The 142971-nt window shown below is 49.9% G+C and overlaps 1 protein-coding gene and 1 long non-coding RNA gene across 2 annotated transcripts; one reads left to right on the top strand and one right to left on the bottom strand.

The window, feature by feature from the left end:
* The first annotated feature begins 45736 nt into the window (after positions 1–45736).
* Positions 45737–55228, top strand: LOC144367536 (uncharacterized). Its single transcript, XR_013427024.1, has 4 exons — positions 45737–47455; positions 47605–51482; positions 52554–52623; positions 54728–55228. It is a non-coding gene; the product is annotated as an uncharacterized LOC144367536 (long non-coding RNA).
* A 14321-nt stretch (positions 55229–69549) lies between these two features.
* On the bottom strand, positions 69550–108687 carry Gpr139 (G protein-coupled receptor 139). The gene is made up of 2 exons (XM_005323715.4): positions 108187–108687; positions 69550–73947 (listed from the first exon to the last, which is right to left on the bottom strand). Exons 1-2 carry the CDS (start codon positions 108290–108292, stop codon positions 73013–73015), a joined length of 1041 nt encoding a protein of 346 aa, XP_005323772.1. The 5' UTR covers positions 108293–108687; the 3' UTR covers positions 69550–73012.
* Between the last annotated feature and the right edge of the window lie 34284 nt (positions 108688–142971).

The raw sequence follows: 142971 nt of genomic DNA, 5'->3' as shown, positions 1-142971 counted from the left end.
ATATGCCCCCCTCCCCCAATTGAAGTCAGGGGGTTGAGGATGTAGCTCCGTGGTAGAGCACCTGCCTACGTGGGTGAAGCCTGCGTCCAGACCTTGGGCCCCCCACAGGGGAAAGTGGGGATTTGAACACACGCATTCACCTCGTCCATAGCAACTTTACTCACAAGAGCCAATGGGTGGTATGACCCCTGGTGCCTGTTGATGGCAGCTGCATTGGACTGGACAGATCCCGGAGCTGCTTAGAAGGTGGAATAGGTGGAACTTGCTGCTGGTGAAGACAGGGAGGGATGGCCGTGGCCATGCCAAGTGACCTGCTGCGTAACAAACAGCCCCCAAAACAGGTTGGCTTAAATAACAATACAGGTTTACTACCTGTCACGGTTTCTGCAGGCCAGGACTTCCGACAGGGCGCACGGGAAGGGACTGGCCCTGTTCTGTGGCATCTGGTATCTTGGAGAGAGGGATCATGCTTGGTTGTCGATGCTGCTATCTGTGGAGCCAAGTGACACTGCTGTGTGTCCTTACCCTCAGAGGTGGCTGGGCGTCACACGTTGGTGTCTGGTCACACTCACACGAGGGGGAAACCAGTCTTTGTCCGGTAGTCCTGGGCCAGGTTCACCAGAACACGCACGCCTGCAGGGCTACCCTCCCGGGGCCTCTGGAGGCAGGGGACATAAAACGGTTCTTGTCTTCCAGTCCCCAAAGGGCAGGGTGTCATTCAGCCAGTTAGAGAAAAAAGTTCAGCTCCAAGATAAAATAAAACCAAACCTGTCTGCCTTTCGTCTCAGTGCCAAGGTTAGGGAAAGGTCGGGGTTGGTGGGGGGCGCTGGTTTCCAACACTGAACGGGTGGCTCATCACCCTGACTGGGTGCCCTGTGCTGCCCTCGGGGAGAGAGCAGCCAGGGCTCAGTTTATAGAACTGAGAGAAAAATAATTCTATTAGGCCAACAGGTGCGAGTGGAGGTGCTGCTGGGCAGAGATGCGCAGCCGTCCTAGGTAATGGTGGAAAGGTGTCGGAAAAAGTCCCCCCAAAGTAAGGAGGTGGAGGTGTGTAGAGCAAAGGCTTCTGACAGTGCTGGCTTCTGTCCCAAATCCTCAGCTCCTAATGGAACTTGGCCACCCTCCTGCCACCGCCCCCCCCCCCCCCCCCCCAGGCTGCTGGACTGCTCTTTGGCTTTTGATTGGCGGGTGATACGCACACAGTAAACAAAACTCCCATCTCCACTCCCCCAGTGCCCCCCCCCCCCAGCTAGGTGTCCATTTAGAATGCTTTTCTGGTTACAATATTCTAGTGTCTTTCACTCCCCTGGGGGAAGGGGTGGCTTTTCGGGTGTATTTCAGCCTCCAGATGGTGCATTAGTGTCCTGCGGCAGCGGCTGCGATGTTTACAAATGGAGTGACTGCAGTCAATGCAGGTGGGTTACCTGGAGGTCAGGGATCTAAAGCAGGTCCCTGAGCCGCATCAGAGACCGCAGGACGGTGGAGGGCGGAGGAGAGAACCGCCTTCTAGGGCCCCCTCCCTACAGAGCCAGCCAGGTGCCAAGGACTCTCCAGACGCAGCGTCTGAGCTCACTGCCACCACCCTCTTTCACCTCTGTGGACCATCACAGGGTCCTCCACCCGCCTGGCCCAGGACCCTCTCCACCTCCCTCCAGTTCTCTCCCACCTCGTGGCGTCCCGCCCCCGTGGGTTCCAGGGGTGAGGATATGGGGGTCTTTGGTGGCCGCTTCTCTGTCTGCTACTCTTCTTAGACGCAGGTTCCTTTTGGACACCGTGGCCATATCCCATAAACCCGTCAATATCAAAAGGTGAGCATGCACTCCATACCCAGATGTCATGGCGCGTCCTAGCCTCGGTGACTTGTGCTCAGGGCAGGCGGTCATCCACAGCTGGGTGACACCACTCGATGCGAAGCCAGTTTTGCAAGGTACTGACTGTCCCATATGAACTGCACCGAAATGGGAAGCAGAAGGGTTGTGCAGGTTGCGCACCGTCACGCAGCAGCTGGCTCGGGACCGTCAGTGTTACCTGTGCGCTAAGAAGGGGAGATACACTTCCACCCATTACCTGCGTTTTCACTGTTGAATGGTCTGGATGTGTTGGGGTGGAGGGGTGGGTAGGAGGAGGGAACTTACGTGTGCTGAGCGCCTACAGCGTGCCTGGCGTGTTCCACAAAGATGATAACACTTACCCCTCCTGGGAATTTTTGGCGGTGAATAGTTAGGAATGCCCTCACCTGCAGGGAATTCCATAGGCTCACACCGTCAACCTGAATGAAGGTCAGTTCTCTCAGATAAGAGGAATTCTGGAGGTAGGCAGCTGATCACCTTGGCCCAGCACCTCATCCCTATTAACCAGTACTACTAAGTTCTAAGTACTACTAAAATTCCCTCTACTTTCTCCAACTACTTGCTGCCTCATGGTCAAAAGATGGCTGCCCCTGCTCCAGCATCATCCATTTTTAAATGCAAAAGGAAGGAGAGGGAAGTAGGTACCAGCTACAACTGTCACATCTATCTGTCTATCTATCTATCTATCTATCTATCTATCTATCTATCTATCTATCTATCTATCTATCTATCTACTATCATTTATCATCTATGTATAATCGGAAAGGCAAAATCTCCCTCAGCACTCCCTCCTTCTACCAGACATCTACTTACGTGGTATGGTATTTAGCAATTTGGCCACTCCCAGATGCAATGGAGACTGGAAAATGAGTATTTACCTTCATTTCTCTTTAGTCCAAGACAGCAGTGGAGAAAAGCGGGGCAGGAGGAAGGTGGGCTGTTAAGCAATTATGGTTGCCATGGTGATGCTGTTCTCATTGTTACCGCCTGACTGTCGGCTTTGCTGGGGTCTCACGGGTTGAAAGTGGAAGAATCAAGAATCAAATTCTCAGACGTGCACATTCTACTGACCTACGCTATATTAGAGGGGAGATGTTTCCTCATTGAGTATGATTTACATAGAGCAAAATGGACAGATGTTAAGATGACCGTTTGATGGGCTTGACAGATGGACGGACCCAGGGGCCACCACCCAGATTAGGATCCAGCATTTCCATCCTCATTCCAGAAGGTTCTCCCGTGACCCTTGCCAGCTGACTGCTCCCCCACGGCTCTGATATCTGTCACATGTTTGTTTTGCATTTAAAACATTTCACATAAATAAAATCACACAGCATGGGTGCTTCTGGGCTTGGCTACTTTCCCGCAGTATTAGATTTTTTGAGATTCACCCATTTTTCTTTTTTTTGGGGGGGCATGGATCCACAGTCGGTTCCCTTTTATTGAGATATAGTCATCGAATGGACATACCACAGTTTGTCCCTTCTTTCCCCTTCTGGGCGTCACGGGTCATTTCCACTCCCAAGTAGAGCTGCTACGAAGGTTCTTGTCCCAGTCTGTCTGTGGGCACGTGTGTCTGGTTCTGTTAGACCTGGGAGTGGAATTCCGGGGCCATGGGCATGTTTCCGATGACCTTCCTGAGGGAAGGAAGGAAAGATGGGGAATGTGGGGAGAGAGTCCAGGAGGAGAAGGTGCTTCAGAGGCTTCCAGTTTCTGAATGTCAGGGACACAGGCAAGCGGCACCTGGCATGGCGTGCCACGGATGAAGGGGGCCAGGCAGCACCGGCGAGCAACTCCTGAGCCCTGGCCACTTTTGCTGCATAAGCCTGGGGCCCCGGGGGCCGCCAGCCATTCTGATTTCAGTCTCTGGGTTCTCAGCCTTGGCTGCCCCTTGGAATCACCTGGATTCCCACCCCCAGAGAGTCCCATTCAGGGGACGGCGTTGGGGCTGAGCATCTGGGTATTTAGAAGCCCTCCAGGTGATTCTGATGGGCAGCCACGGGCGAGGAAGAACCAAGGCTTCAGAGCAAATCCTTCCCGAACTCCAGGGTTCAGATGTGAATTCTGGTCCCATTGGGGACAGGACCTGAGGTTCTGCATTTCCAAGAAGCATCCAGTGGGTGCTGAGGCTGCGGGTGTTGGCGCCTCGCTTCAAGCAGCAGGGTGACAAAGATCAACTGCAAAATAAGGACTTCAACATGGGCAGTCTGCTGCGCCCCAACGTGCTGTTGCAATCCCATAACCCGCCTGCAGCTGGGATTCTTTTTGCAGGGTTCCCGTGACGGCCAGGGGTCTTGTGAGGTCTGAGCCAAGATCCCGGCCTTTCGGGGGCTGGAAAGCACCCGCACTGCCCCGGGCCCTCGCACTCCTAATTGGCCTAAGTGGTTTTCCGTGCTGCGGAGAGGAGGCCAGACGAGGTCCAGACAGCTCCCCATCTCACCCCGGTGTTAGGAGCAGGCATTTCTCATCTCTTTATCGGATCAAAGTCTTCCATCAAGCTGTCTGGTTCTGTCTTATTCAATTAAATTTTTTAATCCAATTCGACCCACGCATTCATCTTCTTTGAAATCAGAGAGACGACAGCATCCACTTCAAATTGGGAGTAAATGGCTGAATTAGCTCCCAGAGAAGACGGTGTCTGCCCAGAGACCCTCGGCCTCTTTGGAGGCAGCTGGATCCTGGAAGGGGGGGGCTGGGGGGCTGGGAGGGGAGTCACCATCATCCCTCACCCTGGGACCCTTGGAAGGACGCACACCCTGGAGCCACTGTGTTTGGGGTCAGGAACGTCAGCGCCTGCTGGAGGCCGGGGCTCATCTGTACGAGGAGGAGGTTAACAACACCCGTCTCCTAGTGTGGTCCAGAGGGTTCCGCTCACCATCCGTCTCTGCAAAGCACTCAGGACAGCAGGCAGGTGTTGGTGGCCGCGTGGTGCTGGACGGTGGGCCCAGCACGTCCGCCCAGTGTGGTCATGTCACACACCCGTTTATCTTAGTGGGAATCAAGCCACACGAGCTAGGCCCACAGATGACCCAGCGAAACAGTCACGTGAAGCGACACCTAACTGGGTATGTCTTGGGGTTGTCTGGAGACTCGGCGTTCTGCTTTGATGCCGAAAGCAAAAACTGTCTGCAAAATGTAGTTCCAGTCACGCTCAGAAATACCCTTCCTTTATGGATGAGGGAAGGGATTCTTTTTTTTTTTTAAGGTGAATTTTGGGCCTTCTACGAGTTTTGCCTTAAATATTGATTTTTCAATTTCCACATCGTTCTTGGACTTGACTGTGTCCTATTTGATCTGCGTCCAACCTAGCGAGGGAGGCAGGGAGTTTGGAAGGAGAGGAGCATGGTGGTTAGGACTCGGTACTTGGGAGTCGAACTCTCTGGGTTCACGTCCCGGCTCTGCCACTTACTGTTGGAGGTGACACACGTTGGAGCTACCTACCACTCTGCCTGTGGGTTTGCAGATCTAAAAATGCAATCTGTATTTGGGGTAAAAATGGGAGTTCTTAACCCACTTGAATCTAATGTATGAAATATGATACGTCAAGAGCTTTGTAATGTTTTGAACAACCAATAAAAAATAAAATTAAAAAAATAAAAATGGAGATGTCCCTCTCAGGACACACACCAGAACTTCAGTTTATTGAGCACCTGCTATATGCTGGCCTTGTGCCAAGTTCGTGATCGCATTTCATCTTGGCCAGGAAGGAGCTCTCCTTGGCATACTGTGAGGAAGGTGGGTCCCTAAGACAGAGACCCCCCCGGGAGGGCCCGGCTGGGAACCCTGTCCTGTGCTGTCTTGCTGTGAGCGTTGATGGGAAGCTGATCATCACCCGGGCCACCTGCAGGTGTCCCAGTGTCTGTGAGCCTGGCCTGGGTGTGCCGGGGTCTCCCAGACCTGGAGATGTTTGGCTTCCCAGGGGGTCGCACGTGTGTGCCTGCGAATGTGTGCCCGGGCCTGAGCAGGAGGCTGGGGCCGTCCAGGATGAGTTTGCTGAGGACCTTCGTGTGCCTTTCACCTTGACCTTGACCTTTTCACCTTCACCTTCTTGGTGAAGCCCTTGTTGAGTTTAAGTTTCACTGTGCTCTTGGGGCATATGGAAAGGACAGATCTGGCTAAGTCACTTGGGCAGGTTATCCACCTCTCTCTGGCTCCATTTCCTCGTCAGCACAGGGGTCTAAACTCTCTCTCTCATGATGCCCTCCTCCTAGCCTCCTGATTGGCCCAAGGGCGAACACGTCACTCCCGGTTGGACCAATCAGAATCCTTCCCTGGGATTCTTTCTGGATTGTAGTGGAGACAGAGCTGTGGTCCCTTTCTGAGAGGCGTGCGCAGAATGAGTGCCAGAACCAGGCCTTTTCTCTCCGAAAAAATGCCTCTCCTCAGCCATTCTCTCTAGTCGCTCCTCTTTTGAGGAGACTCTTGAATCTTTCATATTCTTTCTCTCTCTTTCTATCCATCTCTGGCATTTCCAACTCTGTCTCCAGAGCAGAAGGCTCGCGTCTGTCCGTGAAGGGACGCAGAGACGGGATGGGACGTGTCACCTCGCTCATCTGCCTCCAGGAGTAGGTCCTCTTTGACACATTGTAGCCACTTCTCTCTTTGAGGCTATGGGTTTTCCATCATGGAAGAGTCCTGGTCTGCCCTTGGCATTGACCTAGGGTGGGTGACACAGCGGATTGTTACCTGGTACAGTCCCAGGGGTCTGGGGTGACAGAGCCTCTGGCAGTCTTTGGGTGGAGGATCCACCAGGGAACTTTGAGCAACGCTCACGCCTCTCTTTGCAGATGCTTTTCCTCCACGTGGTTTTCTGCCTTATTCGTTGATGTACGCAGACATCTTGTCCCTGCTGTCACCTTGCAAGGGTTTGATGACTCTTCTCCTGGTGCTCTCCTCCGCAGTGCCAGGGTGTTGGGGACAGTTAGCATGCAGCAGGGGTTATCATTGTCCCTTCTGATCCTGCAGAGGAGGTGGGGGCTCGGGTTGACTGTGCTGATAGGAATCACAAGGGGCCAATCTCCTCGTGGGGCCAAGCAGAGCCCAGCCTGTAAGATATCCATGGCCCTGAGGTCCCCAGCGGTCCTCATTTTAGAGTCTGCAGCAGGCCTGCCCGGGCTGAAGAGGAACCAGGAAGGGAGAGAGTGGAAATATGTGCAGCTCCCTTTCTTGGAGAAGCATGGCTTCTGGGGGTTGTGTGTGTTTTCCTAACCACGAGTGAAGTGGAGTCCCTGCTGCGCCTTTGATTAGTTATTTGGTTATTCTACACGCCACCCTTTAAAATAGGGCAGGCACGGAAAGCTTCCTGGAGGAAGGGACCTTTGAGCAATGACTTGAAGGAGGTAAAGGAGGTGATTCAGGAAAAGAGGAGTGTCAAGAGGGACCCGTCCATGCCCACAAGACATACATCATCTTGCTTAATTCTCACACCAGTGGGTTCAGAAGAACGTAGAGCTCAGAGAAGTTAAGAGACTTGACGGAGGTCACACAGCTAGTAGGTGAGAGAGCTGGGAGTTGAAACTTCATGGCTTTTTGCTTTGTTTAAGTAGGGGACAGACCACACAGTCCCCTTCACGAGGGACCCATTCCCACCAAGGGTAATGCTCAGGCCACCATTCCGCACTGAGACCTGGTGAGCCCTGTGCCGGATGCAATTCTGAGGAGACTGAGAGCAGAAGACTGAAGGACCGTTTGTGCCAATAAATTGATTTTTTATGTCCTCGTGCTGCTGGGTTACAAGAAATGAGCCAGGCCTGCTGCTGCCCGAGGAGTCTCGGGGGAGGTTTTTGGAAGCCCCTGTTGCTAGGGCAACCCAGGCAACCTCTGCAAGTGCGTCGTCCTGCACGCGCTCCTGTCTGCCCAGTCCCAGCTGGTCGTCTGGACCTCGGCCAGCCCTTCCTGCCGTCCTCTCTGGCAGGAGCAGAAGGTGGAGTGCAGCAGGAGGATTCAGGGGCTCCCCTAGGGTGGCTGCTTTCTCCAGCACCTGCCCCTTCCTCCCTTCCTCCGTACCTTCCTCCCATCTCCTAGTAGGGAAAGCCTCCTGTGGAGCCCCAGGGGCCTGCCTGGCCTGCAATCCTCCTCTCACTCCCCTCACCCAGCCTCTCCACCTTTATCATCCCAGCTGAACTGTCTCCCCAGGGCCTTTGCACCTGCTCTTCCAGCTCAGAGGGCTCCCTCCCCATTTATTATCCATATTCACACTGTCACCTCCTTCCACCTTTTATTCAGGAATGCTACATTCCCAGCAAGGACCTTACTAACCACTCTATTTAAAAGGCTACCTCCATGGTCCTATTCCTTGAAGAATATCCCCCGCCCCCCATATATATTGTATCTAATGCACAAAGTAGTTTACTTATTTTCTTGCTTATTATTTTGTTCTCTGGGACAGGCAGCCTCTGTGATGGTCCCTCAATGGTACTCATCTCTTGATATGCATGCCCTTATGAAATCCCTTCCCACTGAGTAAGGTGCTTCTATCTGATGGGATATGATGACTCTGAGAGGACGTCACTTCTGTGAGTTGATTGTGATTCCTTCTTGGTCGCTAACTCTGTAGCCTTCTCAGCTGGCATGCCTCGAGGAAGCAGCAGCCATAAGGAGGGACCCCTGAGGCAAGGAATTGGCAGAGGCCTCTGGTCAACACCTGGGAAGGAATTGGGGCTCTGAGCCCAACAACCTTTGAGCCACCAGCAACCATGTGGGGTTGGAAATGATCCTTCCCCAGTTGAGCCTTCGCATGTGACCAATCCTTCCCCAGTTGAGCCTTCGCATGTGACCAATCCTTCCCCAGTCGAGCCTTCATATGTGACCAATCCTTCTCCAGTTGAGCCTTCACATGTGACCTTGGCTCCCGATGACATCTTGATTATGTGGCCTGTGGGAGACTTTCCTTCTTTTTTTTTTTTTTGTGATGCTGGGGATTAGAATCCAGGGCTTTGTGCATGCAAGGCAAGCACTCTACCAACTGAGCTATATCCCCAGCGGCTTGCGGGAGACTCTTAAGCAGCGGACTTAGCCAGGGATTGTTAACATCAGTCAGAAAGTGTGACATCATACACGTGGGATGTTTCAACCTGCTAGTTTGTTATAGGGCAACAGATAACAAATACACTCCCCACCTAGGTGCAAGCTCCACACTCTTGTTAGGGTTGCTGATGACCTCAGCGTCTGAGCTCCAAAGGACAGTTTTCCGTCTCTATTCTGCTTGACTTTGCATGAGAAATCTGCATGTCAGCCCTGGGTCCTTGGACGGCCACATGCACACAGGGAGGGGAAAGCCACCAGGGCACACACCACGAGCATTTCCTGGGGACTTGCTTTGTGTGGGAGTGACTGATTTGTGTGGGCCCTCGGGGAATGCCAAGGGAGTGGGAGAAAAAGGACCAGAGAGGGCAGGAGGCCATGCTAACGCCTCAAGAAGATAAGGGCTGGGCCTGCACTGCAGGGAGAGCCTCCACCTGGGGAGAAGCAGCCCTTGCTGTTCCCGATGCTGGTCCTGGGAGGTCAGTCTCCTTGGTGGCTTCTGGAGGCTGAGCCACCAAGGTTGACAAGTCTACTTTTAGCCCCAGAGAGCCTTATTATTTGGTTTTTGAAAAACAACAGTTTTTTTGGGGGGGGTGTACCAGCTTCTGCCTGCCATGAAGTTCGGCCATCTTCAGGGTGTCATTAAGAGATTTCTAGATTTAGAAACTTAGATCCCTTCCAGAATCCCCCAATCTGCAGCTGGTCCCCATTCTCAACCCCCCAGCCCCAGCCCCAGAATTGACTTTCTGCCCCAAAGAGCTGCCTTTTCTGGATATTCCAAATCAATGAAATCACACAATTTATTTTTAATTAATTAATTAATTAATTAATCTGCATCTGGCTTCTTTCCTTCAGCATAACGAGTTCGGGATTCCTTCCTGCTACTATGGCAGGTACCGGTAGCGTGCTCCCCGTCATGCAGAGGGGTTTTCTATTGAGTGTGTGGACGGTGGTTTATTTTTCTGACCACGATCTGATGAACATTTAGGCTGTTTACCCTTCTTGGCTGTTAGGGACGATGCTGTCAGGCACATTCGGGGGAGTCTTTGGTCGATGTTTGGTCTTATTTCTTTGGAGCGGCTGCCTAGGAGATGCTGCCCCTACTGCTCTCTTGAGTGTAGCAGAGACGAGGGGTTGAGCTTGAAGTCCTCTTGGAAGTGATTTCATGAAAGGCTCAGGAAGCATCATGAGGACAGAGAGGCAGGGCCTGGGCCTGACCTGGGCCTCTGTGGCTTCAGCCTGCTACTTTCTAAGACTTGGCCTGGGCCTCCGCCTCCCCCAGGGGCTGAAGAGTGGGCTTGGGCTCTCTGGGTTTGAATCCCAAGTGACTTCACAGGTGGTGCCTCTCTTACCGCCACTGTGAAAGGAGAATCTGCCATGGGCTACTTGTGTATGTCCTCTCCAAATTCAGATGTTGAAGTCCCAGTCCCCAGGGTGATGTGTCACCAGGTGGTTAGGTCATGATGGAGGAACATGCGTGGATGGGATTAGTGCCCTGATAAGGAGAGAGATCAGAAAACTGATCTCTCCCTCTCTGTCTTCCCTTCTGCCATGTGAGGACACAGCAAGAAGGCAGGAATCTTCAGGAAGAAGACTTTAGTCTGTTTGCTGTTGCTATAACAAAATAGCAGAGACTGGGTGATTTATAAAGAATAGAAGTTTATCTAGCTCATGGTTCTGGAGGCTGGCAAGACTTCGTGCATGGCGCTGGTGTCTGTAACATGGCAGGAGCATTGTGTGGCAAGGCAGAGCAAGTGGTCCAGCCTGGGTCTCTCGTTCTGTCTTTACAAAGTCACTAATGCCATCATGCCTTATGACCTCACTTAATCCCACCCTCCTGAGGTCCCCACCTTCAAATGTCACTAATATGGAAACTTGGGGATTAAGTTCCCAACACATGAACTTTTAAGGGACACATGGAGAGCCCTCACCAGAACCCGATCATGCTGGTACCCTGATCTCGCACTTCCAGCTCCCAGACCCCTGAGACAGATGTTCACCCCTGTGGTGGCTGGTGACAGTGACGACCAGGTGTGGTCATACAGGTCACGGCTGAAGGTTGGCACCGGCACCTTGTTCTCCCACTTGCCCAAGTTCCCACAGATGCTAGAATTGGCCTGAAATTTCTGAGAAGCAACGGGTGCAGGTGACACCCCGGGTTGGAGAGAAGGGTGGGTGGGGGTGGGGGCAAGAGCCGCACGGCCCTGGGTTCCAGTCCCCATTCCACTTCCTAGTTACTCCTGGGACAATAATTCCCACCTCACAGGGTCGTGGTGAGGGTAAAGACGTCCGAAAGGAGTATGTCACTGCAGGTGGCTGATAGACTGGGACATACACTCCAGGCTTTGGAGCCAAACAGACCTGGGTTTGACCAGCGCCTCTCTGTGCTGAGTTTGCCCCCACGTGAAGTGAGAACGATGGTGTCTACTTCGGAAGTCTCACGGGATCTAAAAGGAGATGACACAGTTTGCCCCCGACTTACCTGGCCAGCGGGATCACTGGGCTGGTTATTAAATTGCAGCCTCTCAGCTTCATCTTGGTGTCAATAAACCCAAGTCGAGGAATTATTAGGTTTAATAAGGAAGGTTGGGAAGCCTGAGCACTGAGCTCTCTGTCTATTTCTTATACTTACAGAGAGTGTGACTTACAGCCTGGTCATGGTCATTCTTGTTTTGCGTTGACTGGGACCTTGGGGTGGGTGTCCACACAGTCACTGGTGGAAGGAACCCTCCCTCACTCCCCTGCCTCCGGCACGCCCAGCTCACCCCCTCTCCCTTCGTGGCAGCCGAACCAGCGGCTGCTTTCCACGCCTGCCCATTCTCTTTCCACCGGCTGCTCTCGGGCACACGCCATCCGTGCACACAACAACCACTTTCCGCGCACACACCATCCATCAGCTCAGGCTGCAAACAGCTGAAAGGCTCCCTCTGCAAGAAGAGTGCTTTCTCTGCGAAACTCATTATTCCTTCCACTAGAGCCAGGAAAGGCGATCGTCTTCTCAACCCGACTCAGGCCCAGCCAACAATGTTTGCTTTTGGAGAGCAGAAGCATAATTACCGCCTCCTGGAACAGTCAGGGGCCAAAGTGGGGGGAAAAAAGAAAAAGAAGAAAACTAAGTGTTTAACATTGAGGGGTGTAGGTGGAGGAGATGGGTCACCTGAGGAAGAAGAGCTGGGGGAGCCAAGATGACCCAGGAGGACAAAGGGAGGTGGTGGGTTTGGCAGATCCCAGGGCTGGGGGTCTTCCACCAGGAACTGGTGTGTTTGGCTTCTGCAGCAGCAACCCTGGGATCGCCATAAAAACTGGATTCATCCAGGTGTGTCTGGGGGAGGCTGTGGGTCTCGGGGAAGACAGAGCTGTCACTGGAGAAGCCGGAGTGTGGGAAGAAGCCTGCTTGGCTCTTCCTCCTCGTCCAGGGCTCTTCTTACCAACCATGGCCAGACACCAGCTGGTTCAGGAGACCAAGAAACAGGCTGCAGGAGTAGCAACCCTGTGAGCAGAGGGACAGCGTGGGCAAACTCCCCCCACCCATTCCCTCAAATGCCCTAGTTCAGGGGTTTGCAGGTTACAGCCCGCCCCTGGGCCAAATCCAGCCCGTCACTTGTTGTTATAAATAAAGTTTTATTGGCACACAGGCCCGCCCCCGTGTTTAAATATTCTCCATGGGTTCAGTAGTTGCGACAGAGACTCTGTAGCCTGTAAACTCTGAACTATGCATTGCCTGGCCCTTTACAGGATGAGTTTGCTGAGCTCTGTTCCGGAAAAAGGAGTCTGCGGGAAACATGCCTCTCCACTGGGGGCGTCCTTACGGCTCTGAGAACTTTCCCCTGTGGTGTCCCGTGGGAGAGCAGAGGGCAGGAGTTACACAGTGGGTGTCCTGGAGAACCTCTCCACTTTTTTTTTCTGGCTCTGGTCACAGAAGTCATTTGCTTGGAAGTGGGCTGAGTCTTGCAGCTGGACTGGGAGGTCCACAAGGGAGGGACCAGGATCCATGAGTACCCACTGAACTCTTTACCGGTCACCCAGGCACAGGAGTGCAAAATGTCCCCAGCGTGCACCAGCCGGTGACTGCCTATTTTCAAGTCCAGGAGGTCTTTGTTAGCCAAAGATAATTTATACTGGTATCGGCTCATAGAAAGGGAATCATGTTTAAAGAGGGACAATGAGGGCTGGGACGTAGCTCAGCGGTAGAGAGCTTGCCTGGTGTGTGTGAGGCTCTGGGTTCATACAAAAAAAATATGGAGTAAAGAAATTGGAAAAACCTACATTTTATATTACATTTGATGTAATTAATATAATTTTGGTTCTACTAAGAACTGTGTACCAATTCTCAGCACAAACAAAAAAAATGGTCACCATTTTTTGGGCACATGTTTTTTACTACTAAAATCAAGTGACATGGTGATGTGACATCCTTTACTTCCTGTTTGATGAAAAACACCATCATGAAGAGCACGTTTTGGTTTTGCAAAGTTTGAGAGCCTCACCAGTTTTCTCAAGGTCCCCTCAATCCGTTAATACTAAAATCCAAATTTCCGTGCCCCAGAGAAAGTCTCTCTGTCTTGTCACTCAAATCATACCTCCAGCTGACATCGGCTTGGTGCTCCATGGATATTTTAGAATGGAGTCGAATCCAGAAGGAACAGAAGAAGCCAGAATCAGTACTAATTGATTCATTTTTTTTTTTTTTTTGGAAATGAAAAAGCAGGAGAATATTTTTGGTTGAAAGTAATAGAGACCGAACTCAAAATTGATGAAGGCCACTGGTGCACGGAATCCAAGCCAAGGTTCAATGACCAAAGAGCAGGGAGGGGTAAGGCAGCCAGGCCTGGCACTCCACTGGAAGCAGGAAACCGGCAGCCGGGGTGTGACTGCTCCGAATTCTGGCCACACTCTCTAGAGGGAGGTCACCTGTTGCTCTCTGTGGCCTCAAATAAAAACAAACTTCTTGGGCTCTGGTTGGCCCAGCTTGGGCAGGGGCCCAATTGTAGGAGTGGGGACAAAATGATAGACAGCTCTGCTGTGGGCTCATGGGGCATGCTCAGATGTTGCAACATGAAGAGCTGTTTGGATCCTTGTGGAGGCCCAGACTCCTGCCTGGCTGACTCCCAGATGTAGGCTACACTCTACCCAGAACTCACTTTGCATCTTCTGGGCACTGTCTCCTCGAAGACCATGTCTCAAGACTTCCCATCCTGAGAGAGTTGCCTGCTTTCTTCTTTGGCCTCAGCCCCTGGTCCCTGCTTCTGTGCCTACGTATCATCTCATCCACCTGTGAACACTTGGAGGGTGGAGGTCACGGGAACCCACAGTCGGCATCGAGCGCAGGATGTAGTAGATACTCAATAATGGTTCCCGTTGCTAATTGAAGGGAGGATTCCAGAGAGCTATCACCACACGAAGACAGCACTTGGCATTGCCACCTGAGTGAGTTTTGGGAAAAGGAGGCAGCATAAAACAGAGGTTGAAATCCAAAACTTTGAAATCAGCAAATTTGAATTCCAACTCTGGCTTTGCCACTTACTGGTTGCATGATGACCTTGGGCAAGTTATTTAACCCCTGCAAAGCCTCAGAGGTTACAATAGAAGCATAATAATAGCCGATTCTTCGTGCAACATTCAGCACAATGCAGGGCTCATAATAGGTACTCAATAAACATAGCTATCATTTACTGTAAGGTGGTTAGCCTGTCCTTATTTTTCTTTTCTCTGAAATGGAAAATGGAATCCAGTAGAATTGAGACAATAAACCAGGAAAGGAAATTCTTCAGAGAAAACATCCTTATAACCCCCCAAACTTCCTAATTGAGAATACTGAAGTTCTTTGGTGCAGTAGCAATTGAGTGCTATTTCAGACAGAGGCTGTGGTAGTCAGCTTTCTAGTACTATAACAAAATACCTGAGATAATCAACTTAAAAAGAAGAAAATTTTCTTTTGGTTCACAGCTTTGGAAGTGCGGGTCCACGACTGGCCCCATTGCTTTAGGCCCGTGGTGGGAATGTGTGGCAGAGGAAGTTGCTCACCTCATTCAGAGACTTAAGTACTTTTGGTTTGCTCAGGTTGTTCATAGGGGTTACAGAATGTAGAATCCCCTTAAATATATATTTATACATATAAACATTATATATATTATATATTATATTATAAAACATATATATAAGTATATATATATTTTTAGTACCAGGGATTGAACTCAGGGGCACTCGACCACTGAGCCCCATCCCAGCCCTATTTTATTTAGAGACGGGGTCTCACTGAGTTGCCTAGTGCCTCACCGTTGCTGAATGCGTAATCCTCCTGCCTCAGCCTCCCGAGCAGCTGGGATGACAGGGGTGCACCACTGTGACCGGCCTTTAAAAATATTTCTGCACAGATTATTTATATGTCTGTTTCCTTTGGGGGAACCCTGATGGTTGAGCGCAGTGCACTTCTAAGAAGGGATATCCCTCGGGATGGTAGGAAGAAACATTTAACCTCTCTTTATTTCTCATTTCATCCTTAAAACAGTCCCCTCCTGTGGGTGTTTTGTAACCACCCGATGTGTCCTCACGGTCGGCCATGCCTAGAGTTCACATATCCTGGGATGCAGCACACTCCAAGACCCTGACTTCAGGTTCTCATGAAAGGAATGAGTTTTGGGGAGGAATAGTTTCTGAAATGATGAGGATGTTGTTTCTGAAGGGAGAGGAGGGCCTGGGCAGAGACCAGTCCACGGTCTTGTCCCTCCCATAGGCCAGAGCGGTGCAGGTTCCATTAAAGGGCCGAACGTCAGACGGCAGTGCAGTCCCTCGACCGCTATTGCAAGGCGTGCTCTCTCTCTTCCCCCTCTCTCCTTTCTCCCTCTCTCTCTCTCTCTCTCTCTCTCTCTCTCTCTCTCTCTGGGGAGGTGTTTGCACCGAGGCAGTGCAGAGATGGAGCTCACAGGACACGCTCCTAGACCTTGCCTGGAGCATGGGGAGAGAGCTTGTGCCTCACTCCATCCTTCCTCCACTGGAGCTGCCTCTGGTCCCCACCGCCACGTTCTAGAGCTCCTGAAGGTGATGGATGCACTCAGAAGACTCAGAAGGTGGGAGACTCAGGCCCCTGCTGGATGTCTCTTGAAAGAGGGCAGAGACGCGGCGATGAGAATGGCCAAGTAATTCAAAGAGAGGACCCAGACCCAGCTTGGTGCAGGATCCTTGGCTACCTCATCGATCCCCATCCCCAAGGACCTTGGGTCATCCAGTAGGTCCTCCGGCGCCCTCAGGGCAGGGTACTAAGGTAACACAGAGACCGTTTGCCTGAAGAGCCATCGGAGATGTCATGGGACCAGACGTTTGTCTAACGGAAGTCAGGTAAGGTCCAGGACTGACTTGACGCCTGGCCCAGCAGTGCCCAGTGCTGTCTAGGGTGACTGGTATACAATGGGTGCCTAATTGATGCTGGTTGAATACAGAAGTGATTTTGATTCTGTTGCTTTCAGATGTTGTAGGTAATGAAATCGCCCCATCCCTTGTGCCCTCATGTATTTATTTGGCGTTTGGAAAACAGTTTTGAGGGCCAGGTCCTGTTCTAGGGGCTGGAGATGGAGCGTGGAACAAGACAGACGAGTTCCTTGCCCTCTTGAAGCTCACATTCTTGGAGACAGATAATAAACACAGAGCACGTACCTGCAGGAGGTGTTTTCAGATGGAGATCCACGTTATAAAGAAAGTAAAGTAGGGTAATGAGGTAACACTTGATTAAAGAAGTGCTGTAGACAAGATGGTCAGATCATGTTTGGGTCAGGCTGAGTGAAGATTGGTTGGACATAAGTTAACCCAGGGAAGAACTTCCCAGGCAGAGAAGAGAAAAGGAAATGGCCTTCAGATGGGAACTAAGTTGGCATAATCAGAAACCAGAAAGAAGGGCAATGTGGCTGGAGATGTAGTCAGGGCCCAAACAATCTGGGCACCCATGGGCCAAGGCAAGAATGTTTAATTTTATTCCACTTGCAGAAGGAGGCTATTGGAGGATTTAAAGCCTCTGATTTTAGTTTATAATTGAACGAAAATTAGGGGGCAGCCAGGGAGAGGGAAGAATTCTCACAGCTGGTATATGGTAGGGCTGAGAGCTGGACCCAGAGCTCAAATCCACAGCGTGAGAGAACACAGATAGTCAACAGAGAGAGCCCGAGTGACTTGGTTCTAGATAGAGAACCCTAATATGGATTGATGGAGGCTCCTGAGCGAGTTCCTCTTTAGGGCTCACCTGGGTGCAGAATGTGACTGTCCTGACCTGCTCAGGGAGACAAGCAGGTGCACCAGGTGAGAGTCGACAGTCCTGACCGTAATTTCTCTTTGGTTTCTCCAAACACTCTGGACAGTAGCCAAGCTGTGTTAGACCCACAGTGCACACTTCCTCGTGACTGCCTGGAGGTTTTCTGACTCATTTTCTGCGTTACCCTCTCCCTTTCCCCTCTGCAAGGATCGGTGGGTGCTTAGCGCCTCCTCTTCTGTCTTGGAAGACACATCTTAGTTGTTTCCGCTTCAGAAATTTTGATCCTGCACCTATCACACACACACACGGTCTGAAGCTCTGCTCCCTTTCCCCCCGCTCCTTTCTGTCTTCAGGTGAATCTTTTCCTTCCTTTTATTCCCTCCTACTGTGGTTTGGATCTGAAGTGTCTCCTAAATGCCCGTGTGCTACAGGCTTAGTCCCCTGTGTGGTGCTATTGGGAGGTGGCGGAAACTTCAGCAGGTGGGGTCTTGTGGGGGGTCTTCTGGTCATTGGGTGAGGATAGTGGGAAACTCCGTCTCCTCTCTCTCTTTCACTTTCTCTACTCTTTTACTGTTGCCATGATGTGAGCAACATCCTCTGCCATGGGCTCCCTCCATGATATTCTGACTCATCACAGGCCCAAGAGCAACAGAACTGACCAACCCTAAACCAAAACCTCTGAAGCTGTGAATCAAAATGAACCTTTCCTCTCTATAATTTGATTACATCAGGGATTTTGTTAGAGTAACATCAAGTTAACACATCTTCATTTCACATAAAAGTCCAGATGGTCAGAATCAGATCTGTAGAGCAATTTGGGTGGTCTATCTGTATGAATATAAAGGGGAAGCTCTAGTTTTGAGCTGGTGGTACCAATGTCACAGAGAACCATTTTGTTAATCTTCAAAGTCATGGAAAATGTCCAGGGTTGCAATCAGAATCTTGCAATGCCTCTCTTGATCTCTCGATCTTTCCGTTAATCTTGTTATTTAAACCCACCATCCTCCTCTTCAGTTGTGCATGTGTGTGTCCTACTGTGCGCATGCATATCCTACTGTGTGCAGGATCTCTGCCTTCAATCTGAGAGAGTCTCTTATTTAATATTTGAGCTACTGGCACTCACCAGACTTGCTTTCTATCATTTAAAAATAATTGCAAATATAAGGGGGGGACTTCAGTTTCTTAAGTGTTAAATAAGCAACTGAGAACTACTCTAGGAACTCAGCCACCAGAAATTCCAGCAGGATGTACTTTCTTTAATTCAGTCAATATTTACAACATGCCAGGCACTGAGCTGAATGGTCATGTGGAGGGCATCTGTCCTCTGTCCTCTAGAAGTGCACCGCATGTATGAGAAAGTCCACACAGGTTAAGTATCACGTGATAATGTGATATTTGGCAGGATAATGTATCAATATGTTAATTTGCATTCATTGTACCTTTGTTTCCCCCTCTTTCAATGTGTCAAGCAAATTGCCAGGTCTTGCCTCTTCTAACCACTGCGGGTGTTTTCAGGATTCAAAGAACAGTCTGCTCAAAGTTGGTGGTTCTTCCTGTCTAGCGTAAAATGCTTAAATTCATTGAAGAGGTGAAGGAGGAAGAGGAGGAGGAGGAGGAGGAGGATCGAGCCCTGGAGGTCAAGGTCAGAGAGGACACAACGCTAGATCTGGGAAAGCTGAAGGTTGGGGGCCCATGGGGTGAGCTTGTACCCCTCCCTCTCTCAATTGAAGATGCACAATTCACCTGGGAATCTAAACCCCAAGGACCTTGGTTGGTTGTTCATCCTTGGTAAAGATTTTGATGCCTCTCCCTGGTGCAGAATCAGAGAAATCCAAGAATTCAAGGGACTTCTGTCAACTTGGGCTCAGAGTCCATTAACTAGGATCTGGGCACTTGCTTGTGTCAATAAAGTTTTATTACCACACAGCCACCACCCTCCAGTCCTGAATTCACCCAGGACTTCTTCTGCAAGGCAGTGCTCCAACTGGATATTTGTAGAAGGGACTATAAGGCTACAGTGTTGAGGATATTTACTATGTTGCCCTTTACAAAATCAAGACAAAACAAAACAAAGTTTTGCTGACTGGTTTGTCTCGACAGCTGCCCACGATGAGGAGATGAGCTAAGTTCAAAAGAGCTGGCTGCAACCTTAAGATAAGAAAATAGCGAAGAAATCATGCCACACACAGGCATGAGTTTCTCAGATGGAGGGCAGGACGGTTCTGTGACCTTAAGGGTCAGCTGGGAAAGAGCATGCACCCGGAATCTATTTTTTTAGGGGGGACCCACAAAGGAGATTCTTCACCAAATAAGGCAGGGGATACTATTTCAAAAGTGGAGTCTTGCTTGGTGATGTCTTGTGGGCAGCAGATTGATTGACATCTTGGCAGGTCACACCCTCTCGGGTGCTGTGTGGGATCACAGGCAGAGTGAGAGGAGAGGCGCACTTACATGGCACAGACCAATCAGCGTGCAACCCCAGACGCTCCCCTTCGATAGCTCCAATGTGCAGAGCTCACACACGTGGCCCATGGAGGGCTTGAGATGGTTTGGACAAGGTGCGTCCCAGCGGAGACTTGTGTGGGACCCAAATTGGCAGGCACTATCTTAGAGAGATTGGGGTGAGTGAAGCCTCAGAACTTTTGTGTCCCCCTCAGGGGTAGTGAATGGTGCTCAAAGAAGGTTTTCTGATAATGACTGTGGTCCATGTGTGATCGGACGGGACCCAAAGTTGGATTTGAGTTGATGTAAAGGAAATAGGTCTAGGATACTCTTGCACCTGGGAGATTTTGTGTCTGCTTGGGGAATGGTAACATGATGGCATTTTAATATACCATCCAGGGCGTGTCCCCCGCCCCCCCACTCCTGGAGATGACTGAGGACACTGTCCTTCCCAGACTGCAACACTGCATGGACCTTGCCAGGGGAGGGCTGTTGGAGGAGGAATGCACAGAGGGAGAATAAAGACAGTGCTCAGCTTTGGAGTTTCAAAGCAGAGTTTTTGAAAGACTTGGCACCTGATGATAATTTTGAAAGCCAAGAATTTTTTTTTTTTTTTGCTTTGTGAAAGGCAGGTGTTTTTTTTTTTTTTAAATGGTTTTAAAAGCTTAAGTCCTGAAGAGCTTGGAGTGTAAAGTTTATGCCATAATAAAAAAAAATGGGAAAGGGCAGATGAAGAGGCAGTTTTTATCATTCTGGAAGTAATAACATCTCCCTGGGAAGAGAGAGAGAGAGAGACAGGGAGCTGCCAGAGGAACAGGTGCTGATAAGTATTGCATCCGTTATTTATTGCTGCATAATGAACCACCCCCAAAATGTAGTGGCTTAGAAGAACAACTCTCATCTGTTTTGCTCTTTATTCTGCAATTTGTGCAGGGTTTAGTATGGGAGGTTCCTCTTTGCTCCAAGGGCTTCAGCCAAGATGGCTCCATGGGGGTGGGTGGACAGCAGGATCCAGCCTCAAGGTGGCAGGTGGGTGCTGGCTGTGGGTGGGAGGCTCAGCCGGGGCTCTGGCCAGGGCCATGGGTCCCTCGTCCTGAGTGGGAGCTCTCCGGGGGCCGTCTGGGCTTTTGCATGGGCGGGGTTCTTGGTTGCAAGGGTAGTGCTCCAAGAGAGGAAGGTGGATGGGGAGGGCCTTTGGATGGTGGCATCTTGAGGGTACAGAGCAGTGTCAGAGAGCCTGTTGGTGGAGACAATCATGAAGATCTGCTCCAGTTTCAAGGGAAGGGAGCAAAGACCCGGTGACTCCGTGGGTGGAGTATCAAGGTAACATTTTTAAGAAAAGCAGACAAGAGACAGGGTGACCTCCGTCTGTGGGAGATCCAACCTGCCCCAGGGGTGTTTCAGAAAGGGCTTCGTCTCCTGCCCTTTTCTCTGAGCCTCAAGAAGAAAAAGGCTGAATAAACTCTAGATAGGCTGGGGTCCCCAAGCAGAGAAGAGCTAGATCACAGCTCTCAGGCCTTGCAGAGTGGCCCTACCCAGCCTGGTTAGGGGAGTAGATGAGGGGTGTCTGCCTGTGTTGTCTGAGCAGACAGGAGAGGGCAGGCTCATGGACGTCAGCTCCCCAGCGTCTCCCAGGGAGGGGAGAACACGTTCCTCTATATCCGAGGTCAGGGCTCCGAGGACCTCGCAGAGGGAATGAGGGGAAATGTCCATCCCTGAATGGAGAGCAGAAAACATTAAGAAGTCTCTGTGATATCAACAAGGAGTAAGAACGTAGATTAAAAACAAGACAAGGTACTTCTTGGCAAATACTGAGAAATAACCAAGGGCCAGACAGAATTCCCTCCATGTCTTAGTCAATTTTTTTTTAAATGGCTATAACCGAGTACCAGAGGTTGGGGAATTTATAAAGAATAAAGGTTTATTTAGCAGATGGTTCTGGAGGCTGGGAAGTCCAAGAACATGGCACCAACACCTGATGAGTGCTTCCTGCTGCCTTTTAATATAGCAGAGAGCAAGCATGCAGGGTGAGGTCTCTTCTTTTTTGAAGCTTTTTTTAAAAAAATTAGTTATCATGGGGGTTTCATCTAATCCCAATGACCTCCCACAGGCCTCGCCTCCAAATCCCATCAACATTTGAATTTGAGGATTAGGTTCTCAACACATGAACTTTTGGGGAACCCATTCAAACACGGTACCCCTCGAGTGCCTTGCAGAAATTAGATGCCACTGCACGGAGAAGTCAAAATGGAGTTATTTAGTTGTTTTTTTTTTTGTTTTCATTGCTGTGACCAAAACATTCAACAAGACCAACTTAGAGAGTGAAAAGTTTATTTGGGTTCAGGGTTTCAGAGGTCTCAGTCCTTAGATGACTGACTCCATTGCCCTGAGGCCAAGGTGAGGCAGAACTTCATGGAGGAAGAGCTTCCATGAACACCTGGAGGAAAGTGGCTCAGCTTTTGGTATGATGAGGGGGAGGGGGGAGGTGGGGGGAGGGGGAGGGGGAGGTGAGGGGGGAGGGGGGGTGCGGGGAGGGGGAAGGGGTAGGGGGAGGGAGGGAGGGAGGAGGAGGGGGGAAGGGGGAGGGGGAGGGAGGGAGGGCGAGGGGGAAGGGGGAGGGGGAGGGAGGGAGGAGGAGGGGGAAAGGAGGAGGGGGAGGGAGGGAGGAGGAGGGGGAAAGGAGGAGGGGGAGGGAGGGAGGAGGAGGGGGAAGGGGGAGGGGGAGGGAGGGAGGAGGAGGGTGAAGGGGGAGGGGTAGGGAGGGAGGAGGAGGGGGAAAGGGGGAGGAGGAGGGAGGGAGGAGGAGGGGGAAAGGAGGAGGGGGAGGGAGGGAGGAGTAGGGGGAAGGGGGAGGGGGAGGGAGGGAGGAGGAGGGGGAAAGGAGGAGGGGGAGGGAGGGAGGAGGAGGGGGAAAGGAGGAGGGGGAGGGAGGGAGGAGGAGGGGGAAAGGGGGAGGGGGAGGGAGGGAGGAGCCACAGGGAAGACACAGCCTCCCAGGGCATGCCCCAGTGACCCACCTCCCGCAGCCACACCCCACCTGTTACCACCCAGTGAGTCCGTTCAAACAGGATGGGCTGATTAGGTTACCACTCTCCTAATCTAGTGCTTTCACTTCTGAATATTCCTGTATTCAAAGGAGCTTGGAGGCCATAAACAGGAGCAGATGAAGAAATTACTCATATAACCTTGAACTTGCAGCGTTCTCCCCAATTGTCCAAATTTATTCTCAACTGAACTGGATTAGGTTTTCCGCAGCCAGATAGAGTGGGGACTCTGGAAAATAATAAAACCCAGTTATAAGGAAGTAAAATGGATTATATTTTTCGCTCACCCGGGGCTTGTGGCTTTTCAAAGGTTGTACCTGCTGCCAAGAGATATGCCCGGGCTCCAAGAGGCGGCACCAAGCCAAACAGTTTGCAAGAAACATTGAGGAGGTAATGCCAGCGCTGGGTGGTGAGTGAGTCATCTGTGGGCTGGGCAGATGATCTTCTGGAATCCCTAACATCTATTCCCTGATTCTTTGGGAAGCTGAGGGGTGACTTGGGGACAGACACTGGTTTATTGCTTCTCTCTCTGAACTGCAAGGCAGAGCTGCAAAATTGAACAAAAAAAAGAATGATGGACATTTTTGCCTAGCTGTCCAATTTGGCCAAGGCTACCTCCGATCCATGAGCAAACAAGTTCTTGGCATCTCTTGGCAGGTTTTTTTTCCTCGAGTGTCATTAGTTCCCCAAATGGAACAGCTGCTGCCAAAGCAGTTTGCTCCACCAGCCTGGTGCCCGCTCCTGCGCCCGCCCTGCTCCCTGGCTCTGGAGGAATTAATTTCATCTGTAGCAGAGCTCAAAGGCACCGGGGTGACTTCTGTTGGCGGCTAAAGGGCTCCAAACAGCCAAACTAAACATGGCTGGGAGGGAGCTCTGCTATCTCAGCTGATGGCTGGCTCGCCCAAATCCCCTTAGCGAAGACCCCCTTCCCTGGTGCTTGGGGTGGGAACCCGGGAGGCTGGACCCACCATCACCACCTGAGGTCCGGATGCACCTGTGAAGGGGAGAGGTGTTCAGAGTGCCGCCCCCTCATTTATACCTTGCACTGAAGGACTGTCCCTACAAAATCCTTGCCCGGAGTGGCAGGATATTCTAGTGGCAATGTCTCTCAGGCTTTACTGTGCACAGGATTCCAGAGGATCTTGTTAAAATGCAGTGAGTTCCCAGGTGAGGCTTGGTGTGACCCAGGGCTGGGCACCTTTGGGAAGCTATTATTTTTATGGTGGTAAAATATACATAACATCCAACGTACCATTTTAACCTTTTTTCCCCCCGGAACGCTGAGGATGGACCCCAGGGCCTGGCCTGGATAAGAGACCCACCCCTGAGCTCCCCACTCAGCCCTCACTTCACCATTAAGCGTACGGTTCCGTGGCACCAAGACAGTCACGTGGTCTGCAGCTAGGCTCCAGAACTCTCCTTGCAACCTTGGAACTCTCCACCCATCAGAAAACGAGCCTCCATTCTGGCCTCCTCTTTGCCCGGCTCGAGGCAACCACATGCCCTTGTCTGTGGGTTTGGTACCTCACTGAAGTGGGTTCACGGTTTCTCTGTGACTGGCTGATTTCACTGGCCATGATGTCCTCAGGGCTCATCCGGGTCATGGCCTGGGATAGGATTTCTTTCCTGTGAAATACTGAATACTACCCAGACACCCGTGTCTGTGTGCATATACCACGTTTTACCTATTCGTTTGTTGGTGGACTGTTTTGGTGGTTTTCATCTTTTGACTATTGCGAGTACGATTGCTGTGTGGATGGCGGATTGTTGTGTGGATGGGGGACTGCAGTGTGGATGGGGGACTGCTGTGTGGATGGGGGACAGCTGTGTGGATGGGGGACTGCAGTGTGGATGGGGGACTGCTGTGTGGATGGGGGACAGCTGTGTGGATGGGGGACTGCTGTGTGGATGGGGGACTGCAGTGTGGATGGGGGACTGCTGTGTGGATGGGGGACAGCTGTGTGGATGGGGGACTGCTGTGTGGATGGGGGACTGCAGTGTGGATGGGGGACTGCTGTGTGGATGGGGGACTGCTGTGTGGATGGGGGACTGCTGTGTGGATGGGGGATTGCTGTGTGGATGGGGGATTGCTGTGTGGATGGGGGTGCAAAGGAGACTCTACTTATTTGGATTCCTGCACCATCGCCCCTTCTCGGTTTGCAGAGTTGTCAGGTAGAACACCTTCATGTGCCCCCAGAGGAGGTGGTGTGAGTGTGGGAGTGTGGGAGTGTGTGAGTGTGTGAGTGTGAGTGTGTGTGTGTGTGTGTGTGTGACTTACTGTTGCGAGAAATGAGCAAATGGGGCCTCCCATCAATAAAAATGTAACATAATAATCCAAAGTGGTCCCAGCCACCGGGACAAGCAGGTTAGACACACAGGAGCAGGCTCGGGGACAATCAAATTCAATAAATATGAATTTTATATCAGCGAGTTTCTGCCGCCAGCTCATTAAACGGGAGTAATAAGCACGGGCTGAGTACCCTCTCAACAGGCTGCAGCCGGGAGGCGGGTGGATCAGGAACCAGACAAGGGCCTCGCTGGGGAAACCGACTCGGGCAACAAGAGGACATTCATCAGAGCTGCCGAGGAGGGCCCAGGACACCCCACTCCGCACTTACCGCAGCCCAACGAGGAGGACGTGGAGGAGGAGTACAGAACGTTAAGCATTGACAGCAGGGTGATTTGTCAGTGGTCCCGGTGAGAAGACGGGGCTCCTGCTCATCCCCTGGTTCCCCTTTCCCTTCCCACCTCAGCATAGTTGGTGCAGACAGGTGTACGACTGCACAGCCCCAGGGGTACTGTTCCCAGGTGTCTACCTGAAGGTGACTGTTGATGCTGTGCAGTGCACAATCCCTGCAGCTGCACATGGTGGGCTGGTTCCTGTATTTCCAAGTCTCAATTATCCTTCCAAGTAAAGGGCGAGTGTCAAAGCCTTGCACAAGCTTCTCCCAACCCTACCTCCTCTGAACTGCCTTGAATCTTTGCCGGGTCAGTTCTGGGGCATCTGGCATTCCCCCAGGGAGTTCTTCCCTGAGGGCCCTCCCCCTCTGCACCGGACTGCCTTGCCTCTCGTTATTCTCTCCCCCAGCATGGTGCTCTTTCCTTCATGGCATTTATCCCAATTTGTAATTAAATATTTATCTGGTGATTATTATTTCATGTCCTTTTCTGCAGCTGGGCTGTAATCTCCTTAAGAACAAGGACCAAGCCTTGGTTTGTTTATCACTGGAGCCTCACTCGCAGCGCATAGTAGGTGCTCCTGAATGATAGACAAATGACAGTAAGTGCCCATCTGTAAATCTGTTTACTACTCTACAGGGTAAGAGAGGGCAGGGACAGCCCACCCCCTACTCCCCCAATCCTGGTAAAGACCCAGCACATAGTAGGTGCTTAGTGAATGTTTCCTTGAACAGTAAACATGATCCGTTCCCATGATCAGCTGGGGCAAATTTAGTCACTGAGGCTGTGTCGTCACCGTTTCTGCTGGTCCTCTGTCTGTCTCCAGCGTTTGTCTGAGACATTTGAGCACATGGTGGACATGGCTGTCCGTACCCTTTCCTGAGCTGGGCTGTGACCTCAGGGGTCGTTGCCCAGCTCAGGGGTTCAGCGGCTATGGCCCAGGTCCACTCCTGCCTGCTGCTTGTGTGGTAAATGCTTTTCTTCACATACGGCCAGGCCCAGGGCTGGGCATGCAGCTTAGAGGTCCAGAGGAGCAAGACTGGGGTTCCATCCCAGCACTGCCCAAAGCCACGTGGCTAAGCCCTACTGGTGACCTGTGATCCGTGGCCACTTTTGTGCTACAGTGACACAGAGGGGCAGCTGGGACGTTTCACTTCTCTGAGCCCCAGTTTTCTTGTTCATCAAAGGGCTCATCACACCTGCTTCAGAAGGGTCTGTCTTACATACAGTAGGCGTCCAGCAAATGCTCGTTTTACAATCAATTGAAAATCTCAAACAGCTGGTAGGATTTCCAGAGTTCCCAGCACAGAGAAATGACAGGGTCTGAGTGAGTGGTCCGGCCATGACCCTGGTCTGGTCATTCCACGTTACCTCCGCGGATGGAAACGCCCGGATTCCATAAACAGGTGTCATTAGCGGAATTCCAGTCCCTCTTCCTGAACCTCCGCGGGGTCCCTGAGCTCGCCCCCTCGTCGGACCAACGTTTATCGAGTGTCTTCTAGGAGCTAAGCGTTTTGTTGGGTCCCCAGGAGTCCGGGGTGGACAGGCTGGCTCTTGGGTCTCCTGGGCTGCAGGTGGACACTCCCCAGACCCAGTGTGATAAGTGGCAGGAGAGTGGGGAGTTGGGGGACCATAGGAGCCCGGAGGGGGGCGGCAGCTCGCCTGGCCTCTGCAGGCCACAGGCCATTGTGGAAGAAGTGAGTTCAGCTGGGGGACAGGAAGCCAGGCTGGGGGAGCCGGGGACCTCTCAGGAGGCCTGGACCTGTCCTGTCTGCACTTCACGGGGGGAGCCAGAGGCCCAGCAGGAAAGCAAGGGGTGACCTTGAGGGACCTTGAGAGGCCTCTCGCTCCAGTCCCTCCCCAGGACCGGGGGTGCCGAGTGCCAGGGCATCTGGGCCTGGTGCTGTGAGAGGAGAGGTGGCCCTGTGGCCCCTGGGAGGAGCCGTGGTGAACAGGCCCTTCTAACGGTGCCTGCAGGGTCATCCACGCCAAGTCTGCAGGGCCCTGGGAGCTTACCTGGGGACGGCCAGGGGATTAGCACTGGGTGCAAGGTGACCCCCAGCTTGTCCAAGGTGGTTAGACCAGGAATCTAGAGATGTGCCTTTTAATATTGACAGCCACCTTGTACCCGTGCCCGGGGACCTAGGGAGAAAAGTGCCGGGGTCCCGGGGAGCTGGACTCCCATCCAGGGGGGCTGAGGCCCTGACTGGCCTCTTTCAAAACCCAGGTGCAGATGAAAAACTGGCCAAGAGTGGGAGCTGCGAGCTCTGGGCCTCTGACGGACAGGATGAAAATGACCTTCATAAATGCAAAATGATGACGGATTTGAAAATATGGTTCTCACAAATGAAGCAGGGCTCTTTAAAGAGCTGCCTTGGCCTTTCTGCATCAGGGTGTGCCAGGCACCAGGGAGGGACGCCTGGGCTGTGGGTCTCTGGATCAGTGTACCTTCAGGGCCCTATGGTTAGGATGGAGACGACTGGGCAGGAATCTGCATTTTAGCACACACCCACTGTTTGATTCTGCTCTGGGTGAATTTGGGATCCCCTGTGATATAGGGGATCAGGAAACGTCTGATTCAGCCTTCTAGAGGGTGATGAAGAGGCTAAGGTGCTGCTTCTGTCTGCTAGACTCAAACTGAGGGAAAGAACTCCGCTTGAGTTCAGAAATCATGACCCCATCTCTTCTCCACCATGTGCCCTTCTCTGGGAAATCACCCAATCTCGAGAGACTCAGGTTCCTTATCTGTAAAATGGACATCATGATGTGGTAAGGGCCAAGTTCATTAGCCTCTTGGCTGCATTGTATTGAGAAAAGCACCAGGAAACTCTCTGAACTTCAGTTTCCTCCTCTATAAAGTGGGCAATAATAATAGTGGAGATATTCAAGGACTATTGGATAATAAAATAATAAAGTTAGGAAAACAAACTATTGGGGAAATTAAATGAGAGGGAATATAGCCAGTAACGCGGAGGCTCTTGATATGTCCTCCTTCTCGGCTCCCTCTCCCCTTTATTGGTCCAGTTAATTGCTTCCTCTGGGGGCATTTATGGCTTCTAAAGGAGATGCTCAGTTGATGAGGGCTAGGAGTTAATGAGACCCCAACTGTGGTTTGTCCCCAAGGTGATGGTAGCTTGCATTCAGAAGCCCCTCAGTGGGTCTCCTCCCCCGGGGTGGAGCCACTGACCGCCAGTGGCCTGGCAGATTAGGGCTAACGCAGGACAGAGGGGTCACCGTCACCATCGCCTGCCAAAGCCCTCCAGGAGACCCAGGGTCCCCTGAACAGGGCTGGGTGTCAGCAGCCGTCCCCAGGAGTCTAAAAATGGGTAACCTGGGGGGCGGGAAGAGCTTTTGGGGGTCCTGCAGGCCCGGCCAGACCAGCCTGACAGCTGGCCCTGACATTCTGCTGGTTTTCTGGAGACCTTTGGGGGCCTCCAACTTGTGATCCTCTTGCCTCAGCCTCCTGAGTTGCTGGGATTGCTGGCGTGTGACACTGCAATCTGCTTGATATTGCTTTAAAAAAAAAAAAATTCAGCCAGGCAATGTGTCTTGGATATTTTTCCCTGTCGATAGCTTTTGACTTACTTCCCCGCGGTTAATGGCTGCTAAGTACTGCACGGGCTTCCTGGACTGCCAATGTGATAGTGTGTGATGCTTTTCTTTTTCTTTTGTCATTTTCCTGTTGATGGAAGCATTTCAGTTTTCTTTTTTTTAAATTTTAACATTAAACTAAATTTTACTCTTAAATTTTAATGAAAATGCGCATTTTGTAACACTTAGCATATTCATTTCGGTGAAGAATCTTCCATGTCTATTAGCCCTGCTGGCTCTTGCATGGACTGCAGCGCTTCTTAGGGTCCTGTCTCTTGCTGTCATTCAGACGCAGGCTGGACCCCGTACTGACATGCAGACTGGTTATTTCGGTCCCTTCATCCCCACTACCCTGGCTGGCCTGCCGTGAGGGATCTGTGAGCACGCAGAGTATCATCAGTTACTGCTGATCTACAAATCGCCCTAAGACTTTGCGACTTAGAAGAACACGCCTTTATTACCTCATGCATTTGGGGGGCCAAGAATCCAGTAGAGCTCAGCAGGGTCCGGTGACCATCAGGATGTCCGCATCTCAAACTCGCTTGGGCAAGGATCTTCTTTCCAGCTCAAAGGGCTGTCAAGAAAAAAAAATCTTGTTTGGCAACAAGTGCCCATTTCTTGTCCCCAAGGTCAGTTAGCCAAGGACTCTGGTCCTCAAGGCAGTTGAAGACCTCAGATCCTCTGGCCCTTGCAGCACGGGCCCCAGCTGCAGCTGATCCTCTGGTAGAGAGCAAGCGGGGGGGGGGGGGGGGGGAGGTCACCGAGAGTCTGCCAGCAAGACAGGTCACAGTCCTGTGTAACTTGACGTGGGAATGGCCTGCCACGGCTTTGTATCGTTTTGATTATGAGAAGCAAGTCATGGGTCCCGGGCCCACTGGAGGGGAGGGGGTTACACAGGACTTAACTACAGGAAAGCAGGGGTCGCTGGGGGCCCCCCAGGAGTCTGCCTACTAGGAAAGAAGAATTTTCGTGACAATACCCAATCATAATAGTTATAGATTTCTTCTAGATCACAAAGCACTTTCATGAGCATGACGTGAATGCTCACAGCTACTTCATAAGGTGATTACCAAAGGTAACTGATTACCATAAGATATCAGGGCAAGCGTTATTATCCCCGTCTTCAGGGTGACGAAACTCAGAGAGTTTAAGTGATTTTCTCAGGATCACACAGCTTGAAAGAAGAGACAAGATTTTCACCTGGTCATTATGCATGAGTTTAGGTATTAAAGAAGGCCTCTCAACTCTGGAGTTTGGGTACATGTATTTTCAAGTACAGGGTTCATGACAAAGAATCTGGTATGGCAAGACCTAAGTTTGAATCCTGGCCAGGTGACTTCTGGCTGAGGGACTTTGGGCACCATCTTCCTTTACCCTCCCCAAGGTCAGTCTTCCCATCTGCAAATGGAGCTGTTTGAGGACTACTGCACCCTAATTAAAGGTCCAAAGTGCCACTCGGAGTGCTTGGCAGGGTCGTCTGCATGCCACGGCGGCTCCTGTTTTAACTGGGGCTGGCCGTGCTGTGCGGTTGTTTATAAACATGTATTACTTGCTTTTGAAAGCTTCTTCAAAACCCAATTATTAATTGTTGATGGGCTGGGCCCAGGGCGCCTCTTTCTGAAGTATCATTTATGATGGCTATTCTCTGTTTGTTGATTTTGCCCACACAAACCCACTTGATTAAGGGTTGATGGGAGAAAAGTCGTAATTCAAGCAAATAAAGGATGCTCTAGGAGAGGAAGCCTTGGCAGCAGCGAAATGAGGGCCTGAGTGTGGTTGCCATGGTTAATCGGGATTGAATCCCTGGCCTCCGTGGGCACCTGCCAAGTCAGACAATGGAGAGCAAGGGAATTTACCCACTGGGGAGGGGACTGGCACCCCAAGGCGCACACCAGGGGTTCAGGCAGGGGTCCACCTTTTGCTCTGTGGGTTTGGATCAGCTGAGAAAGGAATAGACACAGGGGTCAGATAAGGATCAAAATATCAAGTCCCCTGCTGGCTACTGTGCATTGGAGGCCAGGCCTTGGACTTGCTGGACTTAATACCTCTCTCTGGTGCAGAATTTGAGATGCTCCTAAGGGGAGAGGAAAGAGAGAGAAGGGAGAGAAAAAGGAAAGGGATGAGGAGGAAGAGGGAGGGGTGACATTCTAACTCCACACGATGGACCAATGAGCTTAGGGGTCTGGCCAAGTTGCCAATGAGATCCATCGCTCCGCCCCCAGGGGGAGGAGTCAGCAACTGCGCTGGTGGGCGTGGGAGCCTTATCCACCTGCTGGCCCAGATCTGTATTTTATGAGTTGTCCTAGGTGGTGGATGAAGGAGACTCTGATTCCCTCCTTTCCTAAGGGAATAGTCATCATCATTATAACACCAAAGCCTTTCTGAGTTTTGACTGCCTGGCAGACATTGTGTCTAGACCTTTAAATGAATTGTCTCATTTGGTCCTCACCAGGACCCCTTGAGAGGGAGAATAAATTGGCGTAGGTTTTGCAAAGGAGGATGGTGAAACTGTGACATCTTGTTGACAAGCCAAGGCCACAAAGCTGGCAAACGTCATGCTGAGATTTAACTCTAGGTCTGTCGGATCTCAAACCCTGTTTTTAAAGGTGCTACTTTTCTCAGAAAGTGATCCATGGACATCATGTGGGATTCATTTTAAAAAGGTAGATCCCCAGCATGGCAGACTCCCACCCCAAGCACGGACTCAGGAAGTCTCCGGAGGGGTGCAGAGATGTGCACTTTAAATATGGACCCTGGATGAGGCTGGTGCACACCAGAGTTCTAGAATGATTCCTCTGGAAGGATAGATTTCCAGCTTGATTTTTTGCTAATTTACCTTTGGGACTAGAAAATGGACACTTGTTGGCAAATGGGATTTTTCTTTACTGATTTTTTACTAATTTATCGAATTTGGTAGTTTTTTTGGGAAGCTGGGTACGCTGGGCTTCTCTCCTCTCAGGTTTCTAAACTTCTGCGAAAATCTGGATGCCACCTCTGGTACAATTTTCCCTAAACACATTTCTTCTTTGCCCAGTGGTGAACCTTACACCAAAGAGCATCAAGACTGGCATGGGGGAATGGAATTCTGAAAAGCTTATTCCCTCTCCTTGACTTTCAGGGCCTGGTCCTTTATAGAGATGGATGTGGCCAGTGGCTGCATTTGCATATATTTGCATACATTTTCATGCACTGGATCTCCATCTCTCCTCTCCATTTGGCTCTAGAGTAAGCTGTCTGTGTTGCAACTTCTCATCTTCTTATTCTCTGATTTGGACCTTCTTTAACTCTGATTTCAAGGTTTTAAAAAGTTTTTTGCCATTGTGGTGTGGTTTTTTGGGGAATTTTACCTGGTTGCTGGGCTCGGTGGAGTTTCCTTTACTGGCCAGTGGGAGGCAGTGTGGAGTAGCAATCAGCAGCTCCAACTCTTGCAGTTAGGTCTGGGTCTAAATCCTGGTTTATGCATTTATTAGCTGTTTTACATTGAGTTGGTCACTTACCTGCCCCATGGCTTTGCTTCCTCATCTATTAATAGGAATAATAATTGTTCCTGCTGAGTAGTATTATGAGGATTAAACACATGTAAAGTCATTGACACAGTGCCTGGGACATGACTCAGAAACTAGCAGCAGTTAATATGGTCATTCTCATGTGCTGTTAATAATGGTGATGGTGAAGAAGAAAAAGGAGGAGAAGATGAAGAAGATCTAATGCTTTCCACGACCTGGCTTTCTTTTTTCTTTTCTTATTTTGTAGTGGCACCTCCTCCTCCACAAAAAAAAATCTTAACTGAGCTTCTCCAGAAAATCTTCACCATGGCTGATTTTAGGACTGTCAGCAAAAGAGTCTCTACAAAAGAGTTCAATGTAGATAAACTTCCTATTTTCGTGTTGCCCTATTTCACTTGGCCACTGGCCAGGAAGAAATCTGCACTCCAGGTGCTGAACGCCCCTTTACTTGTTTTTCACAAACATGAATCCAGTATAGTAGTTAGTAGAAGTGTGTTTGCAATACAAAATGTGATAATAAAGACAATCCTTTAACAAGGCCTCTGGCCTTGAGCTGAAGCTTCACAGAGACCGTCTACATTTCTAAGAGAAGTTACCAACTGGGCTCCATGGTAACAGCTGGCAGGGGGGAGAAAGAAAGGGGAGAAGAAGCTCTCCCCTCCTCAGGTACTGTCCTTGAAGGGTTAACTTGCCCGGAACAGTGAAAAAAAAACAGCTGCTTTTATGTGAATTTCTACAGACTGTGAACTTCTGAGCCCCTCCCCTTACATGCTGGGTATAAAATTCTGAAACTACCTGAACTTGGGGTTCAGGGGATTGATTGATTACAGCAAAATATGTGCCCTCTGAACCTGGCTGCAGACAAATAAAACTGTTTCCTGCTGTCTTCAGTGCCCTGCCTCCTCTGTCCCTACAACATTTTATATCAGTGATTGAACCCAGAGGAGCTTAACCACTGAGCCACATCCCGAGCCCTTTTTACTTTTTATTTTGAGACCGGGTGTAAGTTGCTGAGGCAGGATTTGAACTTGTGATCCTCCTGCCTCAGCCTCCTGAGCTGCTGGGATTACAGGTGTGCACCACTGTGCCCAGCTAATGGTGAGCTTTAACCTGCAGTTGAATTGTCCAACATTGTCAGAGCATTCTTTTATGACCTGCTTTGGGGAGAAGGGCAGGGGGAGGTGAGAGTGGGCTTCCTGCTTCTGCTGTTGTCTCAAACACCAAGGTGCCACATTTGGCGGAAGTGTGTCCTGAAACCCACTGCATGCTTCGGTTTGCAACAGCTCTAAAGGCACGGCAGTAAGTACTCAGTAGAGGCTGAAGCCTGGTTGGAATAGGGAAAGAGTTACATCCGGGAGCTAGTTGGAGCCACGCCCTCTGGCCCATTCATAAGGCGTGGAGGATGTCCTCCATTTACAAATATTTGTTGAGCTCCTCCTATGGGCTGTTCACACCAGTAGGCCCCAGGGAGTCTATGGTGAGTAAGACAGCCTCCCCAATCACAGAGAACACAGTTTAGTGGGGGAGATCTGGAGGCAGCAGGCAATTAAACAAAAGGAATAGTGTGTTGGAAATTATGACACACTCATTAAAAACTCTATAATGGCATAAAATCTTGATTAAAATCTGGAAGGAATAAACATTTACTCACACAGAACTAAAGGTCCACAGGTAGGGTAGGCTCTAAACTCAGTGATGTCCGGGGCCCAGGTTCTTTCGGTCTACTCTGCCCTCCTGGGGTTGTCCTTACCCTTGTTCTTAGCGGTACAAAGTGGCACCTGGGGCTGGAGCGCTTCACCATTCACCTCTGACTGAGATCTCCTCACTAGGCCTCAGCGCTCTCTTTCCCTCAATCTGATTGGCCAGCCTACGTCATGTGATCTTTCCTGAACCAATCACAGTTGCCAGGAATCCATGGCTTGCTCTGATTGGTCAGGGCTGATGAGGCTCTACCCCTGGAGCAGGAGGTGGGTTCTCCTTCTAGAACGCAGGGGAGGTGGGAGTCCTTGTCATAATGGGGTTCTGTTAGGAAGGGATGAAAGGGAGGGAGGGTTTGGATTCTGGGTGGGCGGCCATTAGGTCGGTTCCAACCTGAGAAAACTTGGAAGACATGGGGCTATATGGCTGGGAAGCTGGGAAAGTGATACTGACCTTGAGATCTAAGGGATGAGGAGATGGAGGCAGATGAAGGGAGGTTGTGTGTGTGTGTGTGTGTGTGTGTGTGTGTGTGTGTGTGTATGTACACGTTTGGAAGACTGTGTCATCACATTTACTATAGTCTCCCCTAATTTATAACACAAACACTATTCACAAGATTCTTTCCTTCATAGCAGAAATGTCCATGTTCAGTGTTACTTGCAGCACATTTCACCATGGAGGGTGAATGTACAGTGCCTGTTAGCGCGGACTCCTCATCTTTACTGCAGTAGGATACCTGGCCTGACTGCCCAGCACTGTTTTGAAGCTGGGGTCTATTTTATCACTGTTGTGGCAGCTTAAAAGTGCCCTGCCTTCCAACATCCTCCACATAATCTAAGGAGCCCAGCTGAGGGGCACACCAGCATGGTGTCCATACCAAATACAGACCCAAGGGTGTGTGCACTGGGGGCCACCATGTGGAGTCTGCTCTGCCATTTTGAGGTAGGAGAGGCCACGGCCACAGGCTTCCCTAAGGCCAGATAGTCTGGTTAGTGGGGTCCTTGACTAAGATCATTTTTAAAAATTTTTTTTTAAATTTCTTTTAGTTGTATACAATGCCTTTGTTTTTATTTATTTTTATGTGGTGCTGAGGATCAAACACAGGGCCTCGCAGGCACTAGGCAAGCACTCTACCGCTGAACCATAACCCCAGCTCTTGACTAAGGTCCTTTTACCCACTTATTGGCTTCTGTAATTGTCTGTATTTGGAACCCTGCCAGTTAATTCCTGGGTAGAAACTTGAACTAATATTTAGATCTAAGCAATCCTGGAAGGGGTGAGTTATTTACTGTCTGAAAGGTGTACACTTGCTCTATCTTCTGGTCTTGTTCACTTCAAAAGCCGGTGCAAAGCTTGCCTTTGGCTTTGATGTAATTGAGGATTGATGACTTCTGGTAGCTTCTTCTTATAGCTTTTTCCTCTGCTACACAAGTGATGTGCAAAACATATAGAAAAACGAAAGGAAGAAAGTTAAAAATCACCTCTGTGGGTCACTGCCTGGTGCCTCTCAGGTACCCCTTCAAGGAAGGGCTTGTTGGGTGTGCTGTCTGCAGCCCTCCAGCTGTCAACCCTTTCAGAGATGGCCTTGTGTATTAATCAGGCTTTGTCAGAGGAAACAGAACCAGTAGGACATAGACATAGGTAAACAGAAGGAGATTTATGACAAGGAGTTGGCTCACATGATTATGGAGCCTGAGAAGTCTTATGACCTGACATCTGCAAGTGGAAGGCCCAGGAAAAGCCAATGGTGTAATTCAGTCCAAGTCTGATGGCCTGAGGACCATGGGAGCCCACCCACGTGTAAATCCCAGTCTAGGTCTCATTGCCTGAGGTTCAGGAGTGTCAGGGTTTAAAGGATAGGAGAACATGAGAGAATAAAGTTCCCCTTTCTCCACTTGTTGTTCTGTCTGAGCTCTCCATGGGTTGGTGATGCCCATCCATGCTGGTGGACATGACCTTCTTTATTAGTCTTCTGAGTCAAAAGCAAATCCTATTTGGAAAACCCCCTCACGGACACACCCAGGAATAATGCTTTGCTAGCAATCTGGGCGTCCCATAGCCCAGTCAAGTGGACACAAAATTAAAAGCAGTCATGCCTTGGTTGCCTCATTCAGGGACCTTAGAGGGTTCCCACTTCTAGTGACTGATGGATCATGGAGCATGATGATCAGCTGCCCTGGGCTGATGTAGAACACTTTGAAGGACTGTTCTAGATCCAGTGCTGTATGCACAAAAGCTCAGGCTTTCCTCTGCTCTGTGTCCTGGCTCTCCCTTCTCACGAGCCCTCCTTAACACTTCTGTCCCATCCACCCAGATACAGAACACCTATAAAAACTTAAATCAAGCAACAAACATATAACTTATGGTAAATTTGAAATAATTACTATGCTTTTAAAGGTGTATTATTTTGAGAAAAATAATAGGTGAATGATTAGATTTTTTGAAAAATCTATTTGCATGTGTAAATATTTATAAAAAATATAAAGGATATAAACTCTAGGTTATGATTTCCAGCCCATTTGAATACACCTGTGCCAATTTCATTGAAATACAGAGTGGAAAACTTGGGACTTGGTGGATTAATAAGCAGGCACTGTGCTAAATTCCATCTCTTCTGCAGAAACAGCCCAAGATATCGTTGTCATCAATCTCATTCTCTATGAACATTTGGTTCATAGCATTGCAATGCTTTAAAATACTCTCCCTATTTCTATATGGGTTGTATTTTTTTTTTTTTTACAGTAAGAGGATCATGCTGCCTAGACTCTGATACAGTATCATATGAAAGCAGGCACTGAAAAAAAAATTGCCTGAGTCCAAATCCCAGCTTTTCTGCTAACTAGACCAGGAACCTTAGACACATTCTGTATCTCTTGAGAATCGGATTCCTTACCTGTAAAATGGTGGGTAATAACAATCTGGGTTGTTTTGAGGATTCTATAGTAAGTACATGTAAAGCACTTAAATAGCAGTGCAGAGGAAACCCTTGTGTTGGTCAGTTTTCTGTTGCTGTGACAAAATACCCAAGAAAATTCACATAAAGGAAGAAAATTTTATTTTGGCCCATGATTTCACAAGCTTCAGTCATGATTGCTTGGCTCTGTTGGTTTGGCCCTGTGGTGGCATGGTGTGTCCAGGTGGGAGCATGTGGTGGGGGTGGCCTGTTCATCTATGACAATTAAAGAGAGGAAGCAAAGAGAGAGGAAGGGGCCCCTTCAAGGCCAGACACCCAATGACCTTACTTCCTCCAACTAGGCCCTGCCCCTTAAAGGGTCCACCACCTCCCAGTTGTACCATGGACTGGTGGCTAAGCCTTTAGTACATGGGCCTTGGGGGACATCTTGGATCCAAACCATAACCTTCCTCAATAAATATCAGCTGCTATTGTTATTTCATACACGGGTTCTCTCACAATATTGGAACATTTCCCCACAATATCAGATATTCTTCCCTTCCATCATTTTTAAAATTAATTTATTTTTTTATTCTAATTTGTTTAGATGATAGCAGGGTACATTGCAATTCATATTACACATATGGAGCACAATTTTTCACATCTCTGGTTGTACACAAAGTATATTTACACCATTCGTGTCTTCATACATGTACTTAGGGTAATGATGTCCATCTCATTCCTCCATCTTTTCTACCCCCATTCCCCTCCCCTTCCCCTCCCACCCCTTTGCCCTAAATAGAGTTCATCTAATCCTCCCATGCTCCCCGCTCCCAGCCCCACTATGAATCAGCCTCTTTATATCAGAGAAAACATTCAGCCTTTTTTTTTGGGGGGGGGGAATGGGCCAACTTCACTTAGCATTATCTTCTCCAACTTTATCCATTTACCTACAAATGCCATGATTTTATTCCCTTCTATTGCTGAGTAAAATTTCATTGTGTGTATATGCCACATTATTTTTTATCCATTCATCTGCTAAGTTGGCTCCACAGTTTAGCCATTATGGATTGTGCTGCTATAGACATTGATGTGGTTGTGTCCCTGTGGTATGCTGTTTTTAAGTTCTTTGGGTATAGACCAAGGAGAGGAATAACTGGGTCAAATGGTGGTTCCATTCCCAGATTTCCAAGGAATCTCCATATTGGCTTTCCATATTGGCTGTTCCAATTTGCAGTCCCACCAGCAATGTATGAGTGTACTGTTTCCCCTCACATCCTCGCCAACACTTATTGTTGTTTGTCTTCATAACAGCTGCCATTCTGACTGGAGTGAGATGGTATCTTAGAGTACTTTTGATTTGCATTTCTCTGATTGCTAGAGATATGGAACGTTTTTTCATATATTTGTTGATTGATTGTATGTCCTCTTTTGAGAAGTGTCTGTTAGTCCCTTGGCCCATTGATTGGTTGAGCTATTTGTTGTTTTGGTGCTTAGCTTTTTAAGTTCTTTATATACCCTAGAGATTAGTGCTCTCTCTGATGTGTGAGTGGTGAAAATTTTCTCCCAGGATGTAGGCTCTCTGTTCACCTCACTGATTGTTTCTTTTGCTAAGAAGAAGCTTTTTAGTTTGAATCCATCCCATTTATTTATTTTAATTTTTCCACTGTAGGAGTCTTATTAAGGAAGTTGGGGCCTAGTCCGACATGATGGAGATTTGGGCTTACTTTTTCTTCTCTTAGACAGGATCTCTGGTATAATTCTTAGATCCTTGATCCACTTTGAGTTGAGTTTTGTGCATGGTGAGAGATAGGGGTTTAGTTTCATTTTGTGGCACATGGATTTCCAGTTTTCCCAGCACCATTGGTTGAAGAGGCTATCTTTGCTCCAATGCATGTTCTTGGCGCCTTTGTCTAATACAAGATAGTTGTCATTTTGTGGGTTTCTCTGTGTCCTCTATTCTGTACCATTGGTCGACCATCGTTTTTAATGGTGGTCTCCTTCCGTTGTGAGAGTTGCCGTGAGTTGCTGAACCACCTCTCTTCATGGAAGGACGTTCCTGCAGGAGGGACCAGCATTTGCAAAGGCCAGGAAGCAGGAGAACATGCAGACCTGAAATGGATCAGTGCAGAAGGTACGGGCAAGGAGACGGCGGGTCAGGTCCCCGTGAGCCTTGTGACGTCTGAAGGGTGTGCTTTTCCTGTGGCTGAACAGCGGACAGTGGCTCTGTAGAGGTGGAGTTGCAGACACTCTGACATCTTCAGGGGAGAAGACTCTTCTCTGGGGACACTTTTGGGGGTCAGGCCAGATGTGGTCTGGGGACAGGAGACAGGGATGGGGCACCATGTGCTGTTTGCTTATTCACCTCCGGAGAGGTGGCTGTCATGGGACTCCCCTGATGACGACCTGTCATCTCGGTGGTCAGGAAGCTGCAGGCTCCTGTAGCCTAGATGCACCCCTCAAATTGAATTCCGAGGGCAGAAAACAAACCATGAGATCATCGTGCGCTGTTGCGGGCAGAGTCAATTCACTTGTGGTGAGGGAGTGTTAGCAAGGGCAAGGGATTTAAGTGCTGGTCCAGCGGGGAGGTGAGCTCATCAGAACGAGGGCTTGCTTTCTTCTTCCGCACTTGAAATCAACAAGCAGACAACACTCATAAACTCCTTAGATGAAAGAAAAGAAGCCCCTGGGGGGTGGGGGGTGGGGCTGTGCTGGATTTTAGAATTTGATGATCATTTTCTATTCTGGAGAAAGCAAGGATGTACCAGAAGGAGAGCATCACATGGAAGTTTGAGCAGGTTGGACACTGAACAACTCATTCTCCTTATAGCCGACAGGACTGGCAGTCACTAGGGTCGTAGAGTGTTCAACTGAAATGGTTGGTGCAGCCACCTTTAGGTGGGACTCTGGGAGAGGGCCAGACTCTCAACCCATCACTTCTAGGACAGGGAAGGAAGCAAGCATTGGCCTTCTGGTTCTTCTCAAGGAGAGAAAACAAAATTTTGCAAGAATTTGTTAATGGAGGAATGCGTTAATGCTTGGAAACCTTTTTTCCAATCACTATTAGCTTGGCCAACTTTCTAAAATAATGTATATTTTAATATATGAATAGGCATCGTTTCTACATAGTTCCAAATTCAAAAGGCGTGCAAAGGTTCCCAATGATGAGCCTATCTTTCTTTCTCGTTGTCCCTTGGATGCTGGGTTGCTTGCTTCTGAGTCAGACAGTGTTACCTTGGCCAACTCTTAGTCCTACTTGAAGACTCTGAGAAACTTTCCCAGCCCGTGTCCTCCTGGCAGCCAACCAGTGTTCCTGGTGTAAGTTCTGTGCAGACAGTTGCTTTGCTGCAGTACGGAGAGCATTTATTTTGGATGTTTTAATCTGATCTCTGGTGGGTTGACTCCCTGGCTGGAGAACCCCTGGATACACATTCCCTCTTTCCTTCTTCCTTCCCTCTATTCTTTCTGGATCCCAGAGGTCAAGGGTTGAGCTCTTTTAAACCTTTTTAAACGATTATCATCGTTTATATAGACAGAGCTCCTTTTGGTTTTATTATTATCATTATTAATTCCCTTTAATTCTCTCCACCTCCAGCCCCAAAGACAGCATCTCTGAAGGTCTAGCTTGTTTGCTCTTGCTTAAGTGCACCCTTACAGATGGGCAGCTATACTTAAATCTCCCCGGGCCTACCCAGCTCCATAAAGCAGTGGATCCAGATTTTCTTGCTTATTCGGGGAGCTACTATTCTTTTTCTTCTTCCTCTTCCTTCTTCTCTCCTCTTTCTTCTTTTGCTATGAAGTATTTTTGTTGCATTTTAAAAGTTTTCCCCATTTTTTTTTTTTAAATTGGTGCACTCTAATTGTACAAGATGGTGGGAGACGTAACAACAGTTACGTATTTGAACATGCACACAGTGTACTGAGAGAACGGAGTTTTGCCTCTGATAAAATACTACCCCTGGCCCAGACCTCTCCCACTCCAAGTTGGATGCATCAGGGGAGAATACTTGGGCCTGGAGTCGGAGGCCAGGTTTCGGTGGTCCTAGCTGGATGACCTTGAATGAGTTATTCTCCCTCTGGGTACCGTGGCTTTCCTGCCTGCAAATTTACAGCTCTGTAAGTTGCAAAGCACTGATAGTAATGCAAACGACTCTCATCTGTAGAAATAACAAATCAATCAATCACATCGGGCTAGAATGCAATTGATTATGGTCCTATGGAGATTGGAGAGTTTTGCATCTATTAAGCAAACTCGCTTCAGGCCTCCCGACTGCCTACATCCACGTCTGCTCTTTGACTTTTCCTTTGAGTGACATGTAGGCATATTTCCGGTTCTCTCTTTAGTTAAGGAGTTCCACAAAATCTTTGGCATGTGTTTCTAGGGGTGGTTATTTCACCTATTTAGAAACGATCCTTTAATCATTTCTATTATTTCTCTTCGATTTCATAAGGACATCACAGCTCCACTCCCTTTCCCTTATGCAAATCCCACAAACCAAAGAAACCTCCTCCCGGTGGAGGTGACAGGCCGGCCCGCCAGGCTGAACTACATTTCCCAGCATCCTCTTTGCCGCATATTTCCGGTTACCTGGGTGAGGAAGAGGTCTAGTGCGAGGTCCGCAGGGCGGAAGTGACGCAGCGGCCCCTCTGCAGCCCCCACCCCTGAGTGCTAACCTCCTGGCTCTCCCGCCTGGACTGAGGCTGCGCCTGGGCCTGCAGCTGCTCCCTTCTCCCCGGTCCTTCTCCTGCATGTCCCTCTCCTGGGCAGGTGTGTGCCTTTACCTCCATGGTGGGGTTACCAAGGTGAGAGGCAGTAAGAAGCCACGTGGGCTTCCGCTCAGGTCTGGGGGCCTCAGTCTGCCCTTTGTATCCATCTTCTCAGCCCTGTCCTGTGAATTTGTGTCACCAACTGCATAAGGTCACGTCTCTGCAACCAGTCCCTTAGAAAATCAAAATCTGAATTTATGTCCATATCTGCTATGGACTGAATGTTCCTCTGCCCCAAATTCACACGTTGAAACCTAAGCCTCCAATGCCATGGGACTTGGAGGTGGGGATTTTGGTAGGTGACCAGGTTTTAGATGAGATGAGGAGGGTGGGGCCCATGTGATGGGATTAGCACACTTATAAGAACTCCTTTCCACCTTCTGTCACCTGAGGACATAGCTCCAGCAAGAAGAGAGCCATCTGTATGTAAACCAAGAAAAGGACAATCACCAGTAATCCGCTGGCCCTCAGTCTGGGATTTCCTGGCCTGCAGAACTGTGAGAGACTTCTGTTGATTATAAGCCACTCGGTCTGTGGCATTTTGTTATAGCAACTCAAACAGACTATGACGATATCGGTATTCATGTCCACCGCCAAGTCCACATCAACAACTAGTAATGTCCTAGTAATGTCCCTAGATCTCCCTAGTGGTCCTGCTTCTCCCATTAAAGGGTGCTGCTCAGGGTGCAGAGGGGCTAGTGGTAGAACCCAGGTCTGTGTGACCTCCAAGCCCATGTCCCTTGCTCCCTCTGCTCTCCCTGTGTGGCAGCTCTTCTTGGTGGTCTCTCTCCTCTCTTTGGGGTCCTCTTGCTCGCCCAGCCTGATCAAGTGCCTTCACAAATTCCCTTTCCTTTCTCTGCCTTAGTGAGTTTTGGCACAAATTATTCATTATTAAATTAATAAATTATTCAACAAATAAATTAATTAAATTAATAAATTATTAAATTAATCATTATTGTTATTGGTACTGGGAATTGAACCCAGGGGTGCTTAGCCATTGAGCCGCATCCCCAGCCCTTTTTATTTATTTTTTTTATATTTTGAGACAGGGCCTTGCTGAGTTGATGAGGCTGGCCTTGGACTTGTGATCCTCCTGCCTCAGCCTCCTGAGCGGCTGGGATTACAGGCGTGCACCACTGCACCTGGCTGAGAAAGATATTCTTAACCTTGATGATTATGATTATGTCAACTGAATGACTTAAAAAATAATTAGTGGTTTAAAAAAAATCAAACGACGGAAGAGAAAACCAATAAACAGAGTTAAATTGCTTTTAACAATTTAACTGAAGTGTGGCTCCTGATGGTGGTTTCTCCCCCGTTCCCCACCAAGCACCCCAAGAAGGCAAAGTTCTGTACCCTGTGGAGGTCTTTTTCTGGGTCTGAGTCCTCCAAGCTCTGTGCTGGGTGTGTCTCCCTCTGGCCTGGTGTAGGGGGGTGTCCACAGGCAGGGTGACCGTGCTGCCAGCAGGAATTGACTCTTCCTGATTTCCTAGTTCCCCATCCATTCCTCCCCCTACGAATTCACAGCTCTCTTCTTCTTTTTTTCTTTTAAATAAAACTTTATTTTATTCGTTCATTTTAGTGATACCTAACACTCTTCCTGGTAGGAGTCCGGATCGGGTCCCTGTTCCACGGAGTTGAAGCATGGACATGGCCAACACCAAGGTAAGCAGCCGGGAGACTCAGAGCTCCCTGGGCGGTGCCTGGGAGGGCAAGGGTGCCAGCTAGGTCTGACCGGCCCCTTCTTTCAGAGGCACAAAAGGAGCCGGTGATAAGCTCCTCCTGGTGGTTTTTTGACCTTTCCATGGTCCCCAGCGCCCTTTCTGAGAAACAGGAACTTTCTTATGACACCTTGGGCCTGTGAAGGTGGCCGTCGTCCTGCTTGGCCCCTGGTCCCTCTTGCTGTCCCTTCTCTTCTCTCCATGGCCTGGCCTTTTCTATCTCAACGATAGGGTTCATTTTGGAACAATTATACTGCACAGGGTAGAATTCGCTCTAATCTAGTCCCTAGTACGTCCCCCTTCCCTCCCCACTCCCCTCTCCCTTTCCCTCTCTCCTCTCCTTGACGGATTGTTCTTCTATTTATTTATAGTTTTTTTTAGTCATTAGTGTCTGTGGATGTACACGACGATGAGATTCGCTGGGGTGTACTCGTATGTTACATAGGAAAGTTCGGTTGGATTCATTCAGGTTCTTCCCTTTCCCGCCTCCTTCCCCTCCTTCAATCCCCTCCCTCTCCTCCTCCATTGATCTCTCTTCTCTTTTCATGGGATCACCCTCCCACTTTGAATATTTTTTTCCCATCGTTGGCATATTAGGACATTCGACCTTTGGCTTTCGGGGTCTTGCCTGTCTTACTAGCATGAGGGTCTTCAGTTCCATCCGTTCGCCAGCAAATGCCACGTTTCATCCAAGGAGAAATACAAATGGCCAACAGATATAGGAAGAAGTGTTCAGCTTCTCTAGCAATCAGGGAAACGCGGGTCAGGGTTTCCTCTCACTCCAGTCGGATTGGCAGTCATGAAGAGGCCAGAGGATAATGGGTGTTGGGGAAGGGTGTACGCCTACGTTGCTGGTGGCACTGTAAGTCAGCACAACCACTCGGGAAAGCAGTGTGGAGATGCCTCCAAAACACCAGAAATGGGACCACCGTGTGACCCAGCCGTCCCACTCCTTGGTGTACATTTAAAACAACTAAATTCAGCGTGCTGCAGGAAGACAGCCACATCGATATCGATGGCAGCATCATTCACAATAGCCAAGCTACAGAACCAGCCTCGGAGCCCTTCAACAGATGAATGGATAAAGAAAATGTGGTGAATAGACACAGATTTCTCCTTCACCGTGGTTAGTTTTGTGATCAGATGTTGGAGGTCTTCTATGGGGGCTTACACACACCCCAAAGTCCCATTCCAGGGAGCCTGTCCCACCAAGTGTTTAGGAAACATGAGCCACTGAGGTGAGTTTACACTGTACCATACACCAGAAATTTACAGTCGGCCCTCTGTATCTGTGGGCTCTCATCTGTGGATTCATCCAGCTGCAGATAGAAAATAGACACAAAAAATTGCCTCTGTATTGAACGCGTGGAGACTATTTTTCTTGTGTACCCTAAATAATACAGTACAACAACTATTACATAACATTGGCATCCTATTAGGTATCATAAGCAATCTAAGCAATCTAGAGCGGGGCGCAGTGGCACACACCTGTAATCTCAGCAGCTTGGGAGGCTGAGGCAGAAGGATCGAAAATTTGAGGTCAGCCTCAGCCACTTAGTGAGGCTCTAAGCAATTCAGCAAGACCCTGTCTCAAAATTTAAAAAAAAGAAGAAAAAGGGCTGGGGAAGTGGCTCAGTGAGTGGTAAACACCCCTGGGTTCCATCTCCGGTACCACTTTTTCTATAAAGGGCCAGAGGATAAATATTTTAGGTTTTGCAGACCACAAATGGTTTTCATCACCTTTTTTTTTTTTTTTAATTCCTAAAACTTTTAAAATCGGAAAACCATTCCTCGCTCACGGGCTACACAAAGATAAGCCACCAGCAGGAGCCGGCTGATCCCTGTTGTAGGGATTAAATGAAATAATAGCTATCAAGTCGTCCGGCCCACAGGACCGTGAGGCCGAGTGCTTGGCTCCTGGCCCGGCGCCCGGCTGGGCAGGCAGCGGCTTTGCTCTCCAGCCTGAGGCTGCTCCCTGGTGCTTCATGCTGCCCTCCTGGCCATGGTTGGCATCCTGTCTCAGACCCAGGCCTGTTGGCTGGAATTGAACAAGGCCCCCCCCCCCCCCCCCGCCTCCCTGCAGGGGTGGGGGGAGGCTGCAGGCCTCCGTCTGCCCTTGGGCCACCGCTGGCGGCTCCTGGCAGGTTCACCGGGTCCCCTGCCTGGCCAGGATACACTTCCTCCTGGCTTCTCTGCCTCCCAGGGAGAAGAGCTGGCCCCAGCTGGGGTGACTCAGGATGTGGTGGCCACGTGGCTTGGCCTTCTGCAGGGCGGGGAGCGGAAGTGGAGGTGGACGGCCCCTGATCCCGAGGCCACCCGAGGCCACCTCTCTGCTGCCTGGAGCCTTCTGGATGGGAGTGAGCTGATCCCGGGCTCCGGCAGGTTTCCCCACCGGGTGGTCAGCCATGGGCTCCCACGTCCTGGGCAGAGCTGGGGAGTGAGTCTGCCCCTGCCCCCCTGGGCCCCTGCATGGGCGTGATGCCACTCTGCTGTCTTCAATCACGCGGCCAGAGCTGCCCCCAGGAGAAAATGCCCCCAGGGTGGCTTAAGTGACCGTGGCAGCCTCTGACTCCATTTCCTGGCTCCCTGTGACTCTCTAATCCTCCTTCCACGCTGCCGCTGGCTGGCTCTTCTCAAAAGGCAGCTTGATTTTCGACTCTTGTGTGTTAAAGTCCTTTCAGTGGTTCCTCGTGCCGTTTAGGATAATGTTCAGAGCCCTCGCCGAGACGGGACGCCGCCACGGACCTGCCCTGCCTACCCCAGCCCCTTCCCGTTAGCCAGGCCGCGTGGCTCTCAGAATTCTCTGTTGTCACAGCCCCATGGTTTGGGGCTCTGCCTGCTACTCCCTGTCCCTCCTTCTTGGCTAGAGAAGGCTTGTTCTCTCTCTCTCTTTTTCTCTTTCTTTTTTTCTTTTTTTGATTCTACACTGTTATTTTTTCTGTGGTGCTGACCCTAAGCTTTCGTCCCTCCTCTACGTTCCTACTGTATTAATTTCAATCCTATCTCCTGACTGTAGGCAGACGACTCAGGACTTGGGTTTGAAATCCAGGCCAGTCTTTCGCTAGCTGTGTGATCTCAGGGAGGTTACTCCATCTCTCTGAGCTTCCTTCTCATCTGTAAAAGAGGGCTGATAATAGCCACCCGTCTCCCAGGGTGTTGTGAAGATTGGTGAGATCCTGCATGTAGAGACCATCACTCTGTTCATGGCCTGTAGTAATTGCTCAATGAATTCACCCACCTCATCACTGTGTGCCACTGTGAACTATAGGGAGCAATGGCCAAAATCTCTCAATGGGGGGTTCTTCTTCCTGCTGAGGAGGGTGTAAGCCACCCGAGAACTTGAAGTCTAAAATAATCAGTGAAGAACAAAAGACAAAGAGTCAGAAACGTATTTACAAAAGCAGAGTCCATGATGGATCCAGTCCACACAGAAGCTACAACTAGTCAAAGGAAAGATGCCCCCCCCCCCGTGGTTGATTTAAGGGGGTTCATCAAAGGTGGGGATAAGGTTTCAAGGGTGGAATCTTGCTGTGTGATGTCTGGCCATCAGCAGGTCACATCTTGGCAGGTCACACCCATCTCAGGTGCTGTGTGGGACAGGGCAGAGCAGGACGGGGATTCACAGTGTGTCAGAGGAAGTGTCCCTGGTCATTCCCAGACACGAGGTGTTCCGTCCACCAGGCTTGATGGGCAGTGGCCCACACACAGCCCATGGCTGGCTCGAGACAGTGAACTCTTTAAGGGTGGGGGCCACAGCGTCCTCTCTGGAACCCTGTGGAGGGGTATCAAGCATCACATCGACTTTTGTCCAGCAGGGAAACTAGTTCATGCCGCGTATCAAAACTGCATCCTGTGTATGGAGGTGGAATATTGCAAGACCGCTCACGCTCAGCAGTACATTCTGGTACCTCCTCACCAAGACGGCAGTACAGTGACTGTGTGCAGTGACTGAAGACCCGAGGTCACTCTCTGTGCAGCAGGGAAAGATATCTAAGGCAGCAGGTATGGTGTGCTCAGGGCTCGCGTGCCTGCGTTTGAGGGACATGTAGGGTAGGAAATTTCTGAAGGACGTAGAAGAAATGGTTAAGAGTGTCTCTCTCTGCGGGGAGAGAGGGAAAAGAAGGGATGTGACTGTTGATTTTGTGCCACAGGCTGGCAAACTGCAGCGAGATCCCACCATGCACCTGTTTTGTGACCACTGTTTGATGGCACATGGCCCCGTCCGTGTGTCTGCCTGTCGCCCCAGCTGCTGTCCCTCTCCGAGTTTTGACAGCCACTGTGTGGCCCACCAAGCCACAAGTATGTATTGTTTGACCCTTTTGGGGAAGAAGTTTGATGACCTCTATTTGACCCCGCTTTGTCCTACTCAATTTAAGACGAGAGTATTCAGTACTTGAGTTATTACTGCTCACAGGTTATCTGGTAGTCGGGTTGTGGACGCCCAGGACTCCTGCCTCCACTGTGTCCTCTCTCCCCAGCTCCAGTCTGTAAAACTCATCTCCCCAAACTCTGCGGCGCGAACAGGCGTCCCGAGTGGGTAATCCCTTGCACACCCCAGGCCGTCTGCTGACCTTGGCTGGGCTCTTGCCTGGGTGGACTTGGTGGGGACAATGAGGCTGCCGTCCACGTGGCCCTGTTCTCCTGCAGGGTGGGTTGGGCTGTCCTCAAGGTGGTGCCAATGTTCTCACAGGGAACAGGGCTCTTGAAAACTAGGACCACACACCACTCTATTATCGTTAAAAGCTGGTTCTGCAGCTCCCAGGACAGGGCGCAGGTGAGGAGCAGGTGGGGCTGAAAAGACTGATGGCCGGACACTGAGGGCAGAAAGGCCGCCACTCCCAGCCCTTCCTGCATCCTCGCCCTCCACACCGCGGCTCTGGGAAGGGCAGGTCCTTTCCACCTCCCTCCCTCTGGGCTGAGTGTGCCACTTGTCCTTGCCAACAGGATGCAACTCAAGCAGGTGTCAGTCTCAAGGCCAGGCCTCCAGGGCCCAGCGTTAGCACAAAAGAGGTACCTTTGGTCCCCTGGGGGGAGGCTGGCTGGAGGGGAGCTGTATTGGTGGCCAGGGCTGGTGTGACCAACGGCTGCACACTTAGTGCACAAAACAGAAACACCTTCCCCTGCAGTTCTGGAGGCTGGACGTCTGAGATCAAGTCAGCAGGGCTAGGCTCCCTTTGAAGGCTCTGGTGGAAGCCATGTCCCTTTGCCTTTTCTAGCGTCTGGTGTCGGCCAGAGATCCCTGGCATCCCTTGGCTTGTGAGCGCATCTCTGCTTCTGTAGCCGTGGGGCTCTTCTCCGATCTCTGCCTCCTCTTATAGGGATACCTCTGCCTCTTATAGGACCAGCCTGATCTCACACAGCTTCATCTTAACTTGCATCTTAATCACATCTGCAATGACCCTATTTCCAAATAAGGGAATGGGGACAGGTGCTGGGTTTAGGACCTGAACTTGTCTTTTTTTTTTCGGGGGTGGGGGTGGGGACACAGTCCAACCCCTCACGGGAGGAAGGAAGATCAGCGGTACAGGAAGCAGCTCGACTTTATGTCATAATGGGGGCTGGAGAGGAAAGCCAGCAATGACTAATTCCTGTTGGGTGAAGAGCCACCTTGAGGAAAAGGTGACATTGAGGCTCTTGACTTGAGAAGCCGGGGGTGGTGGCCCATTTACAGCAGTCTCTTGATGTGGCCCCAAATAGCTCGATTGCACCTCCCCCCAAATGACTGGCCACCGCTTCATCTCTTCTGTGTCCACACTCGCCAACCTGCTCCCGACCCGCAGAACCTCATGGCTCCAGGTGTCTCCCCGGCCACGTCCCTGCGGCTGTGACCCACCGTGGAGATCTTTGATCACTCACTCTCCTGCGGATTTTCCCATTTGCACCTGAGCGGAGGTCCCTGTGGCTCAGGGTGATGGGGCTCCTTCCTCCCCTGTCCCCTCATCTGAGGTCTCTCCCTGCGTGCTACTTGGCTCCGGCCACCCTGGCCTCTGTGAGGCTCCTGGGCCACGCCAAGCTTTGTCTCAGCCCAAGGCCTCTGCACGCACAGCTCCCTCGGCCCAGAAGGCTCACCTGCCTGACTGGCACCTGGCCGGCTGTCGATCCGCATTCAGGTCGGGGAGGATCTTCCCGGTTTCCTGGTTTAACGGAGCCTCCGGTCTCCCTGAGTGCCCTGTTGGTCTCCTTCCGAGCTTCTGACAAGCGGCAGCTCTTCAGCAGGTGTCTTGGTACCAGTTTCCCCACTCGTCTGAGTGACAGGAGGCGGGAGCTGCGTTGGTCCTCAGTGCCTGGTACGGAGCCTAGGGGCGGCAGGTGCTCTTTGAATGAGTGAGTGAGTGAGTCAGAATGTGGCTGAGCAGATGGGGACGGCTGGTCTGGCAATGATGCTCAAACACAGAAAACCTGCACTCAACCAGGGCGTGCTGGGAGGCCGGGTGGAATGTCTGCGCCCCACTATTCCAGAAGCCTTCTCACATTCCCTGCACTTGTGGGCTGTTTCCGAGGGTTTGGATCCTTATTTGAGATTTCTTTCCCAGGGTGGCTTCGCCTCCACCCTCGGAGACTCTGCCCCAGTCCAGGCTCCCGCCTGACTTTGCGGCCATCAAAGCGCCTGCCGGTCCTTCCTGCTCAGCCCTCCCCAGGTGATCCTTCTAGAATGCAAATCTGACTGCACCTCAGATCCTCTCACGGTGTTCTATTGACTGTGGGATAAAACCTAAGCTTCGGATCTCCCGATCTGCCTGGATGGAGATTTCTCTAGGCTTTGCTCTTGCTCTTCCCTTTCTTAGGCTTTTTGAGTGTCCACAGTCCAGCCTCGGTGAGGATTTCCCTGCTGTCCTCTCTGTGGACTGCCCTCCTCTCCTCCGGCTAGTTCCGGAGGACTTTGGCACATCCTTCAAAGCCACCCTGGACTCGGCTCCTCCTGGAGTCTTACTAGCAGGCTCCTTCCTGTCTGGAGCGCTCCCTGCTCCCTCCGCTGCGTCTGCAAGTGCAATACGCGTTTATTGCTGTGCGTGCCTCACCATATATTGAAATTCATTTGATTTCACGGCAATGTACCTGGTTAGAGAGGCAGACTGTACCGGGCGGAGTGAACTGTCCCAGTTTACCCAGACCCAGGGGGTTTCCCAGGACGTGGGACTTTCAGCCTGGGCAGTTCCAGGCAGACCAGGACGGTTGGGCACCCTGCTAGGGTAAGAACATGGAGTGGAAAGCCAGGGTGTCAAGGGTTCGAATTCTGGCTCTGCCACTTATTCACTGTGTGATCCTGGGCAAGTTACTTGATGTCTCTGAGCTTCAGGTTCCCTTTCTGTAAAATGGGGAGAATAATCTGGGGCTGTGAGAATTTAATAAGTTAATATGTTAATGGTGTCAAAGATCTCAATAAGAGCTTTACTAATTATTACGGTTCTCAGTATCTTGGCCCACAAATACTGATTTTGGTTTGGATATGAGTTGTTCCCCAAAGCTCCCATGGTAATGCAGGGATGCTCAGAGTCGAACAATTGGATTATGAGAGCTGTAACCTCACCGGCCCATCTGAGTTTGAGTGGACTGGGTGGTGACTGTGGGCAGTGACCATGGCTGGAGGAGGTGGGGAAGTGGCTCTGGCAGGGTTCCTCTGCCCTGCAGCCCCTCCCCATTTTCTCTCTGCCAGCAGAGCACCTGTCCTCCCCCTCCCCCTCCCCCTTCCGCCATGATATCTGCCCCACGATATCTGTTGGGCTCAGAGCAGGACTCAGCCAAACAAGGACCGAACCTCTGGAACCACGAGCCCCAAGTAAACTTTTCCTCCTCTAAGTTGTTCTGGTCCGGTATTTTGGTCACAATGACCCAAAACTGGGGGCCCACCAGCTCAGTCCTTCATCCCATCCTGTCTTATTTCAGACTGCTCCCGCTGGGTGGAGGCCACCTAATGGGTGTGCCTGCCGCCTTGTCTCACCCACCACGACGTGAGCTCTCCACAGGCAGAAACCTGGGCTGAGCAGAAGCTGCGCCTGACCCGTGGTCGACGCTCAGTAACACTGGGCTAGTAAGTGAATGAAGCTTCCTAATTATAACAGCTGCAGTTTATCAGGCGGCTACTACATGCCAGGATTGGTGGCCAAGCCCTTTAGACATGTCCTCTCATGCAGTCCAGCCTGGGTCACCTCCTTACAGCCCAGGAAGCTGGTTCTCACCCGGCACAGGTACCTGGCCGTAGTAGCACAGCTCGCAATGTTGGGGCTTGCTCTGGGGCCCTGCTCCTGCCTTTCACAATCCTCTGCTTTCTGCAGCCTCGCTCCCAGGACTCTCCCTGCCCCAGCCCCAAGGGCACTGGAGAGGGAACGATTCTGATTCCCAGTGCAGGAAGCTCTGTCTCTGGGGTGAGGCGGCCATGGGGAGGGGTGCCCAGAGCCTGGCTGTGTCACAGGCCCTGGAACCCCAGATTTGCATGCTGCCTGCGCCTCTGCGCCTGCTGTCACGTAGCGCTGGGCCGCAGGTGCTCAGCACCAGACCTTCTTTCAGAAAGAAAATGCAATTAGGGTTGTGCCCTTGCAGGCTCCCTCTCCATTCCCGCCTTGGGAGCAGGATCAAAGGCGGCAGGCAGGGCTGTGCACTGTGCCTGTGCGTGTGGACGTGTGGGCATCCATGTGTCCCCGTTAACCCCTGCAGGCCTGGGGCAGCCCTGCCTCAGGGCAGCACTGGGCAAAGGAAAGTAACACTGTTTGTTCCTGCTGCTGACTGTGGTCTCCTCCTTGCGTAATGATAGCTACAATCCATCTTGCCTGCCTTCCTTCCTTGGTACCAGGGGTTGAACTCAGGGGCGCTTAACCACTGAGCCACATCCCAGCCCTTCTTTATATTTTATTAGAGACAGGGCCTCACTGAGTTGCTTAGGGCCTCGCCAAGTTGCTGAGGCTGGCTTTGAACTTGCGATCCTCCTGCCTCAGCCTCCCGAGCTGCTGGGATTAAAGGCACGTGCCACGGCACCAGGCTGATAGCTACAATTCTTAAGGACTCACTCTGAGCCAGGCACCACGTTGAGCACTCCTTGTGTATGATCTCAGTTATAACCATAACCACTGTGTGCAGTTAGCATTACTGTCAATCTGTGTTGCAGACGAGAGCGCGGGCTTGGAGAGACTCAGTCCACCCACCTGGTGAGTGTTCAAGACAGCAGTGAAACCCAGGTGGGTCAGGCTTCACTTGGGCCATCTTTTCTAGTAGGCTCAAAAATGCTTTTGTATTTATTTATGTGTTTGGTACTGGGCGTTGAACCCAGGGATGCTTTAGCCCTGAGCTACATCCCCACTTCTTTTTATTGCATTTGTATTTTGAGGCAGGGTCTCGCTAAGTTGCTTCAGGTTTCCCTAAGTTGCTGAGACTGGCCACGAACTTGCAATCCAGAGTTGCTGGGATTAGAGGCATGCACCCCCTGCCTGCCTTGCTTTTCCACTTATAAGCTCTCTCTTTGATTTGATATCCATGAGGAGATTTTTCTGTGCCCTACATTTTATTTTTGATAGACGTCACTGCTTGGTAACTCTTTCATAGTCATCAGGATATTAGCCAGGCCAGGCAAAGTTATGCTGTGGTAACAAACATCACCAGTAGTTGCTTAGCATAAGTTTCTTTCTTTCTGATTTACAATTCACTGTAGGTTTGGGCGATTGTCCTCCATGCATTGGATTAGCCTAGACTGTTTCAACACCTGCTTTGCCAGAAAGGGAATAAAAATAAATTCTCACTTTGTGGCTTTTAAATGCCTCATTCTCCAAAGTGGTTATATGCTACTTATGGTCACATTTCATTGGCCAAAGAATGTCAGCTAGCCATACCTCACCCTAAGGGTGAATATGACAGAAAAAAACTTCCAAACTCTTGGGTATCCCCCAGTTCTCTCTTATTTTTCTCTTTCCATTTTCTGTAGCTGATCAGCAGTTCTCAAACGCCCGCCATAGCCACTCAACCTTCTGAGCGTCACACTGTTAGACACAAGCCTAGGTGGGGCAGATCCTAGGCTTTGGGGATGTAGGACCTGGCTGAGGGTCTTGAATCCACCATCGTCCTCATTAGCTGGATGATCCTATGTAGGAGGCTTGACCTCTCTGAGCTTCATTATCTCAGTTACAAACTAGGATCGACAAGAGCCCGCCTTGAGGGATAGCGAGTCCTGCATGGGATGATCGACCTGGAGGCTGAGCACTGTGTCTCGTGCCCAGTGACGTTAGTAGCAGCAGCAGTTGTCACCATTAGTATACAGCCAGGGCGTAGGAGGTGCTCCAGAGTGCTGGCCACAAGAGTTATTTTGACCTCCACGTTTAAATTACGTCGGGTTGTTTATGAACACAGGTCATCTCCTAATTGTTCTGGTTTATTCTGAAGGTATCCATTGAGAGGCCTCTTCATATAATGCACTGTCTTGACAGTGGGATGAATATTGTGGAAGAATTTAAATTGGATGGAGATTACAGGCTCTTTCTCACCCCACCCCCCTTTGTGTCTGTCTGTCTGTCTGACTCAAAGTTCACGTCCGTCAGACATTTAACAGATTTTCACTGAGGACCCATTGCGTGCCAGGTCATGGAGGTAGAGGAGCAAACAAAGCAAGGATCGCTCACGCCCAACGTGAAGTAGCAATTTTTACTTAGGAACCAGGCCGGGGGGCTTGGTCCTTAAGTTCTGAGTGGGTCTCGCCCCCCACCCCCTGTCTCAGACACCCCCGCCCCCTACCTGTGACGTCTGACGCTCACGTCGCTTTCGCTCTTGGACTTGAATCCTAGCATTCCCTGGACACTTGTCCACAATTCCACGATTTTTCTTTTGAAATGACTCACTTTAAATTCACTGTAGAAGAAAAAAAAGTGAATGGTATTTTTATCTTGTATTTATATCATGAATGAAAACCAAAAGATCTGGCTATCCCTGGACGGTAGTCACGAAGGAAGTAGGAGACCAGCCCGGGAAGTTCTGCTCTGAGCCTCCCACCTGCTGCTGGAAGGCTGGAGTGGGATTGGTCACCTGGGGAGGTGGCGCACCTTAGAGAGGTTTTGTAGACACACCCCACCCCAGGGACGTTTTCTACATGACAAGATCAGAAAGGTAGAAAGACAGTGGAGAAGGGCCCATGGCCCGGGTAGTTGAGGTGATGCTACTGGACGTCACGTCTGGGCACGGCGTAAGGCCAGTTTCCGCCCTCAGTGGTAGTCAACCTCTATTTTGGGAAATTTCAGTGAGTCTGGGGTCCACGGTCCTTCCTAGTCAGGATTCTTCATTTTTCTTTTTTCCCTGCAGTGCTGGGCCCTGTGCGTGCTGGGCAAGTGCTCTACCCCTGGACCTCACCCCCAGCCACCAGGACGTTTGTCCACTCAGAGGACACGGGATCTCACTGCCACCTGGTGAGGCCGATGGTGTTTTCATTCCTAAATGGAGCTAGCGGAGGCTCCGCGTGCCTGGTCCTGGCCTGTGTCCTTCCTGCTCTCTGGCCCAGGGTTCATCGAAGGACGTTCCGACTCCCCTGTGCCCGTTCTTCCTGATCTCTGTGGTCCTCTCTGCGCGTGGTCTCAGCAGCCATCCAACCCAGCCTCTCCCCGTCCCTTCCCTGAGTGCACGGGGCCTCTGGCCTGTTCCCCAGAGCTCCTGTCCCCTGGATTCTCAGGGTCTCTGCTCCATCAATCATCCCCCAGCGTTTCCAACTTTTTGCCTACACCGAAGCATCCCCACCTCCAGTTATCAGTGTACATAGAATTTCTTTCCCATAAATGTACAATTTGTTGGGCAATAAATAAAACTCCAAGGAATCAAGAGTATTCTGGCAAAACATCCCCTACCCTTTTTTAGCTGGAGGGCTATTACCTCCTGTATGTGGATGGATCATTCAGTCTGCTGGAGTAGGGGTCAGAGACTGTGGCACGGGACCCACATCTGCCAGAGTAGCAGAGTAGTGGCCACAGAGGCCACCTGGCCTGCAGCACCAACATATTTACCATGTGCCCCTCGGCAGGAGAGCTGCTGACCCTGTGCCTGAGCAGGGCCGTCGGTGTGTTTCATGGTAAAGCCTCTGGCAAGGGTTCAGGGTCTGGACTGCCTACTGCAAGTGGCAATTCTACTCTTACCTTTTTTTTTTTTTTGGTTGGGGGGGGGGACAGAGGACTGAACTCAGGGGCACTCGACCACTGAGCCACACCCCCAGCCCTATTTTGTATTTTATTTAGAGACAGGGTCTCACTGAGTTGTTTAGCACCTTGCCGTTGCTGAGGCTGGCTTTGAACTTGAGATCCTCCTGCCTCAGCCTCCTGAGCAGCTGTGATTGTAGGTGTGCACCACTGTGCCCGGCTTCAACTCTTACTTTTATGCCTGTGCAAAGGAGCTTGGTGAACTTGTCTTATTGGAGCCGTTCATTTTTTTTTTTTTGAGGAGCAAAATGTAGGTGATGAGGTCCACATTTCACAAGAGCATGCGACCTGGTGATGTCGGCATGGCCGGGAGGAGTGGGATCAGGTGAAAACACTTGGGAATTCTGCACATCTCCTGAGGCCCCGGGAAACGCAGGGATGCCATCTGTCCTCAGCTTAGCTCATCTGTCCCTTCTTTGAAACACATTTGTCTACTCATGACTTCTTCTTGGAAGAACATAGGCCCCGAGGCCACAATTGGGTCATCACATTCTGGATGCTATACTTAGGCAGCAGGAGATGAGACCATATCTCAAGCTGTTGGAACTAGAATGTTCCTGTGTCCGAGTTTTGGATGAATTCCCAAAGCCGAGAGCAGCTGGGGCCACGGGTTCCTGCAGCAGTGGGCTGGGCTGTGTGGGACTTGGACGGGCCTCCAGTGAGTCTCAGGTCCAAGGTCCTCTTCCTGTGGTGCTGCGGTTGGAACCAGGGCCTTGTGCGTGCTAGGCAAGTGCTCTACCCCTGGACCACTCCCTCAGCCTCCAGGAGGTTTGGATACTCAGAGGATTCTGGGTTTTCCAGCTTTGGCCCATTACCAGCCTCTAGACCATGGGACAGAAGGCTAGAGGTTCATTTGGAAATTGACGAGAGAGTGGAGGGCAATAACCCAAAGAGTAGACGCATCTCTAGAAGTGTGTGTGTGTGTGTGTGTGTGTGTGTTAAAGATACCTGCTCACAAGGTTGAAACTTGAAGAATAGAGTCGCTGTTGCCTGTTGCACATCTAGAAACTCAAAGCCAAGGTGAGGACCGGAAGCGGACTGTGAGACAAGCCCCGTGGAACCAGTGTGCAGTCCCTGAGTCTCACAGGGCAGGGAGCTTGCTCTGAGTCATGATGAAGGGGGTACCACGCAGGAGGGCCACTGGGGAAGAGGGCACTGCCAGGAACCCAAGGACAAATGAGTGGGAAGGGTTTGTTCTAGGGGGTAACAAGAAAAGAAGTCTCCGGTCAATCCCACCTTCAGTACCAAGTCATCGTGAATCTGCTGTCGCTATGGAATCACCTTTAAAATATTTTAGTGTAAGGAGAATCACATTGTCAAGGTCTTTTGCATCTACTTAGCATAATGTTTTTGAGGTCCATCCGTGTCACAGCGTAATGTTGGCATTTTGTTCCTTTTGATTGTTGAGTAGTATTCCATACCTGGGTGGACACTGGTCAGGGGCACTTCCTGAACGTTCTTTAGATGTTCTGATGGGCAACACGGGGTGAGAGAGATCCAACCAAACCCCCATTCTGAGTAAGAAACTTTGAGACCCCCAGGTAAACATGCTCACTTTCTCGTGGTTTTATAACCACCACCATCACCACCACCACCACCACACCCCAGGTCAACAGACCCCCCCAGCCTCACCCCTCATGTACCACGGGGCCCCCTTCTTCACCCCTCCTTTCTGATGAGCGTCTTGGCCTGCTGTCTCCATTAAGAGAATTCCTTATTTAGCAAGTTTGTTAAATACGTGATTTTACCTCTGTAAAATCAGACAGTACACAGGTATTTGAAAATGATGAGAGAGATCTGCAGGTACCGATAGCTAAGATATACTTTACATTTTAAAGTGAAAAAAACCCCCAGCAAGTACAACATATTTCCATCTTGTCTTAAAGGGAAAATGCCTGGTGTGTGTGTGTCCACAAATATGTGTGTACAAGTGTAGGTGTGTGTGTGTGTTTATATGTGGAGGGAGATGTCTAAAAGAGATTCTCCAAACGCTAACATGGGAGAATAAAATACACTGGGGATTGCTCACTGTCTAAGTCATAAACATCTGGTGTAACTAATGTGTTTTCAATGATTATGAATCCATTTCCTTATCAAAAATAATATTTATAATTTACAAAATGAAACAAAAGGGTTTTCTTCCAGATGATTTATGAATAAGTACGGAAACAAGGATTCTAGATCCTGGGATGAGTTTTCTTTTTCTGTATTTTTCCTCACGTATTTATCATTGCCCTGAAGTGAAATATTCAAAATCCTCTCCTCTACCTATTTTGATATATAAATACTTGAATTACCATTGACTGTAGTCACCGTAGAACACCAGAATACATTCTTTCTATTGAATTATAACATTGATCAGCTCTTCCCAAACTCTCCCTGTTTCCTACTCTCTTCAGGCTCTGGTGCCCACTCTTTTTCTCTCACTTTATGAGTTAGGCTTTTTTTTTTTTTTTAAGATTCCACATGTGAGTGAGATCATATGGTACTTGCCTTTCTGTGCCTGGCTTATTTCACCTAACAGAGTTCTCTTGGTCCGTTCGTGTAGTTGCTAATGATGGAATTTCATCTTTTTTATGGCTGAGTTGTATTCCACTGTGGGTATGTGCTACATTTTCTTTACCCATTCATCCATGGATGGATGCTCACGTTGATTTCATATCTCGGTTGATTTTGTATTTTATGTCACAAATAAAGCCACAAAAAGCAGGGGAGTGAGAATTTTACTTTATCAGAAATTCTACAACAAGGAGTTCATGAGTTTATATATCTCTTTGATATACTGATTTCAGTTCTTTGCCTATATGCCTGGTTCATTGGTATTTCTCATTTTATGAATAGTCTTCCTAGCATTTGTACCATTTACAAGGGTTTTAAAAATATTTTCTTTACATTTCTGATTTCTAACCACTCTGCATATTGAGGGCATCAATTCTTGATATTCCGTATATGCGTGCATGTTTCACATTGGTTTGCTTGTTGTAAGCATATAGACGATGGAGTCTTTTAACATAAAGAAGTTTGAACTTTTCCACGATTAAATCTGTTAGTTCTTTCATTCTTCTCTCTGGTTTTAAGTATCATATTAAGAAAAGCTACTCACATTATAGATTATAGATCATAAAAAAATACCCCAACCCTCCCCGGTATTTTGGACATTTTTCGTTTTTAGGCTTTAATCAATTTATCATGGATTCACAATCTGTTTTGATCATGCACTAAATTTCTTGCATGAATCCATCTAGAGTCAACACCCTCATTTGGTGGATGAGGAAACTCCAGAGAGGAGGGATTGGTCACCACTAAGGCAAGGGCACGACTCGAACTTGGTTTTTTCTCCCTGCCCAGGGCTCTTTGCAATCCCCCCCCGCCCCCCATCATGGTCTGATGTAGGTGGTTGTCCCCTCTAATCCCTGGGACATGTATTAACGGCTGACCCAGTGCTCCTCAGCTGGGATGCCACAGAGCACTTCCCAGGTTTTCTCCCAAACTTCAGCCCAAGGGTCCGATTCTTTTCCAGCTGCCGTTGAAGTTACACATTATAAAGCGAGTGACAGATGTGGAGGGCCCGGGGTGTGATGTGGGTGGGGACAACTTTCTGCAAGACAGAAGTAACAAGTGTGGAGTAGACAAAGCAAGAGCCGTGGATGCCGACAGGAGTCACTTTATCAGAAATTCCACAACAAGAAGCTGGTGAAGTGCATTGCTCATCTTGAAGCCCTCCAAATCAGCCAAGTTTTCCTGCGTTCTGAAGACAACACGTCTTTAAGAAGAACTCAGCAAGCTCAGAGCTGAGTCACGCAGATCAACTGAGAAAAACCTTAAAAACATCATTGATTTCTGACTCTAGCCATTGTCTCCCGAGTTGGGTAATTATCTGAACAAATCTTTGAAAGGCATTTTCAACAATCAGGCAAAGGTGCTCAGTGTCCATAATGCAGCACTGAAATGTTAAACCCATTAGTTTGAGCAGCATTGTTATTTTCATCCTGGAAACTATTAGTAGCTCAGTCAACAATGCCTAGTCTATCACGACGCGGGGAACAGGCAGACATTTAGAACCTGCTCATCATCCTTATGGGAGAAACTAGTATTTCTGATCACAATTCTCTGTGGACCAAAGGGACTAAGATCTTCCCTTGATGGCCACTGGGTTTGCAAATTTAGCAAGGAAGGTGACATTGGGTACAACAAGAATCGCCTTTGGAAAGCCCCTTGCAACAGTAATACAAGAACACGGCAGGTAGCCAAGGTCTTCCCGGGCACTGGAGCCAGGGTAAAGTTGGAGACCAGTCCAAGCAGTGGACTTGAGTTTACATGAAAATCCCCGCAGAGGAATTAGATCCCGCCCGGAGGATGGTGATGCTCATGCTCTGGGAGGTGCGTGGGAAAATCAGGACCCAACCCATTGTTGCTTACTGGGTCTCATTTCAGATTCGCTCCTAGGTGCAGAATATGAAGGATTATTCTCTCTATTATCATCTTCTTCCTCCTCTTCCTCTTCTTTCTCTCTCATTTCACTCTTTTTTCTTTGACTCCATTAAATATATATTTGTTGAAATCGACTAACCCCGAAGTCCTCAGAAATTTACCCTGAGAGTCCGTAGGGTGGCCCAGGCAGGCCAGTGAGTATTTTTAGTAAAGCTATAGCTTGTGCTGAAAGACCAAAGAAGGATGAGTTCAATAAATGTGGATGCCTTTGGAGAAAGGGTGAGACCCGACGCTTCGAGCTGCAATTGTATTGCAAGTACTATTGATTTCTTTCATTCGTAGATGGACACGATACCTTTATTTTATTTATCTTTAGGGGGTGCTGAGACTCGAACCCAGGGTCTCACACATGCGAGGCTCTACCCCTGAGCCCCAGCCCCACTACTGACTTCTAAAGGCTTGGTTTGATTCTGTTCATCCCTCAAGCGTGTCCCTGAAAGTCTTGATATTTGAAAGTGGTCTGTAAACAAACAACCAACCAACAACCAATAAGCAATCCCAGCCACAAAGGCCTGAAGAATCTGCCCAGCGTTTACTTTAATTTTAAATTATCTAAATTGAATCATGCCCCCGCCCCCTTAACCACTGTCTGTCCTCTTTATCTAACTGCAGAAGGGGAGATAAAAGAAATAGGTTACCAACAATGAAACCATCCGTGGGCGGTGGAGATGCCATGGATGATTGGAGTATATTTGGAAAGAGGCACAAGCGTTATTGCAGTATTTGGAGGAAAAACAAAATGCTAAAGGAAATGGCAGAGTTATCGAAATTGTTCGGGTTGCAGAAGCAAGTTACAGAAATTGTTTGGGTTCCAGAAGCCAGTTCCAAGGGGACTCGGACATGGAGAGTAACAACTGCTTTCTCTTCTGCAGATGAGGGAGAAGCAGATTGGTGCGAAGGGTGGAGGTTGTTGGAATTTGTTCCCAAGCCCCTCTTCTGTTTTCCCTCTCGAGACCACTCATGGCTGACACCATGGCCAAGTTTTCAAGGGGATTTGGCAGTAAGTGGGCAAAAGGAAGTTTTGGGGGCACCCACACTGTCTCTGAAGGGACATTCAGTGCTGGGATGGCTCTGCCTTGCGCACCTCCAGGGCACACCATTGGGTTGGGTGCTCCGCTCTAGCTTGACATTTCTGTTAAACCAGGACAAGGTGCAATAGGTAAACAAGACTGTGCTGCAGGTCTGGAATGGTGGCAGGAAATCAGCAAAGAGAACTTTCAGGAGATGGGCCAACTTCCACCGGAGCCGTGGCCTTAAGCTTCACCTTGAGGGTCTCTTCCCCGGGAGAACCAATATGGACCCCTGGAAGACCCAGGTCAGGACACAGGAGCCGAGCCCCTCCCTGCCTTCCCAGAGCCGTCTCCTGCCTCTCCCTTAGCTGCTGCGGTGACCTCAGTCTTTGGGGAAGACCCTGTCCTTTCCTCTCACGGTTGTGGCCTTTCGCCTGCACATCTTGCTGGGACAGCCGTGTCACCATACATCATTGTGCCCCAGATAATCAGATGCGCTAAGAGGCACACACACAAAGCCACAGGAAGTCATTTTCTTAGAGCTTCTTAGAAATCGGATATTTATAAAATTAATTTGTAATAACAAGAAGCCCTTGTCCCCAGCTGAGGAATAGGCGTATGCTCCCTCTCAGAGCCTTGGAGACGTACTTGACATAGCGGAGACAGGTGACCTGCATCAACACTCACCCGCCAACAGGACTATTTCCGTTTTTATCCTCCCCTGAGCCAAGTGACAGCAACCTTAATGAGAGGGGCAGGTGGCCTGCATGTCACTGCCATCTCTTCATTCTGAATGCTCAAGTTCCACTCCAGGGACGAGCAGAGGGTGAAAACCAAGAGAAGGAAATGGGGTGCGTCAGGGAGCCCCGTTCCATGGTGCTGACATCAGATAGTGATGGGTGGCCTGTGGTCTTGCTCCCACATCCTCCACGCTGTGTCTCTTTCAGGGTCTGTCCCTGGACAATGGCAGGGACATCCACTTTGGAAAAGAGAGAGGGATGGGACAGGGCACCGCTGACCCCTTCTTTCCTTCTTTTCCTCATCAGCTCCGAGTGGGTGATTATTCAGAGAAGTGCTGGAATACCCCAGCCCCCTCCTCATCCTCATTACCAGGACAGGAATAGTAGAAATAAGAATTTAAAAAAGTCAATAAATTTTAAACAAGATAATCGATACATTTATTAATAATGAATAAGGAATAATTATATAGCTAATGAATACATTCATTCGTAATAATAAAAATAGAACTCATTAATACATTGATTAATAATTTCCAGGCACAAACTATTATAAATCATCCCTACCACTCCCCCTCGAAGTCAGTGTTACTGTTATTCTCACTTTACAGAGTGACACAACGGAGATTCAGACACTGGGAGTGACTTTCCAATGTCCCTTAGCTGGGAAGAGGGGGACGCAGGATTTGAACCTGAGTCGGCAGGATCCATACCCCGTACACGCTTGAGCCTGCTGTCTCCAGGGGTCGCACTGCTTCAGGTGTCTGATTTGGGTACCATCTTTTTCACTCCTAAAGTGCTGTTTAGTGTCATTATTTTAATCAAAGTTGCTTAAAATTATTATTTTTAGGGAACTGTGTGAACGCTGGGAGAGAGTTTGCCGAGACTGAGGGTCTTGGTCCCTGAAGGCAGAACATGTCTCTGGAGGTACCCGACAGCCCCCCCCTCCTTTGAGGATGATGAGGACCTGGGACAATCAAGGGGATCTTCTCCCCAAGTATCTTAATAGTCCAGCACCCTGACAGCTCGCCTCCCTGCGGGGTGGTGAAATTCCTCGAGCCCAGGCCACGAGGAGGAGTGGAGGGGAACCACGTTGTATTCCTCGCTGTTCCATCTTGGCCATTGTGGAAACCTCAGCCTTCTTCCAGAAGTATTTGGAAGGCGACTTTTCTCCATCCTCCTCTTCCACCCACCCCCAGTGGAGAAGAAAGGCCTTGACTGACTTGAGGACTTGGGAGAAGGAACGCATCGTGTGTGTGACCCGGCTCCTTCCCTCTCTGGTTCTCAGGAGCCCTAGCTGCACTTGGTCCCGCCTGGTATCCAGAGGAGGGTCTGCGGTCCATCCCTGTCTTCACCATCCCAGGTCAACCCTGGAGGCCGAGAGCCGCCACAGTGGGGATAACCTTTTCCACGCAGTTCTAGATCTGGGAGTGGGCCCTGGCTCTGGATAGCTGAGTGGGAGGGAAGTCCTCTGGCCTTCGGTCCGACTGAGGCCCTCCAACCCGTCCTTCCAGTGCTAGAACTTGTCTTTGGTCTCACCAGTCCTTTCTTGAACCTGTTTCTCAATTTGCTCCAAATCCAGGGCGAGGGATGGATGAGTAGGATTCATCAGCTCCCTGGAGCTCTGACAGGGACAAGGGCACATGCTGAAATCCCAAGCAGCCATGGATCAGTGAAGAGGCCAAATGACAGATTCCCGGGGAGAACTGTTTTGTGATTTCCAAGTCCTTACAGCTGCCCGTGTGCTGGTGGGTAGGCAGGTGGCCATTACCCTGGGCCGTTTCAGAATCACCCAGGTGTGTTTTTGGACTTGGGCTCATTCCTGGAGATTCTTATTTAAAGCTATGGACCGCCGGGTCTGGATGTAGGTTTTAGAAAACTCCAAATGGGTATAAGGTAGAGCAAAGCCTGAGAATCATTCAATTGAACAAGCGGAAGAAGGCTTATTTTATATTCCAGTGTTTTCTAAGGCACAATGCTTATAACTTGGGGGAAGGGGTTTGTGCGTGAGTAGGTTTAGCTAGCACAAGCGTTGACTTTGTAAGGTTGAAGTATATTCTGAACAACTCTCCCTTTCTAATTTGCTGTTAATCCTTTTGACTGGGTGAAGGGGAAAAAAAAAAAGTCTCAGTCTGTAGTATTGGGCCTTTGATGCCCAATTCCTGTTTTGTTAACAAGAGAGACTAGATATCAAGTGCAGATAACATACATGTTGAGATTCTCAACCATCTGTGGTCATCTGCTTTAATAACGTGTATTTATGTATGAGAGATGATACTAGTTTTCCATTTATGGTGGTGAGATAAAGTTTTCTTTAAAGAGAGCAGTGGTTCTCCACCTCCGTGACTCGTGAGAATCATTTGAGGAGTTTGAAGATCATTGACGTCTGGATTTCATCTGGGCGTTTGGGATTTTCCAAAGCTCCCTAAGGGTGACAACTGCTGGTTAAAAGGCACGAGTGCATGGCTTCTCAAACTCCCGTGCTTTTGAATCACCCGGGGATCTTGCTGACCCGCAGATTCTGCAGCAGGGGGGTTCCCCAAAAAGACTAGACCCGGAACCACCTCATAACCCAGCTGGACCACTCCTTGGTATTTATCCCAAAGAATTGAAGTGAGCGTGCATTTATGTGCTTCACGCACAACCTTGTTTATAGCAGCACAGTTCACAACAGCCAAGGTGTGGAGCCAGCCTCGCTGTCTGTCAACAGATGAATGGATAAAGAAAATGCGGTGTGTGTGCAGGATGGGATTTTATTCAGCCATAAAGAAGAACGAAAAGGTCATTTGAAGGAAAATGCATGGTATTTAAGAGCGTCGAGTTCAGCAGAATAAGCAAACTCAAAAAGTCAAGGGTAGTTAGTTTTCTCTCAAATGTGGAAGATGGAGAGAAAAAAAAAGTGTGTGTGTGTGTTTGTGTCTGTCTGTCTGTATCTCTGGAGGGAGGCATTGTGTAAATTCATGGAAAGGATGTACCGGGGAATGAAATTGACCAACTTATGTGCATGTACAAATAAATAAGTAACAAGCCCCAGTATAATATATAATCATAATACACCAAAAAAAATCACTAAAAAATTAAGAAATGCAGATTCTGGTTCATCGGGGGGTTGGGACTCCACATTTCTCACCTGCTTTCATGTAACGCTGCCGCCGCCACCGGGTGGATTGTGTTCTGAGGAGCAAGGCCCAGGTGGAGCTCGACTCTTCAAGAAATCCCACCCTGTATGTTTCCATAAGGTAAATAAAGCAGCGCCAGGTCCATTTTTTTTAATATGGGGACAGAAGGGACAGTGCAAATCTGTATCTTTATAAAATTTTCTTAAATAAGTTATTACTCTCTATCAAGTACAAGACATGGCCAAATGGGTTCAGGATCTTGGGCAGGAGCAGGGGCAGCAGCTGTTTTAAAGGGCGGTGCCTAGGCCGGAGGAAGACCACGAGTTAAAACCTTTGCATGAAAGCGTTTGAATAATGGTGACATTGACAGTATCACGGGGGGTTGTGCAGGAAAGTTTTAAAGAAGCATCTGCCCTTTTATGTCTTCCCCACCAGCAGAGTCTTTATTATTTCATCCACAACCTGGTGGGACGGGAATTCTGCCGGATTTCATCACACACAAAACTGGGTCATGAAATAAAACCATGAAGCATTAGGCCCTGATGACTTCTGACTCCTCATTAGTGGAATCAGAAGACGACGTTCGCCTAAATACCAACCCGGGGTGATGGAAATGCTAATGGGACCAGGGCTGCTCATGGAGGAAGGAGAGGATGGGGTGTCAGCCTGCCACGGTGTCCCGCAGAAGTGGCTCTTGGAGTAGGGCAGGCCTGGGCCTAGGTACCAGCTCATAAATTATTTGCTGTGATGTGGGGAGCGTTTGAGCTAATCCCTGTGAGGCTGACTTTCCCCCCTGGGCAGTGGGTCACAGCGCTCCCCTTTGAGGGGTGTCCAGTGTCTCTCCTCCAGATTCTTCACCAGGGCCCACAAAGCTGGCCATGAGGTGACTCCTGTCCCCCTCCCTGGCCTTGTTCCACGTATTCTCCCGGATCACACCACAGCGCCAGGGATGCCCTTTGTTCCGTGGGCACTTGAGGTCATTCTCAGCTCAGGGCTTTGGTACCTTCTGTCCCTTAACCTGGAATTATGTTCTCTCTCTCTCTCTCTCCCTCTTTCTGTCTCTCTCTCCCTTTTCTCTTTCTCTCTGGCTCCAGTTCTTTCATTCATATATTTTTACGTGGCGCTGAGGATGGACCCCAGTGCCTCCCACATGCTGGGCGAGCACCCTGCCCCTGAGCCCCAGCCCCCCCCCCATTGACACAGACCCCCCTTGACTGGTTTATCTGACGTCCGTCTGCCTGACCCCGGTGCTTCCCGGTTTTTTCCTTCCAGCACTCATCCCTTCCTGAAGTTACCTTGTTCCCTCGCGTACGTCCTCCCACGAGCAGCAGCAGCCACAAGGGCAGAGGCCTCATCTGTCTTTGCTAAATAATTATGACGCCTAGAATAGATCTCGACACATAGTGTATTTTAATAAACATCAGTCAAGTAAATAGATGACTGTAGGCGTTGGTTGTTCAGCGAGTGCCTGCATCTCCAGACCCTCTCCATCCCGAAACCTGTGCAGGTTGACAGTCTGCTCACGGGAGATGCTAAGGATTAATGCGAGAAATTTCTAACTGTGAAGGTTTAAGGCGAGCTTTTGGGGGTGCTTAATCTATTCTGTGTTTCCGGGGAATGTGCAGGAAGGTCACTGGAAAGAGTTAAGGTTGTGTGACCTTGGACAAGGGGGTCTTTTGGATATCAGTGTTCTTTTCTTTTTTAATCTTTTTTTTTTCTTGGTACCAGGGATTGAACTCAGGGGCACTCAACCACTGAGCCCCATCCCCAGCCCTATTTTGTATTTTATTGAGAGATAGGGTCTCCCTGAGTTGCTTAAGGCCTCGCCTTTGCTGAGGCTGGCTTTGAACTCATGATCCTCCTGCCTCAGCCTCCCGAGCTGCTGGGATGACAGGCATGTGCCACTGTGCCCAGCTCTTTTTTAATCTTTGAGTGAAATAATTTCTGAGACCCTCTCTAGCTCTCTAAGGACTCAGTGGCAGTAAAACAAAAATCCGACCTTTGCTGGCTCTTCTGCGTTGCGTCCTGTCTCATTTCTCCCCGGGCCTGCTCCTCGCTGTTTGGTGCCCTGGGGTCTGGCCACTGGCCTGCTCCCCATGGACTCTCTCCTGCTGGTTCTGTTTGAGCGTGGGTGTTGGGGGCACCAAGCGTATCAGAGGGGAGGAAAGGAGAGGTTGGGGTGTCCCTACGCCTCCCTCTCCAGCATCGTTTCTTTGTGGATCCTGGGGACTGACCCCAGAGGCACTTTCCCCCTGAGCCTCATCCTCATCCCTTTTTATTTATTTTCTCATTTTGAGACAGGGTCTCACTGAGTTGTTTAGGGCCTTGAACTTGTGATCCTCCTGCCTCAGCCTCACATTTCCAACCATGGTATGGAACTGCCTTGCTGGGAGGCCCTTCCTGCAAGATTCCGCTCCTCACTGAGCTCTGGTGACACTCTTCCATTGCGTGGCCCCGTAAGTCTAAGGGAAGTGAGGTTTCCCGTTGTTTCCAGGTCCCTGTGTTCCAAACAGCTCTCGTGGGGCTCTTCCTCCTGCTCAGGCTATGGCCAGCAGTCTTTTGGTTAATGTCTTCTGGTTGAAAGCACCTGCTTTGGTTACTTGGAAGTCTCTGTTACAGAATCCGTTCTGAAATAGCTCTAGGGACGAGACCTGTAGGGGCTGCCCCTGGAGGTGTGGAGTTAATAGACGTCCTTATGAATATTTCTTCTCTGGCTTTAATCCAGAGCCTTCAACTGCAGTTAAAGCCCCACTTCTTGCCCTGTCTCCAGTGGAGGGACATATTTTGTTACTGGTACCAAAGCTCCCCAGGCATGGCGACCCCACCTGCAGAGAGCTAGCTGATGGGGACGCACCCCTCTTCCCTGTAGCCCTGTTTGCTTCTTTTTCATCAGAAAGCTTTTTATTTGCTTCTTTTTTTTTTTTTTGGCATGACAATGACACATTCTCCCAATAAGCCCAGGAAATTCACAGTATCTTTTCCTCCCAGTGGATGTGAGCCTTGCCCCCCACCCGCCCAGCTGTGTCTGGCAAGTCCTTGGATTAATTGCACACACTCCAAAGAGGCTGGACCATCCCATTTAGCCACGTGCCTTAATAGGAGGATCAAGACTTAGCAGTTCAACCTCCTTCGACTCGCTCGTCTTCTCCCTGAGGCAGGGAGTGCTCACGAGGACCCCGTGGGCACGCACGCTTGGCAGCTCCTGGTGGGGACCCTCTCGGCAGGCTCTTTGCTTTTCCGTACTTCTCCCCAACTTATAAGTCACTTTCGTTCTCCGAGTTGATGCAAAGATGGAATGTGACAACAGTTGGTGGGTGGCTGTCAGAATTGATGGTGGCTTGTGTGGGAAAATGCATAGCGATTTTGAGAGCTGATAGAATCAATTAAAAAAAAAAAACTCTACCTTACAGGGAAAGGTCAAGCCGAGTGTTTTAATTATGACGCTGTTAAAATATATCTCATGCTTGGATGACCTAGGTTTGAAGAGTTGCAAAATCCCCAACTCCATAAAGGGCATAAAAATAATGTGATCTTTTGGAGGATGACTCAGAATTCTGCAGAGAAGTCAGTGAGGTAGGTTGGAAAGGGGAGGGTTGAGTGATCTGGGAGCCAGTTTGGACACTGAGCCTAGCATCTTCACCCGTGAAATGATGTACAGTCGGAGGCTTTTGAAAGTTCTGCTACTAAGAAGCACCCCAGGAGGTACTTACTGGAATTATGATTAGCCCCATTTTATGGAGAGGAAATGGAGACTCAAGAGAGATTGAGAATGTTGCCCAAGGTCACAAAGCCTGCAAAGCGCAGCCTGTAATAACTGACTCCATGTCTTGGGTGTCTGACAAAGAGAGCATCTATCTGCCTTGCAGGCAACTGAGAAAACAATTAAAATGGGCAGCATTTTCTAGATGCTTGGATTAGAGATTTTCAAGGACTGGTTCAAGGCTATCTGTCTAGTAATGGTGGAGCTGGGACGTGAACCCATGACTGTCTGCCACCAAAGTCCAAGGACTCAGTCATTATGCTAGGTTTCCGGTCACAATGGCAGCCATCACTGTCTCACAGACAGGATGTGATCAGAGAGAATTTAGATTCATCCTCGATGAGCAGCCTAATTCAGGATTACAGGAAGCAGAGCTCAGTGGTTTTGGATTCTGAGATACATCTGACTAACCAGGAGGCTGGCAGGACTCTGGCTTTATTCTAGCACCCAGGAAAATGTCCAAGTAAGGACATTAAGTTCAAATCAGCATCCTGCAACTAGGAGGACAGTATAGTAAGTGAAATAAGCCTTGGACAGAAAGGCAAATATCCCTTGATCTCATGTATGTGTAGAGTCTAAAATAGCCAAATTCATAGAAGTAGAGGGCAGGATGGTGGCTCTCAGAGGCTGGAGGAGTTGGGGGCAAGGGCCCAGGGAAGGTTTCAGTTAGACAAGAGGAATATGTTTTGCGACCTACAGCACCGCAAGGGATCACGGTCCTTAATAACGTATTGGATACTTCAGAATAACTGACAGTAGATTTCAAATGTCTCACCACACACACAAAAATGATATTCAAGTAAGTGATGGATATGTTAATCAGCTCAATTTAATCATTCCACATTGAATACATATATCAAAACGTCACGTCGTACCCCATACATGTATACAATTATGATTTGTCAATTAAAAATCATAGTAATAAAAATCAACATTCTGCAATTGCTCAAACATGTATGCAAATGCCAAATTCCAAGTGCGCGCACCATATTAGAATTTATTATAATACAAACAAGTCCAAACACAATATATTATCTAATTAAGAAAATATGAACATTTACTATTTTTCTATGGCAAACCTTCTGTTTCATTCTTTGAGCTGGAAGAGCCAACATTAGAGTCTCTTACTTGCTTCCGAGAGTCTCCCTGGGTTGGACTGATAGGCACCAACTGTGCAAAACCGTCTTTCCCGACCGCAGGGAGTTTGCAGAGTAAAAGTTCATGCCTTCCCATGGTCGGCCGTCACCCTCATTTCCTTTCCCAGGAGACATTTCTGTCTTTGAATCATTCACTAAAAAAGACACAGCACGGACGTGTGCAGCCTCATAGCAGCGTCCAACCGAGGACCCAGGTCATTCAGCTGGGGAGATGCGAGCAACAGTCTTTGAAAGAGGCACCACAGAATCCCAGGCCAAGGTGACTGCTCCAGGGCCTCCAGCCACAGCTGTTGACCTGACAGCCTCAAGACTCAAGGCTTCGTTTCCAAAACTGGGATGAAAGAAAAGGCTTCCATACTTCCAAAGTAAAAGAAAATAAAAGTCATTTTCATTACTGTCCATAGTGATTCCTAGAAATCACACTAAATGAAAAGCCCTTCGAGGATCTGAAATACATTCTAGGAGTTCTGCATCAACCTAACCCGTTGGGCCTGTTAAGCAGGAGACAGCCACCCACCTAGATCACTGAAAAGATGACTTAGCAAAATAGAAAAAAATCTCGTCCGAAAGAAGAGATCCCAGAACCACCAGGCAGAACCACCCCTGTCGAGACAGCTCCTAAATGAGTGTCTGGGGAAAGCCTTCTCAACACACACCCAGTTTTTAAAACATCCACCATCAATTTTTAGGTACAATTAAAAACACGGACCAGAGAGCATGGAGACTCACAGACGTATTTCCCTTCTTACATGCGTCCTCGGAAAGGACTCGCTCTGTCTTTGCAGATATTGCACTTTGACTCATTCACATGTAGCTCAAACTGGCATATTTTTAGAGCTATATGTTTTAAAAATAAATAAATAAATAAATAAATATTTATGTCTATGTATATATATTCTGTATAGGTAGCCTTTGGTCAATGTTCATTCATAAGGGGGTGCGGTGGAGCTGCATCGTACGCACATCTAATGAACATGTATTCAACTACACATGCTTGGCAAAGAAATGCAGCTGGAGGGACATGGGGTGGGAGGGGCTCTGCTCTCCCCCTCTCCATTCCAGGAGATGTGCCTCGGGGAGCGAGCGAGAAGGGAGCCAGGGGTCTGCTTGTCTACTTGAAACCTGTATGAGCGGGCTGCCTTGCCACACCAGAGGGTCCTAAAGTTCTCAGACACATTGGAACCAAACAACAGGGGACCTAAACACGAGCCAACTCTGTTTTGTCTTCAACCCAAGAACCAGCAACCTGTTCCCATGCTGGAGAAGAACTTAGCTGTCTTAGGTTTGGAAAGGGAAGGCGTATGGTCCCCAATGTGGCTCTTTCCCAAGGGCTTCACCCAGGTAACTGGGTGCCCTGGGTTTTCGTCCTTAGAGTCTCTCCCCAGGGTCTGGTGAGACTCCACTGCCATGACTTAAAACAAGCGGGAGATAGAGTCCTTAGGACCAATAGGACCCCAAATTATATTTAGTTAGTATTGAGGGCCTTGGCTGAAGTTTGGGGCCTCTCTACACCATTCATTTTTTTTCAGACTCCCTTAAAAATAGATGGTCTTCCAATTTAGGGACAACATGCGGTAAAAATCCAGCCTAAAGATCCTAGTGTTCCAGATGGACTCACTGCTTTTTGTTTGGTCACCAAAACTCTCACGTGATTCCCAAACCATTTTGGAAGATTTCTCCCACAATAGGGGTGAATTCAAATCCTGGAGATCTGTGAGAGAAGGTTTAAAAAATGCAAAACGAGAGGAACTTCAGCTCAGATTTCCCTCCTAAAACACATCCCAGGGCACAGGGGGGTCTAGTGGAATCAAGTACATATACGTGCGCACGAGTGAGTGTGTGCACACAGGGATCCTTCTCGGAAAAGCTTCTGTTGGTTGCATTCTAGAAGGATTCTTGCCTTGGACAGGCAAGGGGAGAGCAAAGAAGAAATCCATACTGTATCATTCTGCAAAGAATCTGGATTCAATGGCTTTACGGAGAACAGGTGTCACCCTTTTGAGCCACATGGTTTTAAAGGACAGACCAGCAGCCAGTGCCAGCTCCTGTCCACGTCAACTGTGTCCGCCACGGTGGCCTGGGGATAGGACCTGAGGGTGGCTCCTTTCGTACCTGGGGAGAGACCATTCCTGACCCTGGAATATTACATTCAGTCAGGAAGGTCATCAAATCAAACAACCTGGTGAGGGGTTCAGCGAGCAAGCAAACAGGGCTGGTGACTCTACAGGCGGGGGCCCCTCTAGGGAGCCACGTGGCACCAGGACAAGAAGCGAGTGGGAGTAAAGGGACCGTTCACAGCCGACACAGGGATGGATTGGAACAATGGCAAGAGTGGGCTCATTTTTTTTTGTATTTCTGGGCTCAAGAATTTCCTCCTTCCTCCCCGCACACCAGGCAGGGTCTCTGTTTTGGAGGAAACAGATAAAATCTATACATTATGGCAGATAGAAAACTGAACCTTAGACCCCAGGTCTAAGGGGCATAGTTACATTGGTTTGGAGCCTCCCTGCGGGGGCTGTGGACGAAGTTCGGAAGGGATTCAGTGTTCCCCTGTCCCCCATGGTGTCATCTGCAGCCGGGGTACCAGGGCTTCTTCAAGACCACAGTCCTCTCTAGGACAGAGGGCACCTTGGAAAAAAATCTCCCATCAGTCAGCATGGGTAGCCTTCTGGGCATGGCCCAGGGGAGCGATGGATGACCTCAGCTCTGGGAAGAAGAGCTTCGACGTGGCCACGCGCTACCATGGCTCGGGGTGTCACACAAATGAGTGGTTCCCAGTGATGGTGGATGGTGCCGGTGCTAAATCACAGACTATTTCTCTACTGTGGTCCTCACTGGTCACAGGATGATGGCACAACTTCCAACAGCATCTCCAAACGGGTAGGAACTTTTGCTGTCGACGTGATTTTATTTTTGTGGAAATGAGTGCACACAGGAAAAACGAGATTCATGCTTTCCTTTCTTCTTCTCTTCCGTCTCTCTCTCATCTGCCACCCTGAGAGTTCCTCAGTCTGTGGAGGCAGGAAATCAGGTTAGCACTCTTAAGGAGACCTGTTCAGCCAGAGGATGGGACGCCCTCCCATCGGGAATGGATCACACACGAGGCACTCGGTGCCAACCCAGGGGGGTGTCAAGGGGAGACTTTTATAGGCTTTCCGTTTTTGTCGTACTGGTATACCAGCATCTTGATACAGTGGGAGTTGGCCGGCGAGATCCAGGGACTACTCGTTATGGAAAAGTTATGGTTGGTGTAGAACTGCACAGGCTGCTTCTGGCACTTGAAGAAGGCCTTGAGCGTGGCGGCCGCCATGGTTCGGAACCGCTTGCTGATGAAGCAGTAAAGGAAGAAGTTGATGGCCGTGTTCAGGAGGGCCAGCATGTTGGCCACGTCGGACATGATGTGCACCAGCCAGAGGTTCTGGATGGGCGTCCCGTAGAGGTGGTAGAGGATCACGATGATGCGGGGGGCCCAGAGCGTGGCGAAGATGGAGGTGATGGTGAACAAGATGGCGGTGGTCTTCCCAGTGGAGTAGCCACGGAGGCGAAAGTTGCTCTTCCTCCTGAGCTTGTACACGATGATGGAGTTCAAGATGAAGAAGATGGAGCAGGGCACCAGGTACACGGTGAAGCAGTGTACCCACACCAGGATGTGGTGCACGGAGGTGCTGATGTAGTCCTCGGTCCAGATGTTGGGCCACCAGTAGTAGGGGATGCTGGTCAGGAAGCAGGTGACGTAAACGCTGACAATGACCTTCCGGGTGCGGGCCGGGTAGGAGACGGTGTGGTATTTGAGCGGGTGGCAGACGGCGATGTACCTGTCGATGGTCAAGGGAACCGTGATCCAGATGGAGGTGTGGATGGAGGTGAACTCCAGGACTTCGATGATCTTGTCGGGGACCTGGGGCATCTGCATGTGCAGGATGAAGTCTTCCAACAGGAAGTCGACAAACACGATGAAGAAGAGGACCAGGATGTCGGCCGCGGCCAGCGCCAAGAGATAGTTGTAGGAGGACTTCTGCCGTCTGGCCACCAGCTGCGAGAGGATGATCACCGTCAAGATGTTTGCTGTGGATAAAAAAGAGAGTCTGGTTGATCTTTGAGGCACAGATGATTTTGCTGGGTACCAGGGAAGCCCTGCGCATGACGTTTGTCGGGATGGAGGTCCAAGGACTGAACCAGTGAGGAACAACCTCTGAGTGACAAATTGCACCTACTGTGAACATCTGGATGCTATTTTATGGTTTTTTTTGGAGGGGGGACCAGGGATTGAACTCAGGGTCACTCCACCACCGAACCACACCCCCAGCCCTATTTGGTATATTATTTAGAGTCAGAGTCTCACTGAGGTGCTTAGGGCCTCACTTTAGCTGAGGCTGGCTTTGAACTTGCGATCCTCCTGCCTCAGCCTCCTGAGCTGCTGGGATTACAGGCGCGTCGCCACGTCCGACCTGGATGATATTTTAGAGTTAGTTTATTCTTCACACAACCATGAGATGGGGTGTGGCCATTATCCTAATGTGGAAGTGGAGCTTGGGCTCCCAGAGCCAAGTGTCATGTAGTTGTAAGTCACGGTGACAGGAACCAAACCCAGATCTCTAAGCCCCAACGCTCTGCTCTTTCTTTTTTTTCCTGTAACTGCACGGAGAATCTGGGGGTCTTTTCCCTGCTTCCTGTGTTCAGGCGGCAGCCCGGGTTCCAGGAGCTCATAAGAACCTCTTTAGAGCTTATATTTTAGTTCTTTTCCTCTGTAACTGGATTTAGAGTGAAAGGAGAAGGGATGATCATGACATTCAGATCCATTTAAAAATAAATTAGCCAGGCACTGTAGGCCCAGCTGCGTGGAAGGTGGAGGCAGGAGGATCACAAGTTCAAGGCCAGCCTGGGCCACTTAGACCTGTCTCCAAATCAAACATAAGAAGGGTTGTGGATGTAGCTCAGTGGTAGAGCACCCTAGGGCCCTGGCCTTAATCCCCTGTAGCACACACACAAAAGTTGATTTTGGGGACAGGTGATTTATACCCATGTTGTATAATCAAAAATCATAGCAGAGTAATGTAAATTTCCCTTGCACTCTGGTTCTCCAACCATCCAAGTTCTATTTCCTCAGGGCCATCACAGTTAATAGGTGATCTGAGAGCACACATGTCTGTCTGTCACGTAGCTATACAGTTGCATAAATAGTAACTGCATTTTTTTCCCCCTTGGGTCAGATTTGTGTTGAAAAGTGCACCCACACAGTTTCTGGTTGGGTTTAAAAACAAATGTCTTCCTGAACAGGACAAGGAGACGTTTAGAAAATCATTAGGGACTTACTCCAAGATAACATTTCAGGGGGCGATACCCGCAGCTGCCCTGTGTCTTGCATTCCCACTGACAGCCCTGGAATTGAAACACGGTCAATCCTGTTTTGCAGACAAGGATCTTGGAGCGCCCACATCCTCTGCATGAGGCCTCGTGGCAAAGCTAGGACCCGGCCTGTCTCTGGGGATCCACTTAACTATTCCACGGTCTTGCTCACATGAAGATATCTCACGATCAGCGCACCCACCCACTGCAGTGTGCTCATCACTTGGCTTAAACAAACTTGAACATTCTGCTATATTTGCATCAGCTCTTTAATATAAAGGTACAGTTGAGGGTCCTTGAAATGGTCCATTCCCGTTCTTCCCTCCTTCCCTCTTTCTCTCCCTGCGGGCTGTGGGCTGCGGGCACTATGTGATGGTGAGGGCCACCCCGGCCGACTCGGACTCTCCCTCACCCTCGCCTCTGCCATGCCACACACAGCGTCTTCCGTTCCCCAGCATGTCTCTGAGCCTCGTTATGCTGAGTTTGCTTGTTGTAACAATTATACAGAGGTTCACTGTATGAACTCATTGCGATTTAATCATGAATATGAATTATTTATAATTTATTATATCGACTCTATAAATTATATAAAATGTATTACATCCAGTTTATTTTCTCAAGTTTATAAAATGCAAATAAATATAAATTTACTATAGCAGATATATTTATTACATCAAAATACATATTTATTATAATATATATATCTATGACACTAAGTTGGTTCCGGGGTTTTGCTATTATGAACCACTGTAGTTATGAATATGACTCTTCATAGAAGTAATTTTATTCCAGAGCTCTCTGGGTAGCGTATACCTAGAAGTGTGTTACGTTTCTGAGTGTGCACATCTTCATCTTTAGTAGATATTAATTAAGAATGAACTGTACCACTGTACCTGTAACCCCAGCATTTCGGGAGGCTGAGGCAGGAGGATCGCGAGTTCAAAGCCAGCCTCAGCAACAGTGAGGCGCTAGGCAACTCACTGAGACCCTGTCTCTAAATAAAGTACAAAATAGGGCTGGGGATGGGGCTCAGTGGTCATGTGTCCCCGAGTTCAATCCCTGGTACCCACCCCCAAAAGAATGAGCGGTAAAACTACTTGGCTAATTGACACTCTTGACAGCAGCGTCTGAGCATCCCATCTGCTCTGTACTACCCACTAGTTGGTCTCCTCAATTCCTTTTCCTTTTTGAAGCCTGTGTTGTTCTTGCTCTTATCTGAAGCAATTTGAAATGACATTTTGAAGTGGTGAGGAGTCAAGGGACTGGTGCTATTCATAAGCCAGGATTCAAACCCAGGGCCAATACTCCTGCTCCAAGCTGTGTTCAGTATGGATATTTATCCACACAGGCCCCGTGCCTCTGTTGGGTCTGTCACCCTGTACCCGCCGGAGGAAAAGCGTGAGTGTGTGCTACTTCAAGTCACTACTGCAGACAGAGGCCCATGGAGGTAAAGTAGTTTATATTGGTACCCCAACAGTCCAAGCATTGATTTTTGCATTCAGCAATGTGTCTGTGTCTGCTCTGAGCTGTGCCCTGGGAAGAGAGGGTGAACAGAGCAGACGTCGTCCGCCTGGCCTTCATGGAGCTTAGAGTCCACCAGGGGAGAGAGACATCAACAGGAGGAAATGCACAATGTGGATCTAGAGTAAGTACCAGGAAGGAATGTCGGGGAGCAGTGTCAGAAAAGGTTTTGCTGAGGGTTGATGTTCGAGCTGAGATTGGGGACAAGTAAGAGGGAAATGGGTGAAAAGCTGGGAACACCAGGGGGTTTAAGCTAAGAAACAGCATGCAAAGGCCCGAGGTGGGGGGAGCAGGAAGCGTTGGGTTTATTAAGGCCGGGGACACTGATATTGATTCCTGCTTGCTCTGTAAGCATTTTTGCATTTAATAGCTCTCTTTTATTAAACAGCCTTGCTGTGTTCTGTTGAAAAGCATTTCAAGATGTTTTATTCATCCAGAAATTCTTTCAAAAAGTATTAAGCGTCTCTCTTGTGGGTAAGGATCTGTGCACAGGCTGAAGGTGGACACAGGCTAGTAGTGGGACATTCATGGTGTCCAGTCAGAGAGCGCAGGGGTTGCATGCGGGCGGCTGAGGATTCAAGATCAGAGCTGTGAGTGGGCAGTTCAGAGTGAAGGGCAGAGGCTTCGGAGGAGGGTCTGGGTTCAAGGTCTGGCTGCCAGGTCCTGCTTGCTCTGACCTGATCGCACACAGCCAGAGAGCTTCTTGGAAACCCAGCTGTAAAATCAGGTGTGAAGCCCAGAAATGTGGGGTCTGGGGTGGGGCCCTGTGAGGTTGCTCCTGGCCCTCCTACTGACTGGCTCTTTGTGGGCAAGTTTATTTAACATCTCTGTGCCTCAGTTTCCTTATGTATAAAATGGGGCTAACGAGACTCCCCACTTCATAAGGTTTCAGATGAAAAAAAACTAAGGCAGATAATTTTTTTTTCATGTGGTTAGAACAGCTCCCAACCTGTGGTTAGGTGCCCACTGAATGAGCTATTGAGTGACGGTACTAATTGGGCATTGACTGTGGAAGGCGTTGTCCGAGGTGCTGAAGACGCATAGCACAGTGGACAGGTTCCCTTTTGTCACGGGCAGACAGATCTAAATAAATAAGCCGGCCCAACAATAAATGCACAGGAGAATTTCCGAGAGTGATACCATAAAGAGGAAAGTCAGAGGAGGAGAGAAATTGATGGGGGGAGTTAAGTTTAGAACAGGAAGTTTGAGTTCAGCTGGGGATGAGGAGAAGGGACCTACCATGGAGGGAAGGATCCTTAGCAGTGGGATGGCAAGTTTTCTACTTCCCAGATGAGGAACCCGAGACCTGGCATTTTAGGTAATTTGCCCAACGTCACACACTGAGCACGTGGGGGAAGCCGGAGGGATTTCCAGCTTAGGGTGATTTTGAGGCCTATCAAATTCTGCCTTGCTTATTTCTGGTTATAGGAAAGGATTCTCAGTAGGAGATGAGTGATCCCTGTCCCCTGGGCCGCCCCTGACTTGGAAACCTGCCATCATTTCTCAGAACCTCTTGTTGACCTGTCCATCAACAATGCCCACAGGCCCTCTCATGTCCCCCAAGGCGATAAGGGGGCAGAGATGGATAAATGTTGGGGGTCTCCAAGGAAAAGTGCTCTCTCTATCCTATATATATTCCACCTGTGCAGAGAGTGGCTTCGCCACCGTCTCCTCCTCCCCAGCTGAAGCCTTTTGGGAATGTGGTGCTAAAAATGCTCCCTATCGAAACTCTTTAAAAATATTCCAGCCCCACCTAATGAATTGCTTTAAGTCAGAGAGTCATCAGCCGCTCAGGAAATTGCCAGGTATTCATGTTTGACATTTCCTGAGGTTGCTAATCCTTGCCTCTCCTGAGAAACCAACCCAAAGACACCGAGTGACCCTCTTTTTTTGTTCAGGTAGCTGCCCTGTCCCCAGGGCGATATCAAGAATGCTGGGAGACGGGGCAGTGGGGGAGAGGGGTGAGCTGGACAGAGTCAGGGGTGTGTGTGGATTGTCGGAAGAAGAAATGAGAGGGCAGAGACATTGACTGGCTGTGACTCCCCACATCATTTCCACACTGGCACATTTTTCCCCAAAGAGAAAGACTGGTGTGGCCCAGGACCTGTGTGTATTTACAGCGGTGAGTAAACCAAGAGGCCGAAATCTCCATGGCCTGAAATTGCATTTGGAGCTTTCCTCTCTGGCTGACCCGGCCCCGGGGGCTCCTGTGGTTGGGAGACCCAATCTCACCCTGGCCAGCCCCAGTGAACCTCACGATCCGAATGTCAACGCTTCTAAGTAGCAAATCCTTTCTGTCAATGGTGCTGTTGGACAGGTTTAAGCTCCCGGGTAATAGAAAGCCCACGTTTTGTGATTGCAAAGCTTGGCTATATTCTCGGGGGAATTAATTTCCTGTAGTTTGAAGCTTACTGTGCTTAAACCTGAGAGGGCTGGGGAGAGCCGCCGGAAGAGAAACAGTTTGAGAAGCCAGAACCCAGCACGGAGTGGTCTGTGGGCCCAGAGAGACAGGGTCAAGGTCTCTGTGTCTCTGAGGACCAAGGGGTCCCTGCGGCTCCTTAGCAGAAGCAGCTAGAGGGAGATAGGGTGCCAGATGGCGTGAGTTTATATTTTTGTTCTGCTATATTTCCTTCCTTTTTTGTCTTTGAAAATTATTTTTTTCAATTGCAAAGTAACATCTACTTGTAAAATATTCAACATTATATCCGCGCATGATAATAATATAATTAGCTCATTCTTCTTGAGCATTTATCATGCCCGGGGCTTTTCAAAGCATCTTATACGCCATGTCTCACTTGATCTTCACAATTATCTTAGGAGGTTGGTACCATGATTTGAGAGCATCAGGTCTGAGGTCACACAGCAGCTGGAGGGTGGTGAGCCAGGATACTAAACCAGACCTTTTGTGTCCTGAGTTTATCTATTTAACTACTATATTAGAAACCACACCTTATTTTCTAGAGATAATGTGGGAGCTAACCTTGTAGATGGTTCCCCAGTGAACCACGCCTTCTGTTATTCAGACCCTTATGGTCGCCATGCCTTGACTTGGAGCTGGCTGGCCTGAGGCTTTTGACCAACAGACTGTAGCAGGAGCAGCTCAGGTCATAGCAGGATTTGAGAACGCTTACTCCTGGGACGCTCCCTCCTGGGACCCCGCTGCCATTCTGTGAAAGGCCCATCCTGCTCGGAGAGGCCATGTACAGGAAGGCGAGTTCAAAGGCTCAGTGAACCCTGAAGCCAGCACCCAGCATTGGCTGGGGAGTGGGCCGCCATCTTGGATGCCCAATGGCACAAGCTCCCAAGGGGCTGAGGTCCCAGCTGCTCCCCGGAGACTGCTGTGTGAGACCAGAAGCAAGAACCACCCACGGAGCCCAGTCAGCCCAAGACCTTACCACCCCACAGTAACTGGTTGCTTTTAGACTCTTCAGTTTGGGGGTGGCTGGCCATGCTGCCATGGAGATAACCAGGACAGATTTCCATATCCATTGGGTGTCCCCTCTTCAGGATGCTGATAAGCCTGTGACAATGGTTGGTATCAATGAGAAGCATCACAAACAGGACTATACAGGAATTCTGCCACGCAACTTGAGTTTTTCACTTAGAAACAAATCATATATTTTTCCCTGTATCAATAATATTCATGCAATATTCACCTACTGTTGGACATTGCTTATTATTATTACTATTATTTTTTGGGGGGTCACTATAGTACTTCATTAAGCATTTCTGTAGAATAAATTCCCCCAAATTGAAATGCTGGGTTTAAAGGGCAATACTCTTTTCTCCCCTCCTCTCTTCCTGCATCTCCCTCCCTCCCTCCTAAAGGCAGCTAGCAGGTTTTATAAGAGGGAAAAGGGCTCACGTTGGAGGTATAAAAAGCTTTAGGTTAGACTCCAGGAAGAACTTTTTGATTGCAATGGCAATTATGGGAAGGAGAGCAGGACGCGGACCGCACAGTTGTTCCATGCACAGAGCTCTTAAGAATCGGGGAGAGAATCGCTTATCCGGGCTAATTAAATTCTTGGTGTAACCTTTTGCAAATCCTGTTTCTCTGCATACTCAATTATGTTCTTGTGAATTTCCAAAAAAGAGAGCGGTTCACCCATTTCAATCACCACCCCCTGTGGCTTAAATGCATGTCCCCACCCCCAAAGTTGCTTCTCTTTTGCATTAGATGAGTCAGCCCTGGTGTCCCGCAGACCCCTGAGCTCCCCAGCCGTTCCCAGTGGTGCTCTTCTACCTGCTTCCAGGAATGCCCAAGGCTGGGTTTTTAGGAAGAGCTGTCTTGCAGCTTCCTTAGATAAGAGGTGAACGCTGTCCTGGCTCAGGTCAAATGAGGAGTGCAGGCTGTCCCTCCCTCCCTGGAAGCCGCCTGCTCTCTGTCTCAGGGTGGAGGAAGGGGACGGGGAAGGAGATGGCTGGCAAGATGTCAGTTCAGGGGTTTGGGCCTCTGGGGTGATGCTGGGAGGTTTTCAGGGGGTTCTGAGCTCTGAGTAGGAAAAGGATTCCCAATGTTCCACCAGGCATCCCCACCCCCCTGCCGCTGGCCAGCGGCCATCCTGGTTTCCCATGGCCCCCACTGGCTTCCGGGCAGGACTTGGGGAGGTGCAGCCTTCTTCCCCGAGCTGGTCAACAGGGGCACAAAACTGACCGTGGGTGAGTGAGATGGGGGTTGGGCGTGGGACCCCACCCTGTGGCACCGATCATTATCTGGGGGACTGTGTGCGTCCTTAGGAGTCGTCCTGCGGGGTCTCTGCAGCCTCTGAAACAGCCTTTGCTGTTTTCAACTTTCCTTTCTATTTTGATAGCACCTTCATGTTCTCTGTCCCTCCCTATCATCGCATTTTCACACTTGAGTGGATTCTTTGCAAACCTAGAGTTACGGTTTCCCCTTTCCTTGTTTATCCTTTCACAGCGTCTCCTATGCAAAGCCTCTCACCGTCCATCTCTGGGGTTGGCCTCTGGGCGCCATGTTGAAGAGGCTGCTTTCCACCAGGCCTGGGCTCGGTGGGGCGGGGAGGACTGGGGATGTCTGCCACGGTGGGACCAAAGGGTGGATCATCCTGTGGATCTCGAGCCCCAAGTCCATACTGCAGCCTCCCTGGCTTTCCCCCCTGGAGAGGAACACAGCGATGGTTTCCCGTGGAGACCAGTGGAGACCTGGCTGAGGAACAGGCACAGGAGCGAAGATGGCCACTCTCCCAGGACAGTCCCGCTGCGGCCCCAGGGAAGGGAGTCAGCACCTGCGCTCCTGCAGGGCTGCAGTCCGTCCTGCCAGTCCATGAGAAGTCTTGAAGGCAGAATCAGTTCTGGCTTTTTGACCGGGGACAGCCAGGCTTTGGTCATGAAACCACTTCCAAGCCCTGCTCCTCCGCACCAGTGACCCGTCCCCTGAGCATGTACGAGGTGTTGGTGAGCTGCATAAAATCATCCACAGAAAAGCCACCATTCTGGGGAGGGTGCTGATAAATGCCTACTTAGCTAATAAATTCCGCTTATTTAACAGGTGAGTTGATTTAAAGGAAACTGCAAGGAGGTGACATTGCAGGTAGGATGCAGGCTTTTGGTCCCCAGTTAGGAATGAGGACCTGGATGGAGAGAGGAAGCCGCCTGCCCCAGACAGCGCAGCTGGTAAACCCAAGAAGCATCTCGAAAGCCCTCGAAGGTGCCCTCCTGGGTCAAGTTCTGTACCAAGTGATGGATGCAGCTGTGCTTTCCCCGCTCTGGGAGTTTGTCACAAAGACAGATGGGGCACAGCTTCACTGGAACGAGGCTCGGGCACGCAGGTGGCTCTCCTGCAGATGCCGTGTGGAAGCGTCACCAGAATTACAGGATACTCACCATGAGGGGGATGCGTTTCGGAGTCTGGCAGATCTGGGTCAGCTTCCCGGACCTAGTTTTCTTTTTTTTTTTTTTTCCTTTTTCTAATTGGCATTCTCGGTCAAGTTGTACAAACACAATGAGCTTCAAACTCCTCATCAGGAGCCAGGTGTGGTGGCGCACCCCTGTAATCCCAGGGGCTCCAGAGGCTGAAGAAGGAGGATCACAAGTTCAAAGCCAGCTTCTGCAATTAGGCAAGGCTCTCAGCAAGTTAGCTAGACCCTGTCTCTCAATAAAATAAAATTAAAAGGGCTGGGGATGTGGCCCACTGGTTAATCACCCCTGGGTTCACTCAGAGGTACAAAATAAAGTTCCTGATCAGGAAAAGGGGGACATGGTCTGGTACCTGGGTGCAGAGATTTGCCATGAGGATTCAAGAGACTGGCACGTGAACCTCTTGGCAAGAGCCAGGTCCAAGGAAGCTCTCAGGAAGCGGTGTGGTCACTGTGTACAAATGTGGGGATCCGTCTTTCTGGTGATAGAAAGGCGAGTAGGGGCTCAACAGGCAGGCAAGGGAGGGCCAAGGTCAAGGTCAAGAGGGTTATCCCTTCTCTGGAACAGCTAGGACTTATTGAGTGCTCACTCTGTGTCAGACATGGAAAGCACTTCTTTATGCCTCAAATGATCTAATATTACAATGTCTAACACAGACCGTCCCAGACTTATGGTGGTCTGCCTTACTGTAATTTTTGATTTAATGAGACGCACTGTAGAAACTATGCACTGAGTCTGGATATTACCTGGGCCCATGATATGCTGGTCAGTGGCAGTGACCACTGCTCCCAGTCAGCCCTGGGACAATGAGGGAAAACTGTGATGCTCTGCAGGGTGCTGGGCATTGGGCAGGTAGCGGGGACTAGTGCATTTTTGCTGTAATATTTAAAACATTTGCCTGGACAAATCATATCATAAGCCAAGGAGCCTCTGTATTAAATGTCTTGCACTTAATCTTACAAATAAGTAGGTACGGTTTCCTCCCCTTCTAGATGAGGAAGACTGAGGTCCGTGTGGTAGGCAGGGGCATCAAGCACCGCCTCCACCTCTCCTGTTCTCTGACACCTGCTCTGTCAGAGCTGAGCAAGGCCAGTCCATTGAATTTTTTTTTTGGTCCTGGGGATTGAACCCAGGGGCGCCTGACCACTGAGCCACACCCCCAGCCCTTTTTATTTTTTATTTTGAGACGAGGTCTCTACTGAGCTGCTTGGGGCCTCGCTAAGTTGCTGAGGCTGACTTTGAACTCCTGGATGCAGGTGTGTGCCCCGCGCCTGGCCGGCCCATCGGGTTCCAACACCTGCCTTTCTCCGCACTTCCCGGATCTCGCTTGCGGAGGTTTGACGCGTTGCATTCACTTCTCAAGGACCTGGTGAGAGAGAGACCACTAACATCCCACTTTACAGATGGGAACGCCCAAGCCGGGAGGCGTTGAGGGGGTCAGCGAGAGTTTTTTGGATCCAGGATTCAAAAACAACCGAGGACACTCTAGAGCCCCTTGGGCCACCTGCTCCTTCACATGGCTCTGCCATCAGCTCCGGGAGTGGACCCCGAGTGGAGAGCGTCCATTTTTTCGTTACCAGTCCCTCTCGGCTGGCACACAGGGGCATGAGGGCTGTCACCTGGCTTTCGAGAACCCCTGGGAATAAAGGGGGGAGGGGCCGGAAAGACCCCAGGAGCAGCTCACGGCTCCCCTGAGGTCCCGGGCCATCGCTGCAGTGGCCCTTGAGTGGCAGATGCGGCTGACCACCTCCCGGCCCGTCCATCCCGGGCTCGGCTTCTGCCCAGGCGGCCCCGCTGCTGACTTCCCGCTGGCCGCTGCCGTGGGCACAGAGAGGATGCTCATTTGTTTTTGCTGTTTTGCGGGCCCAGGGTGATGGTCACTGGGTGCCAGGGAACCGACAGGAAGTCAGAGGCTTCCGGGCTCTTCATCTGGAGTTCACTGGGGTGTCAGAGGCTAATTGTGGCTCTGCCTGGGTTGTCGCTGTTTGATTAAACATCCCGAGCCGAGTGCCATCCCTCCAGTGGCTGCCAGGGGTGGGTATTTTTAGCCGCGGGCAAATGGCTTATCAATTGTGCATACAAAATGCAGCCAACGGAAAGCCATCATTTTCTGTGACCCTGCCTTGTTCTCCCATGCAGGCAAGGACAAAGGAAGAATTAAACACCACTGGCATTCGTGTATTCACTCAACAAACGCTCCCAGAGCCGCCACCCGCCCCAGGCACAGTGCGCAAGCGCAGAGCGCCCCGTCTAAGCACCGCTTACACTGGATTCTGACCCGGGAGAATTGTGCTCTGCTAGTTGCCAGCTCTGTGGCCCTGGGCGAGTCCCTCGCGTCATTGTAGCACGTGCTGAGCCCAAAGGCCAGGCAGCAGGTGGGGCCCAGGAGGGACAGGCGGGGACCCAAGCCCACAGCAGGGTCCTGGGAAGGCCGGTGCAGTGGGAGCAATCCTTGGCCCTTGGCGGAGGCCATCTTCCCAGCCCTAGGGCCTCTCTTCTCAGGGGCCACTTCCTAGGGACCACGGGCTGCCCTCCAGCTTCGGCCGTTTAACTGGAGGCTTCTTGGGCCCTTGACTTCACGTCCCCAGCTGCTCTGTAGCATCAGGGCTGCCTCAGCGTGGAGGGAAAGGCAGTGTCCTGCGGTCAGTGAGAACATGACCTGCTCTATGCAGCGGTTCCAGAGAGCATGTCGCAGTTCATCTACTCACTTGGGACGACTGTCATCATGACCCGCCTCTGGTGATTCAGAAGGGTCTCCCAGCATCACCTCAGAAAGGGACCAGGCGAGAGTTCGGGGGCTCCTACCTGCCTCGGCCGCTTTCTAGCTGTGGGACCCTGGGCAATTTACTCCACCTCTCTGTGCCTCCATTTTGCTCATCTTTGAAAAGGATGACTCTATGGCACCTATCACAGGATCCTGTGAGGGTTAAATGAATTCACGCGAGGACAGCGCCTCATCCTGCAGACACAAGTTCTGAAAGGCAGGAAGGACGTTGGCCTTGCCGATAATCTTTAGTATATCCCCAATCTCTTATCAGATTCTGGCATTGAGTAGATGTTCAGTAAATACCCGTTGAATGAACAACCACGAGTGTAGATCAGTACCGCATCGGGACGTGTGGCAGTTCTGGTTGATACGTCTGAATGGCCTGGAACATAACTGCAGAAGGTGAACCAGGTGATGTCACAAAGGTCATTGGAAATTAATTTGGTGTCAGTGCATGAGAGAGACCATCAGTTCCTTGAGAAGAGGTTCTGTGACAGAATCTTCCTTGTGACCCTGGTTCAGTTCAGCATGAATTAGGGACGTCCATCCCAGTGCCAGGGCCCGGTTTAGGCTCCTGGAGTACGAGATCCATTTCTTGGGCCCCAGGTGCTCAGAACTTACCACCCTCAGCTCCCTCTGTGTCCCTGTGCTGGGACCTGCAGGCTGACGTGGTGACACAGGTGGGTAGCATAATGGCCCCATGTCCAGGGGGATCGCTGTCTCCTTCTACTTGGAACCACAGCCCGCGGTGGCCACGTCTTCCAGGGCTTCAGGAGAGGCTTGCAACTGCACACGCGCGCGCACACACACACACACACACACACACACACACACACGGTGTGCCCCTGGGTCACTGGGTTGAGACCTCTGCTCCATAGGACAAAATGCCAAGGTCCTCTCTGCCCACGCCTCCCGCTCCCTTCCGCACCCCAGGCACCTGGCAGAGCCCCTTAGGAGCCACCGCCTGAGCACAGGGTGTGACGGTGGGACACAGCACTGTGGGGCTCTTCCCTCTGCCTGGGTCCCTCCCCGGGCCCTTGCTTCTCGCCTGGCAGAAGAGCCACAGCTGCTCAGGGGCCCCTGATGGCGGAAGGCCCTGCGCCAGGGGAGCGCTTCCCTTCAGGACCCACCCGGAAACCCTCTTGGAGGAAGGGGCGGGCTGCAGCGTGGCCAGGAGCAGGGGCCAGTCAAGTGACTGGAGGGGGCAGAGGGCAGCAGCCAGGAGGTGAGAGAGGGTGGGAGTCTGGCCTGGGATGGAAATCACAGACGGGGACCGGGTCCTGGGTGGCGGACGTGGCTTTTGCCCTATTCACACGCCAGCTGTCTCGGGTCCAGTCGAGGATGGGAGTTTCTTTTGCTGCCCAGAAGGGAAGGCCACGCTGACTCCACACTGTCCCTCGGGGCTGCCCTCACCAGGACGTCTCGGCCAGGCTTGTCCCACAGATGTCATCTGCTCCTGCCAGGAAGGACAGTCCGGAGGGGCCTGGCTGGACAGGAGGCCGGGCAGGGCGTTCAGGAGCTGGGTGGTCCAGAGGCGGGGGGAGTCGGGGGGCCTTCAGAGGGAAGGGGCTTATTATTTGGACCAGACCAGAGACATCCCGAAGGGAGGCGGGGTGGGGGTGGGAATGCAGAGCAGAGGCCCCTGCCATCCCCCAGAGCCTGGCAAACACGGCTGGGGGTGGCGGCTTCCGCATCAGTGGCATTTGACAAGAGGGCGCGGGGACGCGAGAGGTGGCATCGTCCCACGGCGTGTGTGCCTCCCTCCCGTCTAGGGTTAGCCGGGGGAAGGATCCAGGGATCTGGATGTTCCAGAACAGGAGAAAATTCCCTGGTGCGCAAGGCCCCTCGGCGCCCTCCAAGGCCACCCTCCCGCGAAGGCGAACGTTCTGTTCGTCCCTGGGACCTGCTTCTGGAGACTCGGTGGGAGTGACGGCATCCGTGCTGGGAGACGGGGTTGGACGGGGAACAGGCCCTGCCCAGAGGACAATGTCTAATCACCCAGGGCCTCAGGAAGCAATTTTCTGAGGTTGGAGAAAATGTTATTTTGTGCCTCCAGCCTGAGCATTGAGCCGAATGACATGTGGGTCAAGGAGGCGTAATTATATGGAAATGGTTTATGTTTGGGAAATTCGAAAGCTTCCCTCCCCCCCCTGCACCCTGGGAAGAGGCAGAGGGAAAGCCGCTTTGGATCTTCCCAGGTGGAGCTGAGCAGGTGGATTGCTTCCTCGGGACTTTGGAGGGATTGGCCTCTTTTCTGGCCTCAGGACACACACCTGAGTGACACAGAGAAAAGAACACAGTGCTTGTCTGGCTCCGTGGGAGTGAGTGTGGGTGCTGGATTCAGGTCTCATCCATAGTTGTGTGTGCTGCATTTTGTTCCTTAAGATTCACACATCGGAAGCTTGATCCCCAATGCAAACGTATTGAAAGGTGGTGGGACCTTTAAGAGGCGGGGCCTAGTGGGCGGGGCCTAGTAAGTGGTAATTAAGTCATAGCTGCTCTTGTGAAGGGACTCTTGTTCTTCTGATTTCCTGTCTTACAGAGTGAACTCTCTTCCTCCCAGTGCAGCTATTCTCCTTCTTCCTCTTTGCTGTGTTGTAAGATAGCCAGGGGGCCCTTGCGATGCTGGCACCATGTTGTTTGAACTACCCAGAATCTTGAGCTCAATGAACCTCTTTTCTTTACCTATCATCCAGCCTCAGTTATTTTGTTATAGCAACACAAAATGGAGTAAGATGTGACCTTGGACAAATTACTGAAATTTCTGTGCCTTTGTTTCCACAAAGGGAACAAATGGGACAGAGAACAGAACCTGCTTCGTGGGATCGGGTGAGGACTGAAATACCTTCATGAATCGCAAGCGCTTAGAGGAGTTTGGGGTGTGTAGTGGGCACCACTAGAATTTTGGCCTGTCTCAGGTCTCCTGCCTATTCCCTTCACCCCTGCCACCCACCGTACGTAGACGGAAAGAAACCCCCGTAATTGAAGCCCCCCAATCCTCCAGCTGTCAGTCTTTGCCTGCCCAGTTCCCCTGCCTGCGTGCTTCCCTGTTCATTCTGTCTGGAGGACTCTTGTCTGTCCTTCATGAACCAGCGGTGACACGCTGACGTCCCCACCCTCTGCTCTCACCCTGCCTGTGACAAAACCAATTGACTTCCCTTTTTCCCTTTGAGCAGAAATACCATTTCCAAGACAGGGCAGGAAGAGTCCCAGGAAAAACCCACACCCCTCCTCCAGCAGTTCAAGACATGATAAACCGACTCCCCGTAGCTGGGGTCCGCAGCGACAAACGGCTCCGTACCTTTTCCTGCCGTCAGGGAAGTGGCCTTGATCATAGGAAGGCTTCCCGTGAGCTGACTTTCAGTGTAGGCTGGGAATGGCCGTGAACATCTGATACCTGATGACCACCGCTGTCCTCCTTACTTCAGAGGTGAGTCTCATTAGACCTTTCTGTACAGGAGGGATTTTTTATTTTTTTTGGTGGTGCTGGGGACTGAACCCAGGGTCTGGTGCATGCCAGGCAGTTGCTCCACCCCCAGGCCTAGAGCTGGGGATGAGTGGTGGGGACTTGCCCAAGGTCACATAGCTAGTAAGTTGCAGACCCAGGATTCGAACCCAGGTCCATCCAGCTGCCATGGATCAGTTGCTATTTTTTGTTTTCTTTCTTTAAAGACGGGAGAAGCCCTTGGGACTAGCAGTTCCACCGATGCCTAAATCGGTTGTGGGACAATAGTTATGTCCACTGGTCTGAGAGGCGGCCCCAGTTCCCTACTCCAGGTATCTGGAGCCCCCCCACCCCCCAGGAAACAAATGCCCTTCCCTCTTGCCTTGAGTTTCCTGGGATGGGCAGGGGGCTCTTCGTAGAGCCAGGACAGGATGGGCTCCTTTCTAGCATCCCAGGGGCAGCCATAAGTGCACGGTCAGGCAAGCGTGAGAGCCCGCTGCGTTGGCAGAATTGGGAAAGAGCAGGCTTGGCTGGCGCTGGGCCGCAGGGAAATGAAGGATGAGACTCAGGATCCAGCGCGATAACCTCGGTGAAATTGCTTTGCAAACTCCCAAGGTTGTTGTGGGGACCAGACGAGATAACGCACGTGAGGCGGCGTTGCCAATCGGAAGAGCGTTGGGCAAATGTTAATTATCACGACACGTTTCCGAGGTAGCCTGATGGGTATCGGAAACGAGTGAGCAGCGAATTAAAATCTCTGCTAATTTCTCCCGGATCCACATTCTCAAGAGCATTCATACATGAAGAATCCTAATTCCATTGCTCTCATCTCCCTTTTTTGTCTAGATAAGTATAATAGATTTCAGGAGCTAATACAGATTCTGCTGGTTTCCTGGTCGTTATCGATCATGCAATCAGGTTTTGAGATGTGGAGTCATGTTTTGCTGCTGCCTGTAAAGACCACGTCCCGCTGATTCTTTACCAGAACACCTCCCGGAGGCACCCTGCCTTGTCTCTTTCCTTGGTTGTCCTGACACTGGTGACCTTGAGAGGTCAAGTCTGGGTCTGGCTGCTTTAGGGCCACATTCTTAGCCCCACCCCCCAGGAAACAAATGCCCTTCCCTCTTGCCTTGAGTTTCCTGGGATGGGCAGGGGGCTCTTCGTAGAGCCAGGACAGGATGGGCTCCTTTCTAGCATCCCAGGGGCAGCCATAAGTGCACGGTCAGGCAAGCGTGAGAGCCCGCTGCGTTGGCAGAATTGGGAAAGAGCAGGCTTGGCTGGCGCTGGGCCGCAGGGAAATGAAGGATGAGACTCAGGATCCAGCGCGATAACCTCGGTGAAATTGCTTTGCAAACTCCCAAGGTTGTTGTGGGGACCAGACGAGATAACGCACGTGAGGCGGCGTTGCCAATCGGAAGAGCGTTGGGCAAATGTTAATTATCACGACACGTTTCCGAGGTAGCCTGATGGGTATCGGAAACGAGTGAGCAGCGAATTAAAATCTCTGCTAATTTCTCCCGGATCCACATTCTCAAGAGCATTCATACATGAAGAATCCTAATTCCATTGCTCTCATCTCCCTTTTTTGTCTAGATAAGTATAATAGATTTCAGGAGCTAATACAGATTCTGCTGGTTTCCTGGTCGTTATCGATCATGCAATCAGGTTTTGAGATGTGGAGTCATGTTTTGCTGCTGCCTGTAAAGACCACGTCCCGCTGATTCTTTACCAGAACACCTCCCGGAGGCACCCTGCCTTGTCTCTTTCCTTGGTTGTCCTGACACTGGTGACCTTGAGAGGTCAAGTCTGGGTCTGGCTGCTTTAGGGCCACATTCTTAGCCCCTAGCATTGGATCCTGCACACATGGAACTCGGTGGGTGATTTTTTTTTTAACATCCAGGACTAAATGTCATCATAACACGTCCCAGTTGCTGTGCTTTGACTGATTTGCTCCCAAAGTCATTCCGTGTTTGCTTAAAAACTCAATCCACATCCCCCATTCTACTAAAAGACTGTTGGTAAAAACCCATTTTTAACTACCAACAATTACTAATGCTACAAACAAAGAATCCAAACCCCAAACCCGCAGGTTAGCCAGCGTCATAAGTCAGGAAACTCAAATAAGAGGTGTCACTATTGCAGAAGCTGCGGTTGCTACTGTGATCATTATTTTTGCAGATGATACAAATGCATGCTTACAAACTCAGGAGAATGAGCTGGGAAAAGTCGTTTGAGACAGCAGGAGAGCTCTCAAGAGGAGCACAGCCCAGTGCCTCAGCCCAGTGTACGGCTGATTAGAAAACGGAACAGGAAGACGATTCCACGCACAACCTTCTGTCTGCTCCCCCTCAGGGCAGGCTGTCCTTGGAGCAAAGTGGGGGACAATGGCCTTCTTCCCGACTCCAGGCTCTGCTTTGTGTCCTGGTCCCTCAGGCAGCTCTGCCGTGCTCAGGGTCTCACAAAGTCGCCCACAAATCTACTGTCAGTTTCTGGCTCTTATTAGTACAAAATTAAAAAAAAAAAAAAGTCTCCGACCTCCATATGTCTGATGTGGGAATTAGATGCCCTCCTCATGACCGACCTCAGTCCCCTCTCAGAGAAAACTACCTGGTCTGCAAAGAAGATAACCCCCATCTCCACATCCAACCCCCACCCAAGATGACAGAAGACCTAAGGACCTACCCCTTGGGGTGGCCTTGGAACCCAAGAGCTGTCCTGCCTGAACCCCGATTAAAATCTCCATCTCTCCCAGAGGCTGAGGCAGGAGGATCGCAGGTTCAAAGCCAGACTCAGCAACTTAACAAGGTCGTAAGAAACCCAGTGAGACCTTGTCCTAAGACAAAGAATCCAAAGGGCTGAGGAGGTGGCTCAGTAATAGAGCAGCCTGGGGTTCCATCCCTGGTACCCAAAAAAGAAGAATCTCCATCTCTCACTGCAGATGGGAAGAACACAGTGTTCACGATGACGTGACCTTCAGCCACTTATCACCCCCCCCACTGGGCTTCAGTTTCCTCCTCTGTGGAATGGGGTCATCATAGCCCCTACTTCGTGGATGTAGAAGGGTTAATTCAATTAATTTGTGTAAAGTGCTTAAAGCAGGGCCCAGTATGGCACTCGATGATGTTAGTGGTAATCATGGCAAATGCCTCTCAGTTTCCACTATCAAGTCTTCAATGATCTTGCCACCCAAGGTCAGCCATGGATACGGCCCCCGCCCCCGGGGGGGGGGGGATGTGGCCAGGGACAGGCTTGAAGGAAGTGTTTGGCCACTGGTTTGGGGCTATGAGATCATCCTGAGACTCTTCTCCAGAAGGAATTGTTGCACTATATGCTAATAAGCCAACCAACATACGGTGGATTTTACAAAAGCAAAAGGCTGGCCAAATAGCGACCACTTCACAAAGCTCAGGTTCATCATCGTCTTTCGCTTTGTTTCAACCACATGGAAGCAAAGGTCAAGTTCATTTATCTTCTCTCCAGCCCTCGGCCACGGTCCTTGGGCTTGTGAGCAGGACACGCCGGGGAGAGTGGTCTCAGAAAGGAGGAGGGGTCTGTCCTGGTAGCAATACCCTGACCCCAGCACTGTCCCCAACCCAGGACTGCGGTTCATGCCCTTGCTCTTTGACCTGTGGTGCATGATCTTCCTCTGGCTCATCACACAGACTCTCCACAGTGATGCAGCTACTTCTTCGTCTCTCCAGCCAGACTGTGTCCTCCTCGAAGGCGGGGACCCAAGTTTATTTGTCTTTATGGACCTGTAGCTGGTACCCAATTTACAGAGGAGCAGACAGTGGAAAGTCCTAGCAAGATCCCGAGAGGTGGTGTGCTCTGGAGATCATTACCGCCTTTGGATGCTCTGCAGCTGTCACAGAAGGATGAGCCTGGGGTTTGAAGTCCAGGAACGTAGCTTTTGCTTTTTGCCTTGTCTTTTACTTGTAGCTTGAGAGAGAGCTGTTTAACTCCTCCGAGCCGTCTATCTTATAATGGATGAGCTCTTTGTAAGTTTTAATTCACTTAGCATATTGGGCAGCACCATGTCAACATTAATGCTATTATTGATGTTTTTTCTTAAGCATTAGGAGTAAAGTCTGGCACATAGTAGTTGGTCAATAAACACTCACTGCATGAAAGGGGATTGAGATTCTGTGCACTTGTCGAGCTCCCTTATGGCTGACAAAGGGAACCTTGGAATGACTTGGAAGAGGACAGATCTTTTTTTTTTTTTTCCCTTGGAGGAGGACTGTTTCATCACAAAAATGCTAGTTTTAAGAAAAAAAGACAACTCAATTTCCATTTTTCTTAGGTTAGGTGTGGGGCAGAGAGGGAATTCACCTGCCTGTCCTTGCTTAAAAATAATTTCAAGTAATTAAACCATCTGCTTGGGGAGAGGGCAGAGGGGACACTGGGAGAGTCCTCAATCAAGAAGGAAGACATGGCTCCCTAGGACGCCTGCAAAGACCAGCCTGGGAGGATGCACCAAGGCAGAGGTCGGTAGACACAGCATCTGTCTTGTCCCGTGCCCTGAATACCAATGTGCGCCGCAGGCTCAGCGGAGAGCACAGAGCACCAGCTGGGCCCTGAGGCTGGTCCCACCTTGGCTCTGCTGCAGGCCAGAGGAATCGCCTCGGGCAAGCCACTCTGCTCCTCAGCCTCCGTTCCTGCCCTGCCAAAAGGGCAGAGTGACCAACCACCCAGGCACCAGTGTGAGGATCAGTGGGGCATCGGGGAGCAGTGTGTTGGCTGTGTGGCCTGGTTCAGAGTCAGCGCTCAGTGAATGGTAGTGGTGATGTTGATGTTGATGGGTATGATGGACATGTCTTCAGTCTCCTCAAAGCTAGTATGGAGACTGCATTTATAAGATTAAGAAGGCAGTCATCCATCCATCCACCATCCACCAATCCATCCACCAATCCATCCATCTACCAACCCACCATCCCATCCACCTATCCATCCATCCACCAATCCATCCATCCATCCATCCATCCATCCATCCATCCATCCACCAATCCATCCATCCATTCACCAGTCCATCCATCCATCCACCCATCCATCTATCTACCAAGCCCTTCATCCATTTACCAATCCATCCATCCATCCACCCATCCATTCACCAGCCCATCCATCCATTCACCAGTCCATCCATCCAACCATCCATCCATCTATACAACCATCCATCCATCCATCCATCCATCCATCCATCCATCCATCCATCCACCAAGCCCTTTATCCATTTACCAATCCATCCATCCATCCATCCACCCACCCATCCATCCATCCATCCATCCATGCCCCCACCCACCCATCCACCAGTCCATCCATTCATCCACCCACCCATCTGTTAAATACATATTAAACCCCTTACGAGGTGCCAAGGCCCCCAGAGGATGTTGGAGTCCAAGAGATAACTTAGACTCCATGCCTACTGTCTAGGGATCAGAGTCTCAATTCAGCATCTGTTGATGTTCCTTGGCAGAGATGAGCCTTCTTTAGGGTCCCTACAGGATGTCAAGTACCTCGTCCTCTTACCAGCCTCGTCCTGTTATCTAGAACATGCCACAGTTTATCACGGTTGTCACTGCCTTTCTGTTTAATGGAGTGTCGGATTTGAAGGGCAGGGACCATTTCATTCATGCACATGTTTGTGTTTCTCTTTGGTCACCCCCTGTCCTCCTTGGTACTAGTAGGGCCTTGTGCTGGTTCTTGATAACCAGCCCTAGGACAGCAGCACCCTTACACTGTGGGTGGAGTGGAAATTGACATAGCCACTGTGGACATCAGCGTGGAGGTCCCCCCAAAGACCAGGCCTGGAGCCACCGTCTGACCCGGCGGTACCCCTCCTCTGTATTTATCCTCAGGATTAAAGCCACCATTCCACAGCGACACGTGCAGACCCACGTGTACAGCAGCACAAGTCACAGTAGCCACACTGTGGAGCCAGCCTGGGTGTCCATCAATGGATGATGGTCTACACACAGTGGAGTTGTATTCAGCCAGAAAGAAGAACTGAGTCATGTCATTTGCAGGAAAACGGAGGGAACTGGAGACCATTACGTTCAGTGAGAAAGGCCAAACTCAGAGGGTCAAAGGTCAGACGTTTTCTGAGCCGTGTGGAAGCCAGAGAGGAACAAGGAGAAGAAAGATGGACGGGGCGGGTCTCTCGAAATCCAGGGGACATCAGTAGAGGAAAGGGACGGGGGGGGGGGGGGGAAGGAGAGGAGATGCGGGGGAGTCGGGAGTCGGGAAGTCCTGGGGAAGTGCTGGGGGACGCTGTCTGTACACGGTGGCAACAGGGACGCGCAGCAGCACCATCATGTATGACGACAAAGTGCCCAGAAAAAATATCGCAGCCAAAGGAGGCCCGAGGGACCAGAAAGGAAGTCCTGGTCAGTGTTCAGCAAGCGCTTGTACTTGTTAAGCACCTACTGTGCGCCAGGCTCTTTGTGTCTGTTGTCCCGTGCGCTCCCCTCATCAAGGTGGCACCATCCTCATTTACAGATGTGGGCGGAGTGGTCCAGAGGCCTTGGCTGTGCACAGCTGGGAGGCCCCAGTCCAGGGCTTGGACGTCCTCTCCCACAGAAAGGCATTTAGGAGGTTTTGAGAGGAGCCATAGGTGTGTGTGTGCGTGCGTGCGTGCGTGTGTGTGTGCGTGTGTGTGTGTGCGTGTGTGTGTGTGTGTGTGTGTGTGTGTGTGTGTGTGTGTGGTATTTGTAGATGAACCGGAGGTGGACATCAAAACAGCAATGTCAAATTGGTGCAGGGGTAAGGCAAGGGGCACCGAATAAGAAGAGGCCACCTGTAAGAAAAATCTTCGCACAGGGGAGGCATTAAGGAGAGGTGGGGACTGTGACTGTGGTGCACTGGAAAGACAGACCCGTCCGCAGGAGGCTACGGTGACATGGCTCCAGGCTCCTGGTGACCGTGGGGGAGGCCCGGTTTTCCAGATGTTACCGTCTGAGTCCTGAGAGTGTGGACTTGCTTGAGCTTCCCCTGGGTGTTGGTCACGGGCAGGTGCTGCTGTGGAAGGTGGCCTCACAGAGGCTTCTCCCACGTGCCAAAGGGTCTTTCCAGGTGGCAGAGGGCTGGCTGGGACCCTTGTCCAGGCCTCTTCAGGAAGGGCAGTGAGGGTGCTTGAGAAGGACACTAGCTGACCCGCATGGCGCTGACCTGCACGGCGTCACCGGGGGAAGCCCTCGCCTCTGGCTAGAAGGTCTAGTCGCAGAAGGTCCCTGAAGTCACCAGCCCTTCCTTCCTCTCCCCTGAGCTAACTCTGCTGCTTTTCAAGATGTCCTTGGAGTCTCTGCTCCGTCTTGGGGGTGTCACTCTTCTGGTTGGACTCTGTGTCGCTGGAACTGAATGCAGTCACAGTGACACTGTCCCTCTGCCTTGCTGGCCAGAACTCAATCCCGGTCATTTGTCAAGTGACAGTGCTGAAGGTGACCTTTCCATCTTGCTCGTCTCTGTCGATGGCAGCCCCGCAGAACCGCGTCCTTCCTCTCTGTTTGGGATCCTCACCCCCCCCCCCCCCCCGGCCGCTGGGCCAGGGACAGGTTCGTCCCCTGCCACCGCCAAAATGTTGCCTCTCTGTTGTGCCACGGGGACCTCTGCACAGTCCCCAGAACCAGGCACGGACATCAGGAGCTTGCTGGCGGAGGTTGTCTCTGTTGTCCTTGGAGACTGGAGGTCGTTGGACGGGGCAGGAGTGGGATGTGAGAGGCTGGTAGTGGACGTGACCCCTGACCCCCCTCTTGCTGGGTGCCAGGTGTGGTGCCGGGCACCCTGCCAGGGCTCCCCTCCCTCCTCCCAGTGCCCGCGAGGCCCCGCCTCCTGCCACAGACTCCTCCCTCTTTGTGCTGCTCCCCTCCCACCATGGTCCACTGACTCTTCCATAGCAGCTGGTGACCTTTGAAAGACACCTTAACTCATGTCACCTGCTTAAAAGCGCCTATGTCTTCTAGCAACTCTTAAGAGTAAAATCCAAAGTCCTCGCGATGGACCAAAAGGCCGACATAACGCGGCTGATGCCGACCCCTTCCCCTTACCCCTCACTCCCCTGTTTTGCTCAGTGCACTGAAGCCACACCTGTCCTGGGGCCAGCTCCTCCCCACCTCTGGGCTTTTGCCCTCGCTGTTCTGTTCCCTCTGCCAGGCACACCCTTCCCTCTGCAGGCCTCCAGATGGCTTCCTCTGGTTATTCAGATTCTGCTCCAACATGGCGTCTTTGGAGAGCCCTTGGCAATCACTGACCACTCTCTGTGATGTAGTGCCCTGTCACCTTTCCTGGTGACATGATCTCCAAACACTTCTCAGTCCCTAAGGTGGTTTTGTTGATGCTTCCCGTTTGCTTGCCACGTGTCTCCCGGGTAGGTGGGCTGGACCTGTGTGGGGACCTCTTGGTGGCTTTTGTTTGCTCCTGGTGCCTGGCGTAGTTTAAGGGCTCCATTCCCCTGTAGCACAGCCCGTCCCCAGGTGAGCAGGCTGGGCTCAGAGGAGGGGACCCGACCTGCCCGCGACCTCACACACGGCCACGTGCAGCCCTGGGACTTGAGCGTGATTCCTGAACCAGCTGGAGAGCAGCGCTGTTCTGGAGGGTCCTGGGCGGGGAGGCAGGGGCCCTGTGGGGCCCTGTGCCCTGAGGGTCAGCCCTGCTGGCCCTGGGGTTCCTTTAAGGGATGCCTGCCCTGCCCGGCTACGGCACTGTCCCCTTGGAACTCGCATCAGTGCCCACCCGAGGGGGAAGCTGCTACTTTTCTTTCCAGAGGTAGAAGATGCTTTTAGTTGGTGGCTGTGGAGGTGACCTGTGCTGGGGACAGGGAATGCGGGAAGCAAAGGCCACGGCTAGAGCAGAACCACTGGTCATTCTGTGCCTTCGGCTGTGATATAGGTGGCTGGGATGTGAGTGTGAGTCTGTGTGAGTGTGCGTGTGTGAGTGTGCAGAGTGTCTGCACGTGTCTGTGCGGGCTCCACGCCTGTCTCCGTACCTGTGTGTCTCTGTGTGTTTGCGTGCGCGTGGTGGGTGCCAGCGTGGGCATCTGTGTGGGTGAGGGCTGGGTGTCTGGCGAGACCCCTGGGTGGACATGACGTGACTGACAGCTCGCTTTGCCCTTAGCTGAGATGATAAGGAACGTCTGCGGCAGGAGAGCGGTTCATTCCCCCGGCTCCAACGGCTGCCCCCTGTTTCTGGCAAACAAGGGGAAGCAGTTCCTGGGGTGGGGACATCAGTTCACACACTGGAAATGTGCCATCCCCACCTGGAGCAGTGTCCCTGTGTCCTCCTGCTTCTCTCTTTGCAGCTCCTGCGGTGCCCCCCTCCCACTCCTGATGTTCTGGTCTTTCTTCTGTCCCCAGCCGTGTGCATCGGTCCCCTCCTGCCACCGGGGTCATGGCTCACGGGCTCCCTCCGCCTTGCCTTCTGTTCTTCCCTTTCCTGTCCCCAGGTTTTAGTCGCCCTCCCACAGGCGCTTTCCTCGGCCTCTGGTGGGGTCAAGTTCCTCAGGCGTGGACCTCACAGCTCCCTGGGTCTCTGCTTCATGAACTTTCCACAGCTGAACGTTCCCAATCCTGTGGGTCTGCACTTGTCACTGTGGAATGACGGTTTCTGATATTTGGGGGCCGGGGATGGATGTGTGAATCCTGCGCAGCAGGGAACAGGCCTTTCTTGGAGGTGTGGCCAGGGCTAGCACAGCACTTGGTACCTGGAGGGCACAGGGTGGCTGCTGGGTGGCCAGAGGAGGGACTGCAGCCTGTGACATGCTCTGACATCTCTGTCACCCCTCCTGGTCACGGGGCAAATGAAAACACACACACAGCGTGGAAAGTCCTTAGCTTCCCCTCCAGACATTTCAGCTGGTCATGACCTTCCCTCAAGAGAAGCCCAGGCCATTCTGCTTCCGGGTCATAGAAGAGCAAAGGTCCAAGGTCATCCACATAGAGGAGTTCCTTCCTGTGAACATGGAGCCGGTGGAGGGGGTCGCTCCTGCCGTTGCAGTGGCCAAGGCACGCTGGACTTGGAATCTGGAAGACCTGGGTCAAGGTCCAGCTCTGCTCCCGAGCAGCCGTGGATCCTTGGGGAACATGCTGGGCCTTTTGGCCTCCATTTTTCCATTCAGGATGTGGTATTTGATGAGTGTTCTCTGGACTTCAGTGATTGGTCCACTGCAAGGGACTGGGTGGTCGTGCCCTCCTAGATGCACAGGTTGAAGTCCTTGCTGGCACCCAGATCTGGGACTTCCAGTCCTCCAGAACTGTGAGAAGTAAATCTCTGTGGCTCACAAACCACCCCGCCTAAGGTACTCTGTTATAACAGCCCAAACTTTATCTTAAATTTATACTCTGTATGATAGTGTTATCCAACATAAATGTAATATGAGCCAAATATGCAATTAAAAATTTTAGTAGCTACATTAAAAAATTAAAGAGAAAACAGATATTTTTTACATTTTTTTTAGTTATACATGGGCACAATATCTTTATTTGATTGATTTATTTTTATGTGGTGCTGAGGATCGAACCCAGGGTCTCACACGTGCGAGGTGAGCACTCTACCACTGAGCCACAACCCCAGCCCTAACACTATTTTTTAAATTTAACTACACACATGCAAAATGTCATCCGTATCAACTACGGAGATATTCAGCTTTTTTTTTTTTCTTTTTTCCCTGTGCTGAATCTTCAAAACCCAGTGTATAGTTCACACCTCCAACACATCTCTGCATGGGTGCTAAGTTTTCCTTCACCTCTGTTCGGGTGTCAGAAAATATCCAGTTGAAAGAGCAGATTCACATACCCAGTTCCAGTTAGGCATTTATTTTCTAATACCTAAATGGAAGATCTGATTTTAATTGGAAACGAATTGAAATGAGGTCAGATTCAGTCCTTCAGTGGCACTAGTCAAACGTCACTTACAGAACACCGCACGTCACCAGCGGTGACTATATTAGACAGCTCCGACAGACGAGACCCCTGATAACAAGCCAGCTTTCTTGTAAATAGAAAGTCGCCTTAAAAATGAATGCAGTGACAATACAGGCATGATATCAAATTCAAGTCAGACGCTGCTGCCAGCCCAGGAGCTGGGCCCGGGGCCTGCCCTGTGTGTGTTAAAGCAGGAGATTTAGCCCAGGTTGAAAAGGGGTTAACGACACAGTGCACCTGAGCTGAGACTTTCCCTTCCATGGAATCAGAAGGATTAAGACTGGAAAGGGATTAATGCTGCAGACCTGTGTCACCCCAAATCATCCCAGATGCCAACACAACGAGCTCCCTGAATCTCAGTGACCACTCTGTGCTCCCCAGTTCCCTACCCTTGACCCCCATCACTCTGCTGTCTCCTCCGAGGCCACCGGCATCGAGACTGTGGGAAGCAAACTAAGTAAGAGTTGGGAGAACCAGACTCCGCCAGTCCTCGCTCGGCAATTCTGGAAAAGCTCTCAGATTCCCGATTTTGTGAAATGGGGCTGTTTGGACCTCTCAAAAGGCAAAACAAAACAAATTAAAAAGAAAAGCAACCCACCAGCCATGAAGTGCTGAGCACTGTGCCATGTGCCAGCCCTGAGTCACCTCCTTGCCCTGTACCCTAGGAGAAGGGCATTGACGTGCCCACTCTGCAGACAGGAACACTGAGGCTCAGCGGGATAGAGCAACTTGCCAGCGCCGCTCTGATGACACCATGAGACGGGAGTCGGGATCTGGTTTGGGGACTGCTGAGCCCACACCCTCACCAACCCTGCTGGCAGGCTCTAAGGACGATTGTTCCAAAAGATGGTGGGTTTATGTTCCAAGGCCCTGTCAACATGCAATTGTGGTATTTCCTGGAGTTTTTTTTTTTTTCCCCAATTTATGCCAAATCCCTGCTTTTCCGAGTTGGTATGCTCTTCCTGTTTGGCCACCTATTTCTCTGGGTCTCTATCTCTATTATTCGTCACCCCCCATGCTAGATTCTTCTCTCCTGTGACTCCAGGCTGTTCCTTGTGGCTCTTGCCGTCTCCCCTATCCTGGGGTTTGTGAATTGGCAACCTGGTGGGCCACACCAAGCCTGCAGAGATGTTTGGTTTGGCTCACAAAGTGCTGGCTCACATTTCTGAATTAGTTGCCAAGATTGAAACATTGGGGATTTTATGTAAAAATCTGGATTTCTAGATTTTTAGAACAATCTGGCAACACTGAACCACACTGGCTGGAGAGCCGAGAGGCACGGACCTCCTAGCTCTGTCCAGCCCTGTCCTCCCGGTGGCCAACCCCATTTCCCCACCCAGCCGAGCGCCCACAGTCAGCTGTCATCCTGAGTGAGCTGCTCTTCCCTCAAATAGTAAAGCTGGGCATCAGCACTGAATTCTGCTCTGTCATTTCCTAGTGTGTGACCAGGGGTTAGTATCTCAAAGTTCCCATCTGAAAAGTGGACATCATCTAGACTTCAGAGAATTATCATAGAATTAAATGAGTTTCTGCACAGCAACTGCTTTGAAGAATCCCTACCTCATAGAAAGCACTACACAAGTGTCAGCAATGATTAAGAGGAAAGTGTAAGTGTGTTTGCTTTCTTTCTTTCTTTCTTTTTTTTTTTTTTTCTTTTTGCAGATAATCTCTCAGGGAAAATGAGAGATCCGGAGAACCACATGCTTTCAGAAAAAACCAGCAGGGAAGCACCATTCTTTGGACAAGGAAAGTATTTCTTAAATCTGGGCCACTTTGTTCATTTCCATTAGCACTCAGTTACTGCCCTTTGTAGATACTGGGATTGGAGACATGGACACTCCACCCACCGCAGCATCTCATGGTACCTGTGCACAAGCGGCATCTTGTATCAGCCTTTACCTACGTGCTTCCGATGCACATGGGGATCCAATGGCAGGACGCCTTCTGCTCGCGACCCTGGCCGCCGCACAGAGAGCCTTGCTTGGTACTTGTCCATGTTTGCCAGTGTTCTGCACTGATATTATTTTTGAGAATTTCACTGAATCCCAGGGAGCTTTTCAGGAGGAAAAATTCCCTGGGCTTACCATGGCACGGATGGCTCATTCTCTCCTAGTTTGCCAGGGCACAGAGTTTTCATTTCCACTTTGAATGGAACTGTGCAATTTATGGAAAAGACCTATGTACAAAGTGCAGGGTGGCTACCGGGCTTTTATGGGACTTGAACACATGGGCGTGTTAGACAATGAAACAATGCCGGCTACTATTTATTAAGCTCCTACAATGCGTGAGGAGCCCTTGCATTTATTAGTTCCAATTGCCACGGCAACAGTGCAAGGCACAGAAGGTTAATAACGCGACTGAACTCTTACTCGGTGAGAGCAAACATGTCAAGAATGGCGCTAGCACTTTTACAATTTCATTTCATCCTCAAAATAACCCTGTGAGATAGGTATGGTTATCATTCCATCCCAAAGCTGAGTAGGCTGCGGCTCGGAGAAGATGGGGAATCTGCCCAACGAACAGACTAGCAAGTAGGGGAGCCAGGATCCACACCCAGGCAGTGGGACATCAGAAATGACTTTCTTCACTGCTGAATCTGATGGCCTTTTTTTGGTTGCAGATGAGAAAACTGAGGCCCAGAAGAGTGAAGGGTTCTACTTGAGGTTGCACAGCAAACAAGGGTAAGAAAACCGTTCAAGTCCACGTCCAGTTCCCATGTTATGTTCCATCTCATGAATCAGACCCGATGTGATCATTGCAGAAACTATGCAAAGGTAAAAACTGTGAGGCCCAAGGCCAGCCAGGCAGTCCCCAGCACTGCTGTGCCATTGATTTATGCTTGGATACCATCTAAGGGCCATGTCCGCGGCCCAGGCAGAGCGTGGTTTCCTGTGGCTCTGACGGGCCCATCGAGAATGACTTAGGAAGGTGAGTCATTGCCAGAGCAAGCCTGGAACCCAGGACTTCTGAGGAAGCATTCATTGTTTGACAGGAATCTTATGGTCAAATGCGTCCAAGGACAAGTCATGGGGACGAACATGGCCAATCATATAAGGATTGTTTAGCACTGGAGCAAATGTGCGCTTTGGAAAGGGGCGGCCAATAAATAAATTTCAATACAAATTTGCAATGGAATGCTATGCCTCTGCATCAAGAATGACAAAGCTTCTTAGGAACATTCTGGATGATTAAGTGAAACATAGCGAATGCAGGCCAATGTGTATAGTGTGCTCATTTCGGGGAGAGTTAGGAAAAGAAAGGGAGAGTGGAAATCCTCCATTCCTATTTGCCTTTATATGCAGTAAGAATACCCTGAGAGATTGCCTAAGAAGCTAAATACTAATAAGAACAGTTACCCGTGCCGTGGTGGATTTGAGAATTGGCAAACAGGAGGGAGTGATGAAGGGAGATTTTTCAACGTGTGCCGTTTCTTACTTTTAGGTTTTTCAACCATATAAATATTATTACCTGTTTAATGGGGCAGGGGAAGCAGCTGTTCAGCTGCAGAAAATTGCTATCTTCAGGGAATGTAAGCCTAATGTAATTCTTCTGGTTTTGCACGGGAATTTAAAGACTTATTATTTTAAATTCCTAACTTTCAAATCCAGATTGTTCATTGCTAGTATATAGTCATACAGTAGGTTTAACATATTAACCATGTGTCCTGCAAACATGCTGACGTCACTTATGAGTTTTTAGGAGCTTTTTTGTAAAGTCTTGGTGATTTCCTATGAAGGCCATTTATTACCTGTGAATAGAAATGACTTCATTTCTTCCTTTCTCTAGAGCTGTTATTTCTTTTTCTTGCCTTATTACTCTGGCTAGGACTTCCAATGCAGTGCTGAATAAGAGTGGTAAGAACAGCCATTCTTGGCTCATTCCAGATCTCAGGGAGAAGCATGCCATCTTTTATTAAATGTGCTGTAAGCTCTAGGTTCTTTGTAGATGCCTTTTATTGGGTTAAAGGAATTCTCTTTATGTTCCTAGTCTGGTGAGTTCTTATGAATGGATGTTGAATTTTGCCAGATGCTTTTTTTCTATATCCATTGAGATGAATCATTTGGATTTTTCTCCTTTAGTTTGTTAACTTGGTGAACTGTACTGAGTAATTTTTAAATGTTGAACCAGCCTTGCGTTCCTTAGATACACTCAAGTTGGTTTTGATGTATTATCTTTCTTACATAATGCCGGATTCGATTTGTGACTTCTTGAGGGTTATTGTGCATATGCTCATGAGGATTATTGAGTTGTAGGTTTCTTGCAATGTATGAGTCTGGTTTTGGCATTTAGGGTAAAGCTGACATCTCAAACACCTTGGAAGATTTTTCTCACTTTTAAATAACTTATAGAGTGCTTACTCTGTACTAGATGCTGTGTTCAGTACTTAGCTCATTTAATCTTCACAGAAACCTTGCACACTCTGAACTATTATTATCACCACTCCCACTTTACAGATGGGTAAACCGGGCCATGAAAGTCACTTGCCTACAATCAACACTGCTTGTAACAGGAAAGCCAGGACTCAAACCATCCCCCCCACCAGAGGTGCAGTTACTGAGTTTGCAACATTTTCTCTAATTAAAGATGTTTATGGGTTGAAGACAACACAGCTGCAGGGCTGTGTCCCGGGGATAGGCTGCGGCCTGCCACCTCCAGTTCATGACCACGGAGACTGCCACATGTCAGGCTCTCTCACCACCTGCCAGCCTATCAGACTCATCGCCTCTCTGCATCTGAAGCACCCCTGGGAGGCAGGTGGTCTCGCCCTGGGTTGGCAGCCCCCTTCTGCAGGGTGGCACTCAGGGATGAGCTATCATGTCCTGTCTTTCTCGACATCTCTGGCACCTTTCAGAAAGGAAAATTAAAAAAAAAAAAAATCTTTCAAATCTCAGTTCATGCCGTTCCTTCCTCATCAGGTGGGCCTGCCACCCCTCCTCCAGCCCCGTGTCTTCCTCCGGCCTCCAAGTTCAAGTTCACCTTCTTCCTGCTGCGCTGCCTTCCTTCTGCACTGTCCTGTCCCCGCTGGCCCCGTCAGACTCAGCTCTGCTGACTTACTTTCTGGATCTCGAGGAGTGGGAAATGTCTGGCTACTTAAAAAGGAGGAAGAGGAGAGAGAAAGGGATGGGGTTTTAGGAAAGGCCGCGGGGCCCGGGTTGTCCTCTGGCCTGCAGCAGGAGGGTCAGCACAGCTGACCTCTGCTGGTGACACTGGGGTGTGGTGCAGGGAGCAGAACAGGCCTGCTCCCGTGCTGGCTCGACTGTGTGACTGCCGACAGATGCTTCACTGCTCTGAATCCGTAAAATGGGTTCAGAGACATGTCACAGGGGTGTGTCATAATACAGGTGAGAAAGCTCCGGTGTGAAGGGGGCACTCAGTAAAGAGTGCTTCTCTTGGACGAGGTATGGTGCTCAGCCATTTTTGTCTTTCCCTTTGGGGATGGGGCCTCGCTCGGCGGCTCAGGCTGGCCTTGGACTCCTGAGCTCAAGGATGCAACTGCCTCAGCTTCCCCAGTATTCACATGGCAGGCATGCGCCATCTCCGTGTAGATCACGTTGTTTAGTAATATGACTTGTGTGGGTGATTACCGACCACGCTTAGCCCCATTTGACGGGTGGGCAAACGGCGGTACTAAGAAGTTGAGAATTCATCAGCAGGAGGGCTCTGCCTATATTTCATGCTAGAATTTCTTGGCTTCCACACCAGACCCATGAGGTTAGACTGAGCGACGCACTTCCTTGATGTAGGGGATGGGACCTCAACGGCTCTTCTCAAGCTCTTCCTTAGAGACTGTAGGTGGCCAAAGGCACCCGCTGCTTTCCCTTAGCTACTGGCTTCCCATGTGGCAGACACCCAGCGGCATCCCCTCTGTTCCCCAGCGTCCACCCACATCTCCAACCACCGCTACAAGAACAGGGAAAACCTGGGCGAGTTCACTGCCAGGAATGGTTATAATCTCAGTTTTCATCCACGTTCCCAAGGCCCGCGGTCCTCACCTCACACCTGGTGGGCTGTGCCTCTCGGTCAGCGGGAGGGTAAGGAGGGTTTGCTAATGGCTGGGGGTTGAGGGGACCACCGTGGTGAGCTGGCAGGAAGACTGACACCACGCTGCGCGCTTTCCCCTGGGCCCCTCCGAGCGCCTCGCTGGCTCTCTGGTGGGACCGAGCGCCTTCCTGTTCGCCACCCAACCAGCACGGTGACGCCCTCAGCCACAGCCGTGCGGAGACGCTGCTCAAATAACACCCCTTGTATGGATGCGGCAACTGAGTCCCAGAGACACGCCAGGCGCACAGCCTCCCCCCGCAGAGGCTCACCCTGCCCTCGTACTGGGAGGACATAGGTATCCCCCTCGTGGGGCTTTAAAGGCATGCATGACTTAAAGGTTTCACCTTTGAACCAACTTTGTTGACAAAACTGCTTTCAGCTCATGGTTTTGGAAAAGGCTGTCCCCACCTCCAGCCCCTGCCCCACCCCCCGCCCCCTGTGCATTCTCTAGGATGCTCGGTTCTTCCCCATCCATCGTCAGCCTCTAGACCCAGATGCTGTGTTGGTGAGCTCCTTGAACTCAGAGATGGCCCCTGGGGACTCTCTGGGGACCCCGTGGCACATCCTTAGCCTGTGGGTATGTAGGTGGTCAAAATCACATTGAGTGTATGAGCGTGTTGACGTTCTCTAACTTCTCATCCCAATCCTTCCTTTTTTTAGGTCCCTAAGCCCTGGGTTAAACCCATGCCTAGCACAGTGAGTGGCATACAGTAGGTACCAATGCTGTGGGTCGCAGGCCTTGGTTGGCAGTGGAGGTCCCAGCTGCTTGACTTCCATTCTGAGGTCTTAGACTGAGCTTTCCGTCCTTCTCCCCATCCTCATGCCCCTGGCTTGGACAGCCCAGCCCACACCTTTGTCAGGGTCTCTTAAAGCAGTTTCAGGGGACATGCCCAGGAGCATGAGTTCAGATGGTACCTCAGTTGGTGGAGAAGATGGAGGGGTGAGGTGTTGGGGGTCAGATCCATTCTGATGAGAGGGCGACTGGGAAGGAGCTTCACCGGATCAGCGAGCATCACCCAGAACCAACCTTCTGAAAAAGTCATTTCCCAAAGACAGCTCTGGGCAAGGCACAACTGGGACCGAAATCAATCCCAGCGCAAGGTAATTGCGGGGTGGATGCTGCCGCCCCGGCAGGGTGCGTCAGAGGCGGGGCTCCTCTCCTAGGGCAGCCTGAGCGATTAGTGAGGAATAAACGCCTGGTCCCTGGCTGTGGGGACAGAGGCTCCTGCGTTTGGTAAACTTGGCGCTTTCATCCCGCGCCTGACCAATTCGGGAGGGGGGGGTTGGCTGAAACCATCTCTTCAAGGGCTCTGGTTGCCAAGCGGGATGTTTGGGGAAGGAAACCTCAAAAGGGCTCTTGGAATCCGAGCTCCCAAGTTCCCAGGACCCCGGGATGCTGAGGTTCTCGCCCTGGAGATGGTGCTAAGATCCCAGGCTGCAGGTTGGATTGCTTTGCCTTCCTTTTGGCTCTTTGGAGTCATCTCTCCCTCTGCCTGCAAGGGATCTTCAGGAATCTTTCTGCAGCAGACAGTGGAAGAGCGAGCCACCCAAAGCTGGAGCCTCAGGGATCCTCCCCCACCCCATGCTCTCACACCGGGCGGGTGCAGGGCTCAGGCACCCCCTCCTCTTCAGGAATTCAGCCCAAGTCTTTGCTACACTTCAGAGAGGACATTAAGATGTGGGAGCAGACAGACGTCTGCAGCACCTGTGAGCTGCCCAGAGAGGACCAGGGTAGACCTGGAGGCAAATCCAGGGGTCCAGACATGTCCTCAAGGAGACTGTGACCCCCTTGAGGTTGACACCCTTGCCCTGAGCAAGCACAGTCCCAGAGCCACCCCCTCTGAGTCTGCTTAGCCATCAGGAGACACGGTACTGGCTCTGGGTGGGCAGCAAGGGCACATCCCAGGGCCCTCTGAGCAAGACTGAGCAGCCTAGGGTCTCCAGCTTTATCTCCGGTCAGGAGGGGATGGCGCAGGGGGCAGAAGTGTCCCCAGCTGGGGTAGACACTGTGGTGCAACCGGAGAAGTGAAGCCCCCCTCAAGCTTCCTGTCCAGGACCCGCAGGCAAGTCCCACACAGCCCTGAGCGGGAGCTCGCGGATTCGGACCCCTTCGGACCCGCACACGAGTGCACGCCAGAATCCACAGGAACACTCACAGCCAACTCACACTCACACTGCCACTGTGCACACTCGGAAACACGACACACACCACCAGGCCACAGCAACTTCCTTTCTCCCAGGCTGGAAATCTCCGCAGCTGCCTTTAAGGCTTAAACTTTTTCAGAGGGGCGCCAGGGAGCGCACGGGGAGGGCGACTGCGGGGCTGGGGGTCCTGGGCAGGGCTGCTTGGCCCCTGGGGGATCCTGGCTTCCCTCCCTCTCCCCCCTGCCCCTCACCTGGTAAACCGAGGCACAGCAGGAGGCTGTAGTAGACCACGGGCACGAAGCCCAAGCCGCAGGACAGCGAGCTGTTGGCTGCGAGGTGGGCGTGCGTGTGCTCCATGAGCGCGCCCCTCCTGCCCTCGCCGCTGCGCGCCCAGCCTGCCAGCCCGGCTCTGGACGCCGGCTCCGTGGTGGTGGCGGCGGAGGCAGCAGCTGGAGCAGCGGCGCCTCTCTCCCCGCAGGACTGGCTTCTACCCTTGGCCGCGATCCTCTGCTCGCTCCGCACCTGCCCGCCTGGAGTCCGCGCTCAGCCCTCCCACAGGGTGCAGAGCGCGCGGCGCAGGGCGCGGGGACTCGGGAGGGGCTCGGAGCCGGTTAGTGCACCTCCCACCTCGGACCGCTCGGCTCCCGCCTCAGAGCCGGGGGGCTGGGACGCGCTCCCAGTAGCCAATCAGCATCTGCCTGGATGTGGGGTGTGTGTGTTGCAGGGAGGGGGATCGGGTGGGTGCATAAAAGGAGGGGTCCCAGCTGCCTCTCTCGGCTCCAGTTTCAGGGGAGAAGATGGAGTTGGAGCTGGCGAGCCCGGAGGAAGACCGGGCTGGAGAGCAGGGTACCTACCCCTTCTCCGATCCCCGCGGGAGGGGCGTGGTGTGGGTGGGACCTGCTCCTCCCGCAGCGGCTCCTTACTCCTCCAGCGTGTCCTCAGTTTGCCTTTCTCGACTCTCCTCCCAGCCACCTCTCTGCTCCCTCTCCAGTGCCTCGAGTCCATCTTCCTATAGAGGATTCTACATCCAGGGCGTGGGGGGAAGGGGAGGCCGTTGGAGACGCGAGGATGCTTGCAGGCTCTGAAGGGAAGGGTCGGTGCGTCTCTGTGTCTGAGTGTTAATTCTGTGGGCGGCCAGAGGTGGGACTGTCCCCGAACTGGAGTGCTCTTAGAGGGGTTGCAGGCTGGCTAAGAGAAGCCCGCCAGACGCCACCTTCAGCCTGGGATAAAGGAGCTCGCGGCCACTCCGGCAGAACGTCTCCCCACGCTCACACAAAGACACACAGTACCCAGTCATGCGGGCGCGGATGCCCTCTCACCCACACCTAGCTAGACACGCGAAAACACGCAGGCAGGCTCCTCACCAACATGCCCAAAGCACACAGGGCCACGTGGGGGCGTGGGGTGGTCTCCGTGTTTGAAGGTGGTGTGAAGGATGGAGCAGGTGGGATCCGAGCACCCGAGGAGCACCCCTCCTCCTAGGAGTAGGCAGATGGAGAGTTTCAAGAGTGGCACTTCTCAGCCACCACAGAATTGGGAAGCCAGAGACATCTGTGCAGTCCTCAAGACAGTGTGGGTGAGACAGTTAAAGATTCCACAGAAATACGGAGGGAAGCGTTTCCAGGAGCCCTTGTAGCAGCAGCGGCCAATGTCAATCATGGGGTGGGCTCTGGGAAGCCTGAGAGGGTCCCCTGCCCCCGTAACATCAGTTCTTGGAGAGAGGGAACTGGCTGGGCTTTTCCCAGTCTCTGCCCTGCCTCCCAAGGTGGAGGGACCCCTGCCTGTGGGGCCCAGGCCCCATCTTTCTTAATGTCTCCTCCAGTCGTTTTGGGGAAGGGGCAGGGCATAGCTCTGTAGCCCAGGCAGTGTAGGGAGAGAGGGAGCTGCCAGCCCTGGCTGGGTCTGAGGTTATTAGAGCATCACAGGGGCATAATGAAGCCTCCTCTGATATTTCAAGCCTTATTAGACGTCACAATGTTATTTTGACCTCTCTTGCTGTTTATTTGTTTTATTTTTATTTTTGATTGACACACAGTAATTGTGCATATTTATGGGGGATAATGTGATGTTTCGATTCATGTATACAATGTGTAATCATCAAATCACGGTAATGAACATATCCATCACCTCTAATACGTCAGACAGGTATCATTTTGATCTTTTCATTGGGGTGAGAACATTCACGATCCTCTCTCGTAGCTATTTTGAAGGTGACTGGCCCCAAACAACAACAACAACAAAAAAAACTAAAAAGCAACTCCACTGTATTGATAATAAAGTAGTGCTAGCATGGTAGAGGATCAATAAATAATTGTTCAAAAACCCATAAATTGGATTTGTCTGCAGGTGGCTAGACTGAGATGGGGAAAGAGTGTCTGATTGGTCCCCCTCCCATCTTCAGAGATCTCCCGACATTGTGACTTGTGGATAAGGCCCCAGGGCTCTTGCACTGGGTGCTCCCCTTGCCTGGAATTGCTCCCAGAAACTGCAGACCTGCTTCTTCACCCTCCTCAGTCATTGCTCCCATGTCTGCTTCTCGTTGAGGGACAATCCTACCTAAAACCGAAATCTGTGTTCCTCTTCACTCTGAAAAATGACTCTTCCTTTGTCCCAGCTTCGGCATTGAGGACATTCAGGGTACAGGGACATGAATTTGTCTTTGCAGCCCAGAGTGTCAGCTTGGGATACCATTGAGGTTGGGGACCCAGTCTCAGTTTTAACATGTCACTATCATGTCTGGCTGCAATTGGACCCCAACCCTGTGCTGAAATCAGCAGGCAGCTGCAGAAGGCCAGGCACAAGGTGGAAAACTGTCACATATGGCCAAGCTGGTCCTGTGTACCACAAGGCAGGGTCTTGTCCTGCATTGTATTCCCAGTGCCTGCCAGGTGGATGAACAGAAGGAAAGTTAAATAAATAAAATAGAAATAAATGCCAAATGTTAGCATAGGAGTTTTAAACAGAAATGCTTAAGCACCTGGGTAGATAATATAGATGAGTGGCGCAGAAATATGGAGCGATCTTCACTTCCATAAAGAAATAATCCGTGTTAGCTTTTCATCCATGTGTCAAGATACCTGGGGTGGGGGACAACTTAGAGGGGGAGAGGTTTATTTTGGCTCATGGTCTCAGTCTGTGGTTGGCTGAAAATCCATTGCCTTGGGGCTGTAGGGGGCAGTACATCATGGTGGAAGGGAGCCGTGGACCCAGGCTGCTCACTTTCCAAAAGCCCCACCTCTGAACAGCTGCACTGGGGACCAGGACATCAGTACACGAGCCTTTGGGGAACATTCCAGACCTAAACCATAGCATAGGCTGCCTCTCATTTGCCTTGGTCCTCTAGGTCTACATTGCATTTCTCCACCCTGGGATAGAGGGCAGGGCCTAAAGGAGTAATTATTTACTCAGTAGAACCCGCAACACAAACATATCAGAGATGGAGACCAACACTTTGCTCATAGTTGGGAATGCAACCCAGTGCAAGTGTGTATGCCAGTCTCTGTCGTGGGTTGGATATACTGTCATTTTAAAAAAGTTGATGTAGCTGGGTGCCGTTGCGTTCCTGTAGTCCCAGCAACTCAGGAAGCTAAGGCAGGAGGATCGCAAGTTCAAAGTCAGCCTCAGCAATTTAGTGAGGCCCTAAACAACTTAGAGAGACACTGTCTCAAAATAAACAAATAAAAGGGACTGGGAATGTGGTGTCCATGGGTTCAATCCCTGATATAAAAAAAAAAATGATATAGTCTTTGCTTTCTTGGATCTTAGAGTCAAAAGCATGAAACACAATGCACACATACACAAGCATGCATATCCACACAAATAAATGCTACAGTGAAAAAATTAGAAGATGGGAAGAACATGAGCAGGAGATCTGTAGGGGTGGGCAGTCAGAGGAGGCTTCTTTAAGGAAGAGATATTTGAGCAGAGATGAGACCTTGTAGACCTGTGTTGCTTTTGCCTGCCCAGTCAGATGAGAAGGGTGAAGGGACATGGGGCCAAGGGAGCATCAGAGTGGAGGACAGGGCAAGTGCAAAGGTCCTGGGGTAGGAATGAGAAGCACTCTGAGGAACTGGAGAGCCCCACAGTGTGGGACACCGAGGAGCTGGTTGCAGTTGGAGAGCGGACAGGGCTTTTGTTGGCTGTGGTGAGGAGTTTGGTTTTTTACCCCCGGTTTTAAGCAGCGGGGGAGCCGTGATTAGACGTGCACTTCCCAACATTCACTTTGTCAAGGAGGAAGAGAATCGATGGGCCGATGGCAAGAACGGAGGCGGGAATAAAGACAAGTTATGTGGCTGTGAGAAATGATGGTGGCTGGGACGAGGGGGTTGCTGATGATGGAGTGGACTGTGCACCCCCAAAGTCAGGAGTGAATGCAGGAGGGGAGGGGGGACAGAGAGGGAGGGGGAAGGAAAGAGGTGGGAGGAGGGAGGGGGAGGGAAGAGCCAGCTGTCAATCATACAAAGATGGATGGGCAGATGTGCACGTACACATAATATAGAGAGAGATGGACAGACAGGTTGACGGGGACACACACACACACACACACACACACACACACAGGTCATGGCCAAGGTTGTCAGGAACCCCCCGTGGGTCCTCCCCTCCAAGCCTTTCCTGACCCACAGTCCCCTCTGCCCACGGACACAGACATGCTGTCCTCTGTGACATCCTTACCGCCTTGTGTTGCCCCTGGGGGTGGGTGTCTGTCACCGGCCCATCCTGGATTCCCACGGCCTCCTGGCCAGGCCGGGCTTCCCAAAGCGTTGCCTCTTCAAGGCGGGTCTAATTGCCGTGTCCACGGGGCCCCACCAAGGCCCGAAGTCAGACCCGGGCGTGAACTGCCAGCCCCGCTCCCTGGTAACTAGGCGCTTCTCACGACTCTTGATGGAAATCGATGGAGAAAAGTTCCAACGCGCTCAATTTTTAAAGAGAAATGTATCTGCTCTCATAACCAAAACGTGCAGACGCTTGCCTGACGTGTGCCCCGGGGGTCCAGGCCCAAGACCTGGCTGTCTCTTTCCATCAGCGGGGACTGCTCCGCCCGGATCGGCTGCATTCTCAAGCAGGTGCGTGCAGTAGGATACAAGGATGGACACAGCCTTCCTGGATCTGCCTCGTCAGTTTAAGAACCGGAGCTGAAAGAGAGCATGAGTGGAAGTCCTGGGTTGTTGCAAACTAACTAACTAGTTTGAAATGGATTTCTGCATCCAACTAAACAACAACAACAACAACAACAAACAGCTGAATGGATTCTGTGTCCAGCAATGGCACCAAGAGAAGGGGTCAGTTTTTTCCAGACGCACCGACTATGAGAGGAAAGGAGGTGGGCCACTCACCCAAAGGGAAATAGAGTTCCCTATTGGGAGGGGCCGAGAGATGCTGGGCAGGCAAAAGCAACACAGGTCTACAAGCTGAGTGCAGCCTGGGGGATGGCAGTTGGCTAGTGCGCTGTTAGATCCAGGCTGTATGTTTTATTAGAAAGCTTTTAATAGACTTTATTTCTTAGAGAAATTTTAAGTTCATCACAAAATACATATACTCTCTGTCCCCACACATGCTCAGCCTCCCCCATTATCAGCGTCCTGAGCCAGTGCGGTACACTTTTACCTTAGTCAGCTTTGTGTCACTGTAACAAATTGCCTGAGGCATTTAACTTAGAAAGAGAAAAGGTCTTATTTTGGCTCATGGTTGGGGAGGGTCCAGTGCACGATTGGGTGGCCCCATTGCTTTGGGCCTCTAGTGAGGGGTGCACTTCATGGAAGTTGCAAATGGCAGAGCCAACTGCTCCCCTTCGTGCTAGGAAGCAGACAGAGAAAGAGAGAGGAAGAGACTAGGGTCCTATAATTCCTTTTGAGGGCATGCCTGCCATAACCTAAGGACCTTCCACCAGGCATCACATCCTAAAGGTCCCCAATACTGTCCAGTAGTATCACCCTGGAGCCCAAGCCTTTAGCACCCTTGGGGGACACTCCTCTGAACCATAGCAACTTGTTACAACTGAAGAATCTACCTTGACACATCATTATCACCCAGATCCACAGTTGACATGGGTTCGCTCTGGGTATCGCACATTCTAAGGGTTTGGGCAAATGTATTATGACATGAACCCACCATTATAGTGTCATCTAGAGCAGGTTCATCGCCCTAAAATTCTGTGTTCTAACTGTACATCTCTCCTTCAGTTCCTCCTCACAAACGCTTTCATTTTATTTTTATGTCGAACGTATCTTCTGGATGAATCATAAACAAATAGTGACCTTCAGTTCATGCCGAAGTTCCGGGTTGAAGTGGATTAGTGCCTGCCACTCATTTCAAAATGCATCTAAAAATTAAAAGCTTTGATGAGGAGATAGAAGAATTGCGCAAAGGGATAAATATGCATTAAAGCGCAGAGATAAATTAAATAGAGATAATTAAAATCTAGGTCATAGGTGTATGAGTTTGCACTCCAAAAATTTCCACTGTTTTATGTACGCTTGAAAATTGTCATCATAAAATGGAGGTAAAAATATGCCATGCCATGTGTCTTGGTAAAGCACGTCATTACAAAGCAATGGTGAAAACCGCGTCTCCTGGTGGGATGCCCTTCTTGAGAAATCCAACCTTTGGAGCTGATGCAGGAGACCATTCCCTCCCTGCTATTAGGCTGTCAAATGGAGCCTGATGTTTTCCGGGATGCTCCTGGGTCTCCGCTGACCTAGGCCTGCCCCGTGAGAGCTTTGACCAGTTTATCTGGGTCCTCTGCCCTTGGTCGTGCTCCACGCGGGGCTTGTCGGGGCCCTCCAGGGAGCCGCTGAGCGTCTGCCCCAGCCTTGGTCCTAACACCCATCTGCTGCGTGCGGTTCTTGACGTGCTGGACCCCTCCCAGAGAATCTGCACTGAGGCCTTCCCTGTCTGTCATGACCTGTCACAGTGGTCAGGGGCAGCCGCAGGGGATGGGAATGCCCAGCCGCGGGGAGAGGACAGAGGATCCATGTTGCACGTGGGTAAATGTCATCGGAATGTGAAGGACTGTGGATGAGATGGAGAAAATGGGGTCTTTGCTGGGGAGGAGGGGGAGGCAAGGATTAGGTGTGTGAGTGCCCATGCACATGCGTGCACACGTACATGCATGCATAAATGCACGCACGTACATGTGTGCATACATACATGCATGCATGCACATGCATATGTATGAGTGCACATGCATATATGCGCTTGTTTATATGCACATACATGTGCACGCACAGACGTGTGTAAATACGCAATATGTGTGTGAGGGTGTGATGGGGTGAGGGAGGGGCAGGGGACCAGGATGTTGAGGTGTCAGGACCACCATCTTTTCTCTCCAGTCCAGAGGGATCAAGAGACCCTTGAGCATCCTTCAAGACTCACTCTGTTCTGAAAAGCCTCACCAAGGGTGAGGGGAGACAGAGGAAGGAAGGGAGGAGGAATTCAAAGGGAGAAGGAGGAACAGGGAAGAGGGGAGGAGGGACGAGAAGAGACAGAGGAAAGAGAAAAGCCATAATGGTGTATGCAACCAAATTACCTGGTACCCGTGAGCAGGGGAGGAGGACGTGAATTGGCAAAAAAGTAAATCAACCCAAAAATCGTATCTGAAAGCAGCACATTGTGATTATTTGAGCATTTAATTAATTTCTTTTTTTTTTCTCTTTTGAGGTACTGGCCATAGAATTTAGGGGCGCTTCACTTCTGAGCTACATCCCAGCCTTTTTTAGATTTTTCATTTTGAGTCAGAGTCTCATTAAGTTGCTGAGGCTCGCCTTGAATTTGTGATCCTCCTGCCTCGGCCTCCCGAGTCACAGGGATTCACGCATGCACCATGTGCGTGTTTCATGACTGTTAAACTAATTTCTGAACAGTAATTAATTTGCATTTAGGGGCTTCCCAGAATCTTCTCTCTTTTCCTAGCAGATTCTGATCTTTTGGAGAGTGACTCTCCCCTGCTGAATGTGGTCTTGAAGGACAGTGACTTCAGATGCTTGCCACCCTGAAGGAGCCGGATTTTCAATTTCAGAACAGTCAGGGGTAGGCAGGTAGGTGTCCTGAACTTTCTTGCGGGGTTTAGAATCTTGAGAGAGTAAAGTACAGATAGGAGAAGAGTTTGTATTATGTCATTCATCTTGGCGGGCTCCACCTACCCTGACTCATCCGCTCTGGGTCATTGTGATTCTTACTTCCTGCATGATGTGGCTTCCTGTTCCTCTGTGAGCCTCTAATAGCTCATCATCCCCATGGTCACCGCAGCATCACTTACAGTAGCCAGGAGGCGAACTCAACCCAAATGTCCATCATGGAAGGAGTGAATGGAAAAGATGTGGTTTATACGTACAATGGAATATTATTCACCCTTTAAAAAGAAAGAAATCTTGCAATGTACAACAACAAATAGCCAAAGTCACAGAAACAAGGAGGTCGGGGTGTGAGGAGCTGCTCTTCTGTAAGGATCATTTCAGTAAAGCAAGATGAAGAAGCCCACGAGATCTGCTGTGCAGCATTGTGCCTAGAGTCAGCACTGCTGAATTGTACTCTTAAAAACTGATGGAAGGGATAGATATCATATTCAATGTTTTTATCATAATCTAAAAAAAAAAACAACCCCCCAAACCCCAAAACAAAACCTCACACAAAGAAAAGACCTTCTGGACAAGGCTCTGTAGAAACGTAAAGAACACTTGTCCAAAATAAGTAGGTCCATAAATAAATAAATAAACCCCCTTTTGTTCAAGTCTTCCAGAGACGGTTTCTGTGACCAGCAACCCAAGGACGTCCTCGGGTTAGCCCGTGACCCTCGCCTGCATTCTCGAATCCTTGCACAATGGCTGAAACTTTACTTGGCACAAAGTGTAGCCAGGTGCGCTGTTTGATTTGAACCCTTATCACTACTCGGCAGCCCAGGGAGAGCCGGCCAGGGACCTGTGATCGCCCGGCGTGGCAGAAATAAGAAAGCCACAGAGATGACTCACTAAGACAGGCGAGGGGTCTGGGAGGTCACGGAGCGTCCTCAGAGCTGGAACACCGTCTTTTGGGACTCTAATGTCATTCATTGCGTAACCGAGATGGCTTCAAAAGCCAACATACTCCGAGATGACAGTGACTTACAGTTGACATCCTGTCCGTGTCGGGTGAGTAAAAGTTACGGGACGTCACTCCCTCTTGGTTTGCACGGCGTGGGAAGCCAGGGATTTTGACACCCCGTGCAATGCCTGGGACATTCCAGGGGCTCAAGTTATCAAGGAGAAGAGGGACGGCAGGAACACTGGTTCCAATCGGCTGGTCACAGGCACACTCCCCGGTCCCCCGTGCTTTCCCCCTTCTCGCCCATCGCCCTCCAACTGCCTAAAAGTTCAATTTTCTTTAAGAGCCTCTGAAATAGTCCTAAGAGGGAGGCTGGGAGTATTAAGAGCTGAGAGAGTGAAGGTACTTACCAGAATCTTCCCTGCAGGGATAAAACATTGAAATGTACAGAAAGCATGACTCATCAACGTACAGATAAGGCCGGCTCCGCCAAGCAGCAAGGATGACAAAGGGGAACAGCACAGAGGACAGCAGGTGGGTAATCTGCTGGCCAGGAGGGAGCAGAGGAATGAGCTGTCCTGTTTAGGAAAGTTCCAGAATGTCCTGAATACTCGGACGCCGGAGGCTGTCTTTTTGTTAATGGTCTTATCTTCTAGGGAACTCTGCATCACTGATCCGGAAGACCAGTTTGCAGTGCCAGCTGGGGTTGGGCACCTCGTGGCCCTTTAGCTGGCGCTGTGGGGTGGTGGGGAGAGGCTGCAGAAGAATCCAAGGGCAGCTTTGGGGCTGTGCCCAAGCTTTTGCAGGTGAGGGTTCATCAGATACCTGGCAGCTAATTTCCAAAGCCAGCAGGACTCTGGAGACGTAAGCCATGCACAGGACAGTCTCCCAATTCCGCAAGCGAACACCATGAACTGGTGACCTGGTGAGCCCTCAAATGCCAGAGCTCAGTGCAACTGGGTTTCAGAGGACTGTGTGACCTTGGCTGGGTCATTTCCTGACTCTGTGCCACTGTTTCTACACACAAACTGGAGGTAAAAATGCCAGTTACCCCAAAAGCATTGCTACAAGGGTAAAAGCATTTTATCAGCATTTCCTGAAATTTAGCCATTTGGTACCGGGTGCGTGACTTTTATCACTTGTCCTGTCACTTATATGCCAGTTTACATTGACTCATGTAAAAATACTTCGGTTGCTTAAAATTTATTAAATATTGTTTTTCATATATACGCAAACTAGTCTCTCTTGTTCTATAAAGAAGGAAAGCATTTTAAAAAAACCATGGCGGAAAAAAACCCAGTGTCATTAAAATTCTAGTGAGTGCCTTAGCCTGCCAAGGCTCCGAGTGTCAGGCCGTTCATTCTTTGTTGAGAGGAGGGGTGAGCAGTGTTAGGGGGCATTGGAGACAAGCTAGCACCCTCTTGAGATTTCCCCTTGCTCCAATATTATTTTATATTGGGCTGAGAACCCTGAAAGTCATCTCCTTCATGGTATCTCCTGACAATATATGGGGCAGTATTGGCCACTTGGACAGGATCATCATGGATTTATTTTCTTTCCTTTTCGTTGCTGTTTTTTGAGGGATCATTAGAGGTTCAAACCCGGTAGCAACATTTCTGTTGGTGAATACGGTAGTCCTCCCATATCTGTGGTTTCATTTTTATGTGATTTCAGTTACCTATGGTTAACTACAGTTTGCAAATACTAAATGGTAAATTCTAGTTTTACCATTTAATTTACCAATCTGGTGCTGTTCTAACTAGCGTGATGAAATCTCACTGTCCAGCTCTGTTCTGTCTGGGACATGAATCATCCCTTTGCTAGTGGATCCACTCTGTATATGCTACCCCTCTGTTAGTAGCCGTCTTGGTAGTCAGATAGATTGTCATGATATCACAGTATTTCTGTTCAAGTGATCTTTATTTTACTTAACAATGGCCCCAAAGTTCTAGCATAGTGATGCACTAGGGCATGAGACATGGAAAATGAGACTAACTCTGCTACTATGTGGCAATGCTGCAGTGCACATAGGAATAAATCAAGTTTAAAAATATGTGTAACATATTATATGACAATGAATATACAACACTCAGTATATATATTTATGCATAAATATATATAATATTTTATAATTATTACATAGATCATAAATATAGAGAATTCAGTATTATCTGTGGCACCCTTTAGGGGTCTTGGAATGTATCATCCATGGATTAGGGTAGATAGATAACTAGACAGTTTTGAAAAAATCAACTGCCAGGGCTGGTTTAGTTTGTGAAGGGGGAATGGGAAGTTCGACCTCAGTTTAAAATGCTGGTGAGCACCATTTGTGAAAGGGTGATTTCTGGTCTAAGCCTCCCACGAGAGGTCCAAGTGCATTGGAGCAAATGTGGAAAAGCAGTAACATTTTTAAGGACATGCTAAAATTTTGGTCCTCTGCATATATCGCATAATTTATTCTTCACTGCTTTTCAACGTCGTACTCCTCGTCCTCATCTTTGCGGTACTAGTAATAGATGTCCGCGATCTATGCAAAGCCTGTTTTCTAATAGATGCCCTGGTAAAGAACTGTGCTGTTTCAAAACCTCTGTCAGTGCCTTTTCCATCTTCAAGTAGAGAAAAATCCAAAATAAAGACAAGGTGTCAAGTGTCCAGGATCTAAGCACTGCCTTGGATCGCTCTGTCCAGATCTGCTTTTACCGCCTCCACAAAACCTACCAAACTCTTGCCTCGGGGCCCTTTGCACTCGCTATCTCCACCCCCGGACCCTGTGCCCCTGCTCATTCAAGTCTCTGCTCAAACCTCCCCTTCTGTGTCCCAAGCAGCTCCAGTTGGATCACTGCCTGATATTATTTTGTCATTTTAAATATGTGCTTTAATGTGAGCTCCGTGACAGCAGGGACCTTGTCTGTCTCGTCACCCCCAGAACACGCCTGGCTGGCAGAAGGTCCTGAGTGACCGCTCACTGTGGCTGTGACTTCTATCATTGCGCCTCCACCACCCTCACAGCTGGGTACATCTATCTTCCTCCACTTTACAGATGAGCAAGCAGAGCCTCTGCTCAGAAGGAACTCACTGCTGGTCCCACGGCCCATAAGTGGCAGCAGACCCAAGGTCCGAACCCGGGTAGTCTGACCCTGGAGCCATCGTACCGCGGTCCCAAGAGTAAAGTTGTCTACTGGAGGGCATTTATGTACTATTCCAGGCCAGCCCCATGGTGACACCCGATTTCCTATTGAAGCCACTAGATCATGTTGTTTCCTACAATAAGAGAATATGTGACTTCAGAGGCCTGACTGGCCCAGTGCCTGAGGTCAGCATGTGCCCATGCCCACAGAGGGACGGGAGACTGAACTGCAACCACTGGTCATATCTCAGACTGCTTTGTGTGTCTGTGCACAAATCAGGTCTAATCCTCCAGAGGCCACTCGGGTTGGCCACTCCCTGGCCAGGCTCAGAGCATCTGTCCTCAGAGCCTGGCCGTGTTGCTGCTGATGGACATCCACCTGCATTTTCTTAGTCCCTACTCCCAGTTCTGAGGCCACGCTGTATCCTCCACCTACAAATGCTAGTTTTTTCTTCTATTCTATTACATACCTACAAAATGGAAATAATAATAGGATCGACCTTGTGGGTTTGTTGCAGGTATGAAATGCCCGTTCAGCCAACGCATTCCTCACAGTCCTTGATGATGCGTAAAGGGCTCTTTGCAATGTGGTCTTAATCCATATCTCTGTCCCCATCCCTGACCCAAACCGTCTAATTCTTTGTTTTTTTTTTTGCTAAGAAGCTTAGTATGGTATTTGGAATATAGTAAGTGCACAGTGAACCCTATTAATGGTATTACTATGCTTGACCGCATTAAAATGCTCTTGGCGGCAAAGAACACAGGCGCCAAAAGGGGATTTATTTTCTCATGTGGAAAGGAGTCCTGAGACAGAGATGCCCATGACTGTTAACCAAGTGGCTGAGTGATCTCATCGGCGACCCATCTGTCTTCTGCTCAGACATCTTTGATGTTTTGGTTTTCCCTCCAGCTCACGGTTGCAGGATGGTGGCAACTATTCTGCGCGTTACACAGGGAGGCCGTTTCTCCTCAATTGCCTTTTTCTGTAGGTCTATTTTTTTTCCCCACGGAGGAAAAGCTTTCTCCAAGGCTTTCCTACTCCCTGAGACTTCTCAGGTCTTCATGGCCAGAGTGATGACACCATTCCACACTCTGAACAACAGACTGCAAAAGAGTGACAGTGTTTTATAACACGAAGCCAGTACTCCTCTCTCCTCCCAGCTTGAGTGGCAGGGGGAAAATGACATCTCCCAAGTCGCATTTTTTTTTTATTCGCTATGTGAGATGAAAATACTATTGGTTAATTCACAATATCACGGTGAGATGAAGTAAGACAACATTAAGTGCCGGACCCTTTACTAGATAATCAAACTTCAGCCTCTTTCTCAGCCTCGGTTATCACAGAATAGTCAAATGGAGCTGGATAGTCAGACATCAAACCAAATGACCTGGCTCATCACGTGAATGTCCATGAGGTAAAGGTACTGGCAATGAGTCTCTGTGGCTAAATGGCCTGATTTTCATTTTTCTTAGAATTCTCGTGATCAATGGCAACAATAGCCACTACCTTATTGAGTGCTTGCCAAGTGACAGGTGTCCTGACGTGTCCGTCACCCGCATTAGCCAATTTAATCCTCGGGTCAACCTCTGTTATCGAGGCATTGGTTCTGTTTTACAGATGAGGGATTTAGTAGCTTGACAAGAAAAAAAAGCCAGCTCGTACGTGGTAGAGCCAAGAATTGAAGCCTGACTTGTCTGGATGGAAAGACCCAGACTTTTCATAGGAGAGGCTCTTCATTTCTTCATCTGTAGGTGGGCATAAACAGATTTTTTCCTTCCACTCTTGCAGGGTTTGGAAGACGTGAAGCCCGAGCGGTCCCAATTTAGAACTCTGAATTATGAGAATTCTCTGTGGTCAGTTTGGAAAGCCCTTGGTGCCAGACGCAAGAGCCCAGGCCAGCACCCTCGGGTGGTCCCCACTGGTGCTGAACGTCCACCGTTTCCGTCCTTCCTGGGGAGTCTGGGTCCTCCGTCCTGCTTTCTCTTTCTGACTCTGATGGACTCAGATGCCTCATTCTGTTTCCTATGCCCCGGGGCCCTAGCTCTTCTTCCAAAGTGACAAGCAGATAACATGACAAATTAGTGGATGCCAAAGGGCTAATGGGAGAATGACACAGGAGGTGACAGCGGCACTGTGGTCCCCAGGCCTCCCTCCCTGCCTCCTCCTCGTCCTTCTCCTATTCCTCCTACCCCTCACGACGGGCTCCTGGATAACAGCTTCTCTCTCTCTCCCATCTCACCGTCCTCCTCTGCAGTGACTCCCAGCCAGGAGCAAGGTTGCTCACCAGGGGACAGCAGGCAATGCCTGGAGAGGTTTTTAGTCATCATAACTGGAAGATAGGACACTTCTACTGGCGTCTACTGGGTAAAGCGGGCAGGGCTGTCATTTAGAGTCTTACGATGAACAGGTTGGCACGCCTCAGTAGAAGATCACGTGGCCCGTAATGCCAGGAGAGCGGAGGCTGAGAAGCCCTGCCACCAGATTCCGTAAGGATTCTGTGTAGACAGATTCAGTTGGTGGGAGGAGAGGAGTTAGGTTTTGTCTTGGTTTCCTGTTTTCAAAGCAGCTTCATGAGCCACAGGCTTTGGCTGCCCGGCCTCTAGACTTTGGCTGACAGATCCCGCCCCTGGACGTGAGTGGATGGGTCCTATCTCACTCAGAGTTCTGCTTTCAGAGATGGGTGGAAGGGGAAGAAAAGGCTTCACAAAGTGATCAATCAGAGTCCTTCCAGGGATTTTTTTTTACAAACTGGAAGGCAGCACAGGAAATTCTTTTTCTTTTCTGTGTCCAGGGCTGTTAAGATGTAAACTCAGGGATCCCCCCAGCAGAGGAGGCTCAGGCATGAGATGGAGAACCTGGTGCGGAGAAAGAGACAGCAACGTGAGACAGAGACAGTGCCCATGACCCTGCAGATGCTGGTTCCAGCCATTTCTCCGCGGCCCTTCTGCCACCCCTCCTCTCTCTCTTCTTCTTCTGGGGCTCCAGCGACACCAATGCTGGATCGTCTTCTGGTGCTGTCGCCGGGTCCCTGAGTTTGTGTTCCTTTTTGTCTGTTTGTTTGGCTTTCTTTTATTTTATTCCATTTTCTCTGTGTTCTTCAGATTGGATGATTTCTATCTTTCCGTTTCCCAGTTTATGGACCATTTCCTCTCTCCCATCCATTCTGTAATCGAATCTGTTTTGTTGAGTCTTAAAACTTTGACTCTTATATTTGAAGATTTTTCCTTTCTTTCTTCTTCCCACCTTCTGCTTCTTTGCTGATGCTATTTATTTACTGAGGCTTTTCCATTCTCTCATTTGTTTCCAGTGTGTTTTTAAGTGTTCACTAGAGCATTTTTTTTTTTTTTACATTGGCTGCTTAAAACTCCATCTTGTTATGGATATCTATTGATTGTCTTTTTTTTTTTTTCATTTCAGTTTGGGATCTCTGTTTCTCAGGGTGGATACGTGATTTTCGATTGAAGTCTAGACATTTTTGTGTTAAGTCGGGAGGCTAGGTTTTCTGTAACTCTTCGATTTTAGCTGGTTTTCTATAACACTGCTCTGACAAGGGAGGAGTGGCAGGGCCACCTGTCACTGTCAGGTGAAGGTAGAGCTTATGTGTCTGTTGTTTTTTGTTTTTTTTTTTAATACTAAATGTCCAGGACTTAGAGTTATACTTAGCTTGAGGGATAGATAAAAGCACGTCTACTTCACTTTCTTGAAAGCCAGTGTCTTTTATTCGGTAAGCATCTCCTGAGTAGCAGAAATATGATGGAAAGTGCATACACATTACAGTCCGCTCCAGCCGGCCCGGAATCCCGAGTCTTCTGCTCATAAGCCATTCTGAGAATCAAAGATAACATAGCGTTTCTTAAAGCACTTTCACTTAAATTCTCTCAGTTGACCTTCATGTCCAATTTGTGAGGTGGGTCTGAACCGCATCTTACGGATGGAGACGCAGATTTGATGAGGCCAGGTAAAATTCCAAGATTATTGGTCCTAAGCTTTCCATCCTATCATGGATAAGATACAGATACAGAAATCATAGAAAGAAGACTGTGGGGTGGTAGCTTGGTGTAAAATACTATGGAAAATTAGAGGTTGGTTGGGAATAACCTTGGGGAGTCACCATAATACCTTGGCTCCAGTTCCAACAGGATCACCAAGTTAGCTGTGTGACCTCCCACACATCACTAAACCTCTCTGGGTCTTGTCTACTGACAAACTAAGAAATGTGGGGTTAAAGGGCAGTCAAGGCCTATTTCACTGCTGTGATTTTTAAATAAATCTAAGAGATATCAAGTTCCAAGGATGTCTAGATGTAAAATATAGGAATGAAGATCTATTAAACTCAGAAAGAGAGACACGCCGGCAGAATGCTGAAAAACACTTCAGCAAAGACCTTGGTCTAGGGAGAAAAGGGGTTATTATCTGTGAAGCCATTCTGGCTGCCTCAAGGTCAATGAGTAATTCAGAATAACTCTCCTCTTAGAAAAGAGGCCTGTGAGGTGAGAAGGAGCTGGGATCTTCCTATTTCTGCCTTGACGCCCCAGGCTGACTCTGACTACTTTGTCCCCCATCAGATTCCTTACTTTATTAAGAGTTGCTTCCTGAACACACTCTGAGTTCCTCCAGGGCAGGAGCTGGTTTTACAACGTCCATGACCACTAAAGGCGTTGGAGCATGCACTGAGGGCTCCACCTTGCCTTCTTCTCCCAAATGGTTATGATTTAATGCGACGTCACCCCCACTTTATACAGGAGGAGAGCGAGGCTCAGAGAGACACAGGGATTTTTGTCCAAGGGCATGCAGCTGCTAAGTGACAGAGTCCAGGTGTTACCTGTGCCCGTTGTACCTGCCGATCCTCCTTCTGGACCACCACACCCCATTGTGTCCTGTCTTACTTGTCTTTGGGACCCTGAAGCCCAATACAGGGTTGAGAAGAGAGTATTGGGTCAATAAATGTTTGCTGAATGGATGGGTTCAAGGAAGGATTGAAGGGGGAAGAAAGAGGATGGGAGGGTTGATTGGTAAAAAGGTAGTTAAAAAAGAGGGTACAAGGTTGATGGAGACATAGAGAAGAGTGGCGGCTGGCTGGAGCGCCTGAAGTATGCAGTGGGGATGTGGCAGGTGTTAGGGAGCCCAGGACATGTTCCACAGAGAGCTAGTCGTCTCCAGAAGGTCCCTCCTCTCTGCCCTCCAACCACTTGTGCAGCCAGGGAACAGCAGAACCTTTGTGAAAGTCAGATTTTCGTCCCTGGTACCAAAACACCTGACAAGAACAACTTAGAGGAGGACAAGTTCATTTCAGCTCACAGTTTCAGAGGTTCAGTGTGGGTCTGAGGTTAGGCAGAGCTTCCCAGTGGTACTTTCTCCAACCACACCCTACCCATCTATACAGTTACCACCCAGTACTCCATTCAAATGATTACTCCACCAAGTGGATTAATCCACCAAATGGATTAATTCTCTCATGAGGTTCCCACCCTCAAAACTTAACTTTTCCATCTTGAAACATTGCCACCTTGCCTAACGCAGGAGCTTTTGGGGGAAATCTGATATTCAAATCATAACAGCCTCGGAACCTGCTCTGCCACTCAGAAGCCCATGCTCTTAGCCCATGTGATATGATTCGCGGAGTCCCCCGTATCCTCCAGAGGTGAAGCTCCATCACAGGAGCCTTTGAGCAGTGGGGTATTCATAGTTAGATGGGCGAGGGTCATGTCCGGGATATCAGGAGTGAAGGATCCAACAACTTGGAGTGGACTAAACCAGGTCCATTTCTCAGGGGAGGGAGAACTTAGACATGACAGGCTGAGTCTCAGATTTATGAGCTGAGTAACCTTGTGCAAGCTATCTTATCTCACTGAGCTTCTGTTTCAAAATGTGGGTATCATTGTGCCTATTTTACAAGGTTATTTCAAGAATTAAATGAAATCATGTATGCCTACTAGGGCCTGATATGAATTCTCTATAAACATTAGCTGATATTGTTACTATTATTCCTATTATTATTATTCAAAAGTCCTTGGATTCAGAAGAACTGTGTTTGGTCTTAGGCCAGGGAGTTACTATCCAGCTATGTGGCCATGGAAAGGCAGGTCTTTTAACCTCTTGCTCTTTTCCATGTTCTTCACGACACAGGTGCTGTTCGAAGTGTCAGGCTCTCGGCCAGCGGGGAGGGACAGCGTACGTGCCTTGGTCTTTGCATGGGTGAGCTAACGCTGGTGTAGAGAAGACAGAAAACAAACATAAATCACAGAGAGCAGAGGGTACAACAGCAAACCGTTCAGCCCCTTGGATTGAGATGGATAGGAGTCCAATTCCTGGCTCTACGTCTTACTGAGTTATGAACTAAGACAATCACTTAATCTTTTTGGCCTCGGAATCTTGCCCTCATTAGTAAAGTGGGTTGATGATAGTAGAACATGTCTCACCACGTTGTTTTGGTTTTGAATGAAATAACACACGTGAAGTCCTTAGTGTAGTGCTTGGAACACACAAAACAAAGCGTGAGAAGCATTTGCTCCTGCATAATGGGGACATTCATGCCTGCTCTGCCTTCATATACCACATGAATGTTTGAGTATTAAATGGAACAATGTAGGTGAATGGGATTTGAGGATGTGAGGTTGACTATCATTTTTTCCATTCTAAACTTCTGATCAAAAAGAGGTGGCATAGATATTGCTCGGTGGCCACTTTTATGTCAGACTCGGTTGTTGGTGGAATAAACATTTGGTGATGCATCATTATGAAAAGATAGAGTGCATCCTGTTCTTCCTCTTGCCCAATAAGGCTCTGCTTCCAGAACATTATGGAGTCAAGAGAGAAGATTGAAGTAGCAGGAACTGGGAGAATATGTTCCAGATGAGGTTAGAATGGAATATAGGTAAACACAGGCAATTTGTTTTCTAGATGACAGCTCCAACTTCATGTCTGCCTCTTTACACCAGTGCACAGGTCACCTGATGAGTGGGCATGGTGCTGGGATCCATTAGGGTGGAGCTGTGGAGTTAGCCTGCCTTGGCTTTGCTTGCAGTTAACATGGGTTCTTTCTCTTCCTGTAACCTACACATCCACCCGTCCACCCACCCACCCACCCACAGCCCACCCATCCATCCACTCACCCTTCCATCCACCCTATCCACCCCCCCCACCCATCCACCCATCCTTCCATCCACCCTATCCACCCACCCACCCACCTGTCCACCCATCCATGCACCTATTCACCCATCCATCCATGTACCTATTCACCCATCCATCCATCCACCCATCCACCCGTCCATCCGTCTGTCCATCCATCCATCCATCCATCCAAGGCCCAGCACTGTGAGGAGCACTGCAATCAGATAAAGGTGTGAGAGACATTATTTGTCCTCCAAGAGCTTATGCAGGGGTCCTAAGTTCAAATACTCAGGGGATCTGTGGTAGGAAGACATCAGCCACTATAATAAACAAAGCCCAACGTCTTACCACAGCTAGAATCTTTCACGTGCTGGTAGAACAGTCTAAGGCGGGTGTCCTGGTTGACAGAAGGTAAGTGGCAAGGTCCTCCCTCCATGTGGTCATTCCGGAGCTCAGGCTGATGAGTGAAGGCTTTCCCATGTTCCAGGGTTGTCCAGAGCAACAGTATTCATCTGCCTGAAGATAGAGACCTTGAATGGAAGTTTTTCAAGGGCCAGGACTGGAAATGGCCCTCACCACTTCTCAGAGTTTATTAGCTAGAACTTAGTCACATGCTTGTGACAAATCAAAAGATTTTGGAAATATAATTGAGCTGGGAGCTCAGGAAGAAGAAATGTTTGGTGACTGGACGTTAATCTCTGTCATCTGAGACCAATGTAAATGAGTTCATTGGGGTGTCCTACTCTGTTCCATGCTGCTGTACTAGAATACCATTGCTAGTCAGCTTTCCCTCACTGTAACAAAATAGCTGAGATAGTCAACTTACAAAGGGAAAAGGTTTATTTTGGCTCACAGTTTTGAAAGTTAAGGTCCACGGTCAGTTGGTCCTGTTGCTATGGGGCCTCATGGCAGGACATGTGGAGGAGCAAACTACTTGCCTAATAGTTGGGAAGGAAAATGAGAGAGCAAGGAGGGAGCTAAGGTCCCACAGTCCCCCAGGGCACACCTTCAGTGACCTGAAGACCTCCTGCTAGGTCCCACCATTTAAAGGCTCTACTGCCTCCCAAAAGCACTATCCTGAGGATCAAACCTTCAACACAGAAGCCTTTGGGGGGCATTCCAGGTACAAACTCTACCAGCCAGAGTCTGGATAATTTATAAGAGAAAGAAATGTATTTCCCACGGTTCTGGAGGCCAGGAAGTCCAAGATTAAGGTCTCTGGCAGTAGCCTTCTTGCTGCATCATCCACGGTGGAAGGAAGAAGGGCAAGCAATGGCAAGTGAGAGAAGGACAGACAGAACCTGCAAGAGGGAAGGAAGGCTGGGGGGCAGGACTCATCATCTCACCAAGAGCCCACCTTTGTGATAACTAACCCACTTCTGCAAGAACGGCAGTGACCCACTCACCATGACGGAGTCCTCGTGACCTAACCTAAAGGTCCTACTTCTCATCAATGATGGGTCAGAGGTTGAGTTTCCAATGCATGGACTATGGGGGGCACATTCACTCAACAACCTGCAGGGCACATGTGGCTCACGAGTGGCAGCCTTTGGCCTCTGGCTTATAGTCCAACTGGATAGATATGAGTGCGTCATTACGATTAGTGTGATCAGAGTTGGCAGTGTTGTGTTCTGCCAATCATTTACCCACTCCAAGTGAGCATCTACTTTGAGCTTGGTTTTGCCTCAGGCACCAGAGAGAAAGATGTGGATGAGACAGACACAGTCTCTGGCTTCAGGAAGGTTACAGTCTATTGGGGAAGGCAGACATTGAACCAATAAATATAAAAAAGAACAGCAGCAATGGGCGTGCCTGATCAGGGATTAACACCTGGCCAGGGACTTACAGGTAAGCAAGCTATGAGGCATGAGGAGGAGTGAGCTAGGTGAAGAATGCTGGCAGGAAGTGTGTTTTAGATAAGTAAGCACACATGCAAAGGCCCTGAGGTCAGAAAGAAGTCAATGCATTGGAGGAACCCAAGAAATCCCAGTGCGATTGGAAACCTGGAGCAGCCCTGATACAGTAGTTGCAGGCCCATGGATTCAAAGGGAGAATCACATATTTTATGCCTAAATATTTTTCATTTATCTATGAAATTGAAAAAGACAAATGCAGATTATAATTAATGAACATCAAGACCCAAAGCCACATAATTTAAATAAAACTGGAATTCATTTCAGCTTTAGGAACTTAAATTCAGACTCATTAAATAATTTTAGCATTAGGAGTTCAGCCTGTTGTCACAATAAAGAATAGAAATCATGCTTCAATTTGCCACGAATGGAATCTAGACCTCCATGAATACAAACTTGAGAGCACTATAAATCATTCAATATTGCAAAATGACTCTCGGCTGTCATGTCCAACCATCGCCAATACCGTGCAAATTCATGAGCACTTCTGGACCCATGAATGGAAACACGAAGGAACCTCGTAAACGGTTGCTTGGCGTTGCTGGAAAACAATGCCTCGTTTTGTAAGAATATATTGCATTCCTGTTATCTGAGAGGAAGGTTGTGACAAGTTAATTAATTTGTATTTTTCCTTCCCTAAGTGTTTCCAACGCTGAAAATCTCTCTGCCTTCAGGAGCAGTGTTTGTTTCTGAAATCAGCAGGGCACCAGGGACAATTTTCCACGGTGTTTAGAGGCTGTCTCTTCTTTGCTTTAAAGAGTGAAGGATGCTGAGAGGCATCCTGGGGCTAATGGGTGTTCAGGGCGTGGACCCCACCCCGCTAGCCTCCAGGGCCACACCGGCAGCTGTCTCACAGGCTTTAGATTTATTCTTGTCTGCACTTGTGAGATGTGTCTAAAACATGGGGCCGAGTGCGGGGACTCCTCCTGCCGAGATCTAAGGTGGCACTGGCTTACAGAGCGAGCAGGAGAGAGGCACCCAAGCATTTGCAGAAGTAGGACCCCATGGTGCAGAACCTCACAGGCCTTAGGAAGGGGCTTGGATTTTGTCTGAATGGCAAAGAGAAGACTTTGAAAGGTTTTAAGCAGAATGGCACAATCAGATCTGAATGTTTAAAATATCAGTCTGAGCTGGGCATGGTGGTGCATGCCTGTGATCCCAGCACCTTGGGAGGCTGAGACAGGAGGATCTCAAGCTTAAGGCCAGCCTCAGCAACTTAGAGAGGCTCTACGCAACTTAGTGAGACCCTGTCTCAAAATAAAAAAAAAAAAAACAAACATAAAAAGGACTGGGGATGTGGTTAAGCACCCCTGGGTTAAATTCCTGGTATAAACCAATCATTCTTCAATCAATCAATCCATCAATCAATCAGTCTGAGGCTGTGTGGAGGACATACTTGAATAAGGCAATAGTAGGAGAGTAGGTGTGAGGGAGACTATCTCCATAATTTCTATATTTTTTATTTTTCTCTCCTGCCCCCTCTGGTGCCAGGGATGCAACCCAGGGCCTCCGTTATGCCAGTCAAGATGACAGTAACCTCTGTCTCTCAGGAGCTGTGTGTCCAGTTTCTTGAGCCTCAGGGCTCCATGGAAGAGCTCTGCTCTTCCAATCTGGGCACAGCTGACACTGCTTGTATTAGTCAGCGTTGAGTTGCTACAACAAAATATCTGTCAGCTAGCTGATAAAGAGAAAGATGTCATTTATGGGTTTGGAGGTTTAAGGAGCCTGGCACCTGCAGGGTTCAGTTTTGGGGAGAGTCCTGTTTTTGAGCTACATCGCATCATGGTGGAGGCAAAGTGCATGTCACCAAACAGGCCATCAGAGGGGCTGAGGCCCGCACAGTCCCTCCTGAGAGCACACACCCATTAGGCCCATTCAGGAAGGTTCCACTGCTTCCCACTTGCACCACTGCAGGGACTAATCCATTAACCATAAAGGGCCCTTGGGGGACACAAAGCACATTTAAGCCATGCAAGAGCCATCCTGCCTTCTTTGTGGATGATCGAGCCTGTGGTCATGGACTCTGGGAGGCGAACCCTATCCTCAGTCTCAGGGGATGAGCCAACATGGGCCCAGCAGTCACCTGCTGCCGGCACGGCCCTGTGCCAGCTACTCCATCTGTCTGGATGTCCGTGCTGCCCTCTGTAAAACGGGGAGGCGGCCAAATGAGAACTCATACAGGAAACCCGCGACCTTCCAGGGGCCCTTGACCAATGGAAGCTTTTCTGATTCTTCTGTGGATACATAACCGGTTTTCTTTTAATTAAATTTAGGACGATGGGTTTTTAGCCACACGGGTTCAGAGGCTGCGATCCCTTCAAAAGGTGTTTTTTTTTTTGCACACACAGTTCTGCACAGGAATCGCCTGGAAATCTTTGTTAAGATGTAGATCTTGATCCAGGAGGTCTAGGGTGGGGCCTGAGGGTCTGTGTTGCTAGTGAGATCCCTTGGAGGGGGCCTCTGTTGAGAAGCCATTGTTGCCAGACTCCAGATTTTTTTTTTTTTTTTTTTTTAAAAAAAAAGAGGAAAAGTTTATTTTGGGTGACAGTTACAGAGGTGCAGTTCATGGTCCACTGATTCCATTGGTTTGGGCTTGAGGAGAGGCAGAACATCAGGGCAGAAAGGGGTGGTGGGAGGAAAGCTGATCAGTTCACGGCAGCCAGGAGGCAGAGGAGAGAGAGAGAAAGATGGAGGGAGGGAGATCTCTCTCTCTCTCTCTCTCCATATATTTTATATATGCATAAAAGCCAAGGACAAGCTGTAATCCTCAAGGGATTCCCCTCACCCATGCATGGCCTACTTCCTCCAGCTATGCCACACCTGCCTACAGTTAACCACCCAGTAGTCCATTCAAATTATTGATCCAGCAAGGGGACTGATCCACTGATAAGGTCACAGTGCTCATCAGTGCCTAAAAGCCCCACCTTCAAACCTTTCTGCATTAAGGATCATGCTTTCAAAATGTGAGTGTTTCAGGGGCCATTTCTAAATCGAAATCATGGCATGGATCAATCAGGACCCGTCAGTTTAAGTTTTGCTGCTATAACAAACACTGTCCATTGAGAGAAATTTTCCGCCAGGCCAGATCTTAAGAGGTTTCACACCTCAAGGTCACAGGAATCCAGACAGAGCAATAGGGGAGCCACCACGGGGTAGTGGCCTGATTCTTCGTAGTAGCCCGTCAGTGCATTTCTGAGTGATGGCTCCTTATGAGTAGCAAATTGTTCTCTGAATTCGAGTTTCTGCTCAACTGCTCCAGGCAGGCCTAACCCTTCCAACACCAGCCGCCGCGTCTGTCTGGGTGGGCAGAGGCAGTCGGGTGCAGAGAGGGGCTGCTCCCTCCCAGGGAATTGCCTTCAAGATGCAGGATCTGGTTGCTCCCTGCCCCCAACAGCTTCTCTGCGAAAATGAATGCCTCCGGAGGACACGGCTGAAAGTCAGCCTCGTGGTCATGTGAGGGCGCAGGCCATCTGATGTCACTGAGTGCAGTCCCCCGGGCGGATACCTCAGGTGGCTGGAAGGTGGCCGGAGGCCTCTGGCCGTCCGTCTCTGTGCCGCTGGGTGCTGCTGCTCCTTTGCTGCCTGGGGCTCGCTGTCCTCCCTCGGGGTCCGACATTCCAAGTAGCAGAGCGAGCTTCAGGATCTTTGTCCCTGCCTTTTTGATATGCTGTCTCCCTGCTCCCCCTGCCCAGTGCATGGAATGTCCTAGACTCTGACAGACTTCTTCCGTGTCTTCAGAACCTATTTTGGAATTCGACTCCTCCTGGAAGCTGCCACATGCAACCCTCCCCTCCTTCTTCTCTTTCTCTTCTTCTTCTCTCCCTCCTCCTTCCCCTGCACTGTCTCATCCGTATCATTTTAACGGTCGCCATTTTAGTTCTTGCTCTTATCACGATTGCTAGCCCCTTACCGCCATGTCACCCGGGCACCGAGACAGGAGCCCCATGCTTGTGAGTTCTTGGAATCTCTCTGCCATTTCTCATCGTCTCCTCCTTCTGGGTCTCAGGGAGTCTATTGTGCCTGTCTACGATCACAGAGTTGGAGAAGGGTGGAGTTGGGGTTTGGGGTGGAGTTGGGGTTTGGGGTGGAGTTGATTTCATCCCAGAGCCCAGGATCTTAATCTTCATGTTATCAGTTTCAATCGTAGAAAGAGAAAAGTGGGCTGGGTTGGGCCAAGTTCAGGGATTTCTCCTTTGCTCTGCATCCTGTGTGCTGGACCGCGCCCTGGACACCTGGACTGTGGGGCCAGACATCTCCTGTTCACTCCCTGGCTTGGTCGCTTCCTAGGTACACACAGGGATTATATGTCTGCACCTTTCCAGCCTGAGTTTACTCATCCACACAAGGGGGACAAAATGCTTTCTTCTCAGGGTTGCCAATGGGGATTAAGTGATCAGAAAGTTCTAGAAACAGTCTTGGCACATGTCAGCTATTACTGTCCCTGAGTTTTGCTGTTTCAATTGACCTTTACTAAACAAGTTATCTATTTTGATCATTTAGTCATCAATTCAGCAAATATATAGATGTTCCTTGACTTATGATGAGATCACATCTCAATAAACCCAACAAAAGCTGAAAATATCTTAAAAAACACATTTAATGCAGATGACCTACAAACATTGTAGGTCAGCAACACAGGACACCGAGGGGTAGCAGTTGTTTCCCCTGTGGTCAGGTGGCTGGTTGGGAGCCAGGGCTTGCTGCTGCCCAGTATTCCAAGACTGGACCGCACATTGCTAGCCTAGGAAAAGACCCAAATCCAAAATTCTAAGTACTGTTTCTGGGTGTATCACTTTTTCACCATCACAAAGTTGAGAAATTTCCAGCCAAGGACCATCGGTACTATTATTATTTTATTAATATTATTAGTAGTGTGTAGGTTACACAGCATGTTCAGAGACATTGAGGGATGTTCTCAGGCTCAACTGTAAACTGACAGCGTTGGACTGATCCAATCCTCAGGCTGGACCAAGATGAACTTTATAATCCCTTTGAGCTTGAAACATGCACCTCACATCAAGTTTCTGCAATTCAGTGGTATAACCTAGGAATTATTCCACTTACTTGAAGCCCAAAGTCAGAAGCTTTGAACTTGGAGGACATTTTTGTTTTTTTCCATAGAAACTCCATTGCAAAATGTGTAACATTAGGTCTCAAATTACAAGAGCATTGTTGGGCACTGGGACTGAGAGAGAGATGGCTTGATGTGTCAGTTTGATTGATCCAGATATTTGGTTGAACATTATTTCTGGGGTGTGGGTGAAGTTTTTTAACAACTGAACTGGCAGACGGAGGAAAGCAGACCATCCACCCCGATGTGGGGGGCCTCATCTACTCCCGAAGGCCTGGACAGAATAAAAGGCTGAGTAAAAGGGGACTCTCTCGGTGAGTGGGACTCTCATCTTCTCTTGTCTTTGGACTCAGACTCGAACTGACACCTTTGACTCTCCTGATTTTCCCTCCAGACTTGGACAGGAACCGTACGTTCAGCTCTCCTGAGTGCCCAGCTTGCAATCTGGAATTTTTCAGCCTCTCCAGTTGTGTGCCCCAATTCCCCATAGTTAATATCTTACACATTCCTGTCTCCTGTTGGTTCTGTTTCTCTGGGAACCCAGACAAACACAACTCCCTCCATGTTTGCAGTAGGTATCTCACTTCCTGGCACTCCTGGTTGCTAGGGCGAGTCTTCATCTGCACATACATTTGAGGAAACTTTCCTGTTTACTGCAAGTTATTTAGAAGAACTTGGCCCTGGTGTCTGTTTGCAGTTAATATTGGGCACGATGGAAAATGGTTTGGTTCTAAGTGGTTTCTAATCAGTGACAACAGATGTTCACAGAATGTTCATTCGGCAGAATTTTCTTCCAATCAGTGTTTTGATAATAACGTAAACACAAATTTTAAGGTAGAGAGAGGAACTTTTGTTTGGACCATATGTGCATTTGATGAGAGATTTTAGGCAAGTGGGTGCGGGATTTCTATGTGGATTAAGAATTAAGAGTAGGGGACCCTGAGGTCACTGGAGCTGACGCTCACTTTCCCTCCAGCTCTGGGCATAAGAGCTTAATGTCTTATGAACCTCAATGACAGGGCACTTAGATTTTTACTTAATAAAATCCACGCTGCAAAGGGGATTAAAAAAATCATTTTTTCTTGTAAACACCCCGGCTCTGCAGTTCTTCTCTTTCCTTTGGAGGCTGCCGTGTGGTGCTGAAGCTCATGAGAACAGACTGGGAAACATTCAAGGATCTGGGAAACCGTGCTCAGACAGTTGGTAGCCTGAAATCAGCCACCGTGGGCTCGCTCACATCCCTGGCATTTTCAAATTTCACAAACCAGGCCTAGTTTTCCCAAGAGCTGGTTGACCTGCGAGCTGCTAGTCAGAAGGATTAGGTGGACATTTGTGGGTTCTGCCTCTCTGGCACTCATTCCTTGGTCTCTTCTGGTAATAGCAAGTTTCCTTTGGAGAAATACTCTCACTCCTCTCAGGTCAGGCATTTGGGGGTGACTGAGCATATTTCTCAGGTCTTACAGTGAGCATGTGACCTAGGCTTGGCCAATCAAAGCACCCCATCATTCTGACCACAGTGATTGGCTCAAAGGTGGTCATGTGACGCATTTATGCCAATCAGAGATCAGTAAGCTTTAAGGGCAGCCCAGACAAGGAAATCTTCCCTGTCCATGAAGGAGAGACTGGAAGCCACTGGAGAGAGAGGCCAGGAGAGATGGACACTTGGCAGGTCCTGATGAGGTGGGACACCTGCAGCCAGCAAGTGTGAGCCCAGCTTGTTTATGTGGGGTTTTCTGTCCCTTGGCCATGGTAAGTTGCAGCTGAAGTAGCCCCAACTCTCAGAGGGCCCTTCCAGTTTTCATACCCTGGATCAAATTTCAAGTGAATGTGCAAGAAAACCTAAGGAGAGCCTTCCAGAGAAAGATGGAGAAGAACTTCTCTGCCCAGTTCTATCTTAGATCAGTGAAACCTACCCATGGCTTCCAGCCCCCCTCTCCTCTGTATCTATACAAGTCTTTGTTCAAACACCAGTTTAAAAAGCCTTTTTAAAGCTCTGTGAACTTGGCCAACCCATAGGCTTTTCTGAACCTCAGTTTCTTTATCTGCAAAGTCAACTTGCTAATGTCTAACTTCCATGGTTGCTGTGGAAAGTAAATGAGACGATATCTAAACACACACACTATTTTGTACAGAGTAGATAATACTTTACTATAATGATTGGCGGGGTACTCTGGGACCTCCTAGCCCCTATTTTCTAAGGGAATTTCTAGAGAAAATACCTTTTAAGTTTCAAGATCCTGACTTCCTCATCCTCTGGCCCCAAGGAAGTAGAGGAATTCCTAGGCTGTGTCATTGAAAATCAGAGATTTGAAGGAGATGGAATGTTCTAGAGACGGAAGGGATCATAAAGCTCCTCTGGGTCCACTCCTTGGTGGGCTCTGTGCCATTTAGTTCATCCCTGATCCCCAGAGTACTTTGCAGAGGAGAGTTCTGAACCTGCTTGTCTGGGGAGTACCCGTCCCCTCATTTTACCACAGGGGAAACAGTCTAAAAGAGAGATTTAATTCTGTGCTATGGTATCTTCACCTCACAATGTACAAAGAGGGGAGAGATAATAAATATCTCAAAACCTGGCCCTGGAACTTCTCCTGGGGGAGACCGCTGCCCTTGACGAGCTTCAATGGTGTAGACAAATGTGGTCCAATAGTCACATGAGTCACAGACACAATTTGGAATTTTCTAGCAGCCACATTAAAAAAGTAACAAGAAATAAGTAAAATTATTTTAATAATTACTTAACCTCATGTATCTAATATGTATTAAAATTACTAATGAGAGATTTTTTTGCCATTTTTTTTTGTGCCAAGTTTTTGAAATTCAATGTGTATTTTACATTTGCTGTAAATCTGAATTTGGGTTAGCCACATCTCAGGGGCTCCGTAGCTGCATGTGGCTAGAGGCTACCATATTGGTTTAGAGATGGAAACACTAAGGATTTCTTAAGCTGTTTTATAGGAGATAAGAAGTGTCAAAGGTGTTGAAATGGAAGCAATTTCAGCAAAATGGCAGAAAGTTGTGCGCTTCATACCTCTCTGGGCATCTCCACACATTATGGGAAAGTCAAACAATTTCCCTCCTCCATGTTGGTGAGAGTGGTTTTTTTTAGTGTGAACACTGAAGAAAGGTTCAAAATTTCCACTGGGCACTATGTGTTCCACCAGAGGTGCCAGCAAAGAACTTCCTGTTTCCTTGGACTTCACAGAATCTTCTGGAGGACTTTGGGCAGGAGAGGAAGTCATTGAGAAATGATAGTTTCATGCAATATTATTGAAATCTCAAGAGTAATGGAATCACCTAGATAACAGAGTGTATTGAATGATACAGGGAAGCAAAGAAATTTAGAAAAACAAGAACAGGTTTCTTTAGGGTATGATGTTTAGGTGCTTGAAGAACAGAAAGGTATGAAGTGAGCCAAGTCTTCCCCGAGGAGGGGACAATGTGTGTGAAGGCTCAGAGGCTAGAGAAGGAACTGGGGACACTTCAGGAACTTCAAGGACTTCTCTGTGACCTGGTCTTGTCAGAGTATGAGGGACAGAAAAGGAAGTCATAGAGGCATGTAGAAGGCAGATCCTAAGGTCCATGGGGGACATGGTAGAGTCTGGTTTTACCCTAAGGCTGTGGAATGAAATGATCAGAGGCTCCGGAGGGGAGCCCAGTGGTCAATTTGAGGTATTGAAATCAGGCACTGAGAAGCGAAGGTGGCCTGGTATAATTGAGGAGCAGAGGCAATAGATAAGAAGAGCCTGAGAGATGTTTTAGAAGGGAAATAGACAATATGGCGGCCAGCTTGGGCGCAAGTGTGCCTTGGGCATAAGTGTGTGGGGCCGGGGGTAGAAGGACATGGGACTGGCAGGAACCCAGGAGAAATCTGAGTTTTTAGATTGAACAGTTGTGTCGATGATGACGCTGCTTAGTGAGTTGAGCAAATGTTTGACCTGCAGGGAGCTCTGAGTGACATGGTGATGAAGCCATTTTTTCAAGTCCCTAAATCAAGACACCAAGATTTCTGAAGCCAGGAAAGAATAACCGAAATCAAGTTTCTCTCAGAAGTGCTGGAGAGGCTGTTGGGTTGGCCAAGCTGGTGGAACTGCATTTCCTCTCTCAGCCTCTGTTTTCTTTTTTTTTTCCTATTTGCAAAATGAAAATAATAATTCTTACTTTTATAAGGGTGCTGACAGAAGAAAATGTAATGATAGATGCAAAGGCATTTTGAAAGGAAGGCACTTCAATTATTATTGTTATGTTTATGGGAAAGAGTTCTGAGAATCCTCATCACTGTTATAGAAAATGAAACTTGAGGCCCAGGGCTGGTGGGTGATGGAGATAATTATTCCAAAAAAAAATTTGCTTCAAAGACAAAAAGCTCGTGTTCTGGAAGCTTACGACAGGCCTAGACATCCCACCTATTCATTCTTACATTTGTCATTCACTTAGTTGCACATTTATTGAGCACCTACTGTATGCCAGACATCATGTGGACCGTTGTTTTTCTGATTGGTTGGGAAGGCTATCTGCAAGAGGAGAGATTTTGGGAATGGCTAGAAAGGACACATCTCCAAATAATTATAATCGCGCATACTTAAAAGCCTATTGCACCTCCAAAATATTGTGTCCAGTATTTAATGCTTAAATAAACCCCTCTAGGGAGCATGACTATTCCCATGTTGCTCACAGAAGACGGAAACAGAAGAATGAGCTACCTTGGCCACAGATGTCCAGCTAGCAGATCCAGGATTCAAAACAGGGGCTTTCTAATCCCAGTTCCGTGCAGGTGGCAACATGAAGGAGCAGCACCAACAAAGCATTAACTATTTCCTGTGTGCACGATGCTACTGGAAATTTGTAATTTTAGTTAAATTTCCTGACATCAAGAGTTAGTTTCCCTAAAGACAGCAGAAAACATGTGGGTGCATGTACACATCCATACACCCAATTGACTGAGCACCCCCATATGCCAAGCAGTTTGCACGTATTAAGTCATTTCGTCTTTACATCACACCGAGGGGGTTGTGATATCATCGTCTCTATCTTAGAGATGGGAGCACGGGTCTTCAGAGAGGTTAAGTAACTTGCTTGAGTTTACAGAGCAAGAGACACAAATGAAAAAGAAAACCACTTCATGGTTGGCCTAAAAAGGGAGGCGGAAGCTTCCAAACCCATAGAATGAATATGGCGCCGGTGGATGTCAGTATAGACAAATGGAATGTCTACCCTGCATATGTGACGCCAGGCTGGCCTGACCCGGGACGTGTGCTTCACAGTCCCCACGGTGGCCTTTCCCCACGATCTGGAAAGAGCGGTGCTGCCCTCTCCCCGCACTCAGGACCCCAGCAACTCTCCTGTTCCAAATTGGCTTCAGAGTGCCCCTGGGGACATCCATTCCTTTCTGTCAGCTGTGGAGATGAGAACGTGCTACTTGATGTCATCGACCCTCATTCCCTCAGAGGTAGAAGGGGCTGGGTGATATTTATTGCAGGAGGTGATCGTGGGGACTGGATGAGATCAAGCGAGTGGGGCACTCATCACAGTGCCTGGCAGGTAGCAAGCACTTAGAAGTGCTGCATAGATGAACTCACCGTGAGGTGGCCTCCTGGCCGTGGGGGTGGGGACAGCATTTGTGTTTGCAGGTGGAGTGTCTGACTCACAGATCCCTGGAGGAGCCGATTATGTTTTGGGCATTTGGTCCCTGGGAAGAGTGGGGTTTTGGAGTGGGTTTCTCCAGATGTTGACTGCAGTGTGAATGCTATTAAAAAAAATTCTGAAATTCAGTAGCTGGATGCTGTAGAAGCTTGCTTCTTATTTAATGGTTCCACGAGGCCGTTGCTGGTTACTGGCTGATTGTTTATGCAATGATTCTGAGACCCAGGTTCCTTCCACCCTGTGGCTTTCCTCCCTCCGCTGGGGTCTTGGAATATTCTGGATCCATTCTCAGGGTGAAAGATAAAGCCTCCCTGGGCAGGGCCGAGGAGTGCTCAAGCCACCCCTGTCCACATCTCTCACCTGGAGGGCAGTCCTAGGACCACCCCTCACTGCCAGGGAGGCTGGGAAATGTGGTCCAATCACGTGCCTGGGAAGAAGAGGGGACGGGTTTGGGAGAGAGTTACCCAGTATCTTTCTCATTGATTTTGTCAAGTGGTCTTTAAATTTGGTTAAGAAGCCCTAGAGGAACTGACCATTGCTTTTCTGATTGGTTTGGGAAGGCTGTCTGGAAGAGGAGAGATTTTAGGAGCAGCTAGAAAGAGTGGCCTTCATCTTGTGGAGATCCGCAGTTGCTTAGAGCATGCTGAGTCCTCTGTTGATTATCTTGCTTAACCCTCAGAGCCACAAGGCAATTTTATTAGCCCCATGGAGCAAAGGCTGGTAGAGGTCTAGCTGCCATTTGTGGAGGGCCTGCTGTGTGCTAGGGATCTTCTTTACACTTGTGGTTTCCTATTAGCTTCATAAAACCCTGCCAGGTAGACCTCGCCTTGTACCATTTTACAGTGAAGGAATTGAGGCCCAGATGTGGAAAGCAAGTTGCCTAAGGACACACAGCCACTATGTGTCTGCGCTGGGGCTGGAGTTGAGCTCGGTTTTGACGCTGAAGTCCTAGTTCTTTCCACTGGGGGTTGGGAAGAAGCCCTAAACTAGGATTTCTTTAAACCCAGGACTGAGTGCCTCTCCCATCCCCCTTCCCTGGCAGTAGGGCTGCTCTGGTGTAGCCAGGGATTTCTGGGGGCCCCGGGGAGGTGGACTGGCTGAGGTCTTTCCCGTCAAGCTTTGCTTCTCACTGAGGCCTTTCTAACCGGGCCCTGCTGCATGCAGGCAGCGACTAAGCCGCTGACTCACTTCTTCAGGGCCTGCGAGTCCAGCTCAGGTGAAGCGTGCAGCGCCTTGGAGACCTGCCCACGGATGGCCTCTGGGCCTGGCTTTGGGGGTGCAACTTGGAGTGTCCACGGTGGGAACATCCGGAAGCTACATCTGCAGTGATTTCCAAGCTTGAAACCATCAACGTGCACTTGTGCCCTGTGCGGGCGATTGTATCATCAGATTTACTTTTTCAAAGCTCCAGTCGATCTCTAAACACAACCTTTAGGTCACAGATTCTTCCCTTTTTTGCGGCTCTTGTTCCGTCTCAATACTGCCAATTCTGACCGTGACCTCCGACACGACAGTAGCCGATGTTTAGGAAGGACTCACTGGGTGCCGGGCTGGTGTCCCCAGGGCTGCTCCTTGTCCTGCTCATCTGCAGGCCGCTCCCCTCTGAAAGACGAGGAGGTCGAGGCTCAGAGGCTGGAGCTGGCTTATGGACTGGACAGACGGCCATTCTTAGCCAAAAGGCCTAAATTCCCGGAGGCCGTCTGGGCTTTAAAGATGTGGGTTTTCATTGCTTCTTGAAAAAAAACCAAACAAACTCACGATGCAGGAGTTTGCCTTTGGCTCCGGGTTCCAGAGGTCCAAGGCCCTGAGAGGGTTGAGTCTGGTGCCGGCCTTGCTGCTGGCAGAGTCCCACATGGCCTGGGGCGTCACGCGGTGAGACGGGCGTGTGCCTGTGTGACCCTCGGTCTGCACCCTCTTCTCACAGAGCTGCCGGGATTCCATCTTGTCCCCATGGCCTCCCAGAGGCCCTGGGGTGATCAGAGTCTGATGGCCGTTTCCACCTCTTCACACCTCCCGGGACCAAAGGTGCACACACAGCCCTGGGGACACTCCGACTCATCACACCACAGCAGAAAGGAGCCCGGGGCTTCCCAGTCAGAAGGTGCCAGGGCGGGCTCTGTCCCTCGGTCCCTTCTCCGGGGCAGAAAGGACACCTGCGAGGAGACCCAGGGCCAGTGGTCAGCAGGAGGGACAGACGCCTGCCCCTTTACTGAGGACATCATCTAGATGTCACTGAACCCGATCACACTGGCCACTTTCCACATCACAGTGGCCGAGGCGCGCGGGCGTCCAGCAGCGCTGGTTCAGTAGGAAACGGGGACCAGCGGGACACCGAGTCACAAGAGCCTGACACGCATTTTCAAAAGGTGGGACTCTGATGGCCCCTCTGCTCATGGCGTCACCATGCCCTTCTCAGATGGCTCTGCTGGGCGCCCAGCATAGGCAAAGAGGGGACCACAGGAGTCCCGAGCCTGCGGGGTGGTGATGTGGCCCTGGGGGGGGGGGGCGGGGACAACCCTGGTTTTAAGATAAGAGGGTTCTTAAGGTCTGTGAATCAGCCAGAGGGACTCCAAAGTGTCCCTGCTGTGGGACACTGGACAAGTTATTTGACCTCTCTGATTCTTACTGATTCATGAAGTGTGTGGGGGAGTTTGTCACAGAGAGTTGCCACCGCAACACTGCCCACAGGGGTCTTCTGGAGGAAGCCGCCCTTCTCCAATCTTCTTTGGTACCTCTCCTGAGGACAAGGAAAAGGCTCTGTTTGGTGATGCTGCCAACTCTCTTTGACCCTTTCCTGGTCCCCAGGCGTTCAGCTCTAGCTCAGAGATGGAGTCCATCGGGCTTGCATCGGAGACCCCCTCGCCACCCTTCGAGCTGGGTGATGGTGGATAAAGTGGCCTAACTATTCCGTGAGTAGGTTTCTCATATGTAAAATGGGAACAACAACAGTCCCCATCTCAGAGCTTGTTATTAAGTGTAAATGAATTTAGGAACATAAAATGTTGATAACAATATCAATACAACATCAGTACAGGGCCTACCTCAGAGTAGATAATAAATATTAGTTGATTTTATTATTTTATCAATTGCACATTCTTCTCTGCCACTTCCTCTTCCAGATTCTCGCGCCTTTGCTACTCCACCAGTTAGAACAGT

The sequence above is a fragment of the Ictidomys tridecemlineatus genome, chromosome 10, assembly GCF_052094955.1.
Source record: "Ictidomys tridecemlineatus isolate mIctTri1 chromosome 10, mIctTri1.hap1, whole genome shotgun sequence".
Taxonomy (NCBI): Eukaryota; Metazoa; Chordata; class Mammalia; order Rodentia; family Sciuridae; genus Ictidomys; species Ictidomys tridecemlineatus.
Note: the sequence above shows the minus strand (reverse complement) of the source record. Positions and strands in the feature narration are given on the sequence as shown.

What these genes read in the sequence shown, in the direction of transcription:
- Gpr139 (XM_005323715.4), bottom strand. Translation starts at nt 108,292, where the DNA reads ATGGAGCACACGCACGCCCACCTCGCAGCCAACAGCTCGCTGTCCTGC. An exon ending in GCTGTGCCTCGGTTTACCAG is followed by an intron (nt 73,948 to 108,186) that starts GTGAGGGGCAGG and finishes TTTTATCCACAG; the next exon opens with CAAACATCTTGACGGTGATC.